General features: G+C 41.4%; 2 protein-coding genes across 2 annotated transcripts; one reads left to right on the top strand and one right to left on the bottom strand.

The window, feature by feature from the left end:
* Positions 1–35468: 35468 nt before the first annotated feature.
* ST8SIA6 (ST8 alpha-N-acetyl-neuraminide alpha-2,8-sialyltransferase 6) lies at positions 35469–68180 on the top strand (the record flags this gene model as incomplete). Its single annotated transcript, XM_079538378.1, has 8 exons — positions 35469–35563; positions 35775–35870; positions 45281–45379; positions 50813–50899; positions 58793–58937; positions 62510–62622; positions 64599–64691; positions 67712–68180. The coding sequence occupies 8 exons, from the start codon at positions 35469–35471 to the stop codon at positions 68178–68180; spliced, it is 1197 nt and encodes a 398-aa protein (XP_079394504.1).
* Positions 68181–96259: 28079 nt separating this feature from the next.
* Positions 96260–103244, bottom strand: VIM (vimentin; the record flags this gene model as incomplete). The annotated part of the gene is made up of 9 exons (XM_079538647.1): positions 96260–96466; positions 96946–97031; positions 97444–97487; positions 97583–97803; positions 98434–98559; positions 99006–99167; positions 99309–99404; positions 102551–102611; positions 102700–103244. 9 exons carry the CDS (start codon positions 103242–103244, stop codon positions 96425–96427), a joined length of 1383 nt encoding a protein of 460 aa, XP_079394773.1. The 3' UTR covers positions 96260–96424.
* Positions 103245–111026: the final 7782 nt, after the last annotated feature.

Genomic DNA, 111026 nt, shown 5'->3' with positions numbered 1-111026 from the left:
GATCCATGAGAAGCAAACATTGTGGCACTTAGAAATATTTCTCAGCAAGCAGAAGAGTGTGATGAAATAGGAGTAAATGCAATTAGATTAAGTTATGCGTCTGTTTTTTTAACTGTCAGGGCAGCTCACTGAAGACCATAGCTATCAATTTCTTGAAAATGCGTTGGATACTTTCAGTATGTGATTTTGAAATCTTTTATTGGATGCGATACTCTTTCTGTAATAACAGGAATACCTGAGCTATATTACGTTTGTTTTCACTGTGGTTTAAAGCTCTTATCATATGGCTATCTAGGATCTATTTTTATATCCTTTTGTATTTGAAAAAATACAGCACCGTTTGCTAAAATCTTTTTCACAAAGCAACAGCATAATGATGGAACTTAAAAAGTAATTTACAACTGCAGCAAGTCTTGCTAAATGATTCTTGAATAAAGCTACAAGTTACTTTTACTGCATCCAGTGTTGCACAGACCAGAGAGCTTGTCATGTAGATTAGTTTTCTTGTCATGGACTTCAAATAAAAAAAATGAATCGCCGCCTTTTCTTCCTCTTCTCTTTTGAAGTCTGCTCTGAAGCCTCAATGTATACTTTTTGCTTCATATGTCCTCCAGTGTAGTGATAATTCCGAGTACAGCCCTCTTACCATTGACTTACATAGGCCATGATTCTATCCTGTGTAACTTAAACTTCAATATGACACCATGAAACATTTAATTAGCTTGTTCAGTGGACGTAAAAATTTAAGTATGATTTTCATATGGTGCTCTCTTTCCAGCTTATTTTTGCCACCTACTTTTCTTGTATTTCTCTCTGCAATATTCTTTGTTTTGTAAAGCATTGGAATCCTCCTGTTTATGAAAGATTCGTGTGTACTCAAGCTTCGGTGTCTATAATGTTTTGATGTATTCTTTAACAAAATGTTTGTGTAAAGGTATTTTCTTACTTGTGCTGTATAAGTCTTCTGGAATGGATTAATACAAAGTATGGCCTTAAGGATGTTTTTTTGTTTGCTTGTTTGTTTGTTTTCATGACAATACGTAGGAACAGGGCTTTGGAAGTGGATTCATAATTATTAAATGACTTTTCTTATTATTGGTGGTACCATAAACAGAAACTCCAGCTGAAAACTTTTGGATTTCTTGAGGTTCCCTTCAACATACACTGGGAAAGGCTGCTTCAGGACAGACTGAGTGAATCGCCTCATTTCACAGCTCTGCCCTGCACGTCTGGAAGCCAAGTCCTGACATCAGGATATGGCTGGTACAAAGGGGTTTGATGTTGTGAAACTGCATCCTGCACATTAGCTGCCAAGAGGATCAGTGAGGCTGTTGTGAGCAGCGGTTAATATGTGTCATTTCTCTCACTTCTGTCTATGCAGGATTTGAGAAGAGAGGCAGTTAAACATGCCCTCATGCCTTCTGCATAAGGAACTAATGGGATCAGCTGAGAGGATCTCTGTGCACAAAGGGTGTGTTACAGAAAGGTTTTGTGCTTCACTCAGCTGCTTATATCTGCGTCTATAACCACGAATTTTTTGATTTACTGGTATTCCAATACAGCTGTGTGACACTGCTGTCAATAACATGGCTCAAAATTAACAATCTTGGATAAATTGTGCAGTATGCTTCTATTCATAACACTCAGCCAGGTTCATGATAACAGACAGATTGTCTAGTTAACAAGGAATTAACAAGGAGTGGAGACCTTTTCTGTGAGCGGAAGGAACCTTCCTTTTCTTAGCCAGAAATAAATATATGCATTTTAAATCTAGGTTTAGCTACTGATCTCATGGTGGTACTTGCACTCTTTATACCAGCTTACCTTAGTGGATATTTGGATCTTTCATTGATTATTAAATAGATTAAAGTGAGAATAAATTAGAGCCATTACAATAAACTGTGGTTTAAAGTAGCTGCTTTATTAGCAGTTTTTGTGAATCAAGCCTTTGTTTAATCCGCGAGAGAAAAAAGGAAGGAAAATTAATACAAGTATACAAGTAAGTATTCTGCACAAGACAGGGGGGCTTCATAAATCTAAATTTCTATGCAGGCAATCTGTCTGCAGTTCCTTATAAATGATTGGCTAAATGTGTTTTTGAATCAAAAGACGGAAATTAAAAGATGAAAATTAAATTTTATTTCAAGATGCGTGTTTTAAAATGTGTTTGAGATAATGTATCACTTATGAGCAGTTCACAATTCACAGTGAACATACATTTTTATAGATGATTATCTGCAGCCCATTACAGTGTTTTAATCCGTGTTGTAATGACTATTTTAGAAACAAATACGTTATGTTTCTGCAAAGCTCTTGTGTTCCCTTGCTCAAGTTAACTTCAGTTCTAAGCTTTGCAGGGCTTGAAGTGGCAGGTTAGTATCTGCCAAGAATAGTTCCTTAAAGTTGCTTTCACAGTAGCACACCTTAATAGCGTACGGTACTTTTGGTTCAGTGTCTGGTATTGTAAGCCACTGATGGAGGAGCTTTTATGCCTTCAGGAGGACAGAAAGTTTTACAGATCTTACTGCCGGATACAGAAGATTTATCCAGTGAATTCTTAGGTCACAGTAGTGAATTAGTCTAAAAAGTGGATTTAAGTCTGAATCAAGACAAATTGTAGAGAACTTGAATGTTGGATAACTAGCTGTCTTATAGGAACTTGCTGTCAAGTCTGCAGCTGCTAGTGGTTTTAGAGTTGTAAAATGGAAATGCATACTACTTTCTCACGTTGTATCAGCTTGAAACATTGTCTTTTTGTTCACAGTTCTCTTCTGCTCTGTTCAGTCTTGAATGTATTTTATGTCCTTTCAATTGATGGCTTTGTAAAAGTGTAAGTACAGAAATATTTATCTAAATGTATCATATATGGAATTGTACTTAGAGATTCTTAAAAGTGTAAATGCACTGCAGCTGCTCATTATTGTTATTTTTCCTGAAATATGTTATCGTTAGCAGTTTACACAGACAGGAAAGCACACAGTATGATACTTTTAGTAACTTATTTATTTGCAAAGATTATAAGATTTGTTGAGCAAGAGATTCAGATATTTGTTTTAGAGATTGTTAACACTGTAGCACTGTAGAAATTCATCATCAATTAAAAGATGTTTAAAACTGTGCTCTATTTGTTTGGTACTTTGTTTTTTGTGGGTTTTTTTTTGTTTGGTTGGTTGGTTGTTTTTTTGTAGTTGTTGTTGTGATACCATGTAAAATCAGTTCACGTAGCAGTGAAGAGTATTATGCCAAACTGATATCTGTTTACAAATACTTTTTTTCCTTTGTATCTGGAATTATTTCACAAATCTTGAGATCTCAAGCCTTCTTTTTATATTGAAATGTATTCCATTAAAATAGATAAACGTGGATAGTAGATTGGTTTCACTTCTCTTTAACAAGACAGAACAATATAGGGCATTGAAAAGGCATATAGCCTTTTATAGTCAGTGTATATGAAGGCAATTGCATTGCTAGGGTCCTGAAATAGGTATTGCAATAATGGATATTCTGATGTTTTGGAACAGAGCTTTTTGTGGTATTAACCTTTGAAGGTGGAGGCAGTGAACATCTTCTGTGTGTCCTTTGCTGCATGAATAACAACGACATTGCAGTTAGAAGGATTTTGTTGCCATGACAGTAATATAAAGCAGTGTGTGAGCATTCACATCCACCTCTTTTGAGTTAGGAATCAAGTGGTTGTAACCCTGAGGATTTTAACTGCATAGAAGGGCTAAATCCTGTTAGTCAGAGTTATTGTAATGGAGAATAAGATCTCCTAATCTGAAAGTTGCAGAAGTAGACTAATCTAAATTTATAGGACAGGATTTATTTGTCCTGGCCCATATCAAAGCTAAACCAGTCTGATTTCTGCAGAAGCAAGTGGAACAGTGTCTGCTGGTCCCAACGGGAGCATGGTGGGATAATCATTTGCATATACTGTGTATATCTAGATTCAACAAGAAAATGTAAGCAGTAGCTTTCTTGTTAGCACCTCCTTGAGAGTATGTGCTGTTGCATGGTGGTTCACCTGCCTATGGCTTTGCAATGTGAACCAGTCATTGGTCCCTGTGGAATGCACCAGAAGACCAGAAAATCTCCAGCAGTACACTGCTGTTGCATTACACCAATCAGTGGAGTCATAGAATCTTCCTTCATGTATCTGCAGAAGTACCTTTTATTTCTGAAATTAATTTAGGGCCAATGACATATCTAATTAAAAATAGGCAGGGTAGATCAGCCCTCACAGCTGCTTTGACATTCCTGGATTGGAATGCTGTCACCGAGCAACTTTGATTTTCATATGCAGTCTCTTGGCGGTCTCTGCTCGTACTGCACTCATGAAATGGCACTTTGCCTGCCCTGAAGTGGCTGTTCCAGGTTCAGTAGAACAAGTTAGAGATAATAAGCTAAAAAAGATTCAGATGAGAGTATACTACTTCACACCCCAAGCACTCTTCTACCCCCTCAAGGGGGTACGTAGTCCTGGGTGTGTAGCCAAATGTACCTGCCTCTCAACCTATTGTATTTGAAAGTGCAGCATAAAATGGAGCAGACCTTCACTTCATGAAGGGAAGAAATAAATTTAAGTCCCAGAGACGACAGATTACAATTTATTCTGTAAATTTAGTCTAGGAAAACCATTAATATCAAGATTTCACTCAGTGACAAAGACAAAACTGTAGATCTTGCAGCTGACCCTTGCAGCCAACTCAAAGTAAATACTGCAACATTACTTTGTCTTGTATTCAGAGTGAGGTGATACTGCTAAGAATAATAATCCATAATTCTTTTCAGAAGGGTCTTTTACAGTAGTTATCTGTGAAACTTCAGTTGATTCTACTGTCCAATCTCTACATCACAGCCAGCAAAGTAATGGAAGGGTCTGTCCCTCAGAAAAAAAAAAGATGCAAAAAAAATCCCTCAGTATGTTCATAAATAGAAATTTCATCTAATCACAAAATAAGAACATCTTTGAACATATTCATACCCTATCAACTCTAAGTAGTAATTTAAATCAGATGGAGATTAATTATTAATTTGTTCTCCATGCTTACTACAATAATATTGTGCTTGAAAAGGACTTGGAAATGTTGAGAACAATGCACAGCTACTAAAAGACAAGGTATTACATCTTTAGAAAGTTGATAACGTTTTAACAGGAATAAAGCAGAGGAACAAGCTGTTTTCAAAACAGTAAAAATAGCTCAGATCTTGACTCTGATCCATAGGCAGTGACTGCTGTTGTCTGTTACTCCATGAATTCCACTATGTTCTCATTTAGTCCTGAAGAGTTTTTAAAAAATATGTAGACACGATTAGTTACTGATAGCAGTGTGTTACTGTCACATGGAACTCAGCTTGGAAAAATAGTGGGAATTATTTCTCTGTTTCTCAACCCTTTAGAATGGAATGATGGAATGATCATCTCAGCTTAAAAACCTATGAGGCAGCGTTGCCAAGACTTTGTTCATTTGCCATGAAACCAAAACGAAGGCACTTTTTGAATAATTGTTTATATTTTCCCTTTTTTTTTTTTTTTTTTCTTTTTTTTTTAATCTCCAAGGGGGAATGAATGTGTAGTTGAGAAGACTTTCTGTTTTCTCAGCATCCTGCTTTGCTGTGGATCAGCAGTAGTGCACAGCTGGAAAAACACTACATATACTACTGGTATTCCTAAATTAGTGCAGTGGCTGCATTCTTTAGAAATAACTTCTTCCAGTGATTGAAGGTGAAATATTCAATACTGATATTTTTATGAGTGTGACTGCTTCCTAAATAGTGCCTGTTTTGTATGAAGAAGTTTAGGAGGTTTGTTTGTTTGCTTTTTCCACCTGTATAGTTACTTACAACACGATTATGACATTTTCTACTGAATAGGAAGCCACTACATTTCTGTGGTTGGCATATGCGTGAAATCCTCTTGTCTATGGCAGTTTCATTCTTGATCATTAGTTTTAGCTGCAAATGTTTGTGGGAAAGATAACAACTCCCACCTGAAGTGAGTTATACTTCAGGGTATCTTTCTCAATGCATTCTATATTTGAGCATGTTTTCCTTTTTGTCTTGCATCCTGATCAGTGCAGGATCAGGAGGTAGAACGATCACAAGGTCTCCTGGAAATAGCAGCTTTTACTTTTTCAGTTCAGAGTCCTTTGTATATTTGCTGCAATCCTAGAGCCATTAAAATGCTGAAGGAGGTAACTCAGTCACCTCCCTGTTGCTTGTAAAGTTTTTTTTCCCAACTTTGAGCACAACTATGGCCCATTTAATGTTCACACTGCAAGGTCCAGCACCGTGTCCTGATCCACGTGAACAACCAGTGGCATTGGAGGGCAGAAGACTGAGCAGAGGAGTAGGGCTGACAATAAGTGGGGCAAAGAGTGGCCAGCTGCAGGCATGTGCTGAGGATAGCATGCAGGATGTATGTTTAGGGAACTGAAAAGTAGACGTGTTTCTGAGTCAGAGTCACTCCTGGAGACTGCTGCGCTTGTGACTGGAACAAGCTTGCTATTAAGCCCTTGGTATTGGGACACATGAGCCATGCTTCACTGATGACTGGTATCATTTATACATCTGCTCTGGTTTTCATCTCTGGGCACACTGTGTGCCTGCAATTGCATTGTTTGCAAGTGCTGGTTTTCACACGTTAAAAAAATCTAACACTTTCCTATAGTGTTTTGGTGATGTTTAATTCTGAAGTGTCAATAATTTCTTGGAAGAAAGAGTTTTTTGGACTGATCTGGTTCTGTCTTGAGAGCATGAAATCAAGCAGGAGAAGTAAGGCTGCTCAGGGTTTCAGGTGCCATCTGTAAATAGTTCTGGCAGCAAATCTGATCCTGTCTTCCATCTTTATCATACCATCTTTTTCAGCATGGTCTGTATGTTCTAATTTATTCCGTGCTATGAAATCTTATTACGTGAAATATATATGACAGAGAAATACTAGGTATGCAGGTGGATCGTCATGCTCAAAGCATGGAACTTATCCTTCCTCACTGCAGTCTTTTGTGGCAATCATGGGAAGAATGGTGGCCTGACAATTCTTAGGACTAGCAGCAATGTTGGTGATTAGTAGTGCTCTTAAACTTTCCTGACAGAAACAATATGAAGAGAATCTTCTCAGGTATATTTCTTTTTTAAGTGCTTGCTGAGAAGCTGCTACAGACTCTCTTTGCCAAGACCTTTTGAGTGATCTTTCTGCCTCAAGATTCTTCTACTTCACTTTGGAGGTGGTACTTCAGCCTTCAGGGCGCCTTCTGCTGATACTGAGAGCTTTCTACCTTGAAAGTGGCTTTAACTTTATTATTACTTGGACAATCTCCTATCGCAGGCCCATAGCATCCTTCACACTATGATCTTTCATCGATGTTTATTTCCTGTTTCCCTGCATGGCTGTGACTTGTGCTCAAAAATGTTTAGACTCAAGCAGCATTTCCTGTAGTTGAGGTAAGATATTACTCATGTTTTAATAATATTAAACAGTTACTTTATCTTAACCAAGGAATGCTTTGTTTCAAATCTGTGGCATCTATAATAAAACATGGAAACCTCAAATTGCAAGTTGGGTTAAGTTGTTTTATTATTTACAAGGAACTCTAAGACCTGTAACAGGTGCATGTTGAATGAGGTAATTGATCATGCTTTGAAGTCAGCTGCAATCAAGATATTATTTCAGTATTTCTTTTTCAGAAACCACAGGAAGAAAATCAAGTCTCATGATAACAGTAAAAGCCCTCAGAGCACTACTCAGGCTAACCAATGTTACCTCCCATTGCAACTCCTCTTTTGTGGGAAAGTGAGAAATAATTACTGTGTCAATACACAGATCTCTAAATAGCAGTTATCCTATTGGTATAGTCCTTACCAAGAGAACACATCTCATTTTGAAATAATACATTTTGAGATGTTGCATGGAAAAGATGTGACAATTTAGAAAAACCTTGAAGAGATCAGGCATTAAAGTTTCACAGCTGGATTTTGCCATAGGTTTTGGAACCACTAATAATGGGACGAGATCTTCTGCTGCCTTGCCTCGGTGGCATGGAGTACTGCATCCAGACGTGGAGTCCTCAGCTCAGGAGAGATGTGGATCCATTGGAACACAGCCAGGGGAGGGCCACAGAGATGATCCAAGGGATGGAACATCTCTCCTAGAAAAACAGGCTGAGAGCTGGGGCTGTGCAGCCTGGAGAGAATAAGGCTCCGGGAGAACAGAGAATGACCTTTCAGTGTCTGAAGGGGAGCTGTGAGAAAGAAGGGGACAGACTCCTTAGCAGGGTCTGTTGTGACAGGATGAGGGGAAATGGTTTCAAACTAAACCAGGGGAGATTTAGAAGTTTTTACAATAAGGGTGGTAAGGCACTAGACCAGGTTGCTCAGAGAGGTCATTCAGAGTCAGGCAGGATGGAACTCTGAGCACCCCGATCTAACTGTAGGTGTCCCTGTTCATTACAGGGGAGTTGGACCAGGTGACCTTTAAAGGTTCCTTCCAACTCAAGTGATTCTGTGATTCAATGATTCATTACACTGACTTTTGCAAGATTGAGGACTCGACTCTTCAAAGGGCTTTCCTAAGAACAACCAGTTCAAAATTAGAATGTGTAGTCCATGGGAAATTGTCTTAGTTCCATGTGAGATGGAGTTGTTTTTCTTCATAGTGTCTGCTGTGATGCTATGTTTTGGTTTTAGGAGAAAAACAATGTTGATAACACACTGATGTTTTTGGTTGTTGCTTGTTGAGCAGTGCCATATAGAGCCAAAGACATTTCAGTTTTCTCAGCTTCTCCTAGTGCCCTTCCAGCAAGAGGGCTGGGGGAGGGGGGGCACGAGGAGCTGGGAGGGGCAAAATCATGGAATCACAGGATCATGGAATGGACTGGGTTGAAAAGGACCACAGTGATCATCTAGTTTCAAACTGGCCAAAGGGGTTTTCCGTATCACATCCGTATCACATGACATCATGCAGAAGGAAAGTTTGAAAAAGGGGGGAACTCATTGGGCAGCCTGCCACTGCTTGGAGAGTAACTGGACATTGGTTGGTGGGTGGTGAGCAATTGCTTGTGCATCACTTGTTATACATATGTATGTATGTGTATTTATATATATATAGCACATATTTGTATATATAACTGGGCATCTTCTTTTTCTCTATGTTACTTAACATTTTTTATTTTGATCCACTTTTTTTCTGATTCTCTCCGCCATCCCACTGTCAAGGAAGGGAGTGAGCAAATGACTGTATGGGTCTTAGGTACCTGCCAGCTTAAACCACAGCAGAAATGCTGGCATTTTTATTTCCGAATTTACGCAAACACCAGAAATACCACCATTCTTTTCAGAAAAAGAATTAGAAAGACAAAGCTGGAAAAGGAGGTTGTGTTCTGAGCTAGCTCAAGATGAAAACTTCTTGTTTTGTGAAAATGCATTTTTCTGTCCAAAAATGTATTATTTGTGTAGGAGGATCCCAACGACCTCACCTCCACTGTCTGAGACTGAAGGTGTGCGTATAGACAGCAGGGTGGAGGAGGGTGAGTGAGAGTGACGTCACCTCCCCAGCTGTGTGCAGGCCGGCAGAGCCTCCCATGCAGAGACAGCTGCTGTATGGGACCGCAGCTCTGGCAGAATGGGGTCAGTGGGAGGAGAGGCTGCCGGCTGCCAGGGGGAGGCTTTAGAGAGACCAGCTGAAGGAAGCTGTGGAGGGAGCAGTATGGAGTGGAGCCTGCCAAGTAGGGGAGTAGGAAGCGACTGCGGAGAGCAAGGGACAGAAAAGCTCGCAGTTGCTTAGTGCGTGGTCATTAAATATGGAGAAAAGATTTCCTGGCCTTCTGCCTTGTATAAAAAAATAGTAATAAAGAGAATTTTCCTTGGGGGAGAAGAGGCAAAGAATTAATTAAGCCCAGACTTGAGATGGTCCGCAATGTCTCATTCAGTGACATTCCACTGTATTAATTTTGCCCTCCACTGACACTTATAATACCATGCCATCTTTTATCCCAGATTAATTTCTTTCATCCTAGTGTAAGGCATGGAGTGGAAACATCTGACATATTGTGGCAGTGGAGAATGAGAGTCCATCTACTTGTTCGTGCCTTTGACTTGGAACTTGATGGCAGTCATGCCTGCATTTGGACTGCACAAGTCAAAGGAACATTTGGTTCATTCTGCATAACAGGAGGTGAGTCCTGATTTACCTCAGCTCTGTAGTGTGGGCATTCTTTAAGATCCATCCAAAACACTGACACAGCTACTTCCAAGAAGCCTTTGGAAATCCCTTGTGTAGTCAGGGTTTTGCTACCAGTTCAGCAATTTGAGATCCACTTCTGCTGATCTGGAGGAGAGAGGAGCCAGGAGGTTTTGGCTTCAAACTCAGTTATCCTCCAGCTCCCCTCAGTTATGGGGACAGAACTTCAAAGGAAACCAACTCCTGCCATGGGTCAGGACTCATGTTAGTTCATTGCTTTCAGTCTGAGTATGTAGATGGGGTTAAAGTAATCCCTGTTCTACCTGCTCACCTATCTCATTTTTCAGCACTCTGTCCTCTAGGAAGTGTGACTGGCTGAAAGAAATACTCTTGGAATCTTAGTGTTGTGACAGACAAGAAATTGGATGAGAAAACAGACACAGTTTAGAGGGTAGGAATGTGGATTTGACAACAGAATACAGTAAAAATAAACTCCAAAGATAAATGCCTATCTTATACCTGAGGTAAACTGAGATTTTCGTGTTTCACAGATTTTTCTGACACTTAAGTGGACCACATGGCCATGTGGTGAGAACAGCTTAGTGCCTTGAAAGTTGCTGGGTTACACCAACTGCTACATGACCCTTCATGCACATAAAATGTATTTTTCTTTTCTATATTGAATTAAGTTTTCTATATTACATTTCTCTAGATTGTTGTTTCTTTCTTTCTTTCTTTTTTTCAAACTGAAAGTACAGCAACTCTCATTTCATTGTATTTAGCCTTACTTGGTTTCAGGCTATGGCAAAGACAATTCTTGTTTCCTCTGTTATGTGTGAGTCCCTTCAGATGCTGAAAACATTACATTGTCTTCATAAAGAGTTGGTGCTGTTTATTGAACATAAAGCTAAGGGGTGCACCAAAACAATAATAATAATACAATATCTGCAGACAAACAGCTTTTCTGACACAAAACAACAAAATCAGCTATTGCCATAAGTATCAATTAATGCTTTGAAAATGCTTTAATTGCATGGTATCTATTTCAGAGTATTGAAATGCAGAGCTAATTTGAGCTAAAAGAAGATATGATTCACAGTCAAAACGTAAGCTGCAACTTGACAAGGGGTTTAATAGCTGCCTCAGGCAGATCAGAATGTGTGATAATGAGGATCCAGCAGAAAAACATGTTATGAACTGCAGTGTTTTCCAGGGTAAGCAGTGTCAGTGACCAGACAGCAGTGTTCCTTCTACGGGGCAAAGGGGCAAAAATGGTCACTCTGGGTAACAGTGACTGCTCCAAACTTTCAGTATAGCTACAAAATATCCCTTATTGGAGTAAATATATTCATTCTTGTACAAATAAATATAGAATCTATTTTTGTGGAGTACATTCTACTGAAAAGCCTTTCAGTAAGGCAGAGAAGAAGTTCGATTGCCTTCACCAATGTGTTGTGCTTCACTATCTGCTCACATCCCCTGCCAAGTCCTTTCTGGGAAGCTGTAAAAAGAAAATTATTTGCTGGCTTAGGGTTGGACTTGACTGTATCCCACATTGCTACTGTACTCTTCTCTGCAGGGGATCATTTTACATTTTCTTAATTGCAGAGACAGCTCATGGCATTGGCAGTAGCTGTACGGAGAAGTGGATTTTAATGAAGTGCAGTTCTCTTACTTCACTGGAACTTCAGCAATCACGAGCTGAATGATAGCATCCTGTCAAGATAATGCTGACAACGTTGGTACCAAGAGAAAAGATTTACTTTGAATCTGTACATTTTGTAGCAAAATTACACTTTAAAAAGACTTGTCAGGCTTCTTTATTCTTATTTACATTTTTCTTAGAGTATTTTCACTTGGAAGTAAAACGAAAGGGTGGCTACTCACCACACTTTAAGGTGAGATTCCTTTCACCTAACCAAGTTTCTATGGCGCACATGTTTGCAACTGCAGTGGTGTATGGGGACTGCTGAATCACGGCCTGAACCTCTGATTGATCACCTGAGGCAAGCACTGAGTCAGCCATGGAGCACAGGTGAAGGCAATTCTCCTGTGCTGCCGGAAGGGTGGAGCCTGGCTGCACCTCTCCCAGACCCATTTAAGAGCTGACCACCAGTGGGGAAGGAGCTCTTCTGGAGATCCCTCCTGTGGAGTTTTGTAGCAAGCTCAGGAGATGGGTAAGCATTCTATCTATTCTGTTTTTGTTGTAACCCGCTTAGCCAAACTCTCTGGTTTACTTTGTAATTATACTTCATAATTATGATATCTTTATATTCCCTGATTACACAAATGCATACCCAAATTCCCTGTGGAGGGAGAAACAGATACTTAAGGGGCTCAGATATTTTAACCTATTGCAGATACTGACCTTGGGTGGAGGTGAGGCCCGCTCTAGCTGCTGGCTAGATATAAAGACATCATGCTGCAGCTGGCTCTACAAACAGTGCTGCTGCAGGTATGCAGGCAGGGACCTTCTGCATGCCCACCATCTGCAGGCAGACACCTGTATCTCTGCTGCATAGCACCATCATGTCAAGAAACTCCAGATCCCCTCCATGATTTCTGAGCTCCAAATGTAGCAAGTGGAGGAAAGCATTGCAGGTGAGCTCTCAAAGTGGGAATTGGCTCCATATTTTCAAAGTTCTTGTCTACCAGAAGGGTCACAGTTCTGCATCAAAAGTGGCTTCTTAAGCATGATGTATGTGTGACTGAATCTGTGCCTAATCCTGCCCTTTCTCCAATGGCTTTCAACTCAGCTGTAAATTTCAGCCGTGTCAAAAAGAGGGAGTAATGTCTCAAAGACACGTTTATTTTGAAAATTAGTGCTTGTATAGAGAAGTCAAATGAATAAAAGAGAGTGGCAGCAGGAGTTGGGCATCTCCCTGCCATGCTGGACTCGCAGTTAGCTGCCCTGCTGCCAGTGAGTTCTGAGTGAGCCACTGCCCAAATTCTCCCTCCAGCTGGTACCTACAGAATGTGAGTGAAGTGAGGTTTCAGGAGTGTGAGCAGACACAGATGCTGAGAGAGAACCCAACAGGGAATACCTGGGTCTGTGGTGAAATGGTGAGTGGGTTAAATCCACAGGAATTCAGGTTGAGAGTGGCTGTTAATCACATCTCATTCCTAAGTGTTGTAAATACCATTAACTTCAGAAAGTCAAAGAAGGACTGAGAATCTGAGAGGATAAAATGGGCATGCTGTTCCAAAACCAGAGCGAACAATTGACTTGCCTTCACATGCAGCATCCTTTTCTGCAATCCCCAACCTCCTGCTGAGAAATCCTCTTAGCATCCCTCTGAAACATACATCTAAAGAAAACTGTGCTCTGTCTGCAGTTCTGTTTAGGTAGCAGAATAGAGGTCATCTCAGCTGCCTGAGTATTGTCCAAATGCTATACTTATTAAGTCTACTTAAACGTCTTAATGAGACAAAAAGGCACAGAAAGGCTGCTCCTCCAAGCAATTTATCACAGGAGTTTTAAAAGGTCAGCAGTGGAAATGCTGTGAGATGCACAGGAAACAGAGGAGCCTATTTGTTGAGGAAACAGTTTTCTGCCATATGCACACTTTGATCTGCATGAAACTGCCCAAGGCCCAGGGCATCCCACAGCAGACACTGAGTGTATGGTCTGGGGAGCTGCATTTTGTGCAGCAACTCATTGTGTAGCTTTTGAGATTGTACCTTACACTGTAGGAAATCTAATTTAATTTTCTGCTCTATAGTGTGTTTTGGGAGTTGATCCATGAGAGCTCAGGGCTACAACAGGTAACTGAGATGTGTCTCTCTTGAGAGAGAACTGTAGTGGAGGGGGGAGAACTGCATCTCCCACTTGTCAGACTGCAATCTGCTTAAAATCAGGGTGTGCTGACAGCACTGTGGCCAGGAGCCTCCCCAGTGCCTCTGTGACTCTTTGGTGGGTATTCAGAGCATCTCATGGGCAGCAGAAGCGCTCCATTCATTTCCTGCACTGCTCTGTTCAGTCCCTGCTCTGTTCTGTTCTCACCGGCCTCCTCTGGTGTCCTTCTGGCGACTTTAGTTTTCAGTGAAGTTTTTTAGCCAGGCTTCAGACTGCAGCTTATACTCATTTTTAAAGGACCTGAAATTATCATAATGCTGTGGGACTCCATATGGTGGTGGATTGGTTTGTGGAGGCCAGCAGATCAGTGTGAGACTGGGGTCTTGTGTTGTCACGGTGCTAGTCCTAAGCAGTGGGAATAATAGTCCAGATGCGATATATATTTAGCACAAATAAGTTCATTTCATGCTGTACTGAGCACTATGCATAAAACATAAGCCTCTTTTCTTTACATTGTTAAAGCATTTTTTGTTATTTCTGTCCTTTATCTGCTTGCTCTGAACTAGACCTTTTGTTTGCCATTTCTACACCTTTATTTTGTCCATCATTCTTTTGATCTGTGCGTTTGCTTTCTGTCTGCACAGACTCTCGTATTTTTTTTAATGAGAATGGGTATTTGACCTCTTGTCCACCTTAGAGCACATGTGGCATCCCGCTCCATAAAAATGAGTTTTCTAGATGTTATTACCCTTTGCATGAAGCCCTCACAGACCTGCTACAGCGCGGGACTTTCTCTTTGAGTCTCAGATTAGCTCAGAAGCCATTAGCAAGCTGATACAAACTTGTACTTCATAAGGATACCCGCACTCAGGATAGTATTCTGCTCACACGATTCCCTTTTGAAAAATTATTTTTCAATCTAGAGACTGAGAGGCTCTGTTTCTTTAAAGATACGTTCTTATAGATCAGATCTGCAAGCTCTCACAAATATAACAATACAAAACACACAGATATAACAGTTTTGTCCAAAGTACGGATGCTGGCCTGCAAAAATCCCTGCATTCTATGTTTCCCCTGCCCTTGGGTTTGGTAGCACCCTGTATTGTAATAACATCGTCTTTCCCTTCTCACTCTTGCAGTTGCATCTGGTTCTGTTTTGCTAATGCCAAATAGTCTCTGCTTTTTCTCAGGTTAAATCAGGACTGCTGATTACTCTTTTACCACCTGATTTTGATATCTGATCCCCATTACAATATATTCTGGCACAATGAGTGTAACAAAAGCATGGGATGGGTTACAGTTCTGCTATGCTTGGGTTAGTTTGGGTTTTTTTCCCCTCAGATTGGTTCTTTTTAGAGCTGATATCTCTCAAAAGTCCTCTTTTCCTCCCAGATGTGACATATCCCATCAGTACCTCATTGTCTACTGGTCATTTGCTCAGATGTCAGCACCACAATGCTTATCTGTGCAATCCTGCTTAGATGAGAACCTGCTGCCTCTCTCCTGATAATACTTCAAAAATACACAGCTAGGGGCCATCTTTCTTTCCTGTTGCCTTCCCAAAGAACAGTAACAGTCGCTTGAGTTTTTTCCACTTGTCTGATACATTTCTGGAAAACTGCTCCATGAAACACTTCACTTGCTGCTTCTTTCTTTTTCTAAACTATTCTATTTTGGAGTCTAATTTTGTTTACTCTCCCACTCCTTGTGTCAAGGAGCATTCCCTGGTTTGGGAGCTGATGGAGAATTCTGTGTTACAGCTTTTAAGAGCGATGAGTCATTATTACCAAAAAAAGGTAAAAATAAAGACACCGCAGTACACGAGGGAGGGAAGAAAGCCATGCAACCCACTCAGCCTGCCTGCGTGTCGTCTGATGCTGGCAGTGTCACCCCAAGCTGGTGTCCTTCAGTCTGTGTTGTGGCCCTTTGTCCTGATATGCATAAGAGGTGATCTGTAACCAGCCGCACGGTAGGAAAATTGTTCACTTGATCCCGTATGTTGGAAACAACATCAAGAAGTTTTCTGGACACTGAGGAACAGTAAAACAGCACCCATTATTAGAAAAAGTGGATGTAATTACTTCTTCTATTGACAGAAGAAGTGATAATGTTGTGGTAAAGTATAAAACCTTCTTCAGAAGGTGATATCCAGCTGTTGGTTAAAATACTGTTTAGAAGGAGAAACAAAACACTTGAGTGTGCTGACTGTGAAGAGGATCTGTGCTTCAGACAATGGATGCCTCTTAGATTCCAGTGAGGAACAGATCTGTGCACACAGAGCCCCGTGGCTCACATAGCACAAGAAAAATGGCAGGGCTGCCCTCATAGCTGCACCCCAAAGGTGCTCTTCTACATTTGCAGAGTGAGGCAGACTGGCAACAGGTGTGTTGTTAGCAGGAATAAATAACTGCTGGAAAAGCAGTTATTGAAAGCCCTGAGACAACAGAGATGAAAGAGACAACCAGTTATTTTCCCAGTTAAGAATCACAGTTATTTTGACTGGGACCCAGCAGAGGCTCTGCAGGCACAACTGGCAGCAAGAGGAGTGGGAGCAAAGTGAGAGATGACCTCTGTAGAAGAAACCACATAGGAGATAACATGTCTGCAAGGAGGGATGGTGTGCTTTTTTTTTGTTTTTTTCTCTTCACAGTAGGTAACAAAGGCAGCAGGAGGTATGAGGGTGAATGGGATAGGGTGGAGGGGGGGCTGGGATCAGCAAATGATGGTAAATAAGAAAATTGACCTGAAAAGGCTCTGGGCCCTGAGTGGCTCTAAGGACAGTGAGTTGGGACAATAAAAGCAAGAGTACACTTTGAAAGAAAACATGTCTTCCACCTGGCTGCACCCGAACCCTTTCTCTAGATCACTGCACAAAGCAAGGATCTGTTGCACCCTTCACAGGGCTCTGCTGTTCTATAATAAAACCTGAACTAACAGGTTTTATTTGCTTGCCTTCTCATGAAGGCACACTTTTTCAGCAGGAGTCTTCTCAGGCTCCCTGCTCCCCACTGCAGCAGCAGAGGGATGGCTCTTCCCCAGAACTGACAAACAGCTTGGACAAACAGCTTCAAATTGTCTTTTCTTACCTGTTTTTGGCTTTTAAAATTGGGTTTTTATGTGAAAGAAGAATATGCTGAGGGCTCAGGAGAGTGTCTAACAGCTCTGAATCAGGGACTAGTTCCTGCCCTATTTTCTGCCACTGGCATTCTCTGAAAGAGCTTGGGACAAATGGATCTGGGATTTTTGTTCAGACTTCACGAGCGCACATTTAAAATTTTTCTCATTTAGTGAAGTATTTATCTTCACACCAAGTTTTCAGCACTGGATTTCAAGGGGGCAGCAGCAAAACTCCCTTCTCACAGTGATCACAGCTTGCTTAAGTCTGAAAACCTTATCCTTGTGCATGAAAACACCAAACTAGGCATCTCCTGTTTGTGCAGCCCCAGGTGAGATGTGAGTAGTCTTTCTGATGCATCCTTCCTCTGTCTGAACATCGTGGAAAATGAAGTATGACAGTAAAATCTGTCAGTGGCTGTGAAGTGTGTAGTGAGTCGTCCCTCTGCTCCCAACACGCTCAGTGTTCACAGCACTGTGTCTGGCAGGCTGCTTCATTTGCTCATTTCCTTTGCTGTGAGCCAGCATTCCCAGTAGTGTCAGGACAATTTTAGAATCAAGATGCACTCAACTGAACTTCATCTATGAAGAGATGAACAGGTGCTTATAGCTGAGTTTTCAAGTCCATATATTACCTTGATGACTTTTTTTTTCCTATCTGAAGTGGAACAATTTTTGAATATGGGCATTTAGCCAATCCTTGGGATTCAAGAAGCAGTCTGCTCCAGAATTTATTTGTTCTTGGAGGAAATGGAAAAGCAGAGAAGATAGGAACAGGTCTGTGGTAGGTGGGTAACTGGAATGGGTGAAATAACTGTCTGTCTGCATCCAGAATTCCTTCTGGCATAACAATACTCTCTCTCAAGCCTGCTAACTCAATAGATTCTATCTTCCCTATCCTTTGATACATTGAATAATTTCAGACTGTATCTTGGGAAGGAATAGGGCTGAGTGCCACCACAGGTGTAAAGAAGTGATATAAGAAATGTGAGGAATCATGAAGGAAGGAGCTGAGGGTGGTGTGGGCATGGAGGAGGAGCAATGCACGGGCGGCCTGACATATGGCTGTGAGGTCAGAGTTTGAAGTTTACAGCTTGCAGGCCTGAAAACGTGTTGGCTGACACGCTCCCGGAGAATCGGAAGCTTCAGGGACCTGTACTGCTGAGCAGATCACCAGATGCATAAATAAGCATGTGTCGTGCTGGCGAGGCTGAATGGACACCCACACTGGCAAGCAGTGCCATGCAACAGGAGCAGACCCATAGAGTGAAACAGTTGGCATTGGGGATCCAATGTCCACGCTATTTGAGGTGGGGAGAGGGAGCGGAGGAGGTTCAGATTAAATTAAGCATCAAGACATGCTTCTGGACTGCACCTAATGTGCTGCAGCGACCAGGAGCATGTTAGGTACAGTCCAGAAGAGTGTCTTCTGGTTTAAATTAATCTGAAAGCAATCAAGCTTGTGCACCCTGAGACCACACCACAAAGCAGGCAAAAATGGAGTTGATAAAGTGACTTATTTAAAGACATATTCTCAGAGTATAAATTGCTGTGTTGATGCAGCTTCTTTTAAATGTGTAAGGAAATAGAAGGATACATGCCAGCTGGGTGCAAATTTTTCCTGTGAGCTGGAAAGTTTGTTAATAGGTGAATTAGTACATGTAGAAAAAAAAAAAGTAGTTTTTGTTCTAGTTATCTAATTAGGATGTCAAAGACTTTCTCAGGCAGTTTGTGAAATACTACAGACCCACAGTTCTGTCAGGAGAAACTTCTGGCCGCCTGTGCCTGCATGTGTGGCCTCCTGCACAGCAGATCTCTGATCCCCCTGCTGGGTTCTTGGGTGACACTGCACCACAAGTAAGATGAACCAGTTGCTATTTCCTCTGGTCATTAATCACTCGGGATCTCATCGGTACTTAATTGAGATACCTAAGGCACCCTTATACAGACTATAAGATTTCTCATACTTGGAGCCCTTCTCCCTTTCTAAGGCACTTACATTTTCTAGGAATAGCCTTGGTAATAAAATGAGTCGCCTACCCCTTGCCAGCAGGGAACACGATGACTGACACACAGCACCTTCCATCCTAAGCACTAAACTATGCCTGGAATCCTGCCCTGGCTGCTGGCGGGCTGTCAGTGCGATGCAAGAACCTCCTTGCCAGTGCAGAGCAGGGGGCTTGGTGCAAAGTTTCGTGCCCTTTGTTGCTGCTTTGCAAAGGATCGGTGCCCTTGGCTCTCTGATCTGTCTGATGTACGCATGTATTAGGCTGGGGTTCTTGTGCTCAGAGGGCAGTTAACCATGCTCTACAAAGAGGACCTGGAAAGGACTTTGCAGGCTCCTGTGTGAGGCTCCTGCATCCATGTCCTAGACTTGTTCCACCACGGCAGTGTGCCAGCAGCTCCATCCTGCAGGGCTCAGCAGGGCACTGCGGAGATCCAGGTGATCCGAATGAGAAGGTGAGTGGCAAAAGCTCTGTGTTTATTTAGCTCCTACTGGCGAAGCACAAGCAAGACTTGACTGTGCATATTATGAGAATGAGTTGCTCTCTCAGCCATGTGGTGCCTAGCACTTTGTGTGTTTAACCAAGCACAGCAATGCTATAAATAATCAGGCAAAGGAAAGAGTAATTGCTTGATTGCAGACTGTGATGGTGTTTAGACTAACTCTATCAGTTTCCAGTAACGTTTTGGGGGTAACTGCTTTCCTGTGTTGTCCAAGAGGACCCTCGCTTTATTTCTCTTCTAAATTCCTCACTGATGTGTATTCTAATTGTACTCAGGAGCTGAGTGGAAAAATATTCTGAGTTCAGTTTTCAGCATCATCTTCTGTAGCCATTTTTAGTGACTTTCTCACCCAGCAACTAATGAGCCCCAGTTCAATAAGATATGATACGGTAACACTATGGAAATTGCTGTGGTAGCACTGCAAAGTTCCAGAAAAATAAAGGAAACTTTTTAGATCAAATCAGAAATAAAGTAAAATGTGAATGTCGTTCCTAAATTTTTTAGTCTGGTCATGTACTGAGAATCTCTAATAACGTAATTCTGAAAAGGATGTTCAAGGGGCAAAAGAACAGGTTTTACAAGGGCTTACAGAGTGCTCCATTATGATGAAAAGAAACACGACACTTGCTAAGCGTAAATGTCAGTGTTCCTAACTTTTTGTGCAAGCAGCTAGGACTGATGCCATGGCTGCTGGCAAGGGAAGCTGTGATCCTAAGAGGGAGACTTGAATGTTGATGTGTAAAGTACAGTACAGAAGTCCGAGTGTTGATATACATCTGAAATTAAAAAAAAATCTGTACTCTATGCTTCAGTCATGGGCCATTAATTGATATCTCAGTGCCACTTTAAATTACTAACATGTTACAAAAGTAGAATGACACATTCTTTCTGGCAGTTCAGCAGCAATTTCAAGAAGAAAAAACCCAGTAGCAATTTTTAGATGATAGACTGAAGATAGGCATTATTTAATGCTAATAAGAAAGCCAAGAGTGATTTGCAGATGTCAGAGAGAAGACTAGGAAGTATTTAATAGTAATATTGATAATTTATGGAATGCTCTTCGTGGACAGAGTAATGATGCAAAACCATCTGAAGAGGAAATGCCACAGCTGGCCCTTCAACCAGCATGCCAGATAGATAAACCTTCAGCTCCTACACTACGTAATGTCTGAAAAGCCTTAAAACTGCATGGAGGAGAAATTAGAGAAATGAAATTGGACTTCATTTTTTCTTTTATGAAACTTAAACTTCATCACAGATAAGCAAGTTCCTAAATAAAAGCATCAAATGAAAACATCATTTTGTTATAGAAGAAGTAGGTATTTCTTTGGTGAGAAACAAGCAATGGGGATGAGTGGGGGGTTTAAATGAATCCTGTCAGTCAGTGCTAACAGGAGCTCTGGGCTTTTGAGTGCCTGCACACATCTGCCCAGAGATGTCAGCAGCTTTCTGTTTAAAGTCAAGCACTGGTACACTGAAGCCGTCTCAAAGATAACCACAGCATGCCTCATAAAACTGAAAAAATAATCGCTGTGAAATGTATTGGAAAACAGTACAGTTATTCATTTGCCTCAGCAGTTTCCTTATTAGGTAAAACAAGCTTTTGATTGCTCTCACAGAGCATGCCATACCTCATCGTGTTGTAAAATAGGCTGTTATAAAAGAGTCCACATGACCTGCATACTTCAGTGACCATTCCTGCAACAAATTCGAATTAACATTTTGATGCCAAGGTCAAAGTCTTATCGCTCAAATAGCAGCAGCTCCGTTGGTGATGAGCAGTGCACATCAGCTGTGTGCTGCTGCCTTGTCCCGGACTGATGAGCATCCAGTGCGGTTTGTGCAAGCAGAGGGCAGGGACCCCAAGTTTCCTTTGTGTTGTGTTCTTTAGAAAGTTACAACGCAAATTCTTCCTACCAGATGCAAAAGTAACCAGTATGTGATCAAAATCTTCTGATGAAAAAGGAAAGCACCACACATTGAAATAGAAAGATTAGAAGCTCGTAAAACAAAAGGTTGGCTTAGGGTTCCAGATAGATCATATTGCAAATGGTCTTTCACAGTTGGCTCCTCTCTTTGGAACTACTGAATCATTTCCTACTTGAATATGTTTAGAAATGTCATCTTTTTCCAATTCGGTTCTATTTGGTTGCATCACTGAAAATGTAGAGGAACTATTAGAGAAACAGTTTCATCCTGCAAATCTGGGTTATGTTTCTTCAAGAAGTTCAGGCTTAAGAAGTTGATACAATGGGTGGGGATGTATTAACACTTGCAATCCCCCATTGCAAAACTCTGAAGCTGGTATCTGAGCCACATCCTTGCTGGGCTCTCAGAATTAAAGCCTGCATCTTCCTTACATAAAGTTTAAATTGCTCTGCGATATTCTTTAAACAATATTCTGACATTAAGTAGATAAAACAGATCTGGAATATGAGTTACAATGAAGTCTCAGTTGAAGACAAAATTGTTACATAAAACATGAAAGCTGCCATCATATCTAAACTTAGATTATCAGGTGTTAAGAGCTGCATGGTGGAGATTGATGGGGGCAAACTCCTAAGCTTAAGGAAGCAGATGATCCATCTTTTCTCTGATATTAGAGCCACAGGAAGAACCTGGCACGGTTACTTGTGAATCTCAATAAAAAGGACATCTGAATAGCAGCACCTGTGTATACAAGGATGTATGCAAGGATGTGTTATTACAGAAGTTGGAGCTGCTTACTGCATGCTCTTGTCCAGCTGCAGGTGACACTGGCTGGGGACCTTATGACAACTTATGAAGCTGAAGATTACAACTATTCTTAGTAGTTACATAAATAACTGGATGCAAACCTGGATGTGCTGCGCCCTTAGCCTTGAGGGATGCGATGGTAAGACAAACAAATATGCTGAATGAAGCACCTGTCCAGAGCAATTCATTTTGACTCTGCAGTCTTGATAAAAGCTGCCATCTCAGACTATGATGATGATGTTTCAATGCATATTGTTGAACTGGGAGTCACTGATGAATGAACATTTTCTCTCTCAGATCTGAAAGAGGATAAGGACCCTAATTTTATGCACTACCAGCTCAAATGCTGACTAGGGTTACAAAAAAGAATTATAAACGATGGTGAGACTACCTGCCATATATCCTTACATCTATATGATCTATATGTAGGAGATTGCCTTGCCCAAGATGTGATCTGATAGCGTGAGATCATCAGATAATAAATCCGGGATGACATTAGGACAACACTAGATAGTGCACACCATAGCAAAAGCCCTGTACAAGCTGGCAGAGCTCTCCACACCATGGTGGCCATGGAACCACCACAGCTAGCAGCATCTATGTGGACATCAGCCCTTCTGAGCCACTGCTTTCAGCTTTGGCATCCACACTGCCTAGGTGATATACAAAACATGGTATAGTGATGTTGGCAGCTTGGTGATTTTGGAGTGAAGACAACGAGCTTGGAAACTTCCCCAGTACTCCTCTGCCTTGTGCCCTCACAGAGGCAGTGCTGCCCACACTCAGCAGTGTGCTCAGTACTCAAGTACTCAGCCTGCCTCTCTGAGTGCCGGTGCTCTCTCTGATGCTTCCACAGCAACTCGTGTTTTGTGTCTGGTTAGTGCTGCTAGTATGGACAAGTGTGAACACATCTTGCTACAGATAAGAAATCAGAATTAGTTTCAAGGTAATTATTTCTGGTGTTTTGTTTGCCTTTGCCCAGCCTTTGTCCAGCACCATGTTTTTGGAAGAGAACTAATGGTGAGGGCAGGCCAAGCGGCAGCTGGCTGCCATCTCCAGTGGCAGAAAAAAACCTTGACCATAAAGCAGTGTCTATGAGCACATAATTTCTGAGATGACATTCTCTATCCATATCATATTTGCTGTTTGCAGGTATTCTATTGTAAAGATTTTCTTTTCCTTTCCCTGAAAAAATTGGAGCTTTATGAGTAAAACAACCTGTGAAGATGGCCACTGTGCCACTGCTCCCTTTAAATCATCAAAAACAAAACATAACCTGAAATTCTATGATTTTCAGATCTTCTCTGTTTTTGCTATCTATTATTTATATTCATTGTCAATAGTTCATCAGTTCTGGTCTGTTTTTCCACTTCAAAGAGCTTGTTTTTCATGAATGCAGACGTAAAGTGGAAAAAACAGCATGATCAATGACCTCACTACAATGAATGTAACCCACTTAAAACAGCTTGTTTGCATACAGTCTACAAGCTGAAAATTTCTCATCCCATTTATGCAAAAAAAACCCATTTCAGTGAAATGAAACCCATTCTCAAATAGAAATGATTTTTTTTTCTTCCTGTTTTGAGTGAGGTGTACGAATGAATCCTTGCAAATAACAAATAGAGTGGTGGAAAGCAGGCTGGGTCCGTAAACAGCCTGCAAATAGGAAATATTGCATTCTTCTGATAACATAGCCCTCCTCGTAAATATTGTAGGTAGTCCTACCTAACCATGAGCTGTTCATCAGCATTTCTCAAAGTGATGAACGGTGTCTTGCCATTTCCTTCTCATTCTGATGATTTGTTATAATGACAGAGGCTTTTATCATAGCTCTGTCTGTGAGAGCCTCTCCCTTTCTTGCTCTCTTCCTTCTCTTACTACAAAAGCTCTCAAAGGAAGCCTTTGTACGTCAGGAGAAACTAAATTAACATAATATGCAGCCCCTATAAATAGTTCCTTCAAATTAGACTCTTCCACAAAACCTTGAAGTGACATTTCTTGCATTTTTCCCGCTGCAAGTAGAGATACAATCCAGAATAACATTATTTTTTTTCCCCTTTATACGACATTGTTTCTGCTGTTTAGATCGACTTATCCTCACATTTTCTTTGGCTATTTTTCTTTGTTTCATTCAACTGTAAGGGAAAGATAGTCAGAACCTTGTTATTGAATCTTGAATTTGTGCAAAAAGAGCTTGTTAGAATTGTGGCTTGAAGTATTGGCAAATCAGTTATCAAATACAATGAAAAAATGTCCTGAAGATAGACATTGGAAAAATTGGATTTTTTCCTATGTTGTGTTTCTAATTTTTTAGCACTTTTTTTTTTGGAGAATTGCTTCCAGATGTAGAAATATGGAACAGAAAACAGCACATTGGCTTAGAAGCAGTAAGACAAAGATATTTAAATCATTGACTGGTATGAGGATAATAAATGAGAAAATGTTAGTCACTGTTTTCACACCATGAAGATCATGTAGTGAAATTATCAGAGATTGAATCTGAGGTTATATTTTTTTTGTTTTCACACTGTGCCCAAATCAAGAGTAAGATTCACCTCCACGTGGCAAAAGGGGTTTTGACAGATCAGTAGAAGACAAATCCCTGAGTTGTTTTTTAACAAGACAGCCTGGAGATCAGAGATCTCATAGCATTTCCACTGCTTCAAGCTGAGCAGTCACACTAAGGAAAAACCTGTCTGTGTACACTTTCCTTCTAATTCTGCTCTTGGACATGGTTGGACATAGGGATTACGCTATGCTAAGCCCTAAGTTGGCCATTATTATCACCTTAAGTGTCTGTCAGTCCTTGTCCAGCTTCATTCTGGAGGTAAAAACCTAGCTGTCAGGATGGGTGATGGGGCCCTGCCCCATCTTGGTGCACTGGGGCATTCCTCTATGGGAATTAGGTGGTGCTAAATGGCTTAAAAATTATCTCCATGAACAGTAGCAGTTGTTTAGCACTGCTGAAGACAGAGAGGGCTGACACTGTCAAGCACAGATTTTCAAAAATTGTAGGAACACAGCACTTCTTCCAAGACATTTCATCTTGTTTCTCCTGGATTTCTCTAACTCTCTGGAGGTTCTTTTTTGTTTGTTTGTTTTTTCCTTTGCAATTTTAAAGGCCTAGAATCTCATGACTCCGGTGACTGAGCAGTGGGAAAATCACTGAGTATCACAAGATGAATAATTAAATCCAAGGCATCCCTCAGTTTCCTGAGGTTTTGTCCAGGGAGTATTTTCCTGATCTCAGAAACAGCTATCATTTTAATCCTGCCCAGGGAAAGGCAATCCCCTTCAATTTAATTTAATTTATGTGTGCAGAGAAGCAACTTATGACCAAACTGTTTGCTTTTTTAATTACATGGCAGCATAATCTATTGCTACATCATGGGCTATTACTGATTCTAGCTCAGGTATAAAAATAAAATGTATTCCTATAAAACGCAGAGTAAGAAGTATCAACAGCTCAACAAATAGTGACTATTTTGTTCAGGTGCATTGAAGAAATCCTGTGGCAACCTTAATTTCAAATTATCAGGCTCCTCAGTAAGCATTTTGAGACAAAGTAGTGGCTGGAGAAGCATGGAACAAACTCCTCCTGCAGCCAAGCTCACTGTTTTCTGAGATGGCATTATCTACACTAATTAATAGCTCCCGTTCCATAGCAAAATTACTTAAGAAAGAGGAACTTTAAAGAGCTTCGAATATTTCTATTAAGGAAATTCTTTGAACACTTCTGCTTCTCTACATGAATACAAAGACTCAAATAAAGTGATAAGAAGGTTTGGGGTTTTAGGAACAGCTCACTTGCAGGGCTTCAATTCAATTGTCAGTTTCTGGGAATCCTAGAGCATGTCTTTATTTTATTGCAGCTTAAGATTGTGTCCTTACAGTGTTGCCAACCTTTTTTTTTAAGGAGCTCGGCTTCTGCCACCAGCCAACCTGCAGTGCTGGGCCTGCTCACCGGGCCACGGGGGTCTCTGGGCTCACCAGGCTACAGACATCTCCAGACTCCCCATGCCTGGCTCCGTGAGCTCCATCTGGGAGCTTTATCTGTCATAATTGCATTGCACATTCATGGCTCGGCACAATAAAACTGCTGGCAGTTTGTTTTCTTGCAGGAGCATGCTCAGCCTGACAGAACACAGCATTTCACTGACTTGCTTCTCTCTTAGCTCTCTGGCACATTACTGCATGTAGCAACTCATTAAACATTTTCTCTCTCATGGGTATAAATAAAAAATTAAATGCAGTATTCTTTCCAAGCCTTTGATAACTGGGGGAAAAATTAGTTAGAGGTCAATGGGCTTTCTGTAGCACCACTACCAGAGTGAGCACATTCGGTGTGACCTTAACATGACTGCTGCAAACTCCACTCTCCAGCCCCATCTGAATTCAGATGGCCAGGGCCCTTCCCAGCCCTGGTAAGTTCCACCAGAGGGGCTTGGGCTCCCTGAGAACTCCTTCCCCACTAATTCTGATGAAGCAAATTTCTCCCCAGAACCAACTACCTGTTTTAAATATAACTGAAGCCACGGTGAAGGATTCAGATGCAGATATGTGTATTTTAAATGACTGTACCTGATCACATGAAACCCAGTCACGGCATTCCAGTCATGTTACTGGTATTTTTTTTTCAAGATCTTTTAACTTGCTAGATCTAATGAGCTGATGTTTGCATGAAAAATACATCACTCTTGAAAAAGGCAAAGTTGCCTGCTGGGAGAGCACTTCTATGGCCATACACTCACTCTTTGGTTTAGTCTGAACTTTTTTTTTGTGCTTATTAAAAGCTACCTGTATTGTCTTTATGAGTCTAGATAAATTATATGCTCAGTAAATGTAAAATGACAGTAAACGGGATAGCATTATTTATTATGGGGCTGCTCAGCAATTGTTAAAGAGCAAAACATTGAATTATGGAGCCGTGTAACAGCTTTACAAACAATGCAGTATCTGAACAAATAAATAAACATGTCTGTTTTGAATTCCACCTTTTAATTTTCAGAGACCATCTTTCTTTGGATCCCAATGCACATCACTGGGGCAGAGACACAACAGGGCCCAGGATGACCAACAGTTCCTGTCCTGCAGGGCTCTGTACACTATGCACTCAATGGCTCTTCCAGATCCCTGCCACTATGTGTTAGTCATCCTCAGCTAGCAGCTAAGTGTGCCACAGAACTGAAAACATGCAATTCAGTGCAAATAATTTTGCTCTCCAGATCTGAGAAAGGGAGCTGGCTCCATTTCCTCCTATCTAGACTGAATTTGGGGCCTCAGTCTGGTGAAATGAACAATTTTGCACACAACTATTACACCGCATGCACTACTGATGAATGAACTGTGGAAGGAGTGAAGGAGCAGTGCAGGGCTCAAGCAGCCCCTGTTCCCAAGAAAGATGCAGCTGGATTTGGGGTGGCATGCAGAGGGGCTGTGCGCTGCCTGCTATTGCTTGCCCTACCCTGTCTCTGCCACATGACGAACTCAGGTTTTCATGACTGCACCCAACAGTTATCAACAAAAGCACATACTGCCTGCTTGCTGTTCTCAGTGTGCTCCTAAACACAGCCAAGCTGAGCCTGAGCACATCTGGAAAGCTGGAATAAATTTTCTCCAGCTGCAGGTTTCAAGTGAAGATTCTTTGCTTTAGAATTGCCTTTTACACACACTCAGCTATTCGGTCAAATGCACACTCATGCAATATGCAAACAGAAAATTAAAAGCAAAGGATTTTAAATGTATTTAAAATGCACATCTCCCAGCAGCATGATAATAGTACTTCAAGCATCAGCGTTCTCTCTGATAAAAATGTCTTCATCCTCCTCCCCACTGCTTCCCTCACCCTTGAGGCTCAGCATTCCCCTGGGGGCCACTGGCTTCCCCCCACACTGAGCCCTCACACAGCCCCCAGCATCCCCAGCTCTCCTCTTTGGATCCTTCTCCCTAACACCAACATGTTTTAACCAACTGTCTCAGATCTGACAATCAGTTATGCCAATACCATTGAATAAAAATGACTCAGAAACATTACATGTAAACCATACACTTAATAAACTAATTGCATTAGCTGGAATTGTTACCTGTGGGGAATTTCTGATGGCACATAAAGCAGTGTGTCTCTAAATGAGTACTGTCGGTGTTACAGCCCTCAAGGTTAAAATGAAGGTGGATCAGAAAAGGAGCATGTGCTGCAGAAGTGTCACCTAGGAGCGGGTTACTGAATGTCTGTTCTGTAAAATAATGCTAAATGTAAGAGTATTTATTTATTCCTCTGCTCAGATGGCACTCAATTTTCCCAGGCTATGCTCAGTTTTCCCCTCTGCCTGACTTTAATTCTCTCCTGCCAGGACATTGAATACACTGGATAATAATAAGCAACAGTGTGCTTTCTCTGGAAGTACAGTAATTGAGAGGGAGACAAATACATAAGTGGATATCTGAGAACTGTAACAGAGATTCTGGCTTACCCAGCACGTGGATTTTGCGAGAACTGCAGTATATTTGCAGAGCCTAATGAAAGCGAGTTGGAGTGCAACATGATCAGCGAGGTCTGTCGCTGACGCACGGATACCAGCCTATTTACTGAAGTGGGGAAGGTAACATTTAAAATAATTGTTGCTTTTAATTATTGCATGAATCACAGAGGAGATTGTATTTACATACGGCAGGATGTAGTGATGCATGTAGCAGGATGAGTTTTGAGGACACAGAGATGGAGAGCTCCACACAAAATTGATTGCTGGAGGATGAAAGAAATCCAAGACCCCATAGCTGCATCTAACACCATCTGCATTCCCTGGCCAGGGCTCAGGCCATAGCTTCTCACTTACTCCTAATCACAGGCTGGACTCAGCCCCACTCACCCTCCCCTCACCAACCCCAGCAGCAATGCTGCTCTGGCCATGCTCCACTGCTGATGTGAACCCAGTGAGTGCTGGCCCATTCTGGGCTCTGATCTTCACCCAGTGTCATTCAGACAGAAAGTTACTTCAGAATACCTAATAGAGAATAAAAACTCTCAAATAAAAATTTGAGATAATGCCAGTAGACAGTAAGATTTCTATAGCAGGAATGCTAAATCACAGCTTGAACCAGTGATTGAACACCTGTCAGGACGGCAAGCCCAGGGTTGCTCAGGTGCAAGCAGTGTATCTGAGAGACTGGAAGGGATGGAGCCAGGATCCACCCTTTCCCAGACTTCATTTAAGGGCTGGCAGGGGAAGAAATCCCTTCCCACCTGAGGGCCTTATGGGTCTTCTGAAGGTAAGCAGCTTCTTTCTCTTATTTCTATATCTGCTGTTATTATGTCTAAGTAGATCCTCACTTGCCGTAGCCTGAGACTTTACTGCTTTGCTATCTTGTTATACTTTCTATTGCATTACACCTTCCCATGTGCCTATGTATCTTGCTGGCTGTTGGAGTTGCCTGGACTTATTTCTGTTTGGAGGTAAAGGCTTTCAGTTCCAATTTATAATAGCTCAGGGCATTACTAGATAAATACAAATAAAGAATTGTCTGTGCTTTTTTTCTTTTCCCCTTCCCTTGGTTTTCCTGAGGTTCCTGAACCAGGATGGCTGTCCCACTGATAAGACTCATGTTCTTGCATGGCCAATTTTCCCATGTCTCTTTTCTTCCCAGGGTGTGTTCTGACAGTTGTTACTGTTTTGCTCTTCCCTATTGCAGCATGGATGTGCCCCTGTGCCCTGATGTTTCGTGCTGATAGTTCATTGTGGAGCTTCTTCTAAGCATGATTTTTGCCATGTGCTCAACTGGAAGCATGAGACTGGCCTCAATTTAACTAATACTAATGAGTCTGAGCTGGCTCACAGGCCCTTCAACATTCTCATGATCCACTCCTCTTCCACTTGACCTCTGGGGTGTTGGTTCTAAGCTGAGCATCTTGCATCTACAAGCCCTGTTCAGAACGCACATCCCTCTGTGGGTCACAAGCACTGCAGGCACAGGGGCAAGGGTATGCTTGCACTCATCTGGCACCTTCCTGCACCACAGCCTTATCAGCATTTACTGCATAACTCTGCAAATAGCTTCAAAAGGACATGATATGGGAAGTAGAGAATCTGGGATTTGCAGCAGTGATGCTTCTATGAAGCATTCAACACATTTTATTGCAGAGTAAAATGGAAGAATCAGTATTATGTGGAAATAAGTTTAGGTTGCAGTCTAGGAGGTCATATTTCTAACCTCATTTAATGAGGTTAATGGCTTTTCCTCAGTTTGGAGGCAGAGGTCCTGTCCTCCTGGTTCCAGGTTCCTTTAAACCCATGAGTTTATTTTGCTCTGTATCACACCTGCTGTTTTCTTTATTACCCATGAAGTCATCTATCCCCATACATCCGCATGTGTCCTTATTTTTTATTTACTGTACTTTATGTGAGATTCAACGAAAGAAATGTAAGGATAAAAAAAAAAAAAAAAAAAAAAAAAAAAAAAAAAGGGCAGCTCCAGATTTACTTTTTTCTCAGCGCACTACAATCCCAAATAGCCAGTCTGGACATGGCCATCAGGCCACTGCTTTGGTACAAACTCAGTAGATAATCTTCCCCTCAGAGAGCTGTCCCTCTCTTTTCTTACAAGTAATCGCCCTTCTTTGCCTAGATACAGTATTTTTGTATACTGTGGCTTTCTATAAGCATAAAGAGTACTGCCTGATCACTGCATCATTAAGGACGATCTGACTCCACTGTGGTTTCTCATTCTCATGGCATTTTACACTCACACTTCAATAAATGTGATTCCAAACTTAGTTTTTTGTACAGATAAGCAGCTGGGCATACTTTCCATATTCACTAATGGAAAGAAATGCTAGTTTTTAGCATTTAATGTAATAAGCAATGTAATTAGCTCAGCTGCTGACCATTCAGCACAATAAGAACCCTTGCATTAGGTGTCATCTTGGAGTCACAGCTCTCATCCATTGTGCAGGCACTTTGAAGCAGTTTGGGCTGTACCATCAACCTGCACACTGATCTACAACAAGTGAAAGTTACTTGAACTGTGTTTGTCAAGGTTGATTTACTTGCTTTGTTTGTTTGCTCTGTTAATAATAGTATTAGAAGTCTTTGTTCCTGATGGATTTGACATTGTGCCATTAGTTCATTAGGATTTGGTTGACTGTCGTGCATTATTTTTTAATTTGCACTCACAGTATGCTCTGTAATAACTTGGTCTTCATTCTAGCAATAGATGCTGTGAATATCTATTAAGAACAGTGCTGATTTGTGCAATGTGTAACAGAATTCCTTGCAAAAGAATACTTAGTGCTTTATGTCCTTTAGCACAGGAAACTAGGGGTTCCAAATAACAATAGAAATTTTTCTTAGAAAATTGTTCCTGGGGCAACCATAATGGGAAGGATTTCAAATTGGATGGAAAGCATTGACACAAGCTGCTCTAGATGCCAGAAGTTTACATGGTTTCAAAAAGCAATTAGGCACAATTATAGAAAAAGAAACCATGAAATGGGACTAAACTCTGATTGATGGAAGCTGGGAAAGGGTCTAGGGACAGATTGTTGCATGCCCCTTCCCCAGGAGTCTGTTACTACCTGCTGCCTCAAGAACACACTGTTCTCACCTGAACCCATACCCATAACTTCTTATGGTGTTACATTAAGAAGTCTCATTAAGCGCATTTAGGGAAAGAACAGAAAAAGTACCTATCTTCAGGTTAACAACTTGCAAGTTGTTGAGGATTTTGCACTAAAATCATCCTTTGTACCTCATTAGTATTCAGATCCTCTTCTCCCCATTAGCTTCCTTAGGGAGAACATACATATTGGACTGCACTACAATCATGGGCATTTGAATGCCAGCCGTGCCCTTAATTGGATGGAGTCTTGGCTGGTTGCTGGCAACAGAGCACTGATTCTTAGTACAGTTACTAGCCTCAAGTTCATTTATGCTAGAAGGTGCATTTTAGACAATGGGTGTTTGTCTGCTTTCAAGCAGGATCATGACTGCTGAACAGTGGAAGCTGACTACTTGGTTAAACTAAAGAGAAAACTCTAGTGGAGCACAAGCAATACTTTCTTTTGATGTATAAAAAGCATAGTCAAGTATACAACATTGAAAATTCCACTCATTTTGTGCACAGGAGGCAAGTCCTGCCACCATGTGAGATCTTACAACATGCTCAGCATCTTGAAATGTTCTGCATGTGCCCTCTTTTCACCTTGACTGTGGAGAGGGAATGGTGCCTTACAGAAGTTGTCACTGATGACTGTCACAAAACTGGGGTACATGTAACTGCTTCTAAACAGCTAAAACTTCACTTGTTCTAGGCAGACCTCAACACAGCTTGACAGCTGGATTTAGTTATTTTAATAAGCCTTTTTGATAAGATCTGAAAAAAAAAAAATCCTGAAAAGCAGTAAGGAAAGACTTCAAAAAGGTGTAGCACTAATGAACACACAAAAGATTTATTAGTTTTGGATTGGGCTCTGAGGTTGTTTTGTTTTTGCTAACAGCACCTGCTCCCATTGATATCTCATCTGAGAATGACCAAAGAGTAGTCTCTCACCTACATCTCCTGCATCTTGCTCTGGAGTCTCCCTTGCTTTACTGTGATGTGAGATACCAGAGAAACTGGAATATCTCTGGTGTCTTTGTCTCCTTCCTGATTGTACCAGTCACCTCCCCTCTTATTTGCAGCCACTAACACTCCTGTGACAGCCATTGCTTAGATGATAAGGTAGCATTAGGAAAGCATTTAATGAACATTAATTACTTAAGGTAATTTAGCTGCTGGAAATAAGAAGGCTAACTAGCACCCTGTGTCCAGGCAGCCCTACAGGCATTACCACCAGACTCCTAATATGCAGTCCAGTTGACCTGGAGGAAGCAGCCTTTCACAGATGATACCCAAGGCCATGCTTCACTTTTTCCAAAAGTCAGGCTGCATGAACTTGGTGAAGAAGTCATTGTGACACCACCTGGCTGATTAGTGATCCCTTCTTCTTGTGCAAGCCAGCAATTATCAGTTCTCACTGACTTTGAAGCTAATGGGAATCAGAAGCTGGGGGATGCTGCCAAGATGCAGCAGCTTCCAGCTGTCAGGAAGGGGCGGGACAGCTTCTGTGTACATCTTCTACATGGCATCTTACCTCTATCTGTGTCCCTTCTGTGAGGTTACATGATACTGTTGCTCCTGATGTGGCAACATAATGCAAGAGACAAATATGATCATTAAATCAGGATTTGAATTTAGGAATTCTGGTTTCATCATAAATTCTCATCTCACCCCCTTAGGTGGGTCACTAAACCTCTTTCCTAAGCTTTTCTGACAGAATTAAAGCTGATAGCATCTACAGATACTGTGACAATCAATAGATGTCTGTGGAGTTGTTTGTAAACAACAAGCACCAACTGCTAAGTCTAATTATATGGATAGGTTTGATAATCTTTTTGTGAGAGCTTCAGTATTGCACAGATTAACCTTTTGATCCAGAGAGAAAAAGGGGGGAAAAAAAAATAAAGACTTCTGCTGGGGTATTATAGACTGTTGTCGGCAACAGACCTCTAGCTCAAAATATGACATCCCTACTGACATTACTAAATTTCTCATGGATTAGCTGACAGTGATAGTTCACAACTCAGGGGAAAACTGTACTCTTACAGGGAAGTCATATCAAGAAGGGGAGAGGGGGGGAAACAATTATCTTCTGGATTGTAATGCTTAATTGTCCTTCCTGTACAGCTTATATGGAGTATCATTAGACCTTTTAAAGTAGAAAAATTACTGTTTAATGGGAATTTTGAAGTAGCTTGACAAACAGAAACCTTCATGCTTTTCTGAGGCAACTGTAGACCTGAATCCTCTGATATCTGCTAACCAGCAAAGACATCTAAATTGAGAAGCCTACCTATGTGCCCCTACATGTTCACATACGGTGTCCACTAACCTTATAGCACATGCCTGAGAAGGAAATTTTTTTTTAAAGTAGGTGAAATTTCTTTGAGATGTTTACAATTGCTGACTGACCCAGGACGGCACACTTCTACAGGACTTCAGCAGCCCTACTATAGTGTTTTGTTTCTGGATTGTGACCAAGGACTTCAAAGCCAGGAGGAAAACTGAGCCATGCATGCTGTGGGCTTCGAGCACTGAGCCAGGCAGTACCTGCTGCCCCTCTAGCTCCCTGCCAACATTGACAGCACAGCTCTCCAGTGTCTTCACAAGTGCCCTAAACCAAATAATTGGATATTTCCTGGTGTAGAGCATTGCAGCAGGTGCCACACAGCTCCTTTGACAAACCATAGGCATGCTGCAGCTCACTGCAATATCCAGCCACTTACCCAGCACATTACCACGTCCCTCGCTTTCTCATTTGTATAACTGCAACGGGGCTTCGTGTTGGAGGATTATGAGGCTTCAGAGCGTGGCAAGAAGAGATGCTTTCAGATGCAGGAGGGAGATGGAAGAAGCCGCAGATGTGAGTTATCAGCCTGTGAGTGAGCAGCTGCCTGAAGGTGCAGTAGCTCTGTTACCCATTTTCTTAATACAGTGCTCCTCATTAACGAAGCCCTGCCGTTTCACTAGGCTTCACATAGCAGCATCAGCCTCACAAGAGCAATGCTATTCAACTACTCGAAAAGGGCGTGCAAGCTTGCAGGCAGACAGACGGTCATTTACTCAAAACACTGTAGAGGTGTTCTATACATAAAGAACGTGCTCGGTGTCATCTGTACGTAACATGAAGAAATACCACGGCACAGCGACCCGGACGCCGGGACGGGCCGCCCGCTTTCCCACGGTAATCCCTCGGCGAACCCCCGCACGGCCCTTCCCTTCGTCTTGCGGAGCCAGTAGTACCCATGGCGGCCGCCAGCCCCAGCATCCCACCCGCCCGAGGGGGAGGCTGGGCGGAAGGGGCGGTGTGCCCTCAGGGCTCCCGGCTGGGCAGGGCCCGCAGCCCCGTGCGGCACGGCGCCGAGGCGGGAGCGAGGCGGGAGCGAGGCGGGAGCGGGCCGGTAGGGGCGGCGCGGGGCTGCGGGCGAGGGGCGGGGTGGGGCGGAGAGCACCCGCGGCTGCCATGGCCGCCTCCCCCTCCCCGCCACCTCCCTTAAATACTATGGGGCGGCCGTAGCTGCGGCGGGAGCCGCTGCCGAGTGCACCATGCGGGCTGTCATCGCCTTCGCCACAGCGCTGGGCAGCACGCTGCTCGGCGGCTGCCTCCTGCGACTGGGCGGCGAGCGGCCCCTCCGAGCCAGGTAGGGGCCGAGGGGCCTCGCTCAGGGGCGGAGGAGCCTGGGGGCGGCCGGGGAAGGAGGAGCGGCATGGGGCGAGCTCACTCCGTCCCGCGCGGTGGGCTCGGCTCGCGGCTCGGCAGCCGGCGGGGCAGCGCCCGGCGGGGAGCGGCTGTCGCCCGGTGGCGGCTCTCGCAGGCTTTGACAACTTTTGTTATCCCGTCTTGTTTGTCAGGGGCTGGGAGGAGGAGGCAGAGGTAGCGACCGTCACTCCGAAAGTGGTGCGAGCCCTCAGGTTTCCTCTAACGTCCCTTCCTCACGCTGAGAACAGGTAGGGACTCGGCGCTGCAGCTGCTGGCGGGGCGGTTTGCTCGGGAAGGTGTGCGGGAGCTTGCTTCAGTTCGTGCATCCTTTTTCGAGTAGCTCAATCGGAGGGAGCGTAGGGGCTTATTAGACCGAGAAAGTGGAAATTCCCGTTAACTTCATTATATTATTCGCTAATAGGGCCTCTTAATGACGGCTGTTACTCTGTCTTTGGTTTTGATCCCGATAAAATGTTGCATATGACAGCTTTGTTGCCACATGATGTAGAAAGTCCTGGATGCTGTGTGCCAGGTGTCTCTAATTCTCCTCCCCAGGAAGCTGGAGCTGGGTAGCATTACAATCGTTTTGGAATGAATATTTTATTAAAAACGCAGATTTCTCCCAAAGGCCAGGTATGTGAAGGCTCTTTCATTTTGTACAGTGCCTTACTTCTCAGGAGTCCTTCCATCTGGTCTCACACCTTGATCTTTTACATCAAGTTGGATCTTTGCTTTGCAGCCTATTATTTCATGCTGTGCAGGTTCGTGTGAAAATAATTGATAGAATAAGCTGTCAAACAAGTTGCGTGAGCAATTATCAGCATTAACCGCAAGGTTTTGTTCTCTTGAATCTTCACACGCTGTGGGAAAAGTAACAGTGCAGAACAGGATGGAGTCATCCACACATGAGATGTTGCTGTGTAAGAAGTAGTTTGTAAATATTTTGCTATTCTCTTCTGCTCTATATAGCCTTATTAACATTGTAGTTCCAGTTATAAAAATAGAAAGAACTTGCGAATTGGGTCTTTAACTGAAATTGTGATGTCCTGGCTGTATTGAAGTCAGTGGTGACAGTGCAGTTAGCCTTACTGAGACCAGTGTTTCACACAGCCTCCTGAAATGTGAGGTTGAAATAGCGTATGCTTTCCCTGAGTGAATCCAAGGGACAATAGTCTAAATAACCATCGCAGCATGTAGTTTCTCACATGTATCAAGTGAGAGCTCCGGTGCCCCGTGCTTCAAAATTTGGAACTATTGTAAGTTTAAAATGTCATTCAGAATTAGAGTGAAACAAAAGGAACAGGAGCAGGCTTCTAACTACTGTTACGTTCTTCTGGCCTGCTTCTCTTTCCTGTGTTAATTTTTTCCCTTTCTGCTTTTTTTTTTTCCTCTTTTCCACTCCTTGCTATTTATTGGTTTGCTGTATGTGCTCCATTCTGCTTTGGGTTCTATAGCTGTCATTTTTTCTCATTTCTGCTCTGTTTTGTGTTATGTCTGTGGTTCCCCTTTGCAACAGTCTTCTCATACTCAGCCTTTCCCCGTTAGTTTTCAAGCTGCAGCCTCCTGCCACTCTTCTCTGTGCTAAACCATGGAGTCAAATTGACTAGAAATTCTGGCAGAGAGCACTTCAGAGAACAGAGCCTAGCCACTTCCCATCTGCTCTTAGTGCACTCACAACAGAAGCAAAGAAAGTGTAAGCAACACATGCTGAAGAGGGATGAAAGGTCATGGCATGTATGGGTCAGCTGGTAATCTCTATAATAAGTCAAGTGAGTATGAGATTTTAAAAGAATATTTTTTGTTAAACTGCTTGGAGGATTTTGACACCAATTTGAGCTAGTTTTCCTCAGCCTGAAGTTGTATGTTTAGTGGCTAAGTGACTGTAGAATTGCAACAAGTAGATTATTTGTCTGAAAAGTTTCATTTCACTGTATCTCCTATAGTGATGGCTGTAGTGTCTTTGGAGGGAAGGCTTACTGGTGGAACCAAGGAGGGGATGTTCTTTCTCACGTGGGTGGCTGTGCTCAATAGGTTGTCCTGACAGTAGTCTGTGGTGCATTTGATATCTGAAGGAGAGAACTGCTGGAGTGACCAGGGGCTGTGTCCTAATCTAGCGAGCAACTGGAGTGGGCAGGGAGCCATGCTGGAGGGATTTGATTCAAACAACAGCTGGACAGGGCCTGACTGAGGGCTATGCTGGAGAGATGCGATCCGGAGAGCATCTGGACTCATTCAGGAGATTCAGACCAATCCATCCATGATGGAGGTGGATGATGTGGGCAAGAGGAATTAGATTCCAGTTTTCAGTGGGATTCTGCTGTAGAATCCATGAGTATAGCAAAAGGGCAAAGAGCCCATGACTGAAATACACTGTGTAGGTATTAGTGAATTTTTCAGATGAGGCAGTGTTAGTATGGTGATGCTAAAACCTATGAACAGTCTATTGGTGCATGCTTTCCAATTGTAGTTCTCTCAAAATACCCTGAGGGTTTGAATAGCAGTGCCTTGTTGTTGTGTCCCGTCCTGCATAAGAGAGTGTGTGTATGTGTTAGGTCACATCACTTCATCAGTCAGACTCATTTTTCTGGCAAGCAAATATTTTTGTCCCCAGCTTTGGTGGGAGGAAATTTAAAAGAAAAAAAAAAAAAAGGCACTTTCCTTGTTGAGCTCCAGTCAGTTAGTAAATGATTTTCAAGTATCGCAAACAAACCACTGCTCTTATTGTGATCTCTTTTGCTGTTGGATGCAGATTTGTAATCAAACATCTCTTGAAGAATCTCCAAGCCCTGTTATGCTGCTGCCTTGCAATAATGTAAGCTAATCTGCTCTTTCAGATTGAGTAATTCTTTTACAAGGATGAAATTGAAGGATGAAAGGATGAAAAGTAGGGATTGGTTCAGAATGCCTTAGATTTCTAGGCAGCTGCCATGCACAGCAGTATTTAACTAGATGGAGACTAGGCACCTGAAGTTCTCTGAAGATCTGATCTTAGTAACCTTGAAGATGTGGTTTGGCTCTTACAGAACATTTCATACCTCTTTTCCTTGTTAAATGTTAGAAATGTCAATCGATGTGTCTGCCTCTACAATGTGATTGCCAGTTTTTGACTTGGGCTAATTTCAGTCTGTATCTGTTATAGAAGGGTTTCTCACTGAAAACACAACCATTGTTAACAAGATTTCTTTAGCAGTCCCCAGATTTCTCCATGTGAGCAGTATCATTTATTTTGCAGAATCGTCGTTCTCTGGCAAATCATCATGCCTGTGCCTTATACCATCTTCTCGTGTTTTAAGCGTACCTGCAAGTGCAGCTTAAACTTGCATAAGCCAACAGTGCATCCAGAAGCAGTCCTACACTTGTCCCACCTTTAGGCACTCGGTTCTCTCCCTCTGCCCCCATGTGTGATAGCATACTTGTTTGTGTCATCTCGGCATTAACAGCAAAAGGGAAGGCTCAGGGCTGCTGGTGCTGTTCAGGGGAGGATGTCTGTGATAAGAGGATCTGAGTAGTACTGTCTCTGTCATGAAGCTCAGAGTGTGCTACGTTAAACCTGAAATTCTAGCTCCTTTCGTGGCATGTGGAGCAGGTAAATAATGCCAGCTGCTACAGGGAAGGTGAAAATAGTCTTCTCAAGCACCATGTGTATGCATTTTATATACAGATATTAACAAGGCAGCAGTTCGTATCGCTTATTTTAGGGCATTTGCTTACTATTTTCCTAGCTATCTCTGCAGGTTCAAGGAAAGCGCAGTGTGGAGACTATGGAGGTAATTGAGCGGTGGGAGGAAGTGATTGAGGAGCTATGAGTAAACAAGTTAGTATTGATACAGTGTTTCACAATTCTCATTTCTCCAGTTCCTCCCTCAGCAGCAGATCTTTATGCAGGCCTAGGGAATAAACAACTATTCCTAATTAACTATGCTACGGAGACCTGTACATTCTGTCTGCTGTCAAAATATTGCATTTTGGCAGGCAGAAAGGGAAGAAGAGGCAGACTATTACGGAGATTATAAACAGTAGCGTAGTGTGTTGCACAAACAATTTGCTACGGTTTAGATTAGTCAGCATTGGTGGCCCTTTACTAATTTTACTGCTGTCTTAGTATTCATTCCCCTCATTTCCAAGTGATGCATGCAGACATGTTTTAAGAGCACATTTCTAATGCGTGCCTCATGTATTAGTTCTGTCTAAATGAATAGGTGTTCAGTTGAAATCTGCTGCCAGGACGTATTTATGTTCTGACAGTGGTGAAAGGTTTCCCAGTCTTTTTCTGTTCTGTTTACTTGGTCCAAGTGAAACTGCTCTGTCATTCTGTCTATCACACACTGCTGTAACATCATTTTGGTGTAAGTACCTTATTTTTTTCACTTTACCTGCTATGAGAGTCTGGATATTGCTTTTCATGTTGTATGTCATACAGTTAATGGGTTTTATAAATAAAAGAATATCTGATGTTACGTATAATGCTAGTGAACACACTGAAGGTCTATCAAATAATTTCAGAATGCAGCTTGTCTTAAAGACCTGATTTAGCATTCCTTAGATAAGCAAAACCTCTGGGAATTTGAGCAAGGATAGTAGGAGAGGTCTCTTTCAGTTACTGTGATTAATGTTGCAAGACAAATTCTTAGTCCTACAGCTTGATAGAGCCATTTTTATAGTCCATTTCACCAAGGATTTAAATGGCATATTGCCTTATTAATCAAGGTGTTGTGAACCTTAAAAGCATTGCTATATTCTTATCATCTGATTCATTTGAAGTGGTGTCAAAGATAGCAACAAAAAGCAACCTTGCTAGAGAAATGTGGGTTACAGGTTTTTGATGACTAGTATTCAACTAGTTGAGTATGGGATTCAAATATAAATGAATCTTTTCAAGGGAGAAAGTAAGTCAGCAGGAATTCACAATCTGTATGGTGTTGTTTGATGCCAGAAGGGTATAAATGTACAGTTTTGCAGGCAGAAATTGTCCTGTTTAGCTGAAGAAGCTCAACTGGAATGCATTTCAGAGGTTCTGTGCTGTTTCAGGGAGAAAAGAATGGAAAGACAGAGGGGTTCTGCTGGGCAAGGAGTAAATAAAGCCAGTCAGTAGGATTTTCCTCTGATGTGGAGTGTGGCCTTATCTCCCTCTGAAATTAGGGGTGGAATTCTTGTTGCTTTTAGTGCTGCCAGTCAGCCTTGCCTTGAAGTCTTCTGAAAGTCTCTTCACGTTCTTTCAATTTTTACAACTGTTTTTGTAGGAATTTACAGGACTGGCCTTTCAGCCCAGGGCATATCTTTGTCTTTGTTATAGTATAATTCACAGCACTATGCTTCTGATTTTTTTTTTTTTTTTTTTTCCCTATTTTTTCCTACTGTCTATCTTTTTTTTTTTTTTCCCATCCTTTTACCCTCTATCCATTTATCCATTTTCCTACTCTGATTATTGTGTGTGGTTTTTTTTTTTTGTTTGTTTGTTTGTTTTGTGGGGGTGGGGAGGGATGAATTTGTTTTTAAAGGGCTTCCCCTTTCTTTTTCTTGCTGTATCACCACTCCCCTCAGATTCATGTTAACGGAAGTACCTGGTGATTCCCTGCACTAAGGCTCCTTCTAGTCTTGGAACTGAAGGCGCTAGGCACAGTAAAATGGACTCTGCACTTCGCTTACAGTTTCTCAGTTTCTAGGGGTATCCTGGAACAACCTGCTTCTCCAGTCCAGTTGGTAGAACATGATTACAAATGGGATGATCAGATGACTGTTTTTCTCCTAATTCCCTGTTTTCTTTCATTTTTTTAATCACCATTCTCCCAAGGAAATACAGGTTCTTCTTGAGCTGGACACACAGACTTAGAGATTATTCACCATGGGCAATTCATTTCCCATTGATTTTTTTGTTAAAATGTCTATTTTGTTTGTGTCAAGAGAGTCTCAGGACCTAGGCTCCATCTGAAGTTATTGCATGGAAGTGGGTGAAATCCATGTCTTGCAGGTTTTTGCAGTTTAAGGAAATGTTGTATGTTGTCTTACTGTGAGTAAAATATAGAACAACAACATGCTGATAAATATGGCATATGATCTTAACGTACTGTGGCTTTATTAAAGTACAGATGGTGTACTTTCTAAGTACCTAGAATTGTCATAGGAAGGATGTGGCTCCCAAGCTGTTAGTATGTGATTTAAATAAATAAATGAATAAATAAATTTGGCTTTGAGAACATCTAGCAATCTAAGGGAATTTTAGCAGAAATGGCCATTTTGCCTGTTTTGCATGTTTAAGCCAACAGAATATAACGTGGTTTTCACTTCGAGTTCTCATTTAGTTTAAGAGTTTGCAAAATGAGCTGCATGTCACCAACCCGTGAGGCCCGTTATCTGATTGCATTGAAGAAGTTGTAGTGCAGTTCTCAGTATTGCACCGAGACTGTCATCCTCTAGATAAATTCATTTAGTGATAAATGTTGCCTAGCATGACTGTCCAAAGTGATGAAAAATCTAATCTGAGTCTGATGTCTGCATAACTCTGCTATGAATAATGCAGTAGAAGTCTGGAATGCCACTTGCACACCCCTTTATGTTTGAATGCAAAAATTTTCCACTCATGTGAAGCAGAAGCCACTCTAATGATGAAACAGGCATTCAGAAATTTCACCTTTACTGGAAGAAGTCATTGTTTGGTGTGTCTTGGAAAAATAGTTGTATTTATGTATCTTTCTGCACCATACAAAGACTGTTGAGTAAATTTTATAGGGAAGAATACACAGAAGAAGCATTTTGGTCATCTGTTTTCTGCCTGCGTTGTATGGATAAAAAATTTGGGTGAAAAATCACGTTGGAGCCATTTTCACCAATCTTTGTATGGGCTGTGGAAAGGGAAGGCTCCTTATTGCTTTTCCTCCCACTGACGGCTTTAAAACTGATGTAATGTAAAAAAAAAAAATGGAACCATAATTTATTTTGCTCATTCTTTTTTATCTTTTCCCTTTGTGAATTTTTCAAGTCTTGAAAATGCGTGCATAAAAAACAATTGCACGTGAAATAAACAAGACAACTCACTTCAGTTGATCGCAGCACTATGAATTTAAAGTGTTAGAAGTCTGTTGATTAAAGCTTTTATGTGGTTGAGAGAATGTTATTCACTGCCTCTGCTGACCTCAGGACATAAATTACCAGGAAGCTGTAAGGATCTTGTAGTGAGTCCCTGTGCAGAGCAGAATCCTCCTTGTGGCAGGCTGGTCGTCCTCCAGCTGTGCCTGCAGGTGCCCCAGCAGTGCTCTGGGTACAGCTGCCAGCCAGCTCCTGCCTGCCCAGCACTCTGTGCTGGAGACCTCTCCTCTGCCCAGCTGTGGCCCAGGAGGGCTGTGGCCACTTGTACGGCCAGCAACTGGTGTCTCAATTCCTCAGCTGCCTTAAAAGACCATTTACATCAGTAACATGCACTTGATTTATTGTAATGATTTTTTTTTTTTTTTTTTTTTTAAGACACTTTATACAGCTAAGCTTTGCTTGTAGCCATTTTGTTTAAACTGTGCCTTCAGAAGGATTGTTTTCAGCTTATTTAGAAGCATGGCAGAGGAAGCATGATTTATAGTAACTAAAGTTGTTTGGGAACTGGTCCACCTGCTGCTTCTGTCTACACAGAAACACTCGGGCCAAGCTGCAGTAAACCCATGTATCTGGGTTGTAAGCAGGGCATCTGCTGTCACTTACTGTGTCAGGTCTGTGGAGCTGTGTACCTGACCCTCTGAACTGCGTGCTTTGAGAGCCTTCTGCCTTCACATTTGTATGTCATTCATTGAGAAAATAATTAGATAAGAAAGCTGAATGCGAAATCGGCGGTGGAGCTCTCAGCAGGTAGTGCCAGCTGTTACTGTCTGTTACAGCCTCTGCAGAATTGAAAGGACAGGGGTTTACATTGTCTTCTTACCATTCCCTTGAACAAGGGACATGCAGACTGCATCGTTCCCCAGGGGCACTGGATATGTGGTGGAAAGATGCTGAGAGCTGATCTCTCTCTGCAGCATGCTTCAGGGATGAACTGCTACCTGTTTATGGGGAATGGAATGAGAAGAAAAGGTGCTTTATGACATTTCTTCCCTTGTCATAGCTATGAAAATGCCAGACAGTTTAGTACCAGAATAAACAAATATTTATTCTGCTCCTTCTTCAGTCAGACTGCTTCCCATCTGAATTGTTTAAGATCTTAATTGTTTACAAAGAGTGTGTACAGGAGGAACTCATCAATGTGTATGAATACCTACAAGGAGGGTACATAAGATGAAGCCAGGCTCTTTCCAGAGATGCCTAATGGTGTAACAAAAGGCAGTGGTCATGAGCTGGAACACAGGAGGTTCCCCCTAAACCCCAGGAGCAGTCTGTGCTGTGTGGGTGCCGGAGCACTGGCACAGTACACAGGGGCTGTGTGTGGGGTCTCCTTTGGAGATCTTCAGAAGCCACCTGGGCACGTGTGGGCACCTGATCTGGGCAGCCCTGGGCACAGAGGGTCCTGTCCACCTCGGTTGTTCTGTGACTTGAAATGGCATCGTTCCTAAGCAAGAGCTGCTCGTCAGAAATCTTGTAGATATGTAGTCTGAGTGTTCTAGCAGGTGAAGGCAATGAGTTTTGATCCTTGTTAATTAAAGGATGAGGATGCAGAAGCAGACTGTGTCGTGTACGAAGCAGGAAGACCCTTGTGCTTCTAGGAACGGGCTCTGTTTGGTGCTGCAGCTCACACCCAGGCATGAATGAGAGCATCTGTGTCTCCTGCATTTCTAGTTCAGGTTTGGGAAACAGGCCACAGTATCCAAGTGCTCTGTAAGTAGTGAGGCAGGTGTGGTGTGGAGGTGGTGAGGAACTGAACGTAGAAATGATAGAGGAAAGAACTTCATGATAAGTGGCAATACACTGAACAGATGTTTGATGAAAGAACAGGGTGATTATATGAGATTAAACCTAGATGCTTGGTGAACTGAGGTGAACTGAGTAAAAGCTTGGTATTTCAGTCATTTGCTAATTTATAGCTCAGTCTTCTACCAGGACTGCCAGAGCATGAGGACCACACAGGGCCTTAAATATTCTATGATTCTATGATTTTGGTGAAAATGAGGCAACGGGAGTTAAAGGTCACTGTCTGGCACGTGCATTGGTTCCTTTTACAAACACTTATTCTCTCTATGTAAATAAAGAATAAACAAGGGAGTAAGTATTAATCTCAAGTCAATTAATTTAAGTCCAAGTAAAAAGATCAACCTCCCCAGAGGTGTTTCCTGTGTATATGATATTGGTTTTGAGTATCGCAGTTCATCAACAGCATTAGGAAATTGCATCTGCTACAATGTTTTAAATATGAATATTTTAAAAATCTTTGTAATGTTCAAGAGGCTTCCTGTTTCATTCGTTTTTTAATTACATTTCCCTAATTACCGTGTAAAGCAGAAAATACAATTCATTCTATTAAACAGAGTTTCTTTAAAGAATCAACTGCACTATAGTCACTAGCAGCACAGCCTCCCTTTATACAAGAGCTTCACAGTAGAAGTGAATAAAATTCCTTTGGTAATGCTTTCAGCTAAATCAACAGTTATTCATCTTATTGTCACAGCAAAGAAAATGCAGCAGCTCTGCCAGAATATGCTCTTTTTAAAAGTATGTTGCTTTTTTTCCCGCTCCACCTTTTTAACAGAACAACTGCTAATAAAGATGGAATTTACCAGTTTGAACTGGATGCAAGATGTAAGGCAATTCAGGACAACATTTTGTCATCATCGATCAAGAAGAAAAGGTAGGTTCTTGCTATGCTTTCTGCTTTGTTTGTTTTAAATAAAGACTAACAGGTTGTCTGCTTCTTTTACATAATTCTTAATGATAGTAATGTGGAACTGCACAAGAACAAATTGAAGTTGTTCAACCAATGTTTGCTTGCATTTTTTCTTTCACGTCTGTTAGATTTATTCTAGTTTGGATTTAAAGAAATAAAAATAAAAATCATAAGTCAACAAGATTTCTCATTCCCAGCTAGCAACATTTTATTCCGAGATATTTACAAAAAAAGTAGACCAGAATTTGTGAGATACAATTTTAGCCTTAAGTGTCCTCTTCCTGACTGGCGAACACTCCTGCTACAAGCAACATTAGTTAATGGTTCTTTTCTTTGTGTTCACTAGGGTAAATATAGATATGTAGTACAAAAACTTATTAAGTAATTACACTCATTATTGCAGTAACTACTTCACAGGAAACTAATTATTCAATTTTAGATGTATGAAAAATTCTCTACCCCAAATCCATTTCTGGATTCCACTTGCTGTTCTGCCTTTTCCTGATGTGGAAAAAAAGTCTTTGCTAGTGGCTCTGCTCAATTTCCTCCCACTTAGTGTAGAAGTTGGAGAAGCAGCCCATTGCTTCTGACATATAACATCTTGCCTATATGGGTGCAGCAATATATATAATATTGTAAGTAAGAAGAGCATCCCGTTAGGACCAAGTGCTAGCTTAAAATTAAGTACTATAGTATTTTGAAAATTGGAAGCTATTTTTTTACTCCATTTATGAAGAGAAGAGGAATGGAACGAGAAACCAAAACTCTGCTAAAAATATGTACATGCTTTTCTCCATTCAAAGCACTGTAGAAGCCAAAATTTCCTTAACATTTAAGAACTTTTAAATTGTGATTTTAAAGCTTTTCCTGATTTTTCTGCCCTTTCTCATTGCTTTCTAAGATCTTTCACCAGTTTAAGTCACCCTATTCCCAGATTCCATCTTTACTGTTTCATTTTTTTTCTCCCCTATAAATGTTTCCTCCCACCACTATTCCTTCTCATGAGCAACACTATCACTGAATTTTTAACTTGTGAAAAATGACAGGCTACCATGCTAATGTTGCACTTCTAGTAAGAGCTGAAACAGAAGTCAAAAAGTATAGCTGAAGTGTATGTTTAATACCAAGAGAAGGACAACCAGTCACTGTGTTGCCTCCAAAATCCAGGTATGGCAGTATAAATGCTGTTATTTATTCCGTGTATTATGAAGTTGTAGAGGTTGCAGGAATGCAGACTTGCTTTTCACATCCAGAACATTCTGAAGCTGCTTGTAGGAAAAACAAGAAAGCATCAGACCTTTATTTTATGGCTAGCGAAAAAGGAGCTGAGCCATTAAATGAGGCAGAAGATGAAGTGGGTAGGTGGGAAAAGAAATTGGTATTTGGAATGAAGGAGCAAAGGATTGCTTTGTGCTGTGAATACTGCAGCTCACTGCCCCTCACTGAGAGGAGATGTTGGGATCTTCGCTGCTTTTTTTATGTGTGACCACAGGCATGGTGTATAAATACTTTACATTAAGGGACATTCTGGACACTCTGGTCTCTTAAATTGGCCAGAACCAGAAAAACTTACTAGTTGTAATCTTGTCAAATGATTTGATAGTAAAAAATGCTATTTAAGTATAACAGGTTTGTGCTGGTGGTGATAAAGAGCCTGAAATGCTGAGTTCTTTTGGCACGTTTTCATTTTTATTCTAGAGTGAGCTCTGTGTATGGTCTCCTGAGGGCTTTAAAAACTGATAGTTGTTTTTGTGGTATTAAAGTGTCCGAAAGCACAAGACAACCTCCATTTCTCTGGCTTTTCCTTCTCCTGTTTTTATTTGTTTCTTCCTCGATCATAAGCCACCGAGGAGGAAGATATCCCTTTTTCATATCTGCTGCTCAATTTTCCTTCTAATTCAAGTAGCTTTCTTTCAAGTATAGTTCCACCAATAGCCAGTCAGGCTGCATCCATCTCTGTTCTGACGTTTTACTTATTGTCTCCCTACTGTACCACCACTGCTGTTCCTGCCGTTGTCTTTAGTTATCTGCCAAAAATTAGAAGATACTTCATCAGTGCCTCAACTATACATAATAATTGCACTTTACACACTGCAGTTAATGTTGACAGTCAATGCACACCTGACAATTACCATAGGCATAAAACCATTCCAAGGGTTATTTGCCACTGAGGCTCATGCAGTATAAGTCAGTTTCCTACAGCAGCAAATTATTCTAATGTTTAGGATGCAGGTGGCAGGCAAAAACAGGACCAAACATGTTTCTTTCCCTATTCTCAACACTGTCTTGTCCACATATTGTTATAGCTTTTTTTTTTTTTTTTCCTCTTAGTAATGAAGTTATTTTAGCATCAGTGAATATGTATTGTTAGCTCCTGGGTGCCACTGGAAATGTATGTGTTGTTCTAGCTCTTTAAAATGAAACAGTGGAGAAGAGGATTGTCTAGGTTACAGCAGAGCTATGGAATGATGTCTTGATGGCCTTTCTGGACTCACTCCATTGGAGTGAGTCCCTGAGGCTCCTTCAGAGGAGGAAATAGTAAAATAGGCTTTCTGAGAGGAAAACTAAGCTTTTGGGGCTGTAAACCCAGCTGCAGAAAATTCCAGAACTTCATTTTGAGTCTTTAAAAAAATAAATAAAAATCTGTGGGAATACTGCCTATGTTCAAGTAGAGTTCATCCCATGGAACTGGCAGGATGGAACCTTTATGCTGGGGTAGGCGGCTGCAGCGGCCTCGCAGAGCTCCTGTCCCCACAGTTTGCTGCTGAAGTATCTGTGATGCTTGTGGTGCTAAGCCAGCACTGGCAAAGGTGGAATTTGGCAGACTGTGGTGTCTGTCACAGGAGAAACACAGCCAGAGGCACAGGGTGAGCGGAGGGCTGTCCCCTGTTGTACAGACCTTGGAGTGTGGCTTCCAGGTGAACAGCTAAGCCCTCGGCCACCTCTGAGAGGGATTCCACCCAGCTGACAGCAGTGGAAGGGCAGCAGTGTTCTCGTTCTTAACGCATGGTGTTGCCCTATATGCAGGTACACAGCTTATGGTACATGTACTAGAAGGCCCTCAGTTTCTGACAGTGAGTGCCTATGCTTTTTCAGGGGCCTTAATACCAGCAGTGTGCAAGACACTTATTTTTCTTACCAAATGTTTCTCTGCAGCTTGCTAATAACTTGTCAGTCAGTGCTATATCTTTCTGGTAACTTTTCATTTCTGACTCTGATATTCATCTTATCAATATCTTTAGGCTAGAATTTGCTTTTTTCTGTATTTTTTTTTCTCCTAGATAATGATAGTATAAATAACTTTCCATATCCTGTTATCTTTTCTTTTTTCTCCTAAATCCCAGCATCTAACATTTATTTATTGTTTAGCCTTAAGGAGTAAATGATGGGTGATTCAACATTAGGCTGTCCTGATCCTGTGCTTCCATACCCCCTTCCCCTGCAGCATCTGCTGCCTGTCCTGCCCTGTGCTGCTGGCACTTGTCTGACCCCACAGACAGAAGCCCATTTGGGTAGGTGCTTCAGTAAGAAAGTGGTTCCATTTCCCTGGCTGCAGCTGCAAGGCTTCTAGAAGGCAGCTATCCGAATAGGAAGGCCTTGCTCTCAGTTTCTCCACTGTCATCACTAATTTATTCTGCCTATGGAGTTTTATGAAATCTTCCCTGATACAGTGAAACACACCAAAAATATGCATGGTGTGTGCTTTATTTATATATATATATATATATATATATATATATATATATGTATGTATGTATGTATATGTATATTTTTAAAACAAACAAATTCTGATTATTTTTTTTTTCCCCATGGTAGTGAATTAAGTGGCCTGTGAAGGCATTTGAGTGGTACAAAAGCTGATAAAACAGGCTGGGAGTTGTGTAAGTACCAGACATGTCATGAGGAAGAGAACAGATGTGTAGCTGAGCTGAAAGGAGAAAGAACACAGCATGCCAGGTCAGAGCAGCTGCAGATGCACTGAAGCCAGTTGTACTCTGCTCCCACTTTGGCCCATTCCTTCCTGCTCCCTTCAGTGGTACAAGGACTTGGAAAAATTAGTTTGTTCACAGTGATGTGGTTCGTGTAGGAATTTTCTATGTCTGGTAATGAATATAAATGCTTCCTGTGTTTGTGCATAGAGTGAAAATTGTCACGGGTACAACCTTGAGCCAAAGACCAATTCTAATGCAGAATTCTTGTGGAAAAATTTCTGTTTCTATGTGGAAATGGAAAGTGACCAGTTAACTCCAGAGTAACAAGAAACTTATGGAGCAAACAAACAGACAGTAAACAGGGATCTGTTTTCTCAAACATTTACCGTAAAGCTGTGGTACTAAACATGCTGAATACAGAAATAGAAGAAAGCTTTCAGAGTGCTGAGTGCTTTTCTGCTGCAAGCCACCATTACCTTTTGGTTTTCCTTTCTATCAGTTCTCACACATCATTTAAGAACAAGTGAGGTTTCATGCCTTCCCAGCCTTTTTTGTTGAGGTAGTTCAAAATATACTGTTCTAAGTTCCAGTTTAAGAAAGATCATGATCATTTGGTTTGAAGCCAGCACCAAGCTGTATTTGCTGAAATCCTACAAGGCAGGTGTTTATTGGAAACATGACTCCCATAGAACTTGTAGCGGTTACATCTGCACTGTCTTTTATCTCCACCCACCCAATCTTCCCTTTAAATTGGAGCTGTTGTTTTTAAAAAGCTGTAGTGGGAATCAAGCGCAAATGGGGGAACTGTTAACACTGAACCTAACAGGGAGAAAGTGTCTCCATTCTTTTGGCTTGCGTGATCTACAGTATTTCACATGTGGACAAACGTAAAACCTTCGTTCCTTTGATTCTTTAAAAAAGCAGAAAATTCTTTGGTTACATGTACCCTGCTGCTGGAAAACGTATCTGCAAATATTGGTTTACAGCATAAGATGACTGAGTTGAGCTTTGGGGACCGTATGAGGTGAGAGAGAAAACTGTAACTTTAGTCTTTATTTGCAAGAACTGCATGTCAAAACATTTTTGAAGTTAAAAACAACAAATACAAGAAACAGAGGTTTTGTATTTTGGACTTCTGCAGGAGAGAGAACCTTTGAGGGGTCCAAACCTTCAAGATATGCATGGCTGAACACTAAAGTTTGAAACAGCAGCACTTGAAAGTGTGTGAAAAGTTTGTTAGACATCACTGTTAAGAAATTGATGTTTAATAGGTCATGCTAATTAAACAGAGACAGTACTGTTACAAATTACAGAAATAAAATAGGCCATGGAGTTCAAAAAGCAAACAATTATATATGCACCGTGCGCATTATTATTAATACATGCATCATTTGAATGTTTTACAGACTGTTTCTAAATATACATACATGCATATTCTAGTGTTTGATGTCGTTGCCTGTTTTAGGTATCCAGAAGATTATTATCTTCACATAGTCAAAAAACTGAAGAACTGCACCTGGATGAGGAGACCAGAAGAATCAGCAGATTTCAGGTAACTTTAATTGCCTCATTTGGAAAACTGTTTACCCTGGATTAGTCTAACAAATAATATATTTAGATCTTCCATTTTAAAAAGATAATTTGGTATTGCTTTCAGACTGCATTTGCAGTTATAAATTTCTATTATTCTATTACTCTTTTGATTCTAGGGCGCTTCTTTATTTGAATTGAGCTGTGCAAATGGAGTAAGAAAAAGATCTACAAAAATAAAGGAATTTCTCTTGTCTCTACTATAATGAATAGTTAGCTAACTTATATAGAATGGATTAAAATTATCGCTGAGTCAAATCCTAAGGTATTAAAGAAAATGAATGTGATGTTATCCATCTGAACTCACACTTTGGTAAAAGACTCTGCAATGAAGCAGCGTGTTTCTCACCCCAAGGCGATTGCTTCTACTGCAGAAGTGCCCTAGGCACTCATTAGTTTGGCTGTGTATGTCATGGTCCTCGTGCATGTAAGCACATGACTAAATCTGTCCTTGTTCAGGGCGTCACATAAGTACGTGCTCAGTAGGGACAGTGATCTATGAAAAGCTTCCCCATTCATTTGGAAATGCATCATGCTGTGTTCAGAGAACAGCTTCCCTGTGCCAACTCTATTTTCTCCAGAGGAAATACTCTCTTGAATTACATTATCACATGGATTAGAGTTAAGATTCTGTCAAGATCATTAAAAATGAGTAAACTCTCCTGCCTTCCAAGTCTTTGGAACTGACTAGCACTGTAAACATAACCTACATGCTCAGCTTGTGACACTAGTGGAAGAAGTGGTTTGTTGGGAGAGAGGGGCTTAAGTACAGCTTTTCATGCAACATAATTTGCTGTCTTTGCTGTGTATCAGCGGCATATTACACAGAGTTAAGGTTTATGAAACTTTCAGTTAACTCAGGCAGGCTTCAGCTTAGCACAGAGATATCGGAGCATGATGAGAAGCTGCTGAAGCAGTGTGTTCTGTGTCAGAATAGGCAGGTGTTTTGTACAGAACTGACGAGAGGTGAAACGACTTTTGTCTGCTAAAGTTAGGGCTTTTGTTGTCATGTTTATTCTTTTCTAACTTCTCTTTCTTCTCAATGAACCAGCTACAACTTAAGAGAAATTTGCCACTTTGTCTATGCTAGATACATGAGTCAATGTCATAGCAACCAGTCCCTCTTCCAGCTTGGCTTCTTCCTCATTTTTTGTTTCCACAATTTCCCTTATGCTGAGGCAACTTCTACATCTTCCACGCCTATGAGTATGGAACACAACACTTTTTCTCTAAAATCTTAGATAAGACTATTGGACTTTTAGTTCAGGATGTTTACTATTTCTTTTACTGTCTTTTTTGCCTTCTGGCAAGGAGTTTGGGTCGTAAGTGACCAAGGTTGCTTATAAAACCAGTAATCGGAATGGAATTGTACTTAAGAGCAAACTGTGGGGTGCATTAAGCCACCTAGAAAATGGACTGTTTTTACACTAAGGTGAGCTTGCTAGCTTTAGCTTAGCTCTAACATCAAGTGAAAAACATTTTTTGCAACTCATAGTTCAGCACAAGCTGGACAAATTCTGTTACTCCTTTGACATTCAAAGGTTCTGCTGTTAGGGTTTCAAAGCTATTTTACATCTAAACTTGCCAGAATACTAACCAACATATATGTATAATAACTCATACCATGTTGGAGTACTGAAGACGGTCTCTATGAAATTTGACCTGCTTTGACATCATTCAAATGTTCTGTCGATATGACCAGGGACTGGTACTTTGATGTTTCAGGTGTTGCTGATGATTATCATTCAAAAGATGTGTACTTTTGCATAAGTCTTTTCTTTTTTTTTTGTTCTCTCTGACTCATTTTCTGGGAACAGGATATTAAAGCTGTACAATTGTCCTCACTCCCAGACCATACTGGAGGCTTTCAAGGCTTTCAGTCTCCCAGCAGTTGGTCAATACAAGCTTTTGAAGAAGAAAAAAAATAAAGGAAATTCAGTATAAAATTTACTGACTAAATCAGTATCAGTCCATGCTTACTGTACTCCCAGATGTGTTTATCTGACTTAAGCACAAGAGCCTGGAACTGGCTTTAAACTTTGACTCTCTAGCTGAGAAATGATGCATTGACGGAGCTCTATGGAGAACAGAGCTTCTAGAAATGCAGTGAAATTAATGATTTAACAATCCCTTGGCAGTGCATCTCGTCCTTTTTCTAACTTTGTCTAGTATCAGTAATGCATAATAATTGTATAATATAAATATTACTCAATTCTAAAAATCTCATTAAGTGGGTAGATAAACACACATTTTGCAGAAGAGGAAATTAATCTCAAAGGGGCTGTGCAGCAGGAATTGGGTAATTCAGCTAGCCACCTTCAGGAGTAGAGTGTGAAGCTGCCTGTCACATTATTCACCTGCAGAGCCACTGGAAATCTGCCTGCTGACTAGACTACAGAGAAGCTGCTTGACTCCCTTCCCTGTTTGCCCATCTGTTAAATGGAGTGAACACTTACATACTTCTCAGGCGTGGTGTCAATTGCAGAGCATTTTGGTATTATGCTGAAATTTTAAAGAAGAGATGTGAATATTTATAAGAGACTTAAAGCTTTATGCTCCAGGGCATGAACTAACCTCTAATTTATAAGGTTCAAAAGAAACTTCCCAGGGGTAGTGAGTTTCTGAAAGCTGATTTCTTGTGTTTTCCTTTGCAGCTTTTGCTGTTGGCTACTATCACAGTAGTAGTGGGGTGAATGAATATGTGATCCAATGCAGAAACTCTTCTGTTACTAGAAGACAGCGTTGTTTGCCAACGAGTACACATCATTTCTCCTTGTAAACAGAACTCCCAGCAGATCCAAGCCAAAAAAAAACAAAACAAAGCAACAACAACTACAACAAAAAATGCCACAAAAAAAAACAGAATATGAACTAGAAGTGCAATTCAGGAAGGAAATACTTGCCTTTATGTACTGTCAGAAAGGATGTATCTGAGAGCCCTACTTTGCACAAGCTACTGTGTTTGTGCTGTGGCATTATACAAAAAGCAGAGTGCAGGATTCTAGGTTGACCCTCCCCTGCCTAGCTCAGCTCTGCCATGCAGCTGTGCAAACTCTTTTGTTGTCAGAGAGCTGTCTTTCTCTCTTTCCAAATGTTGTCTAATAAGCTGCTCCAGCATATGTGCTCACATGCACTGGACTGCATTGCTATCTGGCAGTACTCAGTGGTTCTTGGCAACTGTGTGCTGTTTACCCATGCATTTCTCAAAGTCAAAAAGAGTCATAAGGCAAGTACAAACCATGATTTCCTCTTTAATACCTTTAATACCTCTCTTTTGTGGTGGATTTTGTCCAGCCTCTCTTGGCTCTCAGACCTACAGTTAATTCAGTATCTGTAATGCTGATATCAGTACTGCTAGATTTGGGTTGCCCTCAGAGAAGCCCATGGGAACACATGGTTTATTGTTCCCAGAATCCAGTTAAGATTCAGAGTGCCCCATAAAATTGTCACCTGTTGTTAAGGAGCTCCTATCTAACCCAAGAGTAGATGCTAGGAAAGGTGGTGTATTTATATATACCTAGCAGTGCTGTTAGTGTACTGGTATGGCATCCTACTAAGTGATTTAGGGAAATTCTTCAGCATTTGTATACATGCTACTGACACACAGAGAAAATATTTAAATTGGCTAATTACAGACAGATATCCAAGTGTGGTGACAATTAAAACAAGGTATTGGGGAAAAAAAATTCTTCCATTATTAACAATCTAATGACCTTTGTTGCTTAAAACACTTTGTCCTTTATTCAAGTGATACTAAAACCATGGTGTGAAATACCCTTAGCATCAGGCTTCAAATAATTGCCATTCTTACTTTGTGTACAGTTATCTATTCTATGTGGTCTTTCAATTCCTGACTGAGTGCAACTGAAGATCCACAAATAGGTATGACTGTGTAAGCATTGCTGGCTTGGATAATGAGCAAATGCTGTATAACAGGAGTGACATGATATTCATTTTGCAAACAAGCATTCATTTGTACAGATGCTTGTTGAACACCTCCTACTTAGAAAATGGATGGTTAACCTTTTGGCTTGCTTGGGCCACGTTGAATGAAGAGAAATTGGCTTGGGCTGCATACAGAACATATAGTTAATGTATGTAAGCAGCAAAAATTATTCTTTTTCTTTTATTAAAACATAAAAAAGAGAGCAACAGAAACATAAAACTAGTGGGATATTTGACCTTGTTTTTGTGAAACTGATGCATCAGGCTGTTTTTATGACAGTGATTGTCATTCTTAGTGACTTCTCAAGGTGTTTGTCAGTGACTTCTGATAAAATTTTACTCTTCTTGTGCTTCACCCTTGAAAATAGTTGTTTGCAAATACTGTCAGAAAGCAATGACATGAATAAGGTGTGACTGTGACATGGAGGATATCTTTCTCTGTTAAGTGAGGGCTTATAAAATTCTAGTAAAGGGACGTGATCAAAAGTTGAGTTGAATATCTGACTCCAATTCTATACATTTAATTTGAAAAGTCACATGTAATTTATGATTTTTTTGGCAATCTTGAAACCTAATCTCAAATTCTGTTATCGAAACAGAAAGCATGGCTGCATATTTTTCACTATTCACAGGAATGTTTAGCTGATCTGTCAATATGCATACAGTGATTTGCCATACCTTGAGTTAGCACTGCACTGTGCCCTCCCCTTGTCCTGCTTTCAGGCCAGTGCAATCACACACCAATGTGGTCATTGCTGAGTGACGGGCCGCGTGCAGCCCGTGGCACAGAGGTTGGATATTCCTGACTTGGAACAATGTTTTGCATTTTTTAATAAACTTTTTTAACTTTTTAATACAGCATTCCTCTCCATTTTTTCCCTACCGTGTTATCTTTCTCAAAGCTCCAAGCAACTCCACTGCCAATGAATTTTCTTCTCTAAATGGTTGATAGCTCTCTTTGTGCCGCACCTGATTAGATAGGTGTATCCTATCAATTGATGCATAATGCCTGGTCATGAGTATTTCAGCTTTACAATCTGAAAATTTGGTTCAGTAAGAGCAGAGAGATCACTGTTCTCTAAACTGAATACATGATAGGGTTTTGTGTCTGATTTCAGAGTTCTGATGGGGCTAGCCATTGCTTTTCAGTAAAAATCCTATCCTGTTAACATACATACATATTTTTATAGACTTGAAGGCAACAGAACTTGTAAGGTGAGTGACAGAGACTCCAACAAAAATGTTTAAGGACTTCTAAAAGCATTCTGGAGCACAGCTGGACTGTCTGTACCTCAGAGAAGATAGCAGTCCTTTATTTGGAAGTTGTGATATGATTGATTTAACACTTCTGATATTGTGTACAAGAAAACTGTGCTGAACAGTTGCAGAAATGACTTCTTATTTAATGGACTTACAACCGCCCATTTGTTCACTAAGTACTATATCCAGTACTTCTCGTTGAGATTCCTTTCATCTCCTCAGCTCTTTCTTTCGTCAGTTTCTTACAATCACTTGTTCTACGTCGATTGAAATCTTTGCTAATTCTTTGGGGGCTGAAGACTCAGTGTTTCTGTAATAATCGTAACAATTAATAATAAGGAAAAGGCTGATAATGACTTAGCATGAAAAAGGGAGACTAATAGAGAAAATCTCACAGCTGCCTGGAAGCGCTGTTCATAAAGCTCCAGACAAAAAGCTGTGTTGGGTGGCTTCCTCTGCAAAGGCTCTCCTAACTGCAGTCAGTAGAGTCTCAGGTTCCCTAGGTAACTTGAATATTAATTATTATATTAGTATTCTTCAAAGGTTTTCCACTTAAAAGAAATGTTTCATTAGTGCAACAAATTACAGAGCCCAATTGGGTGCAAGCTGTAATTGTTTTTTATACCTCCACATCCTTTTGTTTTATAGACTTCTAAGCTTGATTTATTCTACTTTGGGCTATACTCCTAAGGTGGCAAATAATCTGCAGTTGTTCCAAATAGTTACAACTTGTGTTTTTGCTGGAAGCTAGCAAATAGCTAAAAAAGCCCTCAAAAAAATGGGTGGGGAGGAAGGGAGGGTCGGTATGGAGAAGGGCTGAGCAGATGCTGTGTTTCAAAGAGCCTCCGGGCATTGTGTTTCTGGGCTATCTTGCATAGCTTGAAGCCTGGCAGGGTGATACAACAGTTCTTCACAAGCAGTCTTATGCTGTGATAGCTGTAGGCTCTGCCCTCCCTCCTTACTGAAAATGAAGAGAAAGGGAAACTCCTGGGTATAAAATGGGTTTTAAAAATCCAGATGTTATATCACAACTTAGCCAGCACAATATTTCAGTTCTGCCAATATATTTGTAAGTTTTTATTTAAAAACAAAAAAACAAAAAATAAAAACAAAACTCAAAAGAACCCAAGGTATTGAAAGAAATAGTTGAATTCAATCCATTTTCCTAGTCCTGTAATCTACCCTCCTGCTTTTTATTTCACTCAAAATTTATTAACGTTTTCCCGCATTATTATCTCTTCAGAAAAGGCTGTGAAGCATTCTTGGAGGTTATGAGATCCCACTCTTACTTGAAAGGAACAATTTTTAGTATGTTACACAAATTTGTAGCAGTATTGCTTAACACATCTATGTACTGCAACAAAACATAGTCCAAACACAAATGTGCAAGGTCAATTTATGCTTACATAAGCTCACACCACCACATAATCAATAGCTTTCCTAACGCTAAACAGATCAATAACTCCCCTGTATTCTCTGAAATCTTCCATACCAGTATATATGAAGAAACATAGAACTCCGAGATCGTTGTGTGATTTAAGAATGCATTTGCTTCGTGTTTAATAGACCATAGGTAAAATCAGAGACTTATTTCCATTTCAGAAAAGAAAAAGGCTTGGACAAGAGATGGGAATAGGTGACACTGTGGAGAAATGGATGAATCTGTTAATTGCTTTGCAGACATCATACTTTCCTAAAGATTGAAGAATCCTGTAAGAGGAAACTAATTTTGCATTAGATTTTGTTATGTTTTTATGGTTGACTTTTTCCAAATGTTTTGTTTGAAAAATCAATTACACTTTTTGCATATTCAGCCCTGGTTTCAGGTTCAACCTTGCATTTCATTGCCTTAGACATGTATGACATACTACATTTATGAAGAGTTCAAGGGCTCGTCAGTGTGGCATATCCCTTCACCACATTTTGTTTCAGATATATTTAATCACTCTTTTCTAAAAGATTGCAATAATTCTTAATATGCCTTGTTGCACTTTGGTGCTACTGACTCGGTCAGAAGCTTGGAGAAACCCACTGTTCTAGAGCCCCCAGAGCAGTACTGTAAGGCAATTTCTTGCCCATTATAAAGGATTGCGTAAGTAAGCATAGATAAAATATCTCCTCACTGTTTGTGACTGAATCCTTTAAATTTTTCTGGTATATTGCAGGTATTTTGTGGGTTCTTTTTTTCTGAAAATCTCATTATGAAATTTCACAATCTTTTTTTGTCTTCAGTACACAGCTCAAATGAACTGATGCCTGCAAATACCCAAGGCAGACAACACCTGAACAGCTGTTGGGAACATAAAGATTTTTCTCTGGTTGTTAATAATCTACGGACATTTGTTGCTTGAAATACTTTGTTCTTTACCAAATGATTTCAGAAACCTTGTTGTGAAATACAGTTAGCTTATAGGAATTACAGCTTTAAATAATTGCCATTCAAGAGAAGATTCTCTTGAATTGATTAGTTTCTGAATATTTGCTGTGAAATTGGGCTTGCAAATGAAAGGAAATGACATTCCTATAAAGGGCTCATACAGACTTTTGGTGCTTAGTTAAATAGAAATGGTTTTCATTCATCTAGCTCTCTACCACCTCACTTCTATTTATTTCCCTGTCTTTGAGCAGGTTTGGTTTGTTTTTTTTTCAGGTCAGAGTTAGCTTCCTGCTGTAATGCAGTTCACAATTTTATTGCTTCTCAAAACAACACCCCACTGGGAAGTAACATGAGTTATGAAGTGGACAGTAAAAAGACCATCCTCATTACAGAAGACATTTTTAGAATGCTGCCTGTGGTAAGAACTGTATCCTTGCCTGTTATTATAATTACAGTATCATATATACTTTGGAATAGTAATAGAGCAGCTTTCTTTTATTTCTCTGGAAGAGCCCCTTTGCCCTGTATGCTTTTCCTCTTTCACTTTGTGCGACTTTTTTTTTAGCCTTCCTTTGCCAGTGGTATAGACATGAACAGCACATCATAGATCTGGTTGCAGGTAGAGTTACTATAGAACCCAAGCTGCTGCCTGTCGTGGCAGTCAGCTGAATTCAAGGATGAAGAATTGAGGAAGGTTGCTTTTTTTTTCATTCTTATTTTTTAAATACATTTCAGTTTTGAGCTACGTTTCATATTCCTGGTATTCCCATGCTATTTCTCCTGAAGGCTAAGGCTTGTCACTTGTGGAGGCTGTTTTGGGGATAAATCTGATGGTGAGATGAAGTCTTTGCAGACAGAAACACAGACTGAGCAAAGGAATTAGATTTTGTACCTAGGGTATTTTAGCAGAGATATAAGATCTAGAAATCAGACAAAGGTGTCCTGGTTTCAGCTGACATTAATACTGCACCGTGCTTTGGTTGTTTCTGAGTGCTAAGAGGGCTGAGCCAGGCCACTCAGTGAGGAAGAGCTACTGCCTTTATGGTGCAGCAGAGAGGGGTGGGACAGAGCCAGAAGAGGTGGCCAGAATTAGGTTTGGGGTTATTCCACAGCATGGGTGCAAGCTGGCTTTGGGGGTGGTTGCTGCTTGTGAATTGGCTGTGTGTTGGTTGGCAAACGTTGGTAGTGGAGCATTGGTTGGTGGGTAATTGTATGTATGTATATTTAATTATTGCTGTGTTTTTGTTTTCTTCTTCCGTTTTTCTGAATAATTTTTATCAACCCCCTAGCTGCTTCTAGTCCTCTCATTATTCTACCTGGGGAGGAGCAAACAAATGACTACAGGGTGTTGAGCTACTTGCTGGATTAAATTTCAACAGTCTTTTTGGCAACCAATGTGAAGCTTGAAGGGTTGAGATGACAACAGATCTGATGAGAGCTTGTTAAAACAAAAACAATAATTACAAAACAGTAATTTAATAGTTGCTGGTCACAATGTTATTTTTTCATTATTTTTGGAGATCTGTCAGTTTTTTCATGGAGCCATATTACTTGCTATATACGATCCCTGATGCACTGTTTGCCATCTCTGGGGGCTGGACTAAGGTTATCGTTCTTCTGTAACACTGGTTGCAAAACTAATCTGATATTTGTATTTGATATTTCAGTAATCTTCATACTTTGGAAACCGTATCTTGGAAACTATTAATAATTTCACTCTTTACTTGGTCTCCTCAGGGAGCCGGGCTATGGTGGAGGCAAGTGGTAATGTTCAAATCAGTATGCATCTAATGCTATGCCTACTTAAAGTACTTCAGGTTTTGTTTAAGGTTAAACAACTATTTGTGAAAATCCTCCAGAGGTCTGTCCCAAAGCTGGATAGTTATGAGTGGCAGAGAGTGGGGGTTGATATGAGTGGGTACCTAAAGCAGTGGGCACCCACAGTGTTTTGGAATTTCACCCCTGAACAACTGCAGAATCCTGACGAATTTGGAAGAGGTATGCTGTTGCCTTGGCAATCCTGGTGAGACAAAAATCACTGCAGTGTGCTGGGACCTGGTCCATTTTTACTGAGACCCATTCAATGCTATACAGCATCCTAAAAGGAAAAAGATATCCGGATTTGAACAGGCCCAGCTATTGCTCCGTGCCCTGTAACAGGCCTTGCAGTTCAACTAGAGAACCAACCTGTGCCACTATCAGTTGCCTCTATATAAATGGCAAATAAATGGCTACAAAAGCTGACTCATTTAGTAGGGAAAGAAACTAAAACAAGGATGGAAGAAAATGAAGCAAAGCTATCATAAGGACAGGAGGAGAAAGAACTAGCATTCATAAGACAAAAACAGTCTGACCCCTTTGAGACATTCAAAAAGACCTCAGCCGTGATCCAGGAGATCATACTGTCACCTGGCTGCTCCAGTGTGGAATAATGGGGTCAGTAGCCTGGACTTAGTGGGCATAAATGCCAGGCAACTGGAATCCTTTTCTAGGGAAGGAGTCATTAACAAAGCAATTGGATAAGGGACTCAAACCTTCACCCTAAGGAGGACATGGTACATTTCCCAGGTAAATGGACCACTGTGGAGAAACATATCTACTACCCGAGGGAATTAGCTGTGCTGGAGGTGATGTAGAATATTGACCTAGACAATCACCAGTTATCTCAAAATCCAGATGATGTCAGGTGCTGGCAATCTGTGACAAAAATTCGTATGGAGCACACCGTCATCATATGCCAGCACACTTACAGCAACGTTCTGGAATGATAATGAAAAAACAATGGAGGAGGTTGCAACTCTACTTCAACAATATGGAGAAAATCTCTCTTCCTCCCCGTGGGCCTGTGCCTCAGCACAGGGAAACTGTTCTGGGAACTCAAAGACAGGATGTCCTATCTAATTGTGATTTGTGTGATGAGCCTAGTGCTTTCTTATGCTGCTGTGAATCACTAAAGAAATGGAGGAGGTGACAGAGGTTCCAAATGAAAGAAAAAGTGTAGTATTTCTTAGCGTATGTTTGCTAGACTAGCCACAGTTCTCTGTCCTCTGTGTTTTTCTGTTGTCTTCAGAATTAAACAGGATACTTGAACATGGTTAATGATATGTTGCCAGGCAACATGACATCTGCCATTTTCCCTGCTCTTTTTACCTTGTTGATAACAGTTCCCCCTTATGCTTTTTTTTGAGCAAATTGATGAGAATATCAGGAGGGATAATGCTTCATATAAGCAAGTTTTGACTCACTTTTACACGTAGATTCAATTTCTGCAGTTGAAGTAGCCCTCTTGCTGGCTTTCTCTATTGAATGTCTGTGCTCCTATAGCAGGGGGGAATGAATGAGATGCATGAGAAGTTTCTGACACCGTGGGATAATAACCAACTAAATTAATATCAGCTGAAATAATCAACAATTTACATTAATTTGCTGAGTTGTGATGACAAGTGGATGCACTAAGGTCTCTTTCAGGTTCCCCAGGGCAAGACAGCAACCTAGTGTTACAAAAAAAAAAAAAAACAAAAAAAAACAAAAAACAAACAAAAAAAAAACCTTGTTACAAAATAAGCATTTGCAAGGTTACCTTCTATTAGCTAACATAGACGATGACAATGTGACAACTCCTGGTCTGTTTAAGTGTAAAGGAAAATGGGAGAATTTAAGCTATCTTCAGTAGGAGCTAGTTCCATAGCTTTTCACAGGTTCAATCCAGTACTAGGTTTTTTTCATCACACAAATGTAAATTATATTCATCCCGTTTTAATGGTCTGGCACTACACCATCAAAACACCCAAGACAGAAGTAGCGGTTTTCAGTCTGTTGGTGACTATTTTTGGCTTTTGGCCGTATGTGCCTGGCAATGCAGTCTGCTAAATGGTGGATGCTTTCACTGGGATTTACGAGAGTAGAGCTGCAAGGACAAATGACTGAAGGCACAAAGAAACAATCAAAAAATTTATTAAGCATGCACTGTGTCTTTTTATTTGTTTGCAGTCCTCTCCTCTTTCAGTTTATCCCTTCAAGAACTGTGCTGTGGTTGGAAATGGAGGCATTCTGAAAAATTCCAGCTGTGGAGCTGAAATCGATCGTTCTGATTTTGTTTTTAGGTAAGAGCTGCTTCATCTCTCTGAAGGCTGTTGGACATTTCTACAAGCTTAGCAAGCTTGCCAATGCCAGTTTTTAGCAATGAGAGATCTACCTCTCAAAGGGCACTCCTCCAGCTTTATAGATTTAAGGACTCTGTTTCCTTAGTAAAAAAGGGATTTTATAGATAGATATATAATCCAAAATTATAAGGATACCTTGCCAGGAGTGTAAAACTTGATTATCTGAGAAAGTGATATTTCTTTTCAATCAACACTCTTAAATAAAGAGAATTTTTTTTTATTTTTTATTTTTTAATAAGGAGATGATAGTAAAAAAACTCTCTGAAATTAAAACAAGTCTGTTATTAAATACCATGTTTACTTTTGCCAATGGGTTTATCTAGTCACAGGTTGGGTCACTAATGCAGTTACTTAACTGCCCCAGTATTTGTCTTACCATCTGGGAGCATCGGATTTAAATAATATTTCATGGAGTCGTAGCATCGTTTGAGTTCGAAGGGATCTGTGACCTTTAAACATCATTTAATCCAACTGCTCTGCAATGAACAGATATGATCAACATGCAGTGGGATCAAGTGCACTCTCAGTAAGTTTGCCGATGACATCAAGCTGGGTGGTACAGTCGACAGAGCAGAAGGAAGGGATGCCATCCCAAGGAACCTAGAGAGGCTTGCAAAGTGGGCCCAGGGTGGGAACCTAGTGAGGTTCAACAAGGCCAAGTGCAGGGTGTTGCACTTGGGCCAAGGCAATCCCAGATATGTGTGCAGACTGGAAGAACTCATTGAGAGCAGCCCTGTGGAGAAAGATGTGGGGTTCTGGAGGATGAAAAGCTTGATGTGAGCCAGCAGTGTGTGCTGGCAGCCCAGAAGGCCAACTGTATCCTGGGCTGCATCATAAGAGGGGTGGCTTTATGACTTTAATGACTTTAAACTAAAACAGGAGAGATTTAGGTTAGATATTATGTGGAAGTTTTTTACTCAGAGGGTGCTTAGGCACTGGCATGGCTGCCTAGAGTTGTGGATGCCCCATCCCTAGAGGCACTCAAGGCCAGCCTGGATGGGGCCCTGGACAGCCTCATCTGGTGGATGACAATCCTGTCTACAGCAGAGGGTTGGAACTGGATGACATTTTCAGTCCCTTCCAACCTAAGTCTTCCTATGACATCTATGGTTAGATCGAGTTGTTCAGAGCCTCATCCTGTTTCTTCAGCTCCCTCTGTAGAATGTGGAAAAAAAAGGCAAATTCGGTACAAAATTTGGCCCACTCTTTCAGTGCAGTTGAGACACTGTTGTTGCTGCAAGGAAACACTAACCAAAATACTTCTCTCAAACATGACCAATCACATGGTCTCATTGACTCTGTTTCCTTTCCTGATCTTGAGTAATATATGGGCTTTTCAGATAATTTTTAAAAATCTTTCCAATTAGATAACTGATTTTAATACGTGAGAATTCTGTATACTAACATGCTAAACCTAAATGTGTGACTTCAAAAGTCACACCTCCTTTCCTTATAACCGAAACCATTCTTTCTGCAGTTGAGCGAGTTCTGCCATTATCTCATGAAACAGCGATCAGCGTTGCTGTGCCAACTGAGGGATTGGTATCAATCAATCTTTTTAGACAGCAAATGATAGAAAACTTTGCAGATTAAATGCATGGTTTAGGCAAGAGGTGCAGTATTTTCAGGCAGCTAACATGGGGCATTCATAGACTGTCTCCTTACAGGATTTTAACTCTGCCTCTGGTTTGTGAGATGGTTTATGAAAATGAGCTCTCGATGCCCTATTTTAACCATCTGTACAGTAGATTATTATTATTATTTTTACCAAAAGTGCTAGTGCTGTAAGGCTTATTTAATATTTGTAAAGTACTTAGGGGTTCCTGGGAGCTGCATGAAAGCATCATTGCACAACAGCGGAATTTACAAATAAATACTGTGAAGCATCTGCTTAAATAAATGTTTCTCAATTTCAGGTGTAACCTCCCTCCAACAATGGGAAGCATTAGCAAAGATGTTGGCAATAAAACAAATCTTGTGACCGTTAATCCAAGTATCATAGCTCAGAAGTAAGTAATACTGAAATTGTTTCTGTGCAATATTATATAATTGCTTGACGTGATTTAGACTTTGTTAAAAATCCATTGAGATAACAACATAGAAGCAGTGCATACTGATTACTTCATTAATGAGCTTTAGTTCCCATGTAAAATATGTACTATTCTAAATGGAAATCTATTATGCTTGGTCTTTTTTTAGCAGAAAGGAGTCAGCAGTACCCAGATTAGCAAGTTACTTGGTTGGCACCAGTCCAAACTTTATAACCAAGTAAAACTGATGATTGCAAGCCCAAGCTGCTTCCTTTCCTTCCATGACCTTTATGACCCCATAATGTAAGAAAGGAATTACAATAATAAATTGGGAAAGCTTGGAAATGTGTGTTCAGCTCTATCAGCAGGACTGTAAACACATGTTCCTAGTTAATATGTTAAAGAGCTGTTCTGATGAAGGATATTTTCTAAATGGACGCCCAACCTCTGCAATCTGTTTTTTCATTCCACACTGGTCACTCTTCTTTTCTCAGTAGTTTTTTTTACTTCCTCGATGAAAAGAAAATCTAATAAGGCCAGCCTGACTAATCCAACATCTTCAGACATCTTCAGCAGTCTGGAGCTGCAGCTTATCTATGAGAAGGACTGCCATGGCATGTTATTTGCTGCTTACCGATCTTACTGTGTCTCACTGTCTCTTGTATCGGTATTTGTCAAATGGACATCAGGCAAAGCTTGTTTCGATTCTTTTTTTCCTTTGTTAGAAGACAGAAGGAAAGGTACAGTAAGCACAGAAATGACTAATAGGCATTTGCCATTGTTTCAGGATATAAACAGAATTTTTGCAATAAGACTTAACTTCTTAGATGGCTACCCAGCCCTTTTAACTTAAATGACGATGAGCTGTAGCTTGCCCCAAAATAGATTTAGCTCATTGATGTTAGTGGGGCTGCACTAAAATCTGAGAAGTAAAAGTTGGTTCAGTGACTCCGCTTCACTGGTGACTGTTGACCTAGTGTGTGATGATCTTGTAGGTCCTTTCCAACCTTGTGATTCTATGATTCTATAATATTTCTCTGACCTTGATCATAGCCCTCTGCCATAGGTACACTAATTTTTTTTTAGCCAAATTAGGCAACCTTGAAGTTTACAAATCCTTTAGGATTTGAAAAAAAATTATTATTTAAATTTTCAGAGAAGACTTTTAAAGCTTTAGAAAGAGGAGAGGACAAGAAGCAACACAGAGCAGAGCTAACTTTGTTTTCTCATCTAGAAGTCCTGTTCTTACTTGATTCACTTTGATTTCTAATTCTGTGTCTCAGCACTGAGTTACTTTGATGTTACCTCTTGAACTCCAGCCATGTTCAACCTTTGGCCCCTGGACTGCATGCAGTCCAGCCTGTCCTGCAGCCCGCCCCATGCTCTGCTGTGCCATCATGGCAGTGTCTCTTTCATGCAGAGCAACCAGGCCTGGCGTTGAAGCACACTGCTCACTCAGAAACAACCAAAACATCGGCCCAAGACAATTCCTCCTCACTCAACATGGTCCAGGCAAGCCAAAAAATTATCACACTCTCTTGCAAGAAACAAGCACAATTATTGTGTGTCCTAATTAAGCTGGGCTACACCACACCTTGTAGCAGAAACACTTGAAGGGAAAGAAAGTTCCAGCTTCTAGCTAAGAAGGAAGTACAGACATCTGAATTCTGACCTGAAGGCTTTCTATACATATTACACTGAGTGAAAACAAAGATAATTCTGGGAGGAGAGGCCAGAAGTTCACCCTTAGCAATAAGCTCAGGACTCTTGCTTGCTTTCACCACATGGCTCTGGGACACACAGGGGACTAGGTTGAGCAGGAGGGGCTGAGAGTCTCTCATTCATTGTGTTTCAGAGTCTGCTGGTAATGGGATTTTTCTGAGAAGCAGAAACTGTAAGTTTAAATCCCTTCAGACTGAGACTGGTTGTCTCTCTCTTTGCATAAGTTCAGTTGTGCAAGAGGAATTGTTAACTACAGTGAGAGTTTTGATTGGAAATAGCAGTAGCTGCTGTCCTCTGTGTTGAAGTTCTGCATGAGAAGAGAGTTTGAAAGTGTTCAAGTTGCAAAGAGAAATGAAAATACTTTTTCCATTTTGTGGAAATAGAGCCATTTGTAAACAGTGGTCTCTGGTAGCCAATAAGAGGTTAAAGTGCACCGCTCACATGTGTAGCTGCCAAAAAAAGAGGACTGAGTGTTTTGAAACCCAAAGGAATTGGAAGTGCCATATGTTCAGATGATTCAGACAACTAAGACCTATAAAGTAAATTAATTGAGAGGCACCCTTGTGTCTTGTATCACTCTGTAACATTCAGTATTTGGGAGCACTGCATTATTTGATGATGAGAAAAATGTCTCTTTGCTGACTGTTAGGGAACCAAATCAACTGAGTATAAATCTTTTTCACCTGTGAAATTAGAGCACCATTGTTCCCTTTGTTGTCAAAGGAGATAAATAGACATGCCTATATTTCAGCTGTTTTAAAAGCATGTCAAAAGCAGCTAAAACCCTGCTCATGTGCATAATGGTATATCCACACAAGGCAGACACCCAGGGTTTGAAGAGGACTTATTATGACATGTTGATGGAAGAAATACTTTTCACAGATACATGCAGTACATACCATTAGGGAAGTATTCTTAAGCAGAGGATGATTCATTTTTGTTTTTTGAATTCTCCTTCAAAATTTTTTGAATCAGGCCACTTCTGTAAATGGGTCCTCAATTCCTTAGCTGTGAATTTTTCTTCTTCAGTAACTCCTGTGTTGCCAAATCAATCATATATAATGTGTTCTTATTATACAAAAGAGCCAGATTTTTCCTCAGAGCACATGTGAGAAGATGTAACAGATCAGTATAAATTCACAGTGTAGACAGGCTGAACTGGTACAGAAGGGTTTATAAATCCTATATGCAAGTGCAGTTATGCAGTTTTGGTCTGTAATATATTTACTTCATAGTATATTTCATTCACTCTTTTCCTAAAATATTGTGCTTGGCAGATACAACAAACTAAATGAAAAGAAGACAGAATTTGTGGAGAATGTTGCAGTCTATGGAGATGCTTTCCTTTTATTGCCAGCATTTTCCTTCAGAAGCAACACAGCTACTTCTTTTAAAGTCTATCATACTCTGCAAGAGTTCAAAGCAACCCAAAGGGCAATATTTTTTCACCCCACCTATCTGAAAAGTCTTGCCCAGTTCTGGAGAACTAAGGGTGTGAAAGCCTACCGGTTGTCATCTGGTTTTATGATCACTAGTGCTGCTGTTGAGCTGTGTGAGAATGTGAAGCTTTACGGCTTCTGGCCTTTCTCAAAATCCACAGAGAAGATGCCAATCAGCCACCACTATTACGACAACCAGCTGCCCAAACCAGGTTTCCATGCAATGCCCAAAGAATACAACCAGATCCTTCAGCTTCATGGTAAAGGCATTTTGAAGCTGCAGTTCGGTAAATGTGAATCAGACTAAAAAGGTAGGTCACATTCCTATGACATAAAATGTCTTTATTGAAGTCATGTGTCAAAGCAAAACTGGTTTTGCAAGCAGTTTTGTACTCTTCCTTAAGGAGACATTTCTACGTTGCAATCAATAAATGTTGTGTTCATAAACAAGAGAAATATTGGGTAATACATATAATGTACTGCGGAGCTGAGAAATGCTTTCTACATGTGAACTTAAGATGGGAAGATAGCTAAATACGCATTATCACTGCAATTTGCAGTCAGTCAGTAGTGTCTTCTCATCTCAGGTAAACATTTCCACCAGCCTGTTTGGTTTGAACCAGCCTCCTTTGTGAATCACTTTATTTAAGGCAGTCATGCACTGTAATCTACAAGAGATGACAGCTAATCCTGACATAGTATTTCCAGGTGTATACAGAGGCTAAAGTAAGGATTAAGTTGACCCCGTGTAGGACTAGCATGTATGCACTCTTATTCTCTCTCACTAGGGAAAAATATGTTTAGAGCAGTATGCTGTCTCAGCCCTGGGCTGGAGAGCAGCTTGTGGACAGCAGCGAAGAAGCTGCCATACACTACAGCAGATCTTGCTGAGCATTTTACCTCGAGGCAGCCCAGAATCTGGAAGTTACAAATACAGGATGAAGTGTCATACCCTCTCTGTTCTTTCAAACTGTTCCATCCCCCTTGGTCCTCTGCCTTCTGTGCACTGCCTTAAAGAAATGCAGCAAACAGTCTGGCCCCTGACCTTGAACCATTTTACCACATACAGACTACAGATGACTTTAAAAATACTTGTCTGCATGTTTTCAATCTTGATTTTCCCTATTTGTATAGATACTTAGAACAAAACCATAAAATGGCTCAAGGGAAGGGACCCAGAGGGATCACTGAATCCAACTCCTGGCTCCACACAGGACTACCAAAAATGCAAACCCAACGATCATTGTCCAAAAGCTTCTTGAACTCAGCAGGCGTGGGGCCATGACCACTGCCCTGGGTAGCTTGTTTCTGTACAAGCTGTGCCTGTACTTCCTCATTTTCTAAGCTAATTCAGAAATTCCCCAGCTCAAAATATGTCATCAGATTTGCCTTTCAACTCTGTTTTCCCAGAGGGTTCAAGTTAATATAATAGTAAGTGAACTGTAAAGTAGAATCACCACATGCAGTGGACTTTAATTGGACTGATGTAATCTTACGACTGTATTTTAATTTAAATAAGTTAAAATAACATCAGCTTGCTCAAGCCAGAAAGTTTGAAAGCTAAAGGCTTTTTTTTATGGCATAGTTATGAAATATATTTGAAAGTACCTTTTGATGCTATTTAGAAGACATGCTGTCAAAGATACCTTCGCAGTTGGTTTGTGGGCAGGGACTGTTAAGTTTTAAACTCGCTGATTGCTAAAACCAGAAAGGCAAAACCTTTTATGGTATAAGTTTCTTTGAAGAAATAGAAAAATAAACTGCTTTCATGTATTGTTAGCATAAAATAAAATAGTTTCTAAGTCCCTTCTAGCCTATCTGGTGATTCTGTTCCTGTCTGTAGTCCGTGGTAGGAGATTATTTAAAAGGAGGTGTGTGTGTATGTGATTTCATGTGGCTAAGGTGAGCTTTTTTGCTTGTAAAAGGTTGCAACATATTGGAAAGGTTAAGAAATACATAATGTATTTTGCTTAGTGGCCAGGCTGTTTATATCCTGCAGTTTCCATTGTATCTATTCTTTCTGCAATATAAATCACCGAAGACATTCCATGTAATTTTAATTGTAGTAACTACACTAAACAGGAAAATGAAAGGCAGCTCCTTATGAATTTTTCATCCAGAGAAGCAGAAAGAAGCCACAAAAATGTTTAAGCATCTGTATGTGTTAATTAAATGCTGTCCACGCTATGCAGACTGAAAATGACTTCTGTGGTCAAATTTACAAAATGAGCTGTAAAGGAAAAAGCAACCAGAAGGATAAGTTGTGCTGCCTCAAGATTTTTGTCTACTGTTAATCACTTCTATTTACAGAGAGAAAAGTTAGTCCTTTAATAAAAAGAAATTAAATGTGTTCAGTGTGAGCTATCGTTCTGCTGCTATTATCAAATATAAGAGATAATTGAAATCCTATAATGAGTATATTTTGCAGAAGATGATTTTTTCAAAAAATTGAACAATCTCATTTCTCTTTTCAATGTCTCTTTAATGTTATTCTTGTTCCCACTCTTCCCTGTTAGCGGGATAGCTGAAGCTTCTTTATATCACTGGGCATCCACAAAAGTCTCAGGCTGAATTTCCCTCACAGGTTACTGTAACACAAGTCTGCTGCTATAAATAAGAAGTGAATGAATAAGAAGGGCTGTGCTGGAAGCACCTGTGTTGCAAGCAGGTAGCAGAGGCTGGAACACCACAGGGACACCACATACCTGCATTTCAATGAATATTTTCTGCAGTATTGTTTGCCATTCTTGCCATTGCAGAGGTGTACTTTGCTTGTTGGATAGAAGGGACTGTCAGGTGTGAGAGTCCTTTAGAACTGGTTTGGAACAATGTGGGTAACTCCATCAACCACTCCTGCACTGTTAAGATTGTGCTCAGCAGAAATGTGTCTTTGCTAAAGTAGATGCATACCTATCACAGATTGTAAGATGGGAAATGGGACATTAGCAAAATCTCAAAATGTAATTAAAATAATGATCTTTATTATTTTGTATTAAATTACAGAATCATTTTGCTATGGCCCTGCAGCTGAAGGAAGAAGTCTTGTTTGTTCATTGCTTTAACCTGATAAGGCTGAAAGGCATGTCATTAGCTTCAAGTAAACATGGGCTCAGGGAGGGGAAATGGCCTGAATCCTGTTTAAAAATAGAGAGAAAAATCTGATTAGAAAAAATGTCAGACGATAAATTAATCAGACTGGCAAAAATGTGATGGCTCAGAAGCTGGTTAAAATGCAAACGATATCTGACCGAGAAACCATCGGGTATTCTGCTTGCTGGAAAGAGACAGTGGGGAAGATGAGTATGTGTTGCTTTGACATACAGCACAGCAGCATTAAGCAGCTGCTAAGAGAAGTCAGTCAACAGAAAAAAAAAACAACATGGTGAATAAGAATGGAACTGAGACTCCCCGAGCCCGGGGCGGGGAATAGTGCTCAATCGTCTGAGCAGAAAGTGCTATAGGAGGAGAGGCTGAGCAGGGAAATGCTGGTGGCTGGAGACTAAGGGTTGCTGAACCTTCAACTGAGTGCGAGTGTGTGTTACCTGGAAAGTAACAACTGGGTCTAGGCTTTTAATTGCAAGCAGATGAAGAAAAGCCATCTATTTGTGACAGAGAGGGAAGCCACGCAGACTTCCAGTGGGGGTGGAGCTAGCTGGGTAACATCATGCAAAGCAGGTGACTGCCTGCCTCCTTACTCATGATCCTTGTCTCATCAAACTTAACTGGGCTGTGCCACCCTGCCAGCATATAGTATTTTCTTAATATTAAAAGTTCCTGGAAATGCAATCAGTTATAAATACCGTTATAAAGAATCTATTTATAATTGTTATAAAGAGCCTATTTATAACTGTAGGATACCAATATGAGGTTAAATTCTATTGGAATTCTTTCATCCTTGCGGTGTCGCAGTGGGAGACATATGAGCTACATCGCAATTTACTTTTAATGAGAAAAATATCACATTTTGAAAATAAAAACACATCTAGATCCCTGCCGGGCAGCTAAATTTCAGCCTCCCTAAATATTATCCAGCATCAAACTATCAGATGTGTGCAGCATTAGAAGAAAGGTCTTCTGTGTTAGTACCTGTGCCACATCGCTTTAAAGCACGCACTTTGCTTCTGTGTTCAGCCACTGAGCTAAGTGCATTAAGAATAATGTCAGTAATGAAACAAGTGGAGATAAATTGCTTCTGTTTATTTAAATCCCACCAGATTAGAAGAAAAAAATAGATTATATCAGATTAGAATTTGCATTAGATGTTAAATCAAATGGAAAAAAAAATCTGTACAGATTTAGGAGGGTTTTATTTTGTTTTACAGAAGCAGAACTAGGCTGTTGAACAAACAAAATAAATTCATTCTCTAGCTGTTTCAAAATATGATTAAGATAATATAATTTAAAAGTTACCCATGTTCAGATGAGGAGTGGATGTGGTTGTGCCCAGCCCTGCTCAGTTTAGAAGGCTGCAGAGGGTGGTGCAGGTGGGGTACTGAAAAGAAGCACTCCTTTAGGAAAAGCAGTTGTTTGAGCTAGATTGGGCACTGGCAGCCCAGCATAGCCAGGAGACTTTTGTGAGCCCGTGTAATAAATATCAGCAACCTCCAGTTTGTAATAAAGCTGAAAAGCACATGCAGAAGGTGAAATACATGTAAGCTATTGGCTGGTTTGAATATCAAAGGCGGTTTTCCTACTGTACTAATAATATCAGTAACATGTTTTATTGTTTTAATTTCAGGGTGATCATCCAAAGGAGACAATTTGTGTATATCTTAGCACCTCGATGTTGGATTTGATCTGATGTGATTTTGTGAGCATTAAACTGCATTATTACAATAGATAAATATTTGACATCTGGGGGGAAAAGGAAGGGATTTTTCACACATTGACTGCTACATTTCCAATTCTTAAGTATTCATTTTTTTTAATACAAAATAACATTTATGTGTAAATTCTGAAAATTCTGACTGTGGTTTTAATTGTAGCAAAGCACAATCTCAGAATGGTGGCAATATATAACATTCATAATGTTTTTCTTCTTAAAGTATCGTTAAATTATTTTGATGTAAGGTCTCTGGTTTAATCAATATCATGGAACATGGGCAATAGTCACTGTATGGTAGCTGCCCAAGTTGGTAGTGAATGCTTTGAATTAAGAACTCAGTCACACACATATAATGTTTTTCTGTATGAGAAAGGCGATGACAAGAGCTACAATGGAGTTGTTAATTCAGAGCTAAGTCATTCTTAGTTTGTCCCAGGGTGCACAAATGAAAAAAAAATCCCTCAGGTTAGAGATAGTCAAGTAGTTCATGTGCTTTAATTTTGTGGCCAGTGAGTAATGCTGTAATGGATGTAATGGGATCAGTCCTGTGAATTATGTTACTTTTGTGAAGAAGTGTTTGACAAACCAGAGCTATAATTACCAGAGTTATAAAACCAGAGTATAATTATTTTTAAAACCCTCTTCTTGCTTGTATTCCTGTCTAAGGTCCAGTTCAGCTCCAAATGAGGACAGTCAACTAGGTTTCATCCTGCACTCCCTGGAGTCCTGGTAGGGCATGACTTTGCACATATTCCTGCAATCCCAGATCCATATCATGCTGACATACGTGAGGGTCTATTCACTAGAAAAAATAATCTATACCAGCCCTAGCATTTTTTCTGTTTCATTTTCACCTAGCATAACACCTTTCCCTATGTGACAACTGATAAAGAAACTGCATTGAGCATTGTTAGAAGAACGTTTCTTTTAGAGCCAACCCCCAACTTTTCTCCTATACTGGGGCATGTGAGAAAAAACTACAGTCACTTAATTAAAACCCCATGCAGTTCTTGTGCTTAAAGTTTCCATATGGTCCATTGGAGCACAAGTGAAATAAAGATTCACATTAACGTTAATGGGAGCTATAGGCACTTGTTCATCTAGCTGTGGCTGCTAGTATATGACTGCTTATACTTTTTTACTGCAGAAAAAAGAATTGCAGTAACCAATTTCTCTTGCAGGAGGCTTTTTTTTGAGTCTACTGAATGATCAATTCAATGATAGAATGTCCTTGCTGTACTTTTAGTCAGATACTATCAGGTTTTTCCGTACTAAAACCCATCTTAGTACAGTAGCACTAAATCCCCAATCAACTGATAGTTTACAGAGCATTCAGTATTCCACTCATTGAGGATTATTTGTGCAAAAATAAAAAACACCCAAAAAACCTACTATAAATGTATTGAACCTTATAAAGTATACTTTTAGACTGATATCTTATAAGAGCATTTCTATATTGCTGTAATATTTGAAAGCTTAACTTGCAACAGTTGCAACAGTTTTATAACCACATAAATAATCCTAGAAATATTTGAATCAGTCATTATCATTGCAGGTCTGTGTTCAGCATTTTGATCCATTTCCAAGATGATATCAGAATCTCACTACTCCTACCCCAGAGTGGCCCTAAACTCAGCTACATACATCAGCACCAAGTTCATTTTTTTTTTTGCAAAACAAGGTTTTAAAAAAATAGATAGTGCTTTGGGGTGTTGGATGACACCACCGATACACAAGTATAGGATTGAATATCAGTAGGGCTTTCATGAGAAGCAAAAATGTCATAATTGAGCTGATGGGCACAGCTGACTTACCAGCTGGTGGCTGAAAGAGGCAAGCACAAGGGCTTTATTCACTGAGACTGTTCTGGTTCCAGCACCACGCATCCATATTTTGTCCTCACTAGCAGTGGAATTTGTGCCAGTTTCTGACCACAGACATCTGCCACACATACAGAACTAGCTGCTGTAGACCTTGCATCCACCTTACAAGTGTGGTAGATGATTGCCTGCTGCAAGACCCTAATTACAAATAGAAGACAAATTTACTGCAAGAAGAGCTCTTCTATGCCATAAATCACTCATGTAGACTGTACCTGGGTGTAACGAAGCTGTGAAAAGTGGTGTACTCATACTTTGTGATAAGAACAACTGATTGAGAACCACTTCATATTTCATCCAGGACACAAAATACCTGCACTCAAGCAAAGACTTATTCCTGCCTAGTGTCATGTAATCTCAGCTACGTAGCAATTCCTCCTTCTTCTTGTGTTGTGTTCTGTATAGCCTATGGATCATTATTTCAGAGGACTCCACAGATTTTTTTCTTTCCTTCCCAAAACTGTTTCTTTTCTTCTGTCCTGGCTGGCTCCATCATCTTGAGCTCAGCCGAGGGAGATATCAGTGCCACATGTGCAGTAGAGCATTAAAGAGTTTCAGAGTCAGAACTACTGTTCTGTTTGGAGACAAGCAGTGTTTGCTAACGCAGCCATACAGCTGTCCTCTGTGCTTCAGAATATTTCTTGCCACGTAAATCAGAGCAGACTTTATGTCCAGGCAAGAGCTACATTTTCTGAAATGCTGTAATTTTCAAGCTGTAATAAGCACCTGCTGGAGCTTTAGTTTAGTTTAGTAATGTGGATGTTGTTGCAATTAGGCAGCTGCAGTAGATCCCTGACCAATCTTTATAGCCCTAGCTTTAGTGGATCGGTCACAAATGAGAGCAAACAAACTTCTGTGAGATGGACAGACACCTTGACTTTTTTGTACTTTCAACAAAGTTGAAACTTGCCAGTGATCTGAAGGCATGTTCCTTTATGCTCTATGAGCTGCCAGTGATTTATGTGGAGTGCAGAATGTGTTTTTAATATAGCTTTCTCAGGCCTTGCTCCAGACACGAAGCTATTATGTGATGTTCATCTCATCCACTTCCCATCAGAGGAGTGCAGATCTTGCACTCGGTTTTATTACAGACCTTGCTGCTGTGTGCTTGATGGCTATTTCTTGTTAATTTGTGCACAGGCCAGGCAAGCTAACAGCAGCGTCTCTGTGTGACAGGGTCCAGTCAGATTAATGAAGACTTGCTGAATCCCAGGCACTGTGGTAAAAGATGTTTTCTCTGACAGCTGAACAAATTATTTCTCATTTATTTTACATCTGTGCCAGGTTAATGATGAATAAATAGGGTTTGTACCTGGCTGGGAGTGTTTATGACATTTTTGCAAGAATGAGCCAAGAGCAGTTTTGATTAAGGATTCTTGACCAAAGGTTAGGAAAGGCTTTTCAGCTTCTCTCCTCCATTTGAGGAATAATAATTTCTCAGGTCTGTGGGCCTCCAGTGCTGTCACACGCTGCGGAGTGAATGCAGAGATTAACTAGTTTTCTAAAGATAGAAGCACAGACAATGTGCTAATATTTCCACTGCACCTTCGCTGAGGTACAGAGGCTGACAGTGTCCTTGCACATGACCAGTTCACAGCATCCTTAGATTACAGCCTGCTTGTCTGCTTTTACTCCTTTTTCTCCTTCAAATCAGTATTGTTGTGTTTTCCTCTATGATCCTATGCTGCTAGGAGCTGGTCACTTCATCTCCCTCAGGGGAACATTATGTAGTTCTGTGTGGTGTTTGCAGTGAGTGTATGGCCAAGAATCAAAAGCTACTATGCACACAGCATAGCGAAATGCACTTAAGATTGCTTGGCTTTCAGTCTCTGAGAAGGCAGCGTGGTGGGATATTCACCTTGCCTGACCTGAGCTGCTAAAATCTGGGCTGTAGCTCCATGGCGACTCAAGCAGTGATGGCTGGCTGTGCGGCCCAGTCCCCTTCTTGCGCTTCATCCCTTCCTCCATGTGATCTCTGGCACTGTGCCGTTTTGGCACTTCAAGCTGGCAAAACCTAACCTGGCAACAAAGATAACTGGCTCGTGCCAACAGAGCCATGGGAATCTCAGAGTCAAAGCAAAGGAGTGGAACACAGCAGGGCCCTTTTGGTGCCAGACGGCTCTTGAGTAGGCTCAGCAGTCCCTAAGCTGGGAGCTGGCATTGCTGGGGATGTGACAGGCTCCTGGGGGGCAAGTCGGCAGTGCAGAGTGGTCACCCACCGTTAGTCTGTTCAGTAACGAAGAACTTTGGCTGGAAATACTGTTTCTCAGTTTGTGAGCTGTAAGATTGCACAATCTTGCATGCAATTTGGCACACCTGTCTTTGCTCATCTCAAACAACATCTGCAGAGATCAGGGCTGAGCAGGTCTGGCAGTTTTGAGAGCAGTTGATCTCACCCCATCCTTTGGATGATAGTGAAACATCTGGCAGCTTGTCTGTCTTGACAAAGGTCTCTATCCTGTGTGATACAGGAAGAGAAGCTTAGTGATCCAGGTGGCCCAGCATCTTCTGTGGCCTCCCCAAACTACCAGATTAAAAAAAATACCTGTTGCTATGTAGTATTTGATTTTATACAGTGCAAATGTTTGGATCTGTTAATTTGTCTTAGTTGATTAATCACATAGAACTTGATGCATCGTGGACTCAGTAGCGGAACAGCAGCCAGAAATGGCCACATTCATAGAATGTTTAATTTGGAGATCTTTCTCTGTTATGTGCCAAATCTGTGGAGCAAGACCCTGAAGATGCACACAGCTGTGTCTCCAGGGCTCTCAGGTCTGTAAAGTGCATGTCCACTTGTGTACACAGATGTGTGCAATATCAAGCCCAAGGACTATCCTGTTAAGTGCTTTATTCTGAAACAGCTTTATTTGAAACAGCTGATTAGTCACTTGTGTGCTGTAATCCGTGGAGGCAGTAAACTTCTTACACATGTACTTGCTGCTTAAATGTGTCCTAGCTGCAAATATTCGCAGCCAGGTAATCCTTTATCTCAGGATGCTTCAGCAGCTGGTCTTTCTCCTCTCCAAGAATAGCAACAAAGACTTGTTTTAATCCATACAGCTTGGCTCTCTTGATTTCGGATTGTATCATTTTAGGGAGGAAAGTCATTCTCTGAATTTCAAAGTTTCAAAGTTTTAAAGGCAGCTGATCTCTTGGGATACTCTGGAGAAATCATTTGAGGCTTTCAGCTGTAGGGCACAACGAGTGGGAAATTTATATTTATTAAGCTTTGTTCCAGATTTTCATCAGGCTCATATTAAGTGTTTCTTAATTAGCTCTAAATTATAATAATGGCCAAGCAGGGCATTGAAAGATCTGCAGCGTACCACTAAACAAAGGCACTATTACTGTTATTTAGTAGTCTCTTTTGTCAAGTCACATTGCAGAACACCTTCCTATTCTTGAGCCTTGGCTCACAAGGGAACTGCCCCTTGTCACTGGGTGGCCGCGCACCAATCCAGCTGGGAAGTGGTCTCTGCACATTCTTCATGTCAAGCAAATGTAAGCAATATGACAAGTTAAACCATTAGGATTACATCAGTCTGAATTTCCTATAGACCAAGGACCCATGCATTAATTATACTTAATACTGTGATTTATGACAGTTTACTGAGCTAACATCCCTGTGTGTGAGTAGTAACTGCCCTTCAGTGGCCAGTGTTGGCACATACTGATTTAAGGATGAAAACACTCTACAGTGCTTCTGTATTGCATATACCAGAACTGCTAGAGCTTCTTTTACTCCTTGTTGAATACAGGAAGAAATGACATTTTTGCATTGCCATCAAATAATCAGTAATTTACCCTTTTGCTAAATTATGAGGTAGATTTAGCAGAATAACATGCCACATAAGTTGCTGCACCTGATACGGCTTTGTCTTGTGGTTTCTTTTTCTTCCTGTGTTTTCTTGCTGCTTTCCATTGAGGGAGACAACTCAAAAAACTGAGTGATGGAAGTATTTTAATGATTGCACCATTAAATCATGGTACAGTGGCAAGAGGCCATCAGAATGAATAATGCTAATGGCTGGGACAGGATATTCTAGTCTAAGACAAGATTATGGATTTTAGTTCCTTCAGTGTTTAGTCCCTGACAAGGGAAGGTTCTGTCACAGCAAGTCAGCATCCTGCTAGGTTTTTCAGCTCTTGGCTCAGCTGTGAGCTGTTTCCCTAAGAAAACCTTTCTACTTCTTATTGTATTTTTTTGGCAGTGTTTATGGTACAGAATCATTCCTAAAGTCTTGTGAAATTGAAATGCAGTAGCTGAATTTTCTGTTGTTTTGTATGCAGATTTTATATAGTAGCTTCAGATGTATTCTTTATGTTAATATTCTTAATGTTGTTTTCCTCAAGCATTAAATTAAATTTATTTTAAAATATTCACTGTATTTTATTCTATCAGAGTAAGCTGCAGGGAAAGTTATATAACCACACACACAGAGATACAGAATGGCTGAGGGTGGAAGGGACCTTGGATATCATCTGGTCTAAGCCCCCTTCTCAAGCAGGGATACCTAGAACACATTGCATGTGATCACATCCTGGTGGGTTTTAAATATCTCCAGAGAAGGAGGCTGCTCAACCCCCCTGGCAGTGTTTTCCAGTGCTCTGTACCCTCACAGAACAGGATTTTTCCTTGTATTCATGTGGAAATTGCTGTATTTCAGTTTGTGCCTGTAGCCTCTTGCCCTGTCACTGGGCACCATTGAAGAGTCTGGTCCCATCCTCTTGACACCTTCCCTTAAGATATTTATAAGTTTAGATAAGGCCCAGCTCTCCCAGATTTTCCTCCTGAGCGGTGCTCGTGCTCCAGTCTCCTACTCATCCTTGTAGCTCTCTGCTGGACTCTCTCCAGGTCTCTGTACTGGAGGCCCAGCACTGGACACAGCACTCCAGGTGTTCCTCCTCTGGGGCTGAGTAGAGACGGAAGATCACCTCTCTCAACTTCTTGGCAGTGCTTTTCCTAATGCACCCGTAAAATAACAATAATGCAACTGAAATAATTTGTAAGGGTATCTGACTGATTTCTAGGAGGGTATTTTCATTAGTCTTTTGTTTTCTACAGGTTTTTGTAGATTTACCTTTCTAAAGGAGGCTAACACACCACCTTTGTTGGTTTAGCTCAAGAAATACAAGCAAGGAGACTGGTAAATGGTGAGGTTTTACATGGAACTACTGCTAAGGGATGCCAAGTGCATGTTTTCTTCTTTTTCAGAGGTGTGTCAAAATGTAATTTCCACAGTAGCTGCTTTTTTTTTTTTTTTTTCTTTCCCAGAAGTTTCGTTGTCTGTCAGAGTTGCACTGTTTGCTTTCATTTCTGTTCCGATCTCTTCAATGCCATTGTCCAAGCAGAGCTTATCCAGCTTGGAGCTGGTATCGTGTTCCTCAAGCACCAAACTGTGTGAAGCTGCTAGCAGAGGCTCTGCAGCTGCTGTTTCCAAAAAGCTGCTGTCTCTAAAATTCTCTCAGTGCTGAATTTATTAATGTTTTCAGATGTGAACTTGATATTGTCTGTTTGCACATGAGTAGTGTGCGTGCAGCCTAACATAGAAGTGTCTCTACGCAGGATTTAGGAGGAGGCATAGAAAGCCCCTCAAACGTGTGTGTGCTTTTATTACAGAAAACCAAGATAAAGTTGTATTGTTGAGACATCTGTTAGCTGGTTTATGTTATGCTTTGTTTTCATGTTTTAAGTGCCTAATGATTTTTTTTGTCAAGGAGGCAATGGTTTCATTGGTATAATGCGTACTTGGAATTCCGCACTTGTTACTTGCTCTGTAATAGAATATTTTTGCAGTTTCTGTTTGGAAATAAAGACTTATTGGGCATAATTGTGATTTTATTTTTCCTTTTTGAATTCCTGAGTCTTAATAACAACTTCAGTCTTTTCTGTTCCTGTATGGCAGTGCAATTAACCATTTTCTTTTGTTACCTCTAATGCCTGGATTTTTATTTTTTTTAATTTTTAAAAATTTTTTTAGCAAATGAATTGAAGAAAAATCAAACAAGAAAAAAAATCATTCTCTAAATTCAGCTATCAATTTGGAACAATATCCCTAAAAGCAACTGAACACTTTGAAATGTGATTAACTGGAAATGTTAAAACCAGTCATGTAAAAGATTTTCATAGGAAGTACTGATCACAAACACACACCTAGTAGACACGTATCTTGTAGGCCACAAGGTTTTGCTCATAGAGTACATACACAGAGATCTGTAGTGAGTGAATTTCGAATGTATGAATTTCAGAAGAAAGTCTTTTCCTTCACTGCAGTTATTTTCCCTTCAAGGCACAATAAGGCCATATAGCTTCTGTGCTACTTACTGTGACTTCTCCAAATAGAAGCTGACCGCCTCATCAACTCAAGGCAAATAGATATATACAGCTGTTTTGTGATGTGGACTATTATCCTGTAGGGCCCTCTAGGGACTGAACTGTAATTGCCAAATTTTATTACAGCCAAAAGAGAGGGTTAGAACTGAAAGGTTTTATTTGACATCACAGACCACCAAGTGGCTTCCGCCCAAAGGTGAAGGTCTGAGTGGTTGTCGCCCCTCTCCTTCCTGTAGTGTGTCAGTCTTCCATAGATCAACAAAAACAAAGAGCTTTGCTGGAGTTGCATATATGAGTGATACAGATGCAAATATGTCCTCATAAACCAAAATATTTCTAAAGCAGAAGTGTAATTTCTGCGGTGTAAAGAAATAAAAAATTAAAATGATCTTAACTATCTCAAATATTTAGCTGATTGGCCATTATTTGCCAAAAGAGCAGCACTGGCTTGTGATGAGGGCTGCTTGGTCCAGGTGCAGAGTAAGTGAGCACTGCCATAGACAAGCCATCGCATCTTCCTCATCCTCTGCTCAGATAGGGAGCAGTCGGCAAAAAGCTGACGAGCAAGGGGAGAGCAGGAAGTGTCTGTGCCCTGAACTCAGATGCCCAGATAGTTTGCTTCTAAATCACAGCGAGCAGAAACCATCCTCCTACGGAGAGAGCATATTGGATGAAGATAGCAGTCCTGCTATGGGAAACACGACTTAAGACAGGATTTTTGTAGCAAGATTGGCCAAAACCAGGCTAGGTTTTCCTCCACCCTCAAAATACTGTCAGGTAAAAAGCGTGAAGATCACATGAAGATGTTGCAACGTAAAGATACTTATGTTCATTTGGTTAGTCCACGAGAAGAGAATGGCTAAACCCAGTCCACACAATGAAAGTCATGGCAGTGGGCTAGCATACTTAAATGTGCCTGGGATTTGAGATTCATATACAAGTTTTAGCTTGTATACTCTTCTATATTGCATGATTCTGTGCCATCCTCACTCTGTGGCCAGAGCCCATTCATTGCAGCTGGGAGTGGTAGATTCTCACAGACTGTGGGGACTGATAGATGGAACCATCTGGTAAATAGAGATGCCCTAATGAAAGCCTTAGCTCTTAAGTATATAAATGCAGATGAAACTCTTTTATCATGTAAGTGAAGAAAGAGAAAGTCCAGGAAGGACTGTATTTAAGCTGTTGCCCATTTTCTGCAGCACAGAGAATCAAAGCTGAATTAGTCCAGAAGGTCACGTCCTGCTGCTGTTATTGGAGGAAGAAATACTGGGTGTGCTGGAAAAAAGATATAAGTATTAGAAATGGAAAAACTTTCATCTTCTAAATTATTTTATTAGGCATTTTGGGAGACTTTAGGGGCAGAAATAATTGGACTTGAATTGTAAAAGCAATGCTGCTTCTATAAGTCTCAACCTGCAAGGGCATTAGTTCTTTTGTTCAGCTTTTAATATTCTTTGTAAGATAGAAAATTGCTCTTTTACTATGTATGGAGTTTTACAGGAGAAAAAACACTCAGTAATGGCCCCTCAATTTGAGCTTCACCATGAACAAATAAATACACATTACGCAGAATTTGCTGTTTGCTAGGGAGGCAGTCCTGTACTTTCTCTACCATTTAACAGGGCTCAATCCTAGCCTCTGCCTCTGCCTGAGGACTGTGATCAACTCCTGCCTGGAATGGTCAACAGCTGGGTGCCTACAGCTCCTTCCAGAAAGGCAGAAATTGCAAATGTGAATCACCTCTAGGAGAGGAAAGAGTTGGGCTGTAAGTATGATGCTTTGGTAAACATCCTAAAACTGGATTATGATATAAAAGAGGAACAAAGGAGTCTCATCCTACCTGGATTTTAAATGAATCAATTCTGGTCTTCCAAAATGCGGAGTTGTTGGGGAAGGGTTCAGGGCTGATTGCAAAGAAGACAAAAATATTCTCTGAGGCATTGGAAGAGAAGTAAAAGAGACCAGATTTAATATCTTTTGGATACATTTATGCTCAATGTGTTACAGAGAAATGTGATGAAGGAAGGGTGAGGGGTCGTTATTAAGTGACATGGGTGATGACCTACAAGGGGAGATTATGGTACTTTAATGTTAAACATGCTGTTGCTCGTCAAATGCTATAGTTGAATAACTTCCTTTCAAAGAGCCAAACATTGGAGTTCCAGATGGCAGCTGCAGGAGGCAGATCTAGCAGCTGTGACACAGGTTGACTGGCTGGTTTTAGGCACCTCACTTTGCTATAAAGCTGAATGAGGCAGTAGAGGGAAACAGCCTGAGATTTGTCTTGCCAACTACAGTCTCAGCTTCAAGGTAGGATGACTTGTGTGCTAAACTCTGTGGTCCATAATAACCAGATGCTTTTTCATAGCCAGAGTAACTACTTGGTATGTAAATTTCTACATCACAAACTCCTGCTCTTTTTTAGATGAGTTCCATCGTTCCTGTCCAACAGTTCTCTTCCCTATGTTGAATGGTTTTTAACAGTGCCTTAATTACAGAGCTCTGAACTCTCTTGGCCCTGCTCGCTGTTCTATAATATGGATAATAATTTCTAGGATGAAATCTCTTTTTCTGAATATATTTAACATCTTTTATAAGAGTCTAAAATAGAAACTCTGAGAACATTAACTTAGAGCACTTTTCAAGTTCATCTTACTTGCAGTGCATTAAAGTGAAGTGACAAGTGAGGTGTGACGTGAAGTAATTATACTGATTGTGTTGTATGTTCTCTGCAGGAGCTGAATGATTTGCTGAGGATATTAATTTCAAAAGCCAGACAGCAAGAGATCAGCTGAGATGAAAGATCACTGCAAAGTGACCTCACACCAGGGGAAAAGAAAAGAAGAGGGTGTGGTTAAGAGCAGGAATTTAGTGCTGTATAGTCCAGCAGTGAACCACAGCAGATGCATTTTGATACCAAAGGTGATCTTCATGTGGCTATGGTCACGGTCTGTGGAGAGAAGGGGAGCATAATTCACTTGGCTTATTTTAGATATCGACATCGGGATGTGGTAAATTAATACCCTAGGCTCACAGGTTTATAAAACTTGGTCAGAATTTCTGCAATTAGATGCTTCACTTCCAGGGTCCACAGAGTTGGTGAAGTATAGGTGTGTACAAACCTAAAATGAGCCACCACCTGCCTTATCTATATGTAATCATGAGCTTGTCTGATCACTACACCTGTGACATTAGATTTCATGACAGTGGAAATTGTAGCAAAGTAGAGACAGCATATAATGAGAACAAGTTGATCGGGACCTTTGTCAACAACAAACACAGTAAACTAAATTTCTTTGATCTTTAAAATAATTTTCAGTCATGAGAAGTTAATAAGAATTGAAAAGCTTTTCTCCATGAAATGTTCACTGTTGAAATCAGTTTTGAATTTGTGTAGCTAAACTGTTATACATCCCTGAACAGATAAATTAAAATTAGTTTAATCCTATTGTACTTTGGCTTTAGCTTAGTTTGGCAGTCTAGCACTGCAAGTAATACTGCTTTCACTTAGGGATTGTCACTGCTTCACTTTAATAAATTAATTAGCATGACATAAAGTGAGTGAATCTGAGGGGCTTTGAGAGCTGTGGGCTAGATCTTCCCCAGAGAACTAAAACCACTGGTAGGTGGGTGCCACTTCTCAGTGTAACATAGCATTAATGAAGAGGTTGTCATGAAGCTTGTTTAGGTGGCATATTCCTTGAGTCTGCTTATCTATGCTCAGAGAAGGAGGTAGGCAGAAGGAAAAGCATGACCCAGTGTTAACAAGGACCTCCATCTTTGATCCATTCCACACTACTTCATCTATCATCTGCCAGAAGAAAAAAAAAACAAAGACTAACTACATTCATTTGACTGAAGCGTTGATTTGGCCAAGAAATAATGCTTTGTCACATCCAAACAAAATGAAACAAAAATCTGTAATCGGCATAGCCATCATGGTTACTGAGTCAGACTCTACAGGGCTAAACACAGGCAGGTCCTGAGCTGGATGCTTGAGGATCCCTGGACAACTGTATTTTCAGCTGTTAAGGCTCAGTCTGTACTGAAGAGGAAGCTGGCCAATGGAGCCTGTCCTCTGAAAAGCTAGAAGTCTGGGTGCACCTGATCCTCATCAGCTGTCAGTGAACTTTTTGGAAATGGCTCTTTTGTCTCCTCCGCCATGGTGATGATATACCTCCAATAAAGCTAATTCGGACAAGGGGTTTAGCTTTTTGACAGGTAATATAGAAGAAAGGATCATCTTGCTCACTGATTAAGGTTCTATCCTTTTATGACACCGTTACCTGCATCAGTACTCCAACCTCTGCAATTCAGGTACCATCTGCAGGCCTGTTGTTGAGAAGTGATGCTAAGCAATTTCTGGCCATCAGGAATCTCCTCTCTTTCCATCCCACACACACCCTTGGAAATGAGGCATGATTTTGCTGTTCAAAGAGAAGGATGCCTTTGTAAGGATCTTTTTCCATGTAGTGATAGTAGTCAGCAGTCTCTTGATTTTTCTCTATGGCCAAACACTTCATCCCACGTTATTCCCTCTTTAAAATGGGAAAAGTGATGTCCCAGTAATGCCACAGGGGTAAATACACTACATCTTGAGATTTGTTTTTGTTCTACGTGATGAAGTCTATGTATGGACTGCAGATATACAGCTTTCTTTCTCTTTTAAAACTTCAGTTCACTTACTGCTGCTGTTTCACAGCTTGATCTGTTTGGTTGGGCCATAATATAGAGCACAACTGAATGGTTGAATTACAAAGACAAAACAAATCAGAAGAACAAGGAGAGAATTAAACACTTTTGATCAGCCTTTCTCCTGCACTTACTATTTAATTTAAACCAGAGCTGTTTCTTTCTGTAGTAGTCATTCATCTCCAAGAAGTGAAAATACACTTGCAAAACTAATAAATGTGAATCTATTTGCAAAGATATGTATTTATGCGCCTGGCACTTCAGGGTGTTTAGAGGGTAATCTCAAACTGTGAGCACAGCACTCTGTAAATTTTGAAGTGATTTTTCTAAATGTCAAGTATTTATTACATGAAAAAAACATTTGGAGTGTGGAGCAGGTCCCTGGTGATATATGGTGCATTTGGGGAAGGGCTTCTTGGATGAACGGAAATAATGTTTGAGTGCTGAAAAGCAAATCCTCTGCTTGAAATTTCTTTGTGTACACGGAAAGGAAATTGAACAAAGCTGGAAAGCTAGTCAAGTATTTTGCTTTGTCTCTTGCATAAACTTAATATAAAATAGTGATTTTCCAAGCCTTTTATATGTAAGCTTATTCCAGCTTTTCTTAGTCTGCGGCATGTCTACCTCCTCAGCTCAGATTGCTGCTGTCTCCTTCTCATCCCCTTAACAGCTCCAGAGGGCTCAGTTCAGACTGCAGGCAAATAAAGCCTGCAGGATTTATTCATGTTAGCTTTTACCCACGTAATACCTCACCTTAATGGCAACATATCTCAAAGTGCAAAGTAGTGAAGTACATCTCTCTGACTGGAGGCTGATGATGAGCTGGAAGTTTTACTCACCTCCCTTGGAAGACTGACTTCATGCCTCAGCCTCTAATGCTTCTCAAGAGAAAAATAGCCAATATAGTTGGTTCTTTGTGGTCAGTCTAGGAGTCAGTAAAATGCTTTCTACCAATAGCACTATAACAGTTTCCCCTCTGCTTTTATGCCTCTTTTTGTGTCCAGATATAGCCTTATATTCCCTATCTACACTGCAGCTAGTGCATATTCTGAAGCTACCATATTACTGTTGTGTACTGTTTGGGTTCAGTCTGCAGATGTCTGTGATGTTTCTGATGGAGCTAAGGAAAGCCTTTCAGTTCCTGGGCAAAGTGATACACACTGAGATACCGATACACTGCTTGATGCTCTACTGAGTGCAGTGCATCTCACTAGCACTGCAGTGTGGGGCAGCAGCACAGGAAGCTGTGATCACAGAATCATTAAGTTTGGATAAGACCTCTAAGATCATCTAATTCAATCATCAACACATCACCACCATATCATTAAACCATGTCCCTCAGTGCCACATCTACCCTTTTCTTGAATGCCTTCAGGAGGAGTGACTACACAACCTCCTTGGGCAGCTTGTTCCAGTACCTCACCGCTCTTTTGGGGAATAAATTTCTCCTTATACCCAATCAGAACCTCTTCTGGTGCAACTTAAGGCATTTACTTCTTTTCCTCTCTCTAGTTACATGGGAGAAGAGGCCAAATCCCACCTTGATACAATCTCCTTTCAGGTAGTTGTAGAGAGCAACAAGGTCTCCCTTGAGTCACCTCTTCTCCAGTTTCCTCAGCTGCTCCACATATGACTTGTGCTTCAGACCCCTCACCATCTTTGTTGCTCTTCTCTGGACACACTCCACACAAGGAAGCCTCGATGTCTTTCTTGTAGTGAGGGGCCCAAAAATATGCCAGTGCATGCTCCAAACTTGCCATCTTTATCTGGTCCACCTCACTCCTTCAAATCAATGCAACCTCCTGTAGAGACCCACCTGTGAGAGGAAAAAAGAAATCTTCATACAGTGTGTGTAACTACACAGTCAGTAGGGATATCACTGCCCAGTCCTTCAGGAGTTTGCCAGGTAGAGAGGTGTATCTATGGACTTGAGCTAGGTTACGCTGACTCAATAGGTCAGTGGTGGCATCAGGGTACCCAACTGCATTGTTGTCAGTGCTGCTTTCCTCATGCTTAAGGTACCAACCTGTGAAGGCATAAGCAAGGATCTTGGCCAGCCCCCTCCCTCATCCCCCCCCAAAGTCAGAGCTCCCACATTCCCCCGGAGAGCTGAGTGCCAGGCAGATGGGGGGCAGGAGGGTCTCTAGTGGGTAGGCCCTGCTGTGCTGGACCCTGAGACAACGTGTGTGAAAAGAGGCCCTGCATCTTAATAGTTCATCTTACACATTTGGGGAAGAGAATTAGCAGGCTTTCATCATCCTTTCTCATGTCTAAAACAGGTGACACAATGTTCAAAGCAGTTGCTTCAAGTTCAATTATATACACTGGAGCTGCACTGCATGAAGGAAAAGGTGGCTAGACACTTACAGATAAAAGGCGAGAAATGCTAAGAATATATCTTGCAAAGGAAAGAGAGAGAGATGCAATTTATACTTTGTGTGAAAAGTGAAAGGTTAGCGGTGATGAGGACAGAGCAGTTGCAGGTACTGATATTAAATATCCAACCAGGAAGGAAAAATGCTCTGGAAGTCCACTTCAATCAAGCTGAACTTCAAAAGGAAGCTTTCATCAAACATAAGCACCAATTCTTATTAAAAAAAAAAAAAAAAAAAGTAAAAAAAAAGAAAAAAGTAAAAAGAAACTAAAAGGCTGAAAGTTGAGAAGACACAGAGACATTTTGATACCATATTAAACACTGAACACTGCCTCTTATATTGCAGAAAACCCTCTTAAAAACAAATAAACAAGCAAACAAAACCACAGCAAAACAGCTCAATTAAAAAAAAAAAAAAAAGAGATGAATATTAAAGTTGACGAAAATCACGTTCACATGAGAAAAACAGAAAATTCTGGAAAGTAAATGAAAAGTAAATCTCCAGATCGAATACCAGCTCAAGAGGCAAGTTGCTAATAAAAAATACTTTCACACACATCCAAAACATTATGCCTACTTGAAACTTAGTACAACTTCAAATGAAAAAGTGAAGAGGCAGAATTACTCAACAGAAGTAAGGCCATAGGAAAATTATTGCATGATTACAGCTTGATAATAAGGTCAGGGAGCCCCACGTCATAGGTGAAGAACAAACTCAGACTGAAGAGGTTTAGGGACAAATAGGTAAGAAAAATAAGGGATGACAACAATCAAATAAGTCTGAAGTGACTCAAGGGAAAACTGCTCATTGCTAGTTCAGTTGCTGCATTCAGTGCTGGAGCAATAGTCAATGGCCAGTAAAACTTCAGACTCCAGTAAGGCTCCAGGCCAGCGCTGAAATCTACAGAGCAATAAATCTAACATTTTTATCTTGTAAAATCAGAAGAAGAAACTGTAAAAGCAACTATACTGAGTAAAATTCCACATGCATTTTTTTCCTGAGGAAGTCATGCCTCATGAATCTAGTGGAGATGTCTGTAAGGATTTTACAAGTTTGGTAGGAGCCATTGAGTCCCTCAAAGGCAGAGAGGCCTTACAGAGAGATCATGACAAACCAGGGGGCTGGGCAACAACCAACAACATGAAGTTTAATAAGAGCGATTGCTGAATTCTGCACTTAGGTCAGTGCAATCCTGGGTACATTTACAGTTTAGAGGATGAGAGACTGGACAGCAACCCCACAGAGAGAGGTCTGGTGGCCTGGGTGACAACGAGGTGAATGTGAGCCAGCAGTGTGCCCTGGCAGCCCAACTGTGCCCTGGGGTGCAGCAGGCTCAGCACTGCCACCAGGCAAGGGAGGGGCTGTTCCGCTCTGCTCTATGCGGCCTCAGCTCCAGCACTGGGTAGAGTTTGGAGTGCCACAGTACAGGAAGGACATAAAACTACTAGAGAGAGTCCAAAGAAGGCCTATGAAAGTGGTGAAGGGTCTAAAAGTCAAGATGTATGAGGAGCAGCTGAGATCCCTGGGTTTGCTCAGCCTAGAGCAGAGAAGCTGAGGGGAACTGCCATGGTGGCTGCTCCTCACAGGGAGCAGAGGGCAGTGCTGAGCTCTGCTCTGTGTGACAGCGACAGGGCCCGAGGGAACGGCATGGAGCTGGTCAGGGGACGGACAGCTGGGGCTCAGGGGAACGGTCTGCACCAGACGTTGGGCGGGAGCGTGGAACAGGCTGCCCAGGGCAGGGGGTGCAGCCTCAACTGCTGGAGCTGAAGGAGTGCCTGGACAGCACTCTCAGTCACTGGGTTTGAATTTTGGGTGGTGCTGTGTGGAGCCAGGGGTTGGACTTGATGATCCTTGTGGGTCCAACCCAGGGATATTCTATGGTTCTGTGATTCTTTGTGGGTAAGGGTGAGACAAATGGAAAGTTTTGCCAGAAGTTTTTGCAGAATTCTAAGGAGTAACAGGGAAAGATCCGCTCTATTTCAAGTCAGAAAGTGGGAAAAAGACACACATAATTGTAGTGGAAATGCTGAGTCATGGCTTGAAACAGTGATTGAGCACCTGGTGGGAAGGCAGGGCCAGCCCAGAGGAGCTCAGGTGTATGCAATGCAGTTGGGTGACCAGAAGGGGTGCAGCCAGGATCCACCCCTTCTCAGACATTCAAGGATTCACAGTGGAAGCAAGAGTATCTTGCTGGAGATTCTTGTATGCCTGAGCTTTTCTGAGGGTGAGTAGTGTTTTCCTTTTGTTTCTGCATGTGTGGCTGTTGTATTTGGGCAAGTCTCCACTTGCTGTAGCCTGGGATTTTGCTGCTCTGCTGTCATTGCTGTGCTTTCCATCACATTATAGCATTACAATAACAGATGGCCTTCACTGTAGAGGGAAGTTGTGCTCCCACCAGTATTTGCAGTTTAGGTTTTAGCATTCAGTATATTCCTTGGTGATCTAGCAAAGAATGAATAGTAAGTTAACAAAGTTTCTGTTCTTGCAAATTTATTATGCACAGTCAGTATCAATGCTAAGCTCAGAGTTGCAGAAGGATATTGCAGTTGGCTTGCTGACGGGGCAATCAAATAGCAGATATAAATTTAACATCAGTGACCCCAAAGCATGGAGAAAAAATAACTCTATGTAGCTGGAGTTCTGAATTAGCTATTAGTCCTTAGGAAATAGGACTTCAAGTCAATGTGAATAACTTCCTGAAAATGTCAGCACAGTACTGAGCAATCATCAAAACTCTAGATGGGATATTTTTACTTACCTTAAAATAACTGAGCATGAAGTGAGAGTTCCCTTTATGTCATTCTGTATTGCTCCAATGCATGTGTCTTGAAGACTGCTTGTTATCTTGGTCACTGTGTTTTAAATAGATTATACCAAAACTAAAATAAGAAGAGTGATGAGGATTTTAAGCTCTTAAATGAGGGCTCCTAAATGATAAGACAGTATGAACAGTGGAAGTATATTGAGATGTGTCAGGGATCTACTGGAGAAGTCTGCTAAGTAAGGGTTGTCATGGATTGAATGCAAAATTAATTTTTACTATGTGTCATAACACAGGAACTACTGGAAAGTAAACAAAATAATCACAAAGTGAAAATAAAATGATCAAAGTTTTTTTTGTTTGTTTGCTGTCATATTATAAGATAAAGGCTGTTAGAAAAAAAAAATATCAAATGTTTCAAAATAGATCAGACAAGTTTATAAATGATTTGGATAAAGGCTCTGGCTTAAAAAATTTCCAAAAATGAACGTTAATTTTAGGAATTGGGGTTCTGTTTCTTAAGCCAGTGCTTTCAGTAAGTAGGGCAGTAGGTCTGACCCATTATGTCTGTTCATAAGTTACAGCAGAGCTCCTGCTTTTACTTGCCCTCCTGTCTGCTGGGTCACCCCCACCTATGGATCCTTTTCATGACCAGTCAGTGTAATTCCACAGTGAAGCTACGCTTTCTGAGGAGCACAGTCACCTCTGCCCAGCCCTAGTGATGCCCACCTGCAGTGCCTTGTCCAGCTCTGGGCTCCCCACTGCAAGAGAGGCATGGACATAATAGAGCAAGTCTAGCAGAAGGGCCTGAAGCATCTGACACAGCAGAAGAGACCATGATAACTGGGACTGTTCAGCCTAGAGAAGAGAAAGCTCAGAAGAAAAATGCTGGGAGGTGTCACAGTGGGACAACTGATACAAATGGGTATCCCTAATTGTACAGCATCATGCTAGAAAAGATTACAGAACATAATTCTCGAGGGAGATCGCATAGCATGTGTAGCTCAGCTGGGGGGTCGGGACTAGCCAGCGTGGGTTCATGAAAAGCAGGTCTGCAGCGGTACTGCATGATTTCCTCTGCTTCGGTCATAACTTGTCTTCCTCTCTTTCCTTCAGCAGTTGAGTTGTCTTTATCTCAACCCGCAATCTTCCTCACTTTTGTTCCTCCTATTTTCTCCCATTGGAGGTGAGGGGGGAGGGAGGAGGGAGGGGGGGAAGCAGCTGTGGGTGCTCGGCTGCTGGCTGGAGTCAATCTTCCACGATTCTCCATCCTGAAAGTGATTTTGTTTGGTGTCTACCAAATCTGAGACATCTTCAGAATCATTACTTCCATTTGGTACTGTACAAACCCGTACAGTGTGCTCGATGTAAGGATCTGTCAGACAGGAGAAACATTTCCACAGGCTGCAGTTCGTGTAACCCACCACAGGGGGACAGCTGATATACGTCTCTGAAAAAGAGCTGGGCAGAAAATGTCAGGCTGAGGAGTTTGCATGGAAACCATTACATGCCACTGTGCAGAGATTGGGCTCCTACGGACTTGCCCTTTTCTGAGGCAGTGAGTTTGGCTGCTGTGGACCGAAGCTCAAAACCAGCTTTCACCTGTGGGCTCTTCATGGGGCCAGGACCCCAGCAGTGGCTTTGGTGGTTGTTCTACATAGTCCCATGTGCAGATCAGGGCTGTAGTATCTATCTCACGAGATTTGTGAACACTCACTGAAGCAGTTGCTGAAGTGAGGTCTGGTATGTGCACTGCATGAGAAAGGTCTGTGAGTTTGCAGCTGAAATCTGTAGTATTCTGCATGAGCACGAAAGGACCAAGTGAAGATTCAAAATGTGATTTTTATTTTTGGCACCTCCTAGTTCTGTATGTGTGACTGCTCTCAAGCAAATGTCTGTTAAAGCAGTTAATTATATGCAAATGACTTCAGAGATTTCAATAATATCCAGGCTTCTCTTCTTTTCCCTTGTGAATTAATTTGAAATTAGAATGTCTGATGTTTACCTGTCATTAGGGCATCAGTGAGCTCCTCTATCCAGCCATTCAGCCTCTCATCTCTGAATGTGGGGGTTCACGCTCCTGGGCATCTCCCTTTACACCAGCTGGCTTAAGCAACCCCTGTGCTGTGAGACCTCATGTGGAGTCCTCAGTGCAGGAGAAATGTGGGCCTGTTGGAATACATCCAGAGGAGGGACACACAAATGATCCAAGGGATCATTTGAGGACAGGCTGAGAGAGCTGGGGCTGTGCAGCCTGGGGGAGAGAAGGCTCTGAGGAGATCTGAGGGTGGCTGTTTGGTATCTAAAATGGGGCTATAAGAAAGAAGGGGATAGACTCTTTATCAGGATCTGCTGTGAGAGGACAAGGGGAAATGGTTTCAAATAAAAGGAGGGGAGATTTTGGATATAAGGAAGGTGTTTGTTAATAAGAATGGTGAGGCACTGAAACAGGTTGCCCAGAGAGGTGATGGAAACCTTATCATTGGAGATGTTCAAGGTCAGGCTGGATGGGGCTCTGTGCACCTGATCTGGTTGTAGGTGTCTCTGCTGATTGCAGAGGAGTTAAACTAGGTGGCTTTTAAGGGCCCCTTCCAACTCAAACAATCCTATGGTTTTATTCTATGACTCTTACCTAGGACTCTAAGCATGAGCCCTGTAACTCTCTAATCGCAGTCAGAATTGGGTACCATCTCTGATACAGACACCCCTTGGTGGAACTTTCACAACAGCTGAGGATGAGTGGTCTTCTATAAACAGTTTTATGAAGATCTTGGTTCCTTGGGTGCTTTTGTAGCTTTGCATGAAGAGCCTGGGGCTACAGGTGCCTCACTGCAGGGGATGCCCAGCAGTCACTAACTGAGCACCACTCCTTTTCAGTAGTTCTCTGCCATGCTTTTGTGTTACCTGTTTCCACAGGCTTGGAATGGGGTCTCTGCTAATGGCAAGATAAGGGAAGGGGGAAGGCAAGGCAAGAAGTTCTTGGTCGTATCAAGCAAAATAAATCAAGTACAAGGACTCAAGATTATCTGGAGGATTAATATCCTTACACCCTCAGAGGGTGGAGTTAGATACCGTAGGGTTTAATAATGCAACAGAAGTGACAGGCAGAATCAGTTCTGCCTTGGTGAACTGGAAAGGGCAATGTATCAGAAATTCTAGTTCAGTATCAACATTTACAAAAAAAAAAAAAAAAAAGAGAGAGAGAAAGCCCTGTTGCCTTTAGCAGTAACTGTTGCTACTTATCACACCATGACCTGGTGACTTCCATTCATAACAGTTCAGTGAGGGAGGAAAATCTGTCTGTCCATGCTGCTGCTTGGCTGTAGGAGCAGCATCCCAAGGCTGATTACTGGGTCTGCACAGCTGCAGCTGTGACCCACAGCCATAGTGCGGTCACTAGGGTGAGAACACAAGTCTGTTAGCTGCTGGCTCAGCACTAAGATGCTTACAGCAGTTATATATGAGCATGAGCCTGGCATGCCTCAATCCAATCAAAGTTTACTCAGCCACCACGTGCTCTGCTTTCTGCTGTGAGAACACTGTGCTTCAGAATAGCCTCCTGCAGCCTTCCTATCCCCTTGGCAACCAAATTTTATTTATTTCTATTTATTTGCAGGATTGAAAACTATTGCGTATTTCTCTGGGCTGTGAGTAACCCAGGAATAACTCCTTTGGTTTGCTGTCAAGGCTTGACAGTCACTACTTTTATCTTGTTGGTAAGGAAACAAGGGCAACAGAAAGAATTGAGCCAGGCAACTGGTGGCAGAGGGAGAAGCAGCGTCTGAAAGGCTCTCACAACTCAGGTGACCTCCCGCAGCATGTGCCACAGGTCCCTGCTGTCCCTAGGCAGAGCCTGTTCCTCCTGCCCAGCAGTGCCACTACTCAGTGCTCCCCAGTGCTTCAGCAGAAATGAGCTCTCTAGTGCCCAAAGCTGCTGTAGGCAGGATGAAAGTGCCTTATTGCATTTTTATCCTTAAAGGTTGCAGACACCTGCGTCAGTTAAGTGCTCAGAATGAGCTGTTATGTGCTCAGAGCTACTGCTATCGCAAAGGGCACCTCCCAACTGTAATTGTATGTTACACAAAAAGCCTTGTGTTTTAACCTGTACAGCATGAGATGCTGGGTTCACTCTCACTTTTCAATGAGAGTATCTTGCTCACTAGGCTGTCCCTGACTAGCTTCCCTTTTGGCATCTTGATTACTGCATAGCTCCTGGCTGGGTGCTGCAGCCAATAGCATAGAAATGTGGACTCCCACTGCCTCCTCCCACCAGCACTGCTTCTGCTAATCATGCACTGAAACAAAGGGAAGAACTAATTAATTGCAATGAAAAAATGTTCTTTTTTTTTTTTGCCTGGGTAATCTTTTGTAAAGATCAGCTCCCACACGCTTATGAAAGTGTCTGCACAACACTGAACTTAACCTTTATATCTTCACCTTGAAAAAGGAATGAATGCGATGCATACTTATCAAACAGTTCTAGTCTTCATTTACTCATCCCACAAATGGAATCTTACTGAATGCTTACAGAAAGACAGAAGTAACGTGGAATGGAAGTTACTTTTGTACCTTGACTATATTAATTTGAAAAGCGTCTTGTTCTGCAAAAGAGAAGAAACTTTAATTTAATACCATTCAGAGAGAACTGAAACCTCTTCCTTCTTCCTCTCCCTTCTCTCAAAAGGCTGTCAGTCCAGATGGGAGTTGCCCCCATTTGGCTGCACTGAGGCTGATATTCAGCAGAAAACACAGATCAGTCAGGCTCTCCTCTCTATTAGAAAAGTGTTCAGAAAGAGCTAATATTACAGCACAGCTAGGGAAAGCTGTTTTCCTTGTTTTCCCTTTAAATATCTCTGTAAACTGAGTATCTCCAGCTGAAGCCTTCATTTTAGCTTCTGTAATACAAACAAGCCTTTGGGAACTAATCTTTCCTGGAAATTGAAGTCAATACATCAAGTCAGCTGTTAATTTTGCAAAGGTGCTGTCTCAGATAAGGGCGTGCATGAGCTATGTCTCACTTATTTGTCTAACACATTTTATACAGCCTAGCTCCAATGCATTTTGAGTGCTCAGCTCATCAACTGGATAACTGATATATGAAAACAAGATTAATTTTTATTAGCTTGAAGTATCATTTTATTCAACTGGTAAGTATCAATACATTATGCATCTGCCAGTTATAGTCCATTTTAATTGGTTCCAAAACCTAAGCAGTAAATGGGAAGACAGTTTGTCTAGTTAATCTGAAAACAATATTCCACACAATCAGTATTGGAGTTGTCAACCGTAAAGTAAGTCCAGCATTAAGTTATGGCTTTGCAGAAAGTCATGAAGTTAAATTAGAACACATCAAGAGCCATTTTCCAAAGATTTATTGAAGTAGCGACAGGTTGCTCATACTGTGCTGGAAAAAGCAGTTTTATTAAATTCAGATACTTAAAAACAGTATTGCAGCACAAGATATTGCTATTTGTAAACTAGACTCCATTGTAAACTCTAATCCTTCGGGGAGAGTCAGTTTGCAAGATCTAACACCTATTTCCTAGCATAATAATCTTGCGCTCATGGAAAAACTGGAGAAAGGCACTTGAAAGCTGTTTCTTCCTTTAAGACATGAACTTTTTAAACCTTGCTGGTAAGAATTTCTCCTGCATTAAGTTTGCATCTTCACTTCAGCTTTACTCCAAGTCATCATGATGCTGGGAAGTTTCATTAATAACCTGTTGAAAAGCAGAGACACTTGCATTAAGCTTAAAGACAGTTGTTATAAAGAGTTAGAACTGAACCAAATAGTAGCACAGATGTGAACAAATGCATCAGCATTTGCCTATGAATGAGAAGTTCAGATGGCTAAGTGTGTGCAGGTACCATTTAAACTTCAATTTAGTCCAAATACTCTATCCTACCCTCAATAAATGCTTCTTCTGCAACGTTTTCCTTATGTGACAGAGATCTTGAGGGCTTGCAACTCAACTGAACCTAAAGTCTCCTCTGAACAGAGGCTGTCAGCCACTCAAGCTATTCTCAGATCTGTTTTGTGGTCTGTTCCACAGAAGTACATTTGCTACATCTGCATACTCAGACATGCAGCTTGGACTGCCAGGTGCTGATGCCTGATGCCAACCAGTGGCCAAGGCTACAGCATTGGACAAAGTAACCAGCTGAGATAGAAATAAAAAAACCTGAAGTTACCACCAACCTGTCCATCTCTAGTTTCCACGGTCTTAATTAGAAGTGTCCTCTTCGAGTGAGTGTCAACCATTGGCTGAGACTCAATGTTGGTTTCTGGAGAAGAAAATGTATTGTTAGCAAGCATCTAAATGAAGTGCCTCCTCAAAGAACCAAGTAATGTCAGTATCTACTTTCAGAATCCCAGTTTAGTGTATGAAGAAGTCCTCTTCTCTTTGAATGATAATGAATTATAAACTGGCTTTACTTATTTTCTTCTTATTCCTCTTAAAGCAACTTCAACAAGTGATCTGGATTTCTGTTATGTATTGATACTTTCTTTATGTGTATGCCCAGGAACAAAGTAGCACCTCATCCAAAATTAAGTAATTGCAAATACTGTAGTTGTGTGTAAGAATGACTTCCATATACAGCTGCATTTACAACAGTTCAAATGCCAGAGTAAAAGGAACTATCCATGACCTTGTTGTTAAAGATTAAAAGCACAGACCCAAATGAAACAGCTTACCTCTCAGGTTCAAAGAAGCAAAGGTTGGAATAGGCATGTTAATCCTGAAGGAAAAAAAGAAATGAATGAAGTCAGACAATGGTACAGAATCTCTAAACAGTAACTGCTAGAAAGGTAAGTGTCTGCATGTGATTTTTACCTGCTCTCTTCTCCCTCCAGCAGTTTTCTGTAGGTAGCAATCTCAATATCAAGAGCCATCTTTACATTCAGCAGGTCCTGGTACTCACGAAGATGACGGGCCATTTCTTCCTTCATGTTCTGAATCTCATCCTGCAGGCGGCCAATAGTGTCTTGGTAGTTAGCAGCTTCAACAGCGAAATTCTCCTCCATTTCACGCATCTGGCGCTCCAGGGATTCATTCTGGAAGAGAATAAAGTCAAGTACAACTACAGTTCAGCCACTCTTTCTAACGTTAAGAGACCTTTATAACTTAAAATAAGGAAAAAACACAAAGGGAATTTGAACAATGGTGTCCTTTCTGAAAATACTCAAACATAGTCCCCAGTTTATCATCTCCTTATCCTCCCCTTGCGAAGTCCAGGTGTGTTATTCTGCTGTCTGATGAGACATTCCACATTTATTCTACCAGACAGCAAAGCAAACCCCCACAGTAAGCCAAACACAGTACAAGTCAGTATGCAGACAGCACTTGGTGAGGGAATCTACAGGTGTATTATACAGTTAAATCAATTTTAAGCCAGCCTTTCAGGCAACTGGATTCTAGAAAGTGCTAGATCTGCACTTTTCCACTGTCCCTTCAGGCTTTGTATAGCTCATTCCGTATTGTTTACACCTTGAGAAAGACCAGTTCAGTATAGCAATCTGAGCAGTGCACTACACAGTACATGCAGACAAATGGAGCCCAGAGAGTCTTCTTCAGGAAGGATGGGTACACTGCTGTCTTGTATGGGAGATCAGCTGCAGTCACACCCACCCACTGAGCAGCATAGTGCTTAAAAAGCTGAATCAGGAAGAACATCATTTACTTACGCTTCCTTTAAGGGCATCAACTTCACAGGTGAGAGACTGAATCTGTCTGCGGTATTCATTAGCTTCTTGTTTGGCCTGGCGCAGGGCATCATTGTTCCTATTAGCAGCTTCGGAGAGATCTGCAAACTGAGGATACACCCAGTTTGGTTAGCACTTCACAAAAATGGTGTAACGGACTACTTCTAGACCCAGGATTTGGAAGCAACTGAAGCCACTGCAGGGAAGTTCTAGTGCTTGAAATATAAACATGAACATTACACTGAACTTCTCTATTCCTGATTGTTATGTTTCAAATCCTTTCTTAAATATATATTTAAGAACAGCCTCCAGCTACAAGAATACGGAAGAACAGGAATTGAGCCCATTAGTTTGATGCTGCGCTTAGGGCACAAATGATTTTTCCAACCGTATTCTTCCCAGACCGAGAGTTTAAAGACTACTCTACTCTACTCTGTGGTTACGCTAGCATTCTGTACAGAAGGAACACTGAGTGCTACAGCAAAGCTATTACCTAAAATTAATTTGAATGCCGGCTGCTGCATCTGTATAATCCTACAATGCATTTTACTTACTTTGGACTTGTACCACTCTTCAGCTTCCTGAAGATTCTTAGCAGCAACACTTTCATATTGTTGACGGACATCACGCAGGGCAGCAGTAAGATCAGGCTTAGAAACATCCATATCGATTTGGATGTGCTGTTCCTGGAGTTGAGCCTGCAGTTCCCGGATTTCCTTAGAGAGAAGTAGACACTCAGAGTTAATAAACAACACTATGCAGAAAATGCACAGGTAAGGACTAGGGGCCAGAACCAGAGAGTTTACTTGTTCACTTGACTGACAGTGCCCAGACACAGACCTCATTATTCAGCTTACCTCATCATGAAGCTTCTTCAAGAAGACAATTTCTTCTTGCAGGGACTCAACTTTGCGCTCAAGATCAAGGCGTGCCAGAGAGGCATTGTCAACATCCTGATCAGAGAAAAGAGAACAATTAGCAATCTTATTTTTGCTACTTCCTACTGCAGCCTCAGAGATCATTGTATGCTGCTTTATCACAATTTTGTGAACTATGCAGCATTTGAAAATGTCATCTTTGCTACAATATTGCTGACCATGACCAAGAGCACACATCACGGTGGGTATAAATCCTGCTCAAATCTAGAGATGTATGCATAAGGACTACAGACTACTCCAAGCAGTCTGACAGATGTCCCTGGAGGAAAAGGCATGAGCATAAACACAAACGGAGTCAGTCACTGCTGCCTACACCCTCACATTAGCTGGCAAATACTCCACCCTTTGCTGGACAGAGATAGTCTTAATCAACAGCAAAAATTCATTTAAGGCACAAGAGATGATATGCCATGAATGATGCATGAAAGTGGTGTTAATTTGTTCAAAAAATAACTGAAAATTAACCATCGATCAGTAACTGTTTAGATTTTAAAGATGCAAGTAAAACACTTTATAAAGGGGAAGACTGATCCTTTCACATTGGCTGCGTGGTTACGTTCTTACCGTATTAATGTAAGCATCATGTTTTCACTATTTACATTACAGCCTTTCTATATTTTGTCCAGAACATAAACGTTCCTAATCAGCAGTGCTCACTATTACAGCACCTTTGAAACAGGAAAAGTTTTCCTTAGACTACCAGGAAGCCATCCTTTGGATTACTCCTATTCAGGGATTAAGTTTTTTGCACCAGAAGAATTCTCCAGTGTTCTTTATCCAGCAGAATGTCCCTTCAATGTATTATGAAAGTTTCCTATCAACTCCAATTGCACACCACGGTTCGTCTTGGCTCTGCTTTCCAGTTCAGAGAAAAAAAAAAATTCCTTAACGCATTTGTTCTCCTCCCAAAAAACTCAAAGACCATTCTGGAAGGAAATTACACAACTATGACCTAACATGTTTACACGACTACTGAGAAATCCAAAGACTTTCCAGTGGATTTTACACAAGTCTCAGTACTAAAGGGGATCTTTTTTTTTTTTTTTTCCTTAGAACCAAAGCGCTACAGAAGTTTAAGAAACTTCTAATATACAAAAAGCATTTTAAACTGGAGGCTTGTTGAGTACATAATGTGTATTTTACTGTATTTTTTGCTAAGTGCACTTATTCTGCACTCTCTAGAGCCATGTAAATGAAAAAGCTATTAATAGCCTAAGTAAACGAGGTTTAAGTCACACATATGAATAATTGGACTATGTATTGATTTTTATCTGAAGAGATTCTTTAATGGCTCAACATCCTCGTTTATTTCAGGAAATCCCTTGTTAGCCAGGAGCTGACCTGTTTGCTTTGTCATGGGCTCAGATCTGTTCCCTGCTGTCAGAGCATCTGACAAAGCTGCAGTACATAACTTTCTCACTAATTATGATGCCTCTTTTGTTGCACAAACTAGTCACCAAATCCCTAGGCTTATTTGATGTAGGACACCCCACAGCGTATGAGGAAAGTCACTTGGCATTTCTTGTTTAGAGGAAAAAAACTCAGTAACTCTCAAGCATACTTTCTCTTCAAAATCTTCATGTTAGAACTACTCTTTTGTGGTAGGGAAAATTTGGGTATACTCCTGTTCAAACCAAGCTCAGCAGCATGTACCATATATGTCACAAGTCAATTTACACAATGATCTGCAGTTTTTGCATGTAAAACTGAGAGGTTATGTGGGCACAGTGCATGGGCAGAGTAGCTGGAGGCTGAGCGACAGGGAAGGGAAGCAGACAGTGAATGTGAGACACGCACAGCACAGCTCACATAATAGCCCACAGCCTTCACAAAGCTTCATCGGCTGGAGGGAGAGGAAGACATGCCTTGAAGTGCACCAGAACAGCATGCATGATTAAACTAGCTTTAGGTCAAAGGAGCTTGTGCTTGAACTCTAGTAATTTAAAACAAAAAGGGAAATGCCTCTGCACTGACTTGGCAACTGCTTGGATTGGCTCAACCCTGGTAACACAACAGCCTAGATTAAAGGCAGTACCTGGAGCTGCAATCTCAAGCTTCAGCCCCCAGAACATCAGTGGACACCTCATTCCCAGACCCTGCCCGGTGCCTGCTCTCACACTGTCTTCCTAAGACCACTAGGGAAACGCTAAAAATCAAACTATGACTTCCTGTGTGATGACACCTATTACTGCCTATGGAGAGCTCTGGGATGGTCAGCCTGCACCCAGCTGTCTGGAGATGGAGGGCAGCTGCTTCCCGCCCAGAGGAGTGATAGCAGTGTTGTTTCACACCAGCAGGTTTCAGGAAGTTATCTTGTTTTGAGAAGACACATTCCTGAACATCTGCTACTCCAAACAGCCCTCAATGCAAGCCAAGAGCTGTTTTTGCACAAATCAAAACTTGAGCTCAGAACTTTCCGCAGGCTTCACAGTTGGTTCTGGCTGTCACATCAGCTTTGGTTCATCTGTGTGACACTGCAACTTCCTACAGACTGAACTCCAGTGCATTGTTTCTTATGTTAACATCTTTGCTTATATGAGCTTAAATTGTACATTCTTAATGCACATCAAGGGGATACAGACAGCTGCTATGAGCTCATCCCAAGGAACCCATTGTCTGCTCCTGATCAGCAAACACTGCTGATAGGAAATACTTAGTATCTGGGATGGTTTTTTGAGAGTGCAGACCGACGTGGTTCATCCAGAAGGAGTTCAGTATTTCCCACACAGTCTCCCCTAGGAATATGCCCCCACCATTACACATTTGGTAGGAATGCAGCCCACGGCACCCTCCCCTCCAACACAAAGGGATCCATTATTTCAATCTGCTGCCACCATACCGGCCATAATGCCTGGATCTGCATTCCTCGGTGAATCCCATAGAAACCATTAATACCCTTCAGCCCTACGTGCAGATGGCTGCGCCTTTTCACAACTATTGGATCAGAAAGCGATTCCACGTCGGAGCGCTTTTGTGCAGCCGGCCAGACCGGGATAAAGCGGGACAATAGCCTCACCCTCCCCCCGGACGGCGGCACCCCCCCTAAAGAAAACAACGGGGAGAACAAGGGGTTGCGCCGAGCAGCCTTTGTGCGGGCAGATCCAGCCCCCAGCCCCAGCCCCGACCCTCCGCCCCCACCGCCCCGCGGCGGCCGCGCCCACCTGTCGGAAGGACTGCAGGGTGCTCTCGGCCTCCTCCCGCTGCAGCATCTCCTCCTGCAACCTGCAAGCAGCGACACACGGGTGAGGTGAGGGAGGGGTGGGTGCCCGCCCCGCGTCCGGCCCCAGCCCCGCGCCGGCCCCGCACTCACTTCTCCCGCAGGCGCATGATGTCGTCGGCCAGGTTGTCGCGCTCCACCTCGACGCGGGCCTTGTCGTTGGTCAGCTGGTCCACCTGCCGCCGCAGCTCCCGCATCTCCTCCTCGTACAGGTCACCCAGGCGGGACGTGCCCTTGCCCTTGAGCTGCTCCAGCTCGGCCAGCAGGATCTTGTTCTGCTGCTCCAGGAAGCGCACCTTGTCGATGTAGTTGGCGAAGCGGTCGTTGAGCTCCTGCAGCTCTACCTTCTCGTTGGTGCGGTTCGCCTTGAACTCCGTGTTGATGGCGTCCGCCAGGGTGAAGTCCACGGCGTCGTGCATCCGCATGGGCGGCATGCTGCTCCGCAGCCGCACCGACGTCGCCTTGGTGGCGTACACGCCGCCGGGCGAGGCGGACACATAGCGGGCGCTGCTGGGCCGCAGGGCGCTGCCCAGCGAATAGCGAGTGGTGGACGTGATGTAGCGGGTGCCGCTGCTGGGCCGGCTGCCCCCGCCGAACATGCGGCGGTACGAGGAGTTCTTGCTGCTGGTGAAGCTCATGGCGGCGAGGAACGGAGCGGCTTTGTAATCCGGGAGCGGAGCGGGGCTCGGAGAGCGGCGGGCGAAGAAGGGCGGCGTCCCCAACTCGGGGCCCCTCTTATGGGGCGCCGCCGCCCCGCGCCGCCCCGCCCCGGCCCGGCAGTCGCCAATGGCCGCGTCGGGCCTGGGGAGGAGCGGGGGGGAGGGGGGCCCGCGGCGGCGGCGCGGGGACAAAGGCGGCGGGACCCGGGGCGGCTGCCGAGGTTCCTTGGGGCCCTACGCCCCTCCGACAGCGCAGTGATTCCGAGGGTGGGACGGGCTGCAGTGCTCCGCCAGCGCTCCTAGCACGGGCCGAGTGCTTGAAAATGCGTCTGTGCAACTTTGTGCGAGCCCCGTCCCTTCCTTCTTAGCTTGCTGAAAGGCACCGAGATCGAGGGAGTGATGCTCGCTATTCACGAAGGGCTACCGAACGTCCAAAGCGGGCAGACAGAAACATGAACTGTCGGTGGGTTTGGGGTTAGTTGCTTCATACGGCACCTCTTCCATCTGGTCTCCCGTCCGGTGCTCGGGGCTCAGCGCTCTCCTCGCAGCGCCCGGGACCCGCCCAGCCTCGTCGGTGCCGACGGAGCTGCGCTCATTGCGGACGGGCGCTGCGGTACTGCCACGGCTGCAGCAGGGGCATCGCTCTGCCCTCGGGCACAGTGCTCCTGGTCGCTGAGGGAGCGGCAGGAGCGGTTATAACCAAGGGTCTGTTTGTTTTTAGTTTCTGTAAGCACACGGTCACTGTCTCAGGAAAGAGCTCTTACAAATAGGTCGTTAGAAGTGATCCCCAAAGAGCCTCAAAGTCAGGACAGAAATCCCCGTTCTTCTACTGCAACTGCGCTATTGGTGTGGGGCTGCCAGTGAGACAGAAGGACCAATCGCAATGGCGTAACAATGGACAGGGAAAAACTTGAGCAGCAGTAAGAAAAACTCCCTAAGACCATTTTCAGCGTGAATGCAGAAGTGGTGGAAGGGAGGTGGTAAGACTTCCATCCCTTAGGGAACGTAAAGCTGGGCTGCCCAAAGCCCAAGGTGTATTCTTCCAGGGTGCAATCCCACTCTGACACATCTGATTGGTGACACCATTTTCCACCTTGCTCTAAAAGTGACTGACACGATGCAAAGATATCTGCAATGTATCCTTTAGCACTTGTGGGATGTAACGCTACCACTTATTTTTTCTAACTTGCAGTCCTGCAGAAGCAATGTCTGCACTGAGAGTTCTCATAAACCTGAACACGAGCAGCGGGCGGGGAGTGAGGTGATGTCCATAAGATGCTCACAGTAGAGTTGGCTATTGTCCTCCAGGTGTTGTATCTTATGGGAAGAATCAGAGCCCATATATTTTATTAAGGTTGTAGCGGGAGATTTTTGGTTGTTTGGTCAGTGACTGTTCCTTTCTGTGCTGTAGTTTGGTTCTGATGGCAATGAGAAGTAAAGGAACACAGGCAAAAAGCACAGCAGCAGGCAGCAAGTGGCTCCCCAAGGGAAGAGCTGCACTCAGCACAGAGCTGTCACAGATTGCTGGACTGCTAAAGGTACACTTGGCTCCATTTGCTTCTCTTAATGGCCCACAGCTTGTTTATGCTCTACAAAACCTTTATGGCACGCATACGCAACTGCCATCCTTCACTCTGACAATGCTCTGCCCCTGAAATTCAGGGATGTGTTTGCTTTGGTAAAAAAAACCAAAAACCAAAAAACAAACAAAAAACCAAAAAAAAACGGACCTCATGTTTTGGATATAATTTTCATATGTTTATGTCAGTGCTGCCATATGTGCTCTTGGCCACCTGCCTCATTGCTGTTTCTCCCTGTGAAATTTCCCTAAAAATGCAAAGATATTCAGTTATAAGGACTACAATAAACCCTACAGTACCTTTTGCTAGTGGGCACTTGCACAGGTGCAGAAATGGAGGAAGTTTCTTGTACAGCTGCAATAAATGTAGTCCATATTTGCATCCCAAGCCCAAAGGGGAACAAGAACTGTCCTCATTGAAGGATCTCCACAGTACTTGTCAGGAAAGACTGTATCTCACCATAGCTGCAGGAATCACAGACAGCTGAGGAGGGAGGACAGAGGGGAGTCAATGGCTGCAGCCAAGAGGATGCTATATTCTGCTATGTTCTACTGTTATATTCTGAAAATTGGTTACGATAAGAATGAAAAAATCCTTGTAATTTTCTCTGGAAAACACATATTTCTGATAACATCACTGAAAATAATAGCATTTGCAGTTTTTTAAAATTTGATTTAGGCAGCAAGAAATTAAAGGAATTTAGTCCATCTAGCATGTTTTGGAATGTGCTTTCCAATTATCCCAGGCCTTGACTAAACTGATTTGAATCATTTCATCGATCAAACTTCTGTACTTTTAGTGAGGGTTCTGCTTTAAACTATGAATTTTTTTTTTTTTTTCCCCCAGAAAGTATGTAATGACCCGTAAGCCTAAGACATCCAGCCAAAATACTCTGCAATGCAAATGCAGTTCCCTTTGTTGTCAGTTCCATAAAGCAGCCCAGAGTCCTTTCGGGAGCAAGGACTGGAAGGCATCGGCCCACAGAGGCTTTCCTTCACACTTCCCCCAGGTCCATGAATATTGAACACGCTCTGTGCAAGAGGGACTGCTTCAACAGGAGACTATGAAAGAGGGTTAATGTCCTGCAGCAGCTGAATAGGGAATCTCCATAATATTCAGACACACAAGTGCTGGGACTGCTGCTTGACTGTATGCTGTAACTTCTAGTGAAAAGACCACTTCTTCCTTCAGCTGTGGTTTGACAAGACTCAGGCTTCTCTGGTTTTGAAATCAGAAAGGCCCTAGGTTCCTATTTCCAAATAAATGGTTGTAAGTTGTGGTGTAACTGTTCTGCTGGGGCAGTCCTTCCCTCTGGCTGGGAGCTGGGTGTAGCTGGGCCCAGGGGAAGGACGATGCTTCCTGAAGCCTGTTCCAGCACTTTGTATATTGTGCTGAAAACACCTCTGAGCCCAGAGAAAAGCTGCTTTTTCTGAACCCCAAAAACCTTGAGAGAAGCTGATGTGGGTTTGTGAACCCGAAAATTTACTAACAACTAAGTGTTCAGGCCCTTAAGCCTCCTTTTCTGAATAACTGACAATTTATGATCTCAGGAAGTAAATTGAAAGTTCTTTTATGAAAGTTATTTTTAAAATTGTATTGCCTGTGGTAGTTGTCAGTGTTACAAAACACAGCAAATGTCTATGAGTATCCACTGATTTTTTTGAGGGAATGACTACGTTACAGACTCAAAACTAACCACGTCTTTCTGCAGTACAGTATTTTAATGTCAGATGAATGATATGAAACTGGCGGGTCTTTCATCACTAGGGAAGTGTTCTAATTATGACTTGTGCCACCGAGCTGCATGCTATTATTACTGTTGCACATAAAGTTCCCCTCCGTTATGGTTTCTGGTAGGCAGAGCAGGGTATTTTCTGTCTCTTTTTGTCTCTCTTCTACTGAATCAGACAATCATTTCCAAAGCCAGTACACCTCTGCCCAAGTCCTGGGGTTGTCTCAAACAGCATGCACAATTCTAGCAGCACAGAGCAGAGAATTATAAGTTTTTCAGTTCTTTCATAGTATAACAATTAATGTAATCCATCCCTAAAAGAGAAGAAACCAACTGGAATGCTCTGACACACTGCATGTAATGGTAATAGCACTAACTGATGACTCTCAGCAGTATCTTTAGCAATGGCTGGGACATAAAGGCCAAGATTTTCCAACCAACAAAAGGCATGGCATACTCTGAGGCTCAATGCTCAACTTTAAACACTAAGTAGAACTAACTTCCAGAATATGCCAAGTGTTTTAGTCTTAATTTGGGTCTCAAAAAAATGTAATTTGAAATTTCAGCTACTTGTTTTCCTTGTTTATGAAGCTTACACCAAAGTCAAATTAGGCAAAATTCTCAGAGAACAAAGGAAGAAGAGAGGTGCATGAGGATTTTAAGTGTAAATGAGAGCAGTTATACTAATATTTTGATCCAATTAATTCTTATAGACTTGGAAGGCCATTTTTCTCAGAGAAACTGGATTTTTAGAAGAGATTAATTGCAGTAAGAGTAAGAAAATAGGTGTTTGGATGGCCATGTAGATGGAAGAAAACAAAGCACACAATGAGAAATTATGGCAATGGAAAGGGCAACAGAAATCATAGACTGAGGAAGACGTCAGAATAAATGAACACAGTATAATCAGGGCCCATATCTTCCTATTTCTGAGGGAGGAAAAGGCACCAAATTCAGTAGCAGAAGGATGTCAATTCCCAAATCATATTGCTGAGTGGAAAAATAAGGAATATGGTAATGAAATCTGCCCTGTGGTTAAATTACAATATAGCAAGATGCAGAAAGCAGGGGACAAGGGAAGATGTAGGATGTGGTTGAATACTCATATAATAATTACAAGAGCACAGAAAAGAAAGGCTTGACAAGAAAACAGATTTCACTTAATGTTTCTAGAGCTTGAAAAAACATTAAGACATTTGGGAGAAAATACAGGAAAGACAGAGAATAGTTATTGTTACTCTTTCTTCCTGACTCATTCTTGAGACTGATACAAAACTAGAGGAGCCACAGATTGCTGACAGGAGCAGCTGAAAGACCACTCTGTCAGTCCCTGCCACCCAATGCTTATTAACAGGTCCTGTGGCCTCAAATTCTTTGATTTGATAGAGCTAGCATCTGCCAATTGTTCTTCTACAGTGCACAGCTTGCCTACCTCATCGCAAATTAGTTGAGGAAGGAACATGGAGAAATTCCTTCTGCACTGTTCACATCACACCCCTATACCTATATTGGAATTTGTTCATTGCAGCAGAAATGCTAAGTCACAGCTTGAAACAGTGACTGAGCACCTGGTGGGAAGGGAGTTCAGGTGCATGCATATGGATCCTGGCTCCACCCCTTCCCAGACATCATTTAAGGGTTGGCAGTGGAGGCAGTAGTATCTTGCTGGTGGTCCCTGCTTACCTGAGGCCTTACAAGGGTGAGTGGATTTTTATTTATTTTATTTTTTTTTTTTTCTTTGTTTCTGTGATTCTTGTGTTTGAGTAAATCCTCGCTTGCTACAGCCCAGGGCTTTGCTACTCTACTATTGTTTCTGTGCTTTTCATCACACTGTGACATTATATTCATGTGTCTTTAATTATGATTGGGTTCTACAAATGGAATAAAGGGCTATGGTGAATCTTTATGTGAAGGCAACTTTTCTAGAATGCCTTATTTTCTATCCATAAAAATGCAAATGATTTCAGAGTACATCTTAATGAGTATATAGGTAATTCTTTTTACAAGAAATTACTGAAGGGTCACCATAGGCACTTCACAAAGCCTTTTTAATTTTGTTTAACTTTAGTAGAATATTTGTGCAAAATAACGCTGTGCAATTTGTGGAGTTTCTTTCTGTCCTTTGCTGTATTGCTGACTTTACAGTCTTCACATTACTATTAAGTATGGTGCACAGTTGTTATCCTTGTCAGCTGTTGGGACAGGTAGAATTCAACAGCGTGAATGAACATTCCTTTGTCGCATTGGGATGGAAAGTGATATCTATAGACTTGTCTGTCTTAAATCTTGAGGTTGCAAACCTTTTCAAAGATGAATCATCCATCCATTCATCTATCCACTCTGTTTGGAAAAGGCTGAAAGAAGTGATTCTAGCATGTCATTAACGAACCCTGCTACTTACAGATTTGCTACTTTTTGGCCAAGCTTTTTCAAAAGAAGCTGCTGGAAGGACTCCTATCCAAAACAAACAAACAAAAAGCTTGGCAGTGATTTTGTTCTTCTCTTTCTCCCAGGTCCATCGCTTACAAAAGGCATAAATAGCATAACGTTTTCTTGCAATGATATACTAGGAAATGATGATTTTTTTTCTGAGGAAGGGGCAGGACACAGCAATGGAATTATTAATTACATGCAGCAATTGTTCAGATCTTCCTTTGAGATGCCCAGAACAAGCAGAACATTACTAGCTGAGGGCCAAGTTTTTACTGGATTCCTCAGTTGGAGTTCTTGTGCCAAATCCTTGGTTCCAATGTGTCTCATAAACTGACTGTGCATTGTGTTAGCCACCCTGGGATTAGTTAGCTTTTACCAAAGGGAAGAGGACGTGGCTCACACACCCCAAAACAGAGGAGACCAAGTTTCTAAGAGTTGCTTTTACATGCCAATTCTATGTCTAATATTCAAACAGCATGCTCTGCTGGCTGGGGTTGAGGATGGGAATTTAAGTTAATGGTATGCAAAAAAAAAAAAAAAAAAAAAAAATTGTGGGCTATAGGGCTGGAGTAGAAAACTTACTAAATGTGTAAAGAAGGCACATATAGCTGGAGAAGGAAAAGATAAAGTATCTTAAAGAGAAGCCCATTTGAGGGGGTTGTAAAGGTGTCCTGTTTCCCATTACAAATGCAGACTCAATGTCTATGGGATTTTTTGGATAATTTGTCTCATGTATATGGTTATTATTATAGAGTTAATATGCCTGTGTAGGATGGCCTAACAATTATTTTGCTTTGTAGATGTTTCATGTTGACTCTTAAATTTTACAAATGTTTGTGGCTGCTCATTTGACATGGAATAGACACTTTCCGTAACCCCGTGGAGGTTACTAAGCCTACAACTGAAGTCCAAAGCACATCATGACGAGGTAACTCTGCACAGTGTAGAAGCCTTCTAGACAATGAAACAACATATAGGTAAGATGACAGGCTCTTCCAAAGACTGAGGAATGGATTACTCAGAATATGGTAATACAGCCATTGGCCAATGGCTGTATTCCAAAAATAATCAAATTCTGTAGTGTCAAGTGATTTATCCTTAAAATGAATTCTCTCAGTAATGCTCTTGTACTGTAATATACATGGTGCTTGGACTGGTACTGATAATGGGGTTTATGCACAGTTTAGATTACTGTCTTGAGGCTTAAATTCATTACTTTTCTAACTTTTGAACAACTTTGTACTAACCATAGGAAATGAGTGCTATATGTGACTTGGCACTATTAGTTCAATGAAGTCATCCTCAAGAACTTCAGCTGCTGTTCAGGGTCCCTGACAAACAATTCCAACAATATCCCATTGTATTTCTCTTATGAATTATGTGAAACATGTTTGCTGGAGTCTTAAATCAGCCCAGCTCCCTATAGCTGAAAATTAATTTCTAGTCCATACTGGATATGTTTTTGTTCAACAAGATTTCTCTTTGTCAAAAAGAACTAATTCAGACTTGACCCATGTAGGTTAGGCTTACTTCTCTCCAGACTATCTCAGCAAAATTAACATTTTAATCTCATAACACTTCATCTAAAGAAAGGTTTGTGGTGTTTTGTTTTGTATTTTTTTTTTTTTTTTCCCAAACTTTAGGAAAACCCAAAGCTTTTTCTTCTTAGTTGAGGCACTGGAAAAAGGGATACAAAAAACCCAGCAGCCGTAAGTGACTCTTCTATAATTCAACTGGAATAACTTTTCAGTTTATCCTTCATTTCAGTTAACCTTTATAGAATCACACAATTTCTTCAAACGTGTTCTTTTTCCATGGGCTGTTTTCTAAGAGGCTTTCTGTTAGAACAGAACTGTGTCCCAGCTATTGGTATGCTTGACAGACATTTGTGGACACAGATGTAGTGAGAGAATATTTACACTGCCATCAGTTCTGTAATTACCTTTAAATAGCTTTGGAGTAACTCACTTGCAAAGTGCCAGTAAAGTAACAAGTGTGGAAGACACCTCAGCACTG

This window comes from Tetrao urogallus (genome assembly GCF_951394365.1).
Source record: "Tetrao urogallus genome assembly, chromosome: 7".
Lineage (NCBI taxonomy): Eukaryota > Metazoa > Chordata > Aves > Galliformes > Phasianidae > Tetrao > Tetrao urogallus.
Note: the sequence above shows the minus strand (reverse complement) of the source record. Positions and strands in the feature narration are given on the sequence as shown.